Here is a 126508-nt window from a genome sequence, read left to right as displayed (position 1 = left end):
GATTAGATACAGTGCGATTAACACTCCCCAGGGTACCTAACTAGTATGTTTTTATCCCTTTATTTTCTGTGTGTTACCCGACTCAGTCACTAGAAACATACAAGTGTTCTAGTAAATCTCCAAAATGGCTATGTTTCAGGAGATATCACCATGTTTTTTATGCAGCATGACTTTTCACATAATTCAAAAATATAAAAAAGATCATTTCCGTGTGCAAAGTTAAGTTTACTGATTTATTTCCTTTTACTTTTATGTCTTAATGTTTCTCATTATGTGTATTTTATTATTATATCTGTATTCTTATTATGGCTTACATCATGAAAATGTTTTTATGTGATTTATTTAAATTTAGATGTTTAAGGAGGAATCATCTGTTTGTTTTAAGATTATATTTATTTAATTTTGGATTAAAACTGTAAATTAAACTCTATATATTTTCAGTATAAAATTTAAACTGACAACTTTCCTCAGTCAGATGCAGTGAGGAAAGTGTTGTACTTTTATAAAAGTGTAAGAGCTGCTCAGTGAACTCATTGTTTTAGAGATGCATTTTTGTCATTGGTAATTAAAACTAAGCAGCCACTATTTACTGTTAATGAACCTTTCATAAACCTGTATTGATAATAAGATTTGCATGTTGATATATTGCTTATTTTTCTTATTAATTCAATTTGTAATGTGTACATTTCATACTTTAGTTTTAGAGACATTTCTGTTTTTTATTGTTGTTTTTGGTTTTCAAAATTATTAAAAAATATATATATTTATTTTATTTTAACTTCTGTGTCACTTTTTATAAAATCTTTCTTCTTTGAAGTGCATTGTGTGACAATAAATGTTTACCATTGTGTATATTTATGAGAAATTCTGGCCCTGTTTTAGTCTCTAATAACTGTGTTAACAATAATGCAACAGTAATTTGGCAACATTCCAGTGATTCATTAACTGCTGGAGATGGATTTCGGTCTAAATGCCTTTTATAACAGTTATTAATATATTACATTAGTGTGCACTGAACATGGGCATCTCTCTCTCTCTCTCTCTCTCTCTCTCTCGCTGTATCTCTCTCTCTCTCTGTATCTCTCTGTATCTCTCTCGTTAAAGCCCACAATGCTCCTCTGGCTAAGAACCAACTGGATGTTCAGTGTTACGTTCGTAAAGTTAGTGTGATTGATAATCAGCGTGTCCTGACACAGCTTTCTCTTAAACTGCAGCTCCGGCGATCCTGACCTCTGTTCCCCTTAAGATCCTGACCTCTGTTCCCGACCTCTGTTCCCGACCTCTGTTCCCCTTAAGAACCTGACCTCTGTTCCCCTTAAGATCCTGACCTCTGTTCCCCTTAAGAGCCTGACCTCTGTTCCCCTTAAGAGCCTGACCTCTGTTCCCCTTAAGAGCCTGACCTCTGTTCCCCTTAAGATCCTGACCTCTGTTCCACCTAAAAACTACAATTTCCTTTTTGGAGTAATTCAAATAAAATCTGATTAATTTGTTCATAAAGTGAGTCTTTGACTTCAGCTAAACCACACAGGGAGTTCTCACTGTACAGATAAACACACACTGCCTCACACAGAATACTTTAAATTAAGCCACATATTTATTACAGGCTTAAAATAAGAGAGTTTTAGCACCAAAAATATCAAACACGGTCTGAGCAGGTTCACCCAGGCTTGGATATTTTAACTGCGATTATCAAACCAACAGATTTCATAAGTAAATTCTGCTTGACCTAGTGTTGTTGAGAAATACAGCCTTGCCCTTACACTTTACTATATCTTACTCGGGACAAAGGTTCTTTGAAGAGAAGTGGTATTTAAAGTATTGTGTTGAAAATGTTAAACTCTGAAAATATGGCACTAGATTTTGTTGGGGTCCAACACTAAAATCTGTGTTATTCTGATATGTGGCCCTCAGTGTCTGAACCAAACCTTGTTCTACTGAGAAATACAAGTATATGGTCTTTTTAAGGAAACCTGAGGATTTAACACACATATAGTGTTATATAGGCCTTTGCACTCTAACACAACATATTATACTGGGCAAACAGGTTAAACTAATGTTCTTCTGATATTTCAGAAATAAATATACTTTACTAAAATGAGTGTTGTTGAGGAATTTAACTTTGTGCTCACACTTTAATAATATAATATTCATTATTCTTAAAGATAAATGGCATATTAATGTAAATTTACTCTGAACCATAAGAAATACATTTTGATCTCTGTGAAAAGAGAAAATCAAACACTCTGGTTTTAATGTCTGTACTAGACACAGTGATACTGTACTTTTTGAGCTGACAATTTATAAATACTGTATTATACATTTTTTATTATTTAAAGTGTCATTTTCAGATAATCTGAAAAACATTGTGAGAAGCTAAATTTTCTTAGAAATTAAATGTGTAGTTTTTCCACGGTATGGAAGTTGTGTTCCTATTTCGCCATTTAGCGGCGACAGAATGCAACTAGAACAGCATTTAAAGTGAAAGAGAAAATTCGAATGAATTGATTTGGATCCTTTGTGTCCCGGATGTGTATCTGAATTGTGTAACTCGTATTTTGGTGTCTGAATTTCGTCTACCGAATTTGAGCAACTTCGAAATATATTGTTAGAATTTTTTTAAGCTTGAATTTTTTTATTTGAATTTATTAGACTTGAATAATTACAGTGAAAACGTGTTCTTGAAAATTCACGAGTTCTATTCAAGAGCAATTATATTCAGATGCATAATTGCGAAGCAGAATATTCAGAGGTGGAATTCTGAAGACTTAAATTCAAAAGCAACATAATTCAGATGCATAATTTCAGTGCAAAAAGAAAATAAATAAAAATTCAGTGCTACAAATTCAAAGGTGGTAATATTTCAAAGTCTGATGAGACAGATTTGCTCCATAAATATTCTGGCTCTTTGGAGAAGAGTAAAATAACACAACACGAATCTATCTGAAATATTTCCACATGATATAACATTCCTGCATCTTGTAGTGTCTATGATTTTCAGTTAAACTCTTACTGTTCTTAAGGAGAGAGGAGAAGCTGTTTACTGTGGCTACAGTCACTTTTTACAGCGGGATGAGTCTGAGTGGCGTTTGGGTTCCAAAACTAATCACTCAATATAACTAAAGCCTGTGTGGCTGAATGCAGTTAAATCATCACAGAAATGTTGTAACATTTACCGTGCAACATTAAAGCTCTTCTCCACTGGAGTGTTTCCTCTCTCTGAAGTCAGTCTCCTGTTAGTTGATGACTTTCTTACCAAACAACTCAGTGTTTCTTTCTTCACACACACACACACACACACACACACACACACACACACACACACACATACATCTCTAGAAACAAAGGTGGAGTTCTGTTCATGAACGTCACATTCTTCTGATAAATATGGAAAAAGAAGATAAGACTTCTCTGATTTGTCACTGACCGTGTTTGATTATTTCCTCTTCTCTTTCTAATAAGGTCATAAGTAGCGTGATTGGCGGTTGGGGGGAACACTCCCCAACCTTCTCTCTCCCTGTCTCTGAGTTTCTTCAGTCTCTGGGGGAGAGCAGGTGAAGTGTGTTCTGCTGCTGAGTTCAGTGGACTGTGTGGAGTTCAGAGGGAGATGGACAGCTGTGTGACTCTCATACTTCTGTTCTCTACATTCACACTCACCACAGCTGGTAAGTAAACATCATGACAATAATGAGAGCTTAATTGATTTTACAAGTGTATGTGTGTACATTAATGTTTGTTTAAAGAATTAAGTTCCTAGTTCATAAACACTAGTTCACATAAATCACATTAATGTAGCACACAGGCCATTTTCAGTGTTACCGATGTGGCTTAATTGTCGCTGTTTTTTTTTTTTTAACATACAGTACTCTGCAAGATTATGAGACTTAAAAAGCTATTTATCTGAGCAGTAAATGTTTATTTACTAAAAACAAACAAACAACAAATAACGCCAACATTAGAATAAAACCAAATAACATTATTCCAGTGTGATATTCTGTGTGTGAATGTGTGAACTTTTTCCAAATCTCTCCTTTTGGCAGTCCGTATTATTTGAGTTTATCATCCAATACCTATTTTTACTAGTTAACAAATAATTATTTTCAGTGATGTGTGCTGTTGTTTTAACAAATTCATGCAATCAAAGAGAATCTGAACAAAACATTGTTCTTCAAACTCACTCACTCAAATTCTTTTTCTAATTTGTTTTATATTAATTATGTTTTTGTATTTAATGTGATTATATATAACTTTATACAAGCACCAACTCTCTCTCTGTCTCTCTCTCTCTCTCTCTCTCTCTCTCTCTCTCATAGACAATGTGAGGTTGGTAAATGGAGGCAGTCGCTGTGTTGGGAGAGTGGAGATTCTTCACAATGGAGAGTGGGGAACAGTGTGTGATAATGGTTGGGGTGGGTATGATGGAAAAGTGGTGTGTAGAGAGCTGAACTGTGGGGAGGCTGTGCATACAGTGGGTCGAGCTTTCTTTGGAGAGGGATCAGGTCAAATCTGGATGAATAATGTGGGCTGTAGAGGATCAGAGTCGACACTGAAAAACTGTAGATCAGATGGATGGGGTAAACACAACTGTGGTCATTATGAAGATGCTGGCGTTATCTGCTTAGGAAATCCTCTCCTTACATCCATTGGTAATGACCCCACAGCACAGTGTTAATGTAGTAAATGTAGTTAAATATTTTGTTTTCATTTAAAAACTCAACTTGAATTAAGTAATACTTCACATATGATGTATGATTTATAAGGGCATATGATGTGATGCATACAGTACTATTGCTCTGATTCTGTCTATATTTGTCTTTATATTTCTGCATTCCTCACCTCCTCTCCTTGCAGAAAGTGTGCGGTTGGTGAATGGAAGCAGTCGCTGTGCTGGGAGAGTGGAGGTTCTTCACAGAGGACAGTGGGGGACAGTGTGTGATGATTATTGGGATATGAGTGATGCTGCAGTGGTGTGTAGAGAGCTGAACTGTGGGGAGGCTGTAGATGCACTGACTGATGCCCATTTTGGAGAAGGATCAGGTCCAATCTGGATGAATTATCTGCACTGTTCTGGATCAGAGTCTTTACTGAAACAGTGTTCATCACCAGCGTGGAGGGACCATAAATGTGATCACTCTAAAGATGCCGGAGTCATTTGTTCAGGTAGGAGTTTCTAAAAATGCATCTGGAAGACCTTTATCTAATTCTTTGATTCTTAACCGTAACTATTTGGACTTTGTTAAAGTTGCTCATGAATGAACTTGAACTGCTGGTGGTGCAGCAGGTAGCATCGCAGTCACACAGCTCCAGGGACCTGGAGGTTGTGGGTTCAAGTCCCGCTCCGGGTGACTGTCTGTGAGGACTTTGGTGTGTTCTGTCCGCGTAGGTTTCCTCCGGGTGCTCCGGTTTACTCCCACAGTCCAAAAACACACGTTGGTAGGTGAACTGGTGACTCAAAAAAAAAAAGTGTCTGTAGGTGTGACAGTGTGTGTGTGTGTTGCCCTGTGAAGGACTGGCGCCCCCTCCAGGGTGTATTCCTGCTTTGCGCCCAATAATTCCAGGTAGGCTCTTGACCCACAGCGACCCTGAACTGGATAAGGGTTACAGATGAATGAATGAAAATAAAGCTGTGCAAAAAGCAAGGAGAAGTTTTTTGTATCAAGGAATGTATTAATATTGGTGTTAGTGCATTTTTGCAAATAATTAAGTTCTCATGCTTGTGTCTTGTTTGCTGAGTTCTATAGATATATCTAAAAATAAATGTCTTTATTGTGATACTGAGTTTTGTGTGTTGTGCAGTACTCCTCCTGTCTCACAATAATGAGAACTGTCAGTCAGACTGTGGACACATTGTAGAAGAATGAAAATCATAATTCTGAACTGTGTGCACTGGGAATTGTCTGCGACAAACCTCCACGTTTTATAACTTCCTGATTTTATAACTACTTTTCTCTCTTTAAATGAAAAATATATAGTACATATATTCATGTAGTTTTTGTTAATAAGGTATATATTATTAGGTTTAAATAATAAAATATGATATGAACTTTTTGGTTGTTTTATAGTATCCACTTCTCTTTCAGGAGTGCGACTGGTTAATGGTTCTCGCTGTTCTGGGAGAGTGGAGGTGTTTCATGGAGAGACCTGGTCCACAGTGTGTGATGCTGGATTTGATCAGCAGGATGCAGAGGTTGTGTGTAGAGAGCTGGGCTGTGGGCGTCCTGTGGAGGTGCTGGGAGCAGCTGCTTTTGGCAGAGGGGAGGACCAGGTGTGGTCAGAGGAGCTTCAGTGCAGAGGAAATGAATCTCAGATTTACTTCTGTCCAAGATCATCTTCACTCAAACACAACTGTTCACATGACAATGATGTGGGCCTGGTGTGTGCTGGTAAGTGGTGTATTTTTTTCCCTGTGAATCTTTATTATTTGAACTGAGGAGCTGTACTGAATGAAATGTTGACAGTAATCTCTCTCCCTCTTTCTCTGCCCCTGTAATTTTAGACAATATTTAAGGTACCAAAAGTTGGGTGTGTTTCATGGTCAAATTAATAATGTTTTCTCTCTCTCTGTTGTTCAGGCAGTGTAAGGGTTAGTGGATGGTGAAAGTCGCTGTGCTGGGAGAGTGGAGGTTCTTCACAGAGGACAGTGGGGAACAGTGTGTGGTGATTACTGGGGTATGAGTGATGCTGCAGTGGTGTGTAGAGAGCTGAACTGTGGGGAGGCTGTAGATGCTCCAATAAAGGCTAAATTTGGAGCAGGCTCAGGACCAATCTGGATGGATAATGTGGACTGTAGAGGCTCAGAGTCTACACTGAGGAACTGTAGATCAACAGGGTGGGATAAACATAACTGTGCTCATAGTTCTGATGCTGGAGTCATCTGCTCAGGTAAGCATTTGTCAATCATAACTTCAGTTATCGTTATCAAGACCCCACATTAAATTTGTAATTTAATATTTTATGTTTAATTTTACATTAGTGCATCACAAACTGTTATGTGAACATTGTAAAAAGCTAGTCATAAATCAAACATGAAGGCTTATGTAAATCATCCATCCATTATCTGTAACCGCTTATCCAATTTAGTCGCGGGGGGTCCAGAGCCTACCTGGAATCATCGGGCACAAGGCGGGAATACACCCTGGAGGGGACGCCAGTCCTTCACAGGGCAACACAGACACACACACATTCACTCACGGACACTTTCGAGTCGCCAATCCACCTGCAACGTGTGTTTTTTGGACTGTGGGAGGAAACCGGAGCACCCGGAGGAAACCCACGCGGACATGGGGAGAACACATCAACTCCTCACAGACAGTCACCCGGAGCGGGAATCGAACCCACAACCTCCAGGCCCCTGGAGCTGTGTGACTGCGACACTACCTGCTGCGCCACCGTGCCGCCCCTTATGTAAATCAGTGGTTCTCAAACTTTTTAGACCAAGTACCACCCATTAACAAAGCAAAATCCTCCAAGTACCACTTATGAGTCTTATCACAGAAACACGTGCGCCCCATGGTTCTTCTGGATCCATAAGGCAAAGTATTGCTTGAATCTTGTATGTTTTTGTTGCCTTTTTATTCGAAATTTTCATGCTTTACACAAAATGTTCTAAAATAATTACTAAAAATATAGAGATGATACAAATAATTGGTCCTAAACTGAATGTTTTGAACACAATTGTACATTTATGAGAACACGTAAAGTTTATGGTAAATTACCCTTTTGAAAGGAATAAAACAGGCTACAGGTCAAAAGAGTCCGTTTTGCTTGAGCAGGTGCTCACAGTGGCTCTTTGCGCTTGCTTCAGTAGGTCTTAGTGTTTTCTTCTGTTTTGTCTTCACTTGTACAGAATTATCACTTTGTTTCTCTCTATTTTGCCTCTGGACTTGGCTCAGGAAAATTTCTCACGCTTGATCTCTGCTTGAATTTCTCATTTCTGCTTTGTTCTTTTGTATAAATTCCAAATGGCTCAGATATGTCCCTAGCCTTTGCTTAAGTCCAGCCGCTGAAACTGGGCTTTTTTTTCCACATGAAGTTTGCAAAATACTGGGGGATTGCCGTCCCTCCCTGGCATGGGTGGATCTACCGCATTTGGCTTAATTAATGTCTCAAAATTCTGAAAGGCTCACTGAAAATACAGTATAACAGACAATCAACATCCTGAAGATGAAGAAATTTTACTGTGGATTTTTTTTGTCATGGCCCTGTGAACATAGCCTGTGATATGACAGAATATGTGGAAACATGAACTTTGGGTGTACAGTCATGTGAAAAATGAGCTTCATTTGAACAGCACTGAGCGATGGAGCTGAAATAACTTAACAAATAAAACTGAAGAAACTTCTTATAAACATAAGTTGTAAAATGTAATGAAGAAATATTTACATTTCTTGTGAGGAAAAAGTTAGGACACCCCCACATTTATTACTATTTAAAATGTCTATATTTAGAATCAGGTGCCCCACATCAGCTGCAAATTATTAGACCATTGTTAAAGAAGACATTGGAGGAGGCAGTTTTATTTAAACCTCAGACATTAGTTTGATTTACCCTTGATTGTTGAAGTGAGTGGTATCACCATGGCCAGATCTAAAGAGCTCTCTGAGGTCTTCAGAAAGAAAGTTAGACATGTATGAGTCTGGGAAGGGTAACAACATAAAATTTTTCGAGGTACTGTAAATTGTTTGGATGTATTTTGAGCCATAACGTGATGGAGCTTCGTGGGACTCGTTATGTATCCATCATTTTCGTGATCATTAATTGTATCGTGAAACTACATGCCAGGGGTTCGTGCACTGATTCAGGGTTTAAACACTAATCACACTGTGGCCCTGATGTGGAAGGGAAGAGTGTTTATTCCTGAAATCTATACCATCGCATAACTTAAGCAACACATTGCATTCCACAGTTACACTGTGTCTGCTCCATTACACACAGCGAATAATTCCGAGATTTTTTCTCAGAATTCTGACTTTAATCTCGGAATCTTGTTTTTTTTTTTTTTTTTTACCGCTGTGGCCCTAAAACTCCATCGTAATTTCTTGTTAGCTAAAGTGAAAGATTTATTTTTCTGTCCATTTAATACATTTCTATGACAAAACACAGTGAAATAATTTGTGATATTAAGGAAGGGGTAAATGAATAATAAGCTTAATTAGAGTTAATGAGCCAAGTTGTCATCCTTGCTAGTCATTAGTGAGTTATATCAGAAGTGAACTACTAGCAAGAATTAATTTTTATACAGTGCACAGTGTCTTAATGAAATTAAATTACACACAGGTCACAGAAAGTCCAGACTCACTGATGGTTTCCACCCATGCTCTGGGAGAGTGGGGGTGCTTCATGGGAAAATATGGGGCACAGTGTGTGATGCTGACTTTGACCAGCAGGATGCAGAAGTTGTGTGTAGAGAGCTGGGCTGTGGGCGTCCTGTGGAGGTGCTGGGAGCAGCTGCTTTTGGCCGAGGGGAGGACCAGGTGTGGTCAGAGGAATTTCTTTGTAAAGGAAATGAATCTCAGATTTACTGCTGTCCAAAATCATCTTCAGCCAAACGCTGCTCTCATGACAGTGATGTGGGACTGGTGTGTGCTGGTAAAGTATTAAAGTTCTCTTTCAAGTACAATGTCAATCTCACCACTGCTTGTCACGCTGTATGTACAGGGATCTGTATCTGTGCTAACTGCTGTAATATCATTTTTATTCAGGTCACACAGGAGCTCGTCTGGAGAACGGCTCTGACTCATGTTCTGGTCGAGTGGAGATCCAGTACCTCAGTGAGTGGGGCACAGTGTGTGATGGAAGCTGGGATATGAGAGCTGCCAGTGTCCTTTGTGGTCAGCTGAAGTGTGGGACTGCTGTGGCTGTGTTGGGGTCAGACTGGTTTGGGGAGGGGAGTGGTCAGATCTAGGCTGATGTGTTTGATTGTCAGGGGAATGAAACACACCTGTCACAGTGTCCCATTTCATCATGGAGTCGAACTGCAGTCTCTCACAAACAGGACGCTGGAGTCATCTGCAGCAGTGAGTTCTCTGAATCATGTACAGAATGAATGTATAGTATTTTTAATCAAAATACGCTATGCTCTTAAAATCGAATCATCTTTTTGTAAAATGTCAAAATGTTTTTTTTTTTGTCCCATTTCAGATTCTTCTCTGGCGTTGTATGAGGGGCGAGTGCGGTTTTCAGGAGAGAGGAACTGTGAGGGGGAGGTGGAGGTTTATTTTGAGCAGGACTAGAGAAGAGTTGTGTGTGACTCAGTGAGTGTGTCTGAGGCCTCCGTGGTCTGCAGACAGCTGGGCTGTGGCTCTGTGCTCAACTTCTCCAGCTCCTCTCTATCCACTTCTGAACATACACACATGTGTGTAACAGGTTACAACTGCTCCGGGACTGAAGCTCATCTGGGGAACTGCAGCAGTGCAAAAGCAGTAAACTGCAGCTCAGGAGAACAGCTCTCCATCACATGTTCTGGTGAGAACTGAAACCATTTCACAGAAGATTAACACAATGTGGAAAAATATATGTGTAAAGAATTATGACTGTCTTAATTGCTTCTGGTCGTGTGTGTGTGTGTGTGTGTGTGTGTGTGTGTGTAGGTAAGTTTAACTCCATCAGACTGGTTGGTTCTGGAGGAGACTGTGCAGGAAGGCTGGAGGTTTTTCACAGTGGGTCATGGGGGACAGTGTGTGGTGACTTGTGGGATATTGAGGATGCACAGGTGGTGTGCAGACAGCTGCAGTGTGGAGTGGCCCTCAGTGCCCCGGTACCAGCCCGGTTTAGACCTGGAACTGGACCCATATGGCTGAATGAGGTGCAGTGTGAGGGGAATGAGACGTCCCTGTGGAACTGCAGTTATCTGCTGTGTGGAGAGAATGAATGTGGACACAAGGAGGACGTAGGAGTTGTGTGTTCAGGTAACAGGATAAAGAATCTGAAGTTGACACAGGAAGCATATTTTGATTAATTTGTTTAGAAAATTATTAAATGAAATTAAATAAATGATTGAATGAAAAAATCTTTAAACATTTCATTATGAAGTGATATTTTAGACTCAACAGAAGTTCTTCTCCCACCAGAGTTTAAAGAGATCAGACTCACTGAGGGCTATGAGGGGAGTCTGGAAGTGTACTACAATGGAACCTGGGGGAATGTGTGTGTAAAAGAGATGGATGAAGAAACAGTGAGTTTGATCTGTCAGGAGCTGAACTGTGGAAGAACTGGCAGTGAGTCCTGGGGCAGTGCAAGAGTGGGATCAGCTCCTAACTGGCTGGACAATCTGAAATGTAGGAAACATGACTCCACTCTGTGGCACTGTCCGTCTTCCCCCTGGGGACAGAACAAATGTGATAACAGCAATGAGGTGGCTCACATCACCTGTTCAGGTAGGCAGCTTGTAGTGGGTTTATCTATAAAAAATAGCCTACATTTAATAGACACCTATTCATTTTCTTCCGCACGCGGTGCATGCTGGATATATACCGGTATATATATTTCATTTCCATTTGTTTTTTATGTAAAGACCCCAAAATGGCTCCTATTAAGAGACACGCATATGACGCAGAGTTTAAACTCAAGGCGATAAGTCACGCAGAAGAACACGGGAATAGAGCAGCAGCAAGCTTTGCACTATTTCGAGTGTTACTATATTGTGATTATTATTATTATTGAATCGAGGAAAAGTTACCCCCCCCACTATGTGGGGTATATTAACATTGCACTACATGTTTTACCTTAAACTACGCTGGGTTGTAATCTATTAATAAAGTTGAACTGACCTATCTGACTGTTTTGTTGACATTCCCTTTAGCACAGCTCCATCTAATTGATGCATAACGTAACCCTCAGCCTCTACTGTAGCGTCTATTGTATGCGCCTTATAATCCGGTGCGCCTTATAGTGCGGAAAATACGGTACATGGTAATGCAGTGTCTAGTGACAAATCACTGACATTAGTAAGGTACGTACTACAGAGCTTATTTACTTTAAATGGGGAATTCTTATTGGACCCCACCTTTGACACTAGGGTATTTACCATTTAAGGTATTTACCATTTAAGTAGTTACACTTCGTTATACATGAAATATATGATCAGTGAATTTGAAATAAAAGATTATATTATGCACCAAATTAGAAAGTTATAAGTTCATATGTGCTACTGTAAATGTATATAGATTACTATTACACAACAATCACTTTATGTAACATATTATAGAATATAACCCTTGGGTAGAATAGAGAAGTAACTCTACTTAAGAAACATCAAGAATTTCCTCAGGGAAATGTGTATGCCTCACAAGGGCAAAATGTGTTCTACTGAACCCAGTACAGTGATGAACAGTTGATGCACATCATTGATTACACATCATTAATCACAGAGAATCATTAATTACAATTGCCCAAACTGCCATTTATTGTGTGCAAAAATAAAAATAAACAAATTACTGAAGTAATCAGTTACTAATAAACTACTGAAAATTTAAAGGGAACAGTTTAGTGTAAATTCATGAATCTATAAAAATTATAATCAGTAATAATTCTGTGTTTAAATACTTTGTGAATCTTCCTTAAAACAGTTGTTGTTTTTAAAAAGTAATTTTATAAAATAACAATGTTCTAAACTATATTAAATATTTAATGTAATAACAACATAAATATTTGATTATAATGTCCATTAATGATACACAATTTGTGTAACAAGTCAGTGATTTATTAATTAATTAATTAGATTAATTAATTAATTACTTTTTTATATTTGAAGAAAAGAAAAATATTGACGTGTTACGAAGTCATCTGAAATGCTCTTCATCTTCTCATCAGCAACACTGATTCAACCGTCTTGGGCCTTCTTTGTCGCACCTTCCTCTTTATAATGCGCCAAATGTTCTCTACAGGTGAAAGATCTGGACAGCAGGCTGGCCATTTCAGTACCCGGATCCTTCTCCTACGTAGCCATGATGTTGTGATTGCTGCAGAATGTGGTCTGGCATTATCTTGTTGAAAAATTCAGGGTCTTCCCTGAAAGAGATGACGTCTAGATGGGAGCATATGTTGTTCTAGAACCTGAACATAGTTCTCTGCATTAATGGTGCCTTTCCAGACATGCAAGCTGCCCATGCCACAAGCACTCATGCAACCCCATACCATCAGTGATGCAGGCTTCTGAACGGAGCGTTGATAACAACTTTAGGGTTATCCTTGTCCTCTCTGGTCCGGATGACATGACGTCCCAATGTTCCATAAAGAACTTCAAATTCTTTCTGTTATTTCCTTGACAGTGGCGTTCCTGTTTGAGGTCCAGTGACGTTTAAGGGCCCGGAGATCATGAGCATCCAGTAGAGTTTTATGGCCTTGACCCTTACGCACAGCAATTGTTCCAGATTCTCTGAATCTTTTGATGATGTTATGCACGGTTGATGACGATAACTTAAAAGTCTTTGCTATTTTACACTGGGTAACACTTTTTGTTTTAACAATCTTTCTGTGCAACAATGGTGGAATTGGTGATCCTCTTACCATCTTGCCTTCAGAGAGACACTGACACTCTGAGAAGCTCTTTTTATATCCAATCATGTTGTCAATTGACCTAATTAGTGTTAATTGGTCTTCCAGCTGTTCGTTATATGCTCAATTTCCTTTTTCCAGCCACTTATTGCTACTTGTCCCAACTTTTTTGGGATTTGTTGACACTGTGAAATTTTGAATCAACATATTTTTCCTTTAAAATGTTACATTTACTCAGATTAAACTTTTGATCTGTCATCTATGTTCTATTACGAATAAAATATTGACATTTGCCATCTCCACTTCATTGCATTCAGTTTTTATTCACAATATTGTTTAGTGTCCCAACTTTTTTGGAATCCGGTTTGTATTAAAATTTTATAAAGCAGTGTGTTTTACATATGGCGAAAATCCATTACACGTTGTAAGTTGAGAGAGTGGATTTATTTGTATCTTCATGTGTGTGTGTGTGTGTGTGTGTGATATAGACCACCTGCCTATCAGACTGAGGGGAGGAGAGGGAAGCTGCTCTGGGAGACTGGAGGTGTATCATAACTCTCAGTGGGGGACAGTCTGTGATGATCTGTGGGACATCAGGGACGCTCAGGTGGTCTGCAGGCAGCTGGGCTGTGGTCCGGCGCTGAGGGCTGATGGGGGTGCTGTCTTTGGTGCTGGTAAAGGGACTATCTGGCTGAACAGAGTGAAGTGTAGAGGGAATGAGATTCACCTGTGGGACTGTCCTCATTCCCTGAAGAACCACACTGACTGCTCCCACAGACAGGACGCTGGAGTCACCTGTGCAGGTCAGAGGAGACAACTGGAGTTTGGAGTTTCTGAATTTAATTAATTAATTTATTCCTGGTTCAATACACTTTAGTCACAAATATCTAATAATATGCAGTGCTTACATTGTAGACAACAGAATGAGAATTGTCAAGTAAAGCTTTATTTTATTGAGTTTATAATTTGATGTTCTGTTTCTGTATTTATAGACAGATCAATGCCTGCCACCACTGCATTCACCACAACAATCAACAAATCCATCACCACAGGTAGTTTTTGTATCTTAGGTCATTTTAATGGTTTCTGAATAAGTTTGTCATTGCTTTACACAGTATGTATTCTGTATCTTTATTTCCAGTTGGTCAGTCAGGGACAACTAAAGGCCATTTGAAAATCTCTTCACCTGATGTTCCGTTAATTTATCCGGTGTCTCTCCTGGTGCTGGGAGCCATTCTCTTCCTGGCCTTAGTGCTTCTGTTTGTGCTGTTTTATCAGAACAGAGTGCTCAGGAGAGGTAGGAGATTCAGAAATAATCTACAGTCCACTTTCTGTACATTCTTCAAACATTTTTATTCCTCTGGGTTGTCATCAGTCTTCTACTGAACTAGCTCCATGTTTCTCTCTCTCTCTGTCTGTCTCACAGTGCTCTCTAAGAGGAGGCGTAAGACTCTGACTGAGGCAGTGTATGAGGAGATCGACCACAGACACATCACTAAAAGGATCGACTCCACTCAAGGAGGTCAGTTTTATCTTGATATTCATTAATTTTATTACATTTGAGAACAAACCCCACAATGTTTGAACTCCCCCAGTGATTAATGTAATGTTTTCTTCACTAAAGCTTCCTTAGTGTTATTAATAATAAACAATATTAGTAATAAAGTAGTTAAATGACATTAACTTACAGTTAGAGTAAATTTACACAGCTCAGATCTGCTGATAAGCATCTAATAAGAGCTCAAGTTAAACTGTATAATTCCTGTAAAGCTTCCGTTTCAAACAGAAACCACACAACTGCAGGTGTTTTTGAGTGTGTGTTTGTGTGTGTGTGTGTGTGTGAGAGAGAGAGAGAGAGAGAGAGAGAGAGAGAGAGAGAGAGAGAGAGAGAGAGGGAGGGAGAGAGAGAGAGAGAGAGAGAGAGAGAGAGAGAGAGAGAGAGAGAGAGGAGTTAGATTGTGTGTGTGTGTGTGAGCCTGCCAGTGATTGAGTGAGAATGTGAGGTGATAGAATGAGAGAGAGAGAGAGAGAGAGAGAGAGAGAGAGAGAGAGAGAGAGAGAGAGAAGAGAGGGGTTGTAAGACTCTGTGTGTGTGTGTGTGTGTGTGTGTGTGCGTGTGTGGTTGTTTATGTGAGCTTGGCAGTGATTGAGTGAGCATGTAATGCAAAAGAATTAATAAGAGAACAAGTGAGGGACAAAGAGAGAGTGACAGTGTGTTCTAAATCTTGATTTAGTGAGTCAGTGGTCAAGTGAGTGAATGAATGAGTGAACAACCAACCGACAATACAGATTTTCAAGTGAAAGACAGAGAGTGATTGATTGAGAGAGTGCATAAACAAATGAGTAAATGAATAAATGAATAACCAGTTGACCAGTTAACAGAGTGAATGACTGAATGATTAAGGTACCGGATGTGTGACCACTGTTTGAATGACCAAGTGAGTGACCAGATGTCACGCCCTCGTCTCGTCATGTCTGTTTTCCCTGGCCATGTGCTCTTTTAGCACATGGCTATGTTTGTTTATCTTCTAGTCCCGCCTTTGATCCGCCTCCTCGTCTGTGTCATTTGTTACCCTGCCCACTTCCCATTCCTGTACTTCCTGTTTGTTGGTCATTCGTTCTTTGTATCGTGTCAAGTCAGTCGTGTTCTCAAGTCTGTCTGTCTCTGCAAGTTCGTCCGTTAACGTGTTCCACTTCGTCGTTTCATTTCCTCTGTCGTTTCGTTCTTTAGTCTGTCTGTCCCGTTTGCCCTGTTTAGCTCCCCGTGTCCCGTTTAGCCTGCTTGGCTCCCCGTTTCTTGTCCTTCTGTTAACATCTCTTTGTTTTGTTATTTTTTGTAAATTAAAGTTTATCTGTGCTTTAGCGTGTGCGTCCGCCTCAGTCAGTCCGCCCCCCGTGATCCTGACACCAGAATGTGTGATTAAGTGATTGAGGCTAAGTGAAATGAGTAATTAAATAAATGAGTTAAACAATTACCAGTTGACCATGATTGTGACTAGGCAAATGAGCATATGATCTATAGCTTAGAAAAGTGACTAAATGAGTGACCAAGTATCTGAATGACATTTGAGTGGCCAGTTGACTGACTAAGTCAGTGATTCTCAAACTGCGGCCAAATTACTACTAAATTAAGGAATTTATTCATAACTGAAAATATGAAGTTTTCATGTGAAAATTACATGATGTTTCACAGTTCAAAATTATGCCCCAGTTAAATTCGTATGTGTTTAAAAATTACAATGTGCTATGCATACACCATAGTTGATGAAACATGATCCCCCAGGGTTTTTTTTTTTTTTTTTTTAATACTCTGGAGCCCAGAAGGATTAAATATAGATGTCACGCCCTTGTCCTGTCGTCTGTTTTCCCTGCCATGTGCTCACTTAGCACATGGCTCTGTTTGTTATTTTTCCCTGTCTCCGCCCATGTTCCGTCTTTGTTCCTCCTCCTCATCAGTGTCCTCGTCAGTGTCGTTTGTAATCCGTCCCCCACATTTTATGTCTCAGGTGTCTCTTGTCTATGTAGTATATTTAAGTTCCCTTGTCTCACGTCCTCTTGTCGGTCATTCGTTTCTCAGTTGTCATGTTACTCAGTCTAGTCTGTCTGTCTCCGCACTTTTCCGTTGTTGTTTCACTCCCTAGTCTGTTTGTCTCGTCTGTCCCTCGCTTTGGTTTGCTCTCTTCTCGTTTTGTGTCCTGTCATCATGTTGCCTAGTCTCTGTCTCTGCTTATCCTCATTTAGGTTTGTTCTGTTTTATACTCTGTAGCTCTCTGTCCAGTGTTAGTCTGTTTATCTCTCTAGTCTGTTTGCCCTGTTTAGCTCTTCGTATTCTAGTTTAGTCTGTTTAGCTCCCTTTGTCTAAGTCTCAGTCAGCTCCCTGTATCTTTCTGTTAAAGTCTCTGTCTGTATCTGTTTTGTTATTTATCTTTTATTAAAAATAAAGTGCATTGTGTTTTAGCGAGTGTGTCCGCCTCTGTTAGTCCGCTCCGCGATCCTGCCACTAGAGGCAAAAATAGAGAAACAAAGCGAGAATTCTGTAAATATGAAGACAAAATAGAAAACGCTCAGCTGAAGGAAAACAACATGGCCGATTTTCACATCATTAAAGTCCTAAAACACTGTTTAATACAGCGCCACACCTCCTTCACCTTCTGACACCTTCTTTTCAACTGCAGCCAATTAAAACCCATAACTAATATAAAATTGATTCCTTCTCATTTTTATTTCTTTCAAAATGCTCATGTCCCATACATTTTATGTTCTCATGAATGTAGAATTGTGTTTAAAACATTCAGTTTTATTTGTTTTCCCTCTATAATTGGTATATATTATTGGTATATAAAGTGGTAAATTTTTTGCAATAATTGTGTACATCATAAATACAAAACAACAAAATTAATATGTTAATTAATTCATACACAGCTGATATATTCATACATTGAAGAAAGCCTTTATTACCTATATTATTCATACATTGGTTCACGCATTAGTTAACATTTGCATTTCTCTAACAGGACGCGTCCACTCTGAAGGACAATATTCAGCATATGAAGATGTGGATGAGGAAATATTCTCAGGTAAGAGAACTTCAAACTCCATTTCACTAACATATTTCAATCACAATTTATCATGTTTAGTAAGCCATGGTTAAAAACAGGAATACGGTATTCTCAAATCCATTAGAGGACATGTATTTGTTTTTTTAAATTTCTGTCCTGGTGGTTTTTTTTGTTTTGTTTTTTAATTAAAATCAACTGAATGAACAGTACTTAACTATTTTAGAATATGAAAATTGAAAATTGTCAAAATTCTTAACATTTTTGAAAACAATTACACCACATAAACGGTTCACTTCAAAAAATGTCTCTTTATGGCTCTGCAGAGTTCAGTGTGAATTTGAAGGACTTTGTAAAAACCAACTAAACTGAAAATCATCACTGGTAGAGATTAGACTGTGGCTGGTGTTGTGGGTATAATTTTAATACTGAGTTTTTAGAAAACTGTTTAAATAAACAAACAAGTAAACAAACCCAGTCCTCAGAGGCTTGATTCTGGAAGGTGATTCTGAATGTGCTTCATTGCTGCTCTGTCGTCTCTAAACAGGAAGTATCCACTCTGAAACACAGCATTCAGGATATGAGGATGTGGATGAAGAACTTCTCTCAGGTGAGAGAACCAGAGCGTATGAGCTTCAGGCATCTCAGATTATAGATTATAATTAACAAAAAAGAGAGAAAATATGAACAAACTTGATTATTTTGGCTCTTAGTTTCTTAAGGTTACTAACATTGTGCCCTGAATGAGTATTTTATTAAAAATAAAATTATTGCTCTTTTTTGCAGCAAAGTCTTTGACTGGAGTAAAGACAGAATATTATGATGATGTCACCACCACCAGCGGTCTGATAGGTAGGTTCCTTTATTAATGAATCCTCTGATTTTATCTTTACATTAAACAACAGTGTAAAACTAGGAATGCACTCTTTGTAAAGTCAATTTAATTTTATTTTGGTGTAACAGCTAAAGAGGACACAGCAGACAATTATGATGATGTCATCACTCCTGAACAAATTAATAGTGCAGCAGGTGTGCTTGTGATTCTGTTTTTAGTTTAAAATGCAGTAGAAATAAATTAGAGAAGAATATGAGGCACTATATGTAACTTCATTTTGACAGATCATTTGGACCAATCAGAGCGTGCCACGTCACCAAGCCCCACCCCTTTTGGTATGGAAGCCCCCCTCGTCCATTCAGAAGCGTCTATTTGAGCGGAAGTCCCGCCATAATAGGTACTGCCGTCACAACATACAACCCCTCAGTCACGACCCACCTCTACCCCCACAAATGGTCACGACCAACCCTAGCCTCCTCTCTCACACACACACACACACACACACACATAAAATGTACCACCGTCAGGACCTACAACCCCACCCCCAAACCTCCCACCCACCAAACTGTCACTACCAACTCTACACACACACACATAAGCGCACACAAGTACATTTATGATTTTCTGACTCCAAGTTCTAAATGATTAATAGTGTTTTAGTGATAAAAAATTGTTTTAAAAACATTAATTTTCTTCCCCATTCAAAAAACGGTCTAGGACCCTCGCCCCCAAACATCTGTTTTCATATGACAAAATGACATTTGAAGATGTCTTAACCCTGCGCCCACGTTTACGACCTAACCACCTCCTTGCTACACGTACGTCAGATTTTACGATCAGTGATTCAGTATTTCTAGAAACGTGTCTTAGCGTTGAAAATGAACACATTACAAAGCAGCTGAGAGCGACGTTGGTCTACATATTCAATCATTCCATGAAGATATATCATTAGAATTTAATATTTTCTCCATTTTTAAGAAGCATTTTTTCTGGTTCTGGCTGGAACATTTCCTATAACCTCTTTAATAATTTCATCTTTGGTTGTTTGTAAATCCTCAGTCACCTCCGTCAAAGGTTTATTTTCAGTCGCCTCCATCAACGGCTTATTTTCAACAGATAGGGAACGGGTTAATTGAGACGTTTCCTCTTCTCCCTGTTTAAACATCTTTGCAAGGCTGATGCATAAAGTTTAGCCTTTTCGTAAGGAATCAAATCAAATCTTTTCATTATATGACGCATCACAATCATCTATATCATTTTCCACCATTTTTCTAACAGTTTCTTTTCCACTCGTCATGTTTTTAAGTTTATCTAATCGGTGTTGAGGCACCAAATACATCTTATCAGCGGTCTCCATGTTATCTCTGACTGGATGCTATTAAACTGCTGATGAAGGGGACTGCAACACTTAATAATGGCAGAAGAAAACCTCCGGATTGGTTAACAGATTTTCTTTTAGCCTCCATGGATGTTCTTTTATTAGCAAAAAGTTTAATTAATTTATTCTGTCTTTTCAATTGATGATATTGTTGAGTTGTTAAAGGAATGTTTCCTCTCAATAGATTTAGGGCTAATTCGCAGATGGCTAATATGAGATCTGCGGAAGCTTTACGTAATATAACCTTCCTTTCTCCAGAGGTAGCATGATATAGAGATCTCAACATCTGAAAATTTCTCTTTAGACACGCAGACATTTTTCAGTACTTTACAAATTTTTTCTTTGGAATATACACTGCAGGATTCTCCCATGCAAACAAACCTGACCTGAGACGAAGTTCTTCTGGCGTTTATGATTTTAAATCTACAAATAAATACCCATAAGGTCTAGCAGTTGCTTCTTGGTAACATTCTAAAAATTACTTCTTGTTACCCGGATACATTTGACGTGCCAGTATGCTTATCTGTAGCTTATCTTTAGGATTTTTAAAAAGCACTATATAGTTGGTGTTGAAGTTGATGGTTCTGCTACTTTTTCCTTGAAAAAACAGATTTTGAACCAAATAGATGACGCTCAGGTTTCTGTGGTGTGTATATTTTGTAAAAGCCTTCTCTACCTCCTTGTTCTTGCTAGCTTTTTCCACCAGATCATCAATTACCAATAAATTTGATTGTGTGGTGGAAATAGTTCATCATCACACAAAGAGTCAGGTATTCCTTGAACAAAACGTATGTTTATTTTGTTCATCAGTTCATCATAGAGAGGCTGCCAGCATGTATAACACCATACAATTTGATCTGGGATTTTTGACATGGAATCCATACAATTTTCCAACAACATTTTGATAAAAAAAAGATTTTCCACTATTGCTATACAAGAAAAAGGAAGCTGAAGTCTAGAATCAAATCGCTTTGGATTAATCATTTTTAGTTAGTTAGTTATATAATAACCGTAAGGTAATGTTGTGAAATCGGGTAAGAGAACACGTTTATCAAACTCTGAATCTTTTCATCTGTGATTTGTTTTTTTAAGTGAAAGCCTCTTTTATCTCTCACAATTTGATTATGGGTAGTCATAATTTCAAGTTCACAATTTCACCATTACTGTAGTTTAAAGTAATACCCTTAACTTTCATTGTAGTTATACCTTTGAGAGTGCAATAACCATAGGTTTATGGACCCCCGCTGACAAATTCTACTATTTGATCACCTGTGTCCAATTCGCTCGTAAGACCTCCTACGTAATCACTTAGAGGGGGCATCCAGTCATCTTCTTTACGTTTGAAAATGACGCTGTCAGTATCCTTGTATAAACATCTCTGCTGTAGTCAATCTATCAGATTGTACAATTCATGTCTAGCATAAACTGTAGTGAAAATACCAATAAATACATTAGCATTACCCAACTTGAGATACCTGTCGTTTGCGTAACGCCACTGCACCAATGCCACCTTCTGATTCAGAAAAGAGAAATGACTTACATTATACATCTCTGAGAATGTGATTTGTAAAAACTCACTAGGGTCTGTGATCAGTGAAGTGTTTGACCTGTCAGATCTCTGACACATTTTTCCCCATAAAGTATTCAGTGCCAGTTTAGCCACAGAACTGCAGGATTAACTTCAATGCGTGATTGATCTAGTTTGATCCCTTCATTCTCCTCATACTTTTGAATGTACTCTTTTTTATCAGACTCATCAACCACCCAGGAGGGATAAAGTGAGCTCTCCTGTTTTTTCTGCAGAAACCTTTATATACCAAATATTTCGAATGATTAGGGAAGTGCCATATTTCAATCACCTTCAACACTCTGTAACCCATCTCAAGGGCTTTCATCATCTCAACGCTACACCAACTACCTGTCAGAGAACTTTTGCTGTAATGAGCCCAAAATCATTTTCCAACGGTTCAAAATTACAAAAGATGATAGTGGGGTGACCCACAGGGTACATCTTTGTTTTATTTACGTAAGGATAGAGCAATGTGAAATCGTAGTAATCAATCATTTTACCGGGCTGAGCTACATAATGGAAATGCAAAGTGTTTGTTCGACTACCGAACAGAGCATCTCGCAGTTTTATACGCTCACAAAAGTCAAAGCGATTCAATTTAATATCCTGGTTTGATCTTTTCATCTCATTCCAGGTATGCTCCCACATCAGTTACGTTCAGTTTGAAAGTGTTTTGCAAAGTCTGAATTCTATTCATAGAATTAAACATCCCCAAAGGATTGTGAACTCTTACTTAGTGGAAGTGGTAAATTTGAAAGAAAACATTTATCACATCCATGATAAAAACATGCTGAAAAATGCTGAAGCCTTTCATTCACTACTATTTTCATAATGACCATCCACAAAGTAGTTTCCGAACTTGACCTCACCTTCATTGAGGGCATGTCGGATGGGGTGCTTGTCTGTAAAAGAGATGTACTCGAGCCATTGTATGGAAGGTGCTGAGAATGATTTCTGACTGTCGAGGTAAACAAAATGGCGCCGACGACAGTGGCAGCATCTCGAGGTAGCTCCGTCTCCGCTTGTTTTTTCTAAGTCTTTGTTTACTTTTTTATCTTGAAACTTTTTGGTTACACACCTTGAGGAGTGTTTTGTTTTATTATATCCTATGGATATGGACCGATCACAACGACCCAGCGACAGCAAACTTGTGTACACAAGGAATCATCTGATTGCACTACGGAAGAACGCTGGCAGAGTTAACATAAACATCCCGGAGGAGCTATGGCGCTTTAGAGGGTGCCGTGCGGGGATTAAAGTGAAGACGAGGCGGCGGGAGAAGAAGTGGAGATACAAGCCCGCAGTTCCTTCGATGGTGATGGGAAACGTGAACTCTCTGGCTAACAAGTCTGACGAACTGGCTGCCTTGGTAAGAAACCAAAAGTTATACAGAGAGTGTAGCCTGCTATGCTTTACGGAGACATGGCTAACTAGCCAAATCCCCACTGCTAACGTTGAGCTGCCCGGCTTCAGTGTGGCTCGCTTGGACAGAGACTGTAAACTTTCTGACAAGAAGAAGGGAGGTGGACTGGTGATGTACATTAACAACAGATGGTGCAATCCCGGACATGTTACAGTGAAGGAGACTGTATGCTGTAAGGATGTGGAGTTACTGGCGGTCAGTCTCAGACCGTACTACATGCCGAGAGAATTTTCGCACGCCATTGTGGTGTGTGTTTATGTTCCGCCGCGTGCTCTTCCGGACAGAGCGTGTGACGTCATCCACTCAATAATCGCTAGGCTGCAAACTCAACATACTGATGCATTTTTTGCGATCTCGGGCGACTTCAATCACATAACACTGGACTCCACTCTCACGAATTTCTACCAGTTTGTTAACTGCCCTACTCGAAAAAACAGAACAATAGACCTCATGTACGCAAATTTGAGGGATGCATACAGTGCCACGCCACTCCCCCCGCTGGGGAAGTCAGACCACAACCTCATTCATCTACAGCCAATGTACAAGCCCAAAGTACAGAGGCTACCAGCCACCACACGCACCTTCAGGAAATGGACACCTGAAGCAGGTGAGGTTCTGAGAGACTGCTTCGGATCCACAGACTGGAGTGTGCTGCAGAGTGGGGAGGACTTAGAGGAGGTCACACACTGCACTACGGACTACCTGAACTTCTGTATGGACATTGTTGTTCCCACGAGAACTGTATGCTGCTTTCCCAACAACAAGCCTTGGATTACCAGCAATGTCAAGGCCCTTCTCAACAGGAAGAAAATGGCGTTTAGAGAGGGAGACATGGCAGAGCTGAGGCGCGTACAAGGGGAACTCAAAGTTAAGCTGAAAGAGGCTAAGGAGGACTACAGAAAGAAGGTGGAACAGAAGCTGCAGGAGAACAACATGAGGGAGGTTTGGGATGGTATGAAGACCATCACTGGCCTCAAAAGGAGCAGCAGTTCTGTGGAGGGGGATCTGGACATGGCGAATCAGCTGAACCAGTTCTACTGCAGGTTTGACCGCCCTGATCCGGATCCAGCTCCGATGGCAGTGGTATGCCAGCCACCCCTTACTGACTCGGACACTGCTCTTGTGTGCTTGCCCGACCAACCAACACCTCCTTCACACTCTAGGCGACCCCCATCACATGCTATCACACCTCTCCCCCACACGGTGTCAACGGCTGCAGTCAACAGCCATCAGTCTCCAGCCATCCAACTACCCCCCGAGACAATAACCTCCCCTGCCCCCATCCCCCTTCCCCCCATCGTCACGGCTGATCAGGTCAGAGGACAGCTGAGGAGACTACAACCTGGTAAGGCTGCCGGGCCGGACAGACTGTGTCCAAGGCTGCTCAAGGCCTGTGCTGCTGAACTGGGTGAGCCACTGAAGCACATCTTCAACCTGAGTCTCCGTCTTGGACGAGTTCCAACACTGTGGAAGACATCATGTCTCACCCCTGTCCCTAAGAAGCCACACCCGAGTGAATTTAACGACTACAGGCCTGTGGCTCTAACATCACATGTGATGAAGACAATGGAGAGACTGGTCTTATGCATACTGAGACCCCAGGTACGCCATGCACTGGACCCACTACAGTTTGCATACCAGGAGAAAGTGGGCGTGGAGGATGCCATCACTTATCTCCTACACAGGACACATTCACACCTGGACAAGGGGAACAGTGCTGTGAGAATCATGTTCTTTGACTTCTCAAGCGCTTTCAACACCATCCAACCTCTCAGACTGGGAGACAAGCTCCAACAGATGGGTGTGGACGCTCACCTGGTAACCTGGATTACAGATTATCTGTTAGAGCGGCCACAGTACGTGAGACTGAAGAACTGTCTCTCCGACACCATGATCTGCAGCACAGGAGCTCCACAAGGTACTGTGCTCTCACCAGTCCTGTTCACCCTGTACACATCTGACTTCTGCTACAACACTGAGTCGTGCCACATGCAGAAGTTCTCTGATGATACTGCAATTGTGGGGTGTATCAGGAACGAGCAGGAGGAGGAGTACAGGAGCCTGGTGGAGGTCTTTGTGCAATGGTGCAAACTGAACCACCTCCAACTGAACACTTCAAAGACCAAGGAGATGGTGGTGGACTTCCGCAGGTCAAAGCCTGTCCTGCTACCAGTCACCATTGATGGGGTCGACGTGGAGGTGGTGGACACCTATAAGTATCTGGGTTTACACCTAGACAATAAACTGGACTGGTCAGCCAACACTGAAGCACTCTACAAGAAAGGGCAGAGCAGGCTGTACTTCCTGAGGAGGTTGGGGTCCTTCAATGTCTGCAGTAAGCTTCTCAGGATGTTTTACCAGACTGTTGTTGCCAGTGTCCTCTTTTATGCTGTGGTATGCTGGGGAGGAAGCATAAAGAAGAGGGATGCTGGGCGACTAGACAGGCTGGTTAAGAAAGCTGGCTCTGTGGTGGGGGCTGAACTGGAGTGCATCACTTCCATATCAAACAAGAGGACCCTGAACAAACTGATTAGCATCTTGGACAATGAGTGCCATCCACTCCACAGTATCATAACCAAGCAGAAGAGCTTGATCAGCTGGAGACTTCGCTCACTGCCAGGCTCAACTGACAGACTGAGGAAGTCATTTGTCCCCAGGGCTATTGAGCTGTTCAATGCTTCACTAAAGGGGAGAGGAGAGTTGGACTTCTCTGCATAGTCTGTCTGTCCATCCAACACCACCACCACCTCCACCTCCTCCACATTGCACATGTGTACCTAACTGGACAACAGACAGGTCAACCACTGGACAAGTCAACCAACTCATCTACCTCATGTGTACCTTAATCTGACAGCTACAATAGTAGGTGTATACTTAATACAGGTACATTGCACTAAATTGCCTTGCACTATTTTATTTAATATATTTATTTCTAATTCTGAAACTGCACTGTTATTGCACTGTACTTATATTGCACATTCCATACCCATTGCATTATCCACACCTTTTCAACTTTTAAATCATATGCGGCTCACAGTATCACAGACCCTTGCCAGGCTATGTTTGATTACTCTGACGATTGATTGATTGATTGATTATTCTTAAGCACACTGTCAGCTTCTTGGGTATTTGATTTTTTTTTTTTTTTTTTATTTTTTTATTTTTTTTTTTTAAACTCTATTAGTCCATTGCTGTTTAGTGATTCGTGTATGTGATGTCTAAGTCTGTAAGCTACTGAGACCTTTAATTTCCCCTGGGGATCAATAAAGTATCTATCTATCTATCTATCTATCTAATTATCTAAGGCGGGATAGCTAAAATGTTTTCAGACAGAAAGTTGATTCTGAATATTTGCATACAGACACTAGCAAGAGTAATGCATTTGAACGGGTCAACCAATGTGCTGCTCAGTATCTTTTCCCTGAAAGCTATACAACTTTCTTAGAATTTGCACATCATTTTTACAATATTCAGACATCTCCTCCTTGAAGTGAAAGAGCTTTCCTGCACATGTATTGTACCATTCAAAAAATTCATCTCTTTCTTTGGCCATCACAGTGTCTACCACATAGAACTCAGGTTTTGGATAAGGCCCTGCATAGTTCTGATTTTTCTCAGTATTCCAGAAATGTGGAAAATACCCTTTTTTGTCTGTTGTGAACCCCATAGCCTTTGGAATAGCACTCACTCTCATAGGGGGAAAAGAGAGACTATCGATGTATGTCTGTTTATGCTCAACATATTGAAAACACAAGATTTTACCACCTTGGGCTATGATGTTAGGTGTGATTCCTTCTTTTACCAAGTGGTTCAACAAAAGTTATGAATCATACCCTCTAGTGTTGTGCGCTATGGATGTATAACCATTGTACTTTTCCTTGCGAATCATCCTAAAGAATGCTGCTACGCATTTGCCCCTTTTGCTGTCCACTCTTTACCTCTGAAATCAATGCAGCGTATATAATTAGCTACGTGGTAGCCTGTCTGTTGATTTGCCTCAAAATCATAAAAGACATACTTTTCATCAGGAATTTCAAATATTAAAGGTTGCATAAAACATTCATGCATGATTTCTGAATCAACTTTGGCTCCTCAGTTTTTACAACGACTGGCTTGCCACTGGTGTTTTTTGGATCCGTTACCCTGATCTTGCACTGTTACATTTAGGACAGTAGAATATAGTTTTGCATAAAGTTTGATCATCCCTTGAATCGATCACTGCTTTATGTTTATCATAACAATACTGTGATCTACAAACCCTTAGACAATCTTCACATTGCTCAGTCTTTTTAGGTTGTTTAGGACAGTCTTTGCCACGACATATGTTGCAATGAAAATCACATTTGTGATGTTTCAGATTGTTAAACCCAGCGGAACAGTAAGGGCAGACATAGGATGTACCTAAAACCCCTTTAAGATTTTTGACCCCGTAATAATGGTTATCATGCAAGAACAAGTAGACGGTTTTGTCATGAGGCATGTTGGTGTTCTGAAACAAACTATACCCCTTCTTTTCATCACTTCGGTGATTAATTTCCAGTTCAAATGTTGCTCAACACGTGCAATATGTGCAAAGCTAACCATTTCATCTGTGGATAAACCTACATCATGTTGCAATTGCCTCGCTATTTGTTCTACTTGAAAAAAGTTTTTATCAGGATTCAATATTTGAGAAATGCATAAGGCAAAACAGAGGTTATCTTTGTTGTGAAAAACATACAGATGTTTCAACTTTTTCTGAACAAATTCTGTGTTGAAGATACCCGATAGCTTTTTTCCCCTCCACCCTGAGGAGCATGCACAATCCATATAACTAATTGTAAAGTTTCATCGGAAAGTATTTAAAATTTACTCTGAATGGCATTTTCAAACAACATCAGAAAGGAATTCAAGTTGATACCCCCATCATTTATCTAAATACGCGATGAAACATTGAGCAAATCACCCTGAATTTCAACAAATACAGCATCACTCATAGAACAAATAGCGAGGCAATTGCAACATGATGTAGGTTTATCCACAGATGAAATGGTTAGCTTTGACTATGGAGCGAAACAACGACAGAGGAAACAAAACCACAACATGAAACGATGGAGACAGACAGACCGTATCACAGCGCGACAAAGGAAGCAAAACAATACAAATGACCGACAATACGGGAGTGACACAAGGGAACTTAAATACCTGACACAGACAAGACACACCTGGAACAGATAACGAGGGGGACGGATCACCAACGAGACTGACGAGGACGAGGGCGGAGACACGAACAATAACAAACAGAGCCATGTGCTAAGAGAGCACATGGTGGGGAAAACATACACGACAGGACAAGGGCGTGACATAGACTTCTTAGCTTCATTGTTTAAAACCTCATTGTTAGGGCGTTTCTGTGCCATTTGTCTAATATAATATTTAATATACAATAACACAAAATGAATAAATATACATTACAATAAAATAAGTATTACATTCTTGAGTCAGCAATCGATGGCTCTTCACAGATAACAGCATTTGTAGAAAGTAGCATCATAATAGTGCCAGAATGTTTTTACTGAAATCTAAAGATGAAAAAAAATGTTTCAATTAGGACTAGGAAATACACATAAAATTATAAATTACACAATATATTTTACTTACAGGAAAGAGCTTCATCATAAGTGTATGTGTTCAAGTGGGAGGTGTCTCCAGTTCATAACTGATTAGGACGCATGACTAAAGAGATACGAATATTTTCATGTATAACATTATGAAATACATATTATATATATGTATATATAAATATACTTACCCTAAGGACTTAGTCTTGAATCAGAAATTTGAATCATTGTTCTTAATCTAAAATAATAATAATAAATGAATAAATAAATACATATTTTTTAAATGAAATATAAAATAATATTCCTAAATTAATCTTATTTTTCCGTGTTAAATAACAGAATGTCAGTTCTTACCTGCAGATTTTTGTTCGAGTCCAAGCTGCATTGAATATGTCAACCAACGTCGCTCTCAGTTGCTTTGTAATGTGTTCATTTTCAACGCTAAGACCCGCTTCTAGAAATACTCAATTCTAGAAATAGAGTCACTGATCGTAAAATCTGACGTACGTGTAGCAAGGAGGGGTAGATTGTAAACGTGGGCGCAGCGTTAAGACCTCTTCAAAATGTCATTTTATCATATGAAAACAGATGTTTGGGGGCGAGGGTCTTAGACTGTTTTTTGAATGGGGAATAGAATGAATGTTTTTAAAACAATTTTTTATCACTAAAACACTATTAATCATTTAGAACTCAATCAAGGGCGGGGAATTCCGGTTAAAATACACATTTATGATTAGTCGAAGCAAGGGAGGGACTTCCGGTCAAATAGACACTTCTGATTGGACGAGGGTTGGGACTTCCATACCAATGACGTGGCACGCTCCGATTGGTCCAAATGACCTGTCAAAATGAAGTTACATATAGTGCATCATATTCTCTCTCTAACATAGTTTATTGATGATAATGCTAAGTGCTAATACTGGCAACGTTATTTCATAAACATAATATGTCCTGTGATTCCTGTGTAAATTCTTATGTCAGAAAACCCCAGGGGTTTACAATGTGAATTTCTACTCTTTAAATGTGTGTTTTGGTGCAGAGAATTATGATGTCATCATCAGTGCTGATTTGAACTCAGCTGGAGGAGCAGGTATGACTGGTAATGGAGCAATAATGTAATTTCCAACATGAACACAGGAGACTGATTTAATTACATTTATTTTTTACATTTGGATAGGCGATGTAACAGAGAACTATGATGATGCTGTTCCCACTGAACCAAACACCAACATCGAGACAAGTAATGTTTCCTTCATGTCCATAAATAATGTTAAACTGCTAGTTTAACACAATAAAAATGTCACCTATGTTTCTTATTGTTATCATTGATCTGTGTTGTTGTTGTTGAAGTGGACACAGAAGAGAGTTACGATGATGTAATCACTGCTGGACATGATGTAGATGTAAAAGGTTAGTGTCTGGTCTTATTTACTTATTTTTCTGAGTAAGAAATGTGCACTTAAATAATTCTTCAGAAGACTCGGGTTAACCTCTAAGGGTGCTTTTACGTGATACGTGGCAAAACCACTTTGCGTTGGCGATGCTATTGATTTTCTATGGAGAGAACGGCGCTGCTTTACTCTGCCATTGTGCTGTATTTATACTTTACTGGCGTAATTAACGACTCCACGCCAAGAGAAATGCTGTATTTTTCTTTTTTAGTTGCCATTTTTGGACCCTCTAGTGATAGTTCAAACACGGTTGGGTGATTGGAATGACCTCTTCAGAGCAGAGGAAGAATCACTGAGAGGAATCAAGACCCAAACAGGAACCCATTCTCTTCTGGTCCTTAACCAGGCTTTCAGTAATGTGCAGTGCTCTTGCTGTGAGGAGCAGACAGAGTAAGACATTCTCCTTTAGTGAAGGTAGAACATCAGCATTCATATTTTCCCCCTCTCAATTGTAAGAGTCCTTGAGTATGTGAAACAAGCTTTATAAGTGGTAATAATAATAATTATTTTAAAATTGTTTTATTATTCGTTATATTATTATTATTCGTACACCAGGGATCCAGGATTAAATATATATATATATATATATATATATATATATGTGTGTGTGTGTGTGTCACGCTCTCGTCCTGTCGTGTCCCGCCTTTCTTCCTCCCCCTCGTTATCTGTTCCAGGTGTGTCTTGTCTGTGTTATGTATTTAAGTCCCCTTGTCTCACTTCCTCTGGTCAGTCATTTGTGTTGCTTCCATTGTTGCTTTGTTATGTCGCTCAGTCTGGTCTGTCTCCATCGTGTCATGTTGTCGTTTTACTTTCTAGTTATGTTGTTTCTCATTTCATTTCCCATGTCATGTTGTTTAGCCCTCTAGTCTGTCTGTCCTATTTGCTTTAGCTCTTCGTCTTTAGGATTAGTCTGTCTGTCTCTGTTGTTCCTCGTTTCCACTGTCATTGTTGCTTCGCTCCCTTCTGTCTGTCCGTATCTCTAGATTGTCTGTATTCCTCTTTAGTCTGTTTAGCTCTCTGTGTCCAAGTTTAGTTCGCTTAGCTCTTTTGGTCCATGTCTCTGTTAGCTCTCTGTTTGTTCTTTTTATCGAAGTCTCTCTGTTTTGTTATTCTTTTTGTAAATAAAGTTGTGTTTTAGCGAGTGCGTCCGCCTCCGTTAGTCCGCCCTCCGTGATTCCTATACATATATATATACAAAAACCAATTTAAAGAAACTTTATATTTTTAATCTAAAATACTAAAATGCAGGTTATCAATGAGACATCTTAAATGTATATTTTTACATTTTGAATAATAAACTCCATCCAGACAATGTTTATGAGCAGATGAATGAGCTCTGTAGTGATCTGAGTTGGTCTGATCTTCTCAGTCGGTGATTGGACAAATGGAGTTCAAATGGATTGGCTTTCAGGACCAGCGGATGGAGCTCATTGTCTTGTTTTTTTTTTTTTAACGCTGTTGGTTTGGCTTTGGAACGATGTAAAATACGGCATCCTGGAGGTTCAAAACAGTGCTTTGAACCTTGGTATTTTAATGCCGTAAAAGACTGGTATTTATACTTTTATGGCGTAATAAACTGTGCCACGCCGTCTTTTAAAGTAAATGCGACTTTTAGATGCTGTTTTTTGACCCTCTTGGTGTTCCATAAAGCAGAGCGCAAATCAGCGACGCGTAGAACGCTTGTCACGTGAAAGCCCCCTAAAACTGAAAATCTATAGAGCCACACAGCCTCTAGAACTTAACCAGAACTGTAATTTATTAATTCTCTCATCTGTCTGGGTTCTAAACATGATGAGTCTGGTTTCAGAGACCATGAACATGATTAAGAAACAATAAAATTAATTTATCAGTGAAACAGTTAATACAAGGTATGTTTATAAACTCTGCTCTTGAATATGAGTAGAAACTCTTTTAGGTGAAACTAATTCAGGATTCACTTTATCACTGTAGCATTTTATTAAACAGCTTTATACACATTCAAGAAATAAACAGTGGTTTTTACAGCAGAAATGTTCAGAGACTTTAATGTCAATGTGAAATCGGCTCATTTCCTTCTGGTTCATGGTGCAATTCTGAGTTAAATGCTGCTGAATGTTTTCACTCAGTAATAGGTGAAGTTGTTGGAAACCCATGCAGAGAGATAATTTATTATGTATATTAAATATAAAATTAATAATAATGTCTGTTATGACCAGGAATATAAACCAACAAGGTTAAAAAAATCCATTTTGATTTCAGATTCATTTTAATAAACATCTTGCACTGAGCTGTGCGTTAAAAAGATGAGTTAACTGTGATAAACGTATTGATTTTACAGACTATGAAGGTGTGGAGGAGGAGCCTCAGACAGAGAAGAATCATGTGACTGAGAGACCACACCCAGTGGAAGGAAAATACTTATATTAAAAAACAGGATTCCCCTCTCAAAAAATGAGAGAGAGAGAGAGAGAGAGAGAGAGAGAGAGAGAGAGAGGATCAGCTGTAAACGTGAGCATTCCTTGTCTTCGTTGTACAATATACAAGCAAATTATCCTGCTGCATTTAACCAATTTGTAGATGTAAACACACACACACACACACACACACACACACACACACACACACACACACACACGAGTGCACTAGGATCAGTTAGTAAACACACACACACACACAGGCAGCCATTCAATCACCCACGGGGCAGTTTGAGGTTAGATGCCATGCTCAAGTACACCAGCTGTAAATGTTGAGGGAGACAGCACTGTTCTTTCACTCCCCTCTGTCACAATGATGATCTTCTGGTCCCAAATTCACTTTTCTAACCATTAATGTCACACAAACTGATTAATGCCTTAATCTGACTTATACCTCAGGTCAATTGCTGTGTTGCACTCCAAATTCAATTTGTTCATTCATTCATTCATTCATTCATTCATTCATTATCTGTAACCCTTATCCAGTTCAGGGTCGCAGGGGTCCAGAGCCTACCTGGAATCATTGGGCGCAAGGCGGGAATTCACATTTGTTGAAATATATAATAAATCAGCATTGTTTTCAAAGGAGGGCAATACTGAATTTCTCTGCTTATAAACATTCAGATTTTACACCATTATCTAGGTGTTTCAAGTAGTGATGCATGATATATCAGCAGCCTATATATTATTTGCCGATAAGTGGATTTTTTTGTTATGGTTATCTGCCTGATATTGGAATTTTAGCTGATATTACAACCGATAACTTGGTGCATTTTTGCGCAGATATGCACTAATGCTTGTAAATACACAACTATCTCTGCCATATGAACGTTTTTCTCAGTTTCTGCAGAGAACAGTTTCTGGGATTAAATTTCTGAAAAATAATTTAAATATCAGTGACGCTCAGTACACACAGCAGTAAATACACACACACACACACACACACACACACACACCCAGCAGGTTAAATGACAGAAAGATACTCTCAACCATCACAGTGCAGGACCCTTCTTATATAAAACACATGAATATAGATAGTCATTCAGCATCTGAATTTATTGATGATAAACGATTACAAACTCTTGCTCAAACACACACACACTCTCTCCCTCGCTTGCTCGCTCTGACCTGCTTCATGACAGAGGAAAGAACAGGTGTATGGGAGCGACAGTGATGTGTCTATATCCCTAGTAGGGCTTGTGCCATATCGCATCACTATCATCATCATCATAATCATCATCATCATCGCCGCTTATCTATTTCAGGGTTGTGGGATATCATAAAATTTGCGATAACCTTGTCATAAAAAAAAAATAATTATATCGCAATAACAGGGATATTCTGATATGTTTGAATAATGATGTCACCCATAATATGGCATACATTCTTTACATGAGTAATTTAGGCATAATGGCAAGATGGAAAGTGGCTGTGAGGTGGAGGAAAAGGGGAATGACTTTAATAGTGTGGAGGTGGCTTGATAACAGAATATCTGATGTACAATAAAACAGGGTATTATGCAAGGAATGAAAGAAGCCAATAACAACAAAAGGGGGAGGCACAGCTAAAGTTTCACCATCTCAAGTAGAAGCACCTGGTGAAGGACGAGGGAAATCAAAAATGCTGGTAGAATAGTCTGAACTGACTCAGCATAGCAACTATTCTGTATTTGTTTTATTATTTACTGTGAAGCTTTAAGGTTACTTTTTGTATAATTGTTTGTGTGTGCTGTTTATATGCACACACTACATTTTCTGCACTGTAGTTGTGTGGTAGATTTATATGCTACATTTTTTTTAAATAAACACATGGCAATACATCAGTTTCTTAATTATTATACATTGTCTCAATTACTTACAAGATTACTGTTTTTATAAACATATTAACATGAACTGATTATCTCAGAGATAACACTATAACTCATTCTTCATTAGCATTCCTGAGAGCTAGCTAGCGATAGCTTGCTCCCATAGCACAAATGCTAATATATTTAGCTCAAACATTGGACATTTTACAGCTCCTGGAGCTTATCAAATAAACTAGAAAAATTTTGTATTTTGATCATAAAGACACTAGAACACAACATATTAAGATTAGAACATAAGATGGCAAACATACGGGCATATATCGGCCAAAATTCACCAAGAGAAAATCATGTGTGCACTGTTGGATAGGCAACTAACAACTGAATAATATTAGAGGAGGCCAGTAGAGGGCGCTACACTATAGTGAATACCTCAGGTATCCTTTAAAGCTTTACTTGAACACAAGCATATTTCGTTTAATATAATTTATTTTTATAACATTAATTTTGTTGCAAGAGTGTGTTCTTGAAATTAATAAAATAATTTTTCAGTGTTTTGTCATATAGATTTTCTGAAATTCCACGATACTCTTTAAGGACCATATCACCCACCCCTAATCCCCAGTAGTAAGTTCCTTTCATATTTCTGGGGTATAACTGCAATGAGCTCTTGTATGGTTATAAGTAATTTTGGTGAAGTCCTTATTATAATGTTCCCAAAACCTACATATAATATATCCCACTTTTTAATGAGTGGGTCTTTTATGAATTGATTCTAAACATAAACCCCACCATTGATTTGTAATAAATCTGTAATAATGATTATAATTTATTAAACCATTCTTTCCTAAACATTGTCTTGTTCCTGTTGGCTGATGTATATAACATGTATGAGGAGGAACCTCCTTGTTTGTGGACGGTTGCTTAATTATTTCAGTTGTAGTTTACTGCTTTTGAAATCAAAGGTGGTCAAATACAGTACTTAACTGTATTTTCAAGTGTATCTCTGTTCTAAGATTAGTTGTAAATTCATTCATTCATTGTCTGTAACCGCTTATCCAGTTCAGGGTCACGGTGGGTCCGGAGCCTACCCGGAATCATTGGGCACATGGGTCTGGAGGGGGCGCCGGTCCTTCACAAGGTGACACACACACAAACTCACACCTATGGAAACTTTCGAGTCGCTACTCCACCTACCAATGTGTGTTTTTGACCGTGGGAGGAAAAGAGAGCACCTGGAGGAAACCCATGCAGACACAGGGAGAACACAACCGACAACCTCCTTCCTTGGTAAACATGTCAGTCTATAATATAACATCCAGATTGCACTCAGTCACTATATGTTGTGCTTGGTAAAATAAATGACTTTCTTAAATGTCAGCCTCTCCTACACTATAAGTACGCAGCATATTTGCCAGTGTTAAATCAACACTATTAATGCACAGTTTTAATTATAAAGTACAACTCTACACACTTTTAACATTTTAACCTTAATGTTTATTTTAAAAATGGTGCTGCTCCAAAATAAAGTTTTGATCTGACACTTTTCTGGTTACACAAATATTTAATAAAATTGGAATTTTCAGATAAAATATAGGGCTTTAAACCATTGGCACTACATTTTGTACTAATCTAATAAACTAAATCAATGGCTTTCTGCTCCACGTTCTAATTACATTTAGTTATGCTGCGCAAATTGGTTCTACACTGACACATCACTGTCAAAATAAGGACAAATTTGACCTTGGTCTAAAATATAGGTTTAAAGTAGGCCATATCTACACAAAAAACTAATGTTTCTCAGCAATACCAGGCTGCATCTTATTTAGCACACATTAGTGTTTGAAAAAAAAGTGTAATTTTATGGTAAAATATTTCTGATGTTTCTGAAACACTGGCACATGATTCAGTAGTAGACAAATAGAGAATATCTGTGGATTTCAGCCACAATACATTGTATAAATATATAATAATGTATAAATATCTATTAAAAATAATTGAAGTTATACTATAACATAATTTAGGGAGTTGGGCCACGCCCACACTCCTCCCCCCAGGCCTATTTATGCCCATCAACCTCACGTAATCTCCGTGACAATCAAGTCGCTAGTCTTGCACTTCCTGCTTGCGTCACTGATTTTCCAACTGCTACCATGGATCTCGAACTTCACGCTTCTGACCACGAGCTCTTCTCTCCTTCCCCTACTCGATCGCCCAAACCCCACCCCTGTCATCAGCACTAAGAGACTGCGTTCGGCAGTCGTCGTGCCTGCCTCACCTGTCACTTCAGCTGCTCCTCCGCACGCTCTCGTCATTCCCGCTCCACACTCATGGGTTCTGCGCGCGGACGCCGCTCCTCTTCGATTTCTCCTCCCCAGCAACCTCATCGCCGCGACCATCGCGCTCGGCAGCCCTCCTTCACCGTCGGACGAGTACGGCCCGATCCGGCTTCTCCCGCTTCTCCATCCATCTCCGACTGGACCGTGGCGGGCCTCCAGAGAGTGCTCCGAGAGCGCTGTATCCCCTTCACTCGTTCAGCCAACAAGAGGACCCCCTTTTTTTCCCTGTTTTCGGCTTCTACCCCGGAGGATGGGGTCTTTCCCGCTCAACCTACGCCATCGCGCCATGACGTCACTGCACCTGCGACAGTGCCCCCTGCTGGTGCCACAGATCTGGCTCCTGTCTGCACTACTGGGCCCGCCCCTGCCCCGACTTCCATTTTTTCTCGTTTGTCTCCCCGTTTTACGTGCTTCTGATCTTCCTGCTCTCTCTCTCCCTGCTACTACTTCTTCCACCTACCCTGTTTTCCCCTTATCATCCCAACCCTCTTCCCTTATCATCCCAACCCTCTTCCTTTATCATCCCAACCTCTCGCTCTGGCGCCCCGAGCTCCTGATGCCACATTCTCTCTCTTCACCACTGCTCCAGCTCCTCCCAATGCTCGTGTCTTAAATCCACCCCTGGTGCAGCCCACCCTTTGTCAGCGGATTCTCCAAGGTGCAGACGTTGACCTGTCCTCTCTATTGCTTCCCTCAGCTTCCTGTACAGCACCCCGCTCCATTGACGTGGGGGATGTGACCCTTTCATTGAAGACTTCAGAGCACAGAGCTTCCAAGCTCCTCACAACTTCTGAATTCGCACTCACATTTTCCCTCTATCGCGAAGTGGTGTGCTTCTCCTTCCCTGCCCGCAGGCAGGAATTGGACGCTTACCTCTCCAACATCCTCGACCTCGCAGTCCGCTTCAGAGGCTCTGGTTTTTACGACTACCATCGGCTGTTCTCCGCACAGGCCGCCGCCCGCTTGCAAAAGTGGAATATTCCATCCTACTGGGGTGCACTCGACTTGGAGCTCTACTGCCGCATTTTCTCTGGCCGAACTGCACTTTCCTGCGGGTTGTGCGGCAACCCTTCTCATCCCACTTCTGCGTGCTCCCAGGTCACACCGGCACCCACTCCGGACCCTAATTTTTCTTTCATCCCTGACCAGGCCCCATGTTCTAGCTCCCGTGATGCCCGCGGTAGACACTTGTTCTTTCTTAATGGTTCCATGATCTGCAATAATTTCAATTCCGCTGGCTGCTTTGTATCTTCCTGCAGGTTCCTTCATGTATGCAACTACTGCGCTCAAGCGCACGCTCGGCCAAACTGCATCAAGCGGCCGCCTAAGTTCGGTAACAGCTGACTGATCCATTTTCTCTCCACCCCTGTCAACGTTCCTGAGTTCGCAAGCTGCCTCTCACGCCACCCTGACCCCGCATTTGTATGTTATCTCCTTGATGGTCTATTGTTTGTTTTCTCCCCAGGTTTGGTGGTTCTGCCCATCTCCTCGTTCCATGCCTCCAACCTTCCCTCTGCTGAATCAGAGCCTGATGTGGTTATGCTTTCCATCGCCTGGGCATTCCCTTGTCTTCCGAGAAAACTATTGGCCCCGCTACCTCACTTGAGTTCTTGGGCATCTTTCTGGATTCAGTTTCTTTTCGTGCTTCACTCCCACACGACAAGCTGGCCCGCATTACTGAATTCCTCCCTGAATTTCTTACTTTTCAACGTGTCACCAAACGACAACTCCTCTCCCTTTTGGGGCATCTTAATTTCGCCATGAGTGTTGTCCCACAAGGTCTTTCCTTCATCTCTCATTTGCTGCACCTAGCCTCTTCGGCCTCTTCTCTCTCTTAGTTAATCCCCCTGGACCAAGCCTGCGCTTCAGAGCTACAATTCTGGTTGCTCCTCCTCCACAGTTGGAATGGCATCTCTTTCTTTTATAATGAGGCACTAGCTAACCCAGAGGACGTTTATTAGTTCGTCGACGCAGCCCCGTCCGTGGGGTGTGGAGGTTTTTACAAGGGACACTGGTTCGCATCTTCCTGGCCTGATCAATTCACCCGTCTAGCGCTAGACTGCGGTGACTCCATTGCGCTCCGCGAACTCTTTCCCGCTGTCATTGCTGCAGTTCTTTGGGGACATGAATGGACTGGCCGAGTCATCCTTCTCCATCCAGATAATGAATCAGTTGTTCATATTATTAATAAAGGACGCTCCAGTTCACTCAGTCTCATGCCATTCGTCTGCAGCCTCACTTGGCACTCAGTCGTCTATCAATTTCTATTAAAAGCAGTTTACATTCCTGGTCACATTAACCCTATTGCTGACTCTCTGTCTCGATTTCAGTTTCACAATTCTTCTCATAAGCCCCTATGAACCTCTTACACGCTACCTCCAGCTTAGATTATCTCAAGGTACCTCCCAATCCGATCCATTGTTTACAACTGAATCAGGTTCGGTCGCCACTGGTTTCAGTCCCACTAACGACGAAATCCTTTCACGTAGTAATCACATCATTTATACATCCGCACCAACATCCGTGATCTTTTGGAAGCTCACCAACGTATTGCTTCCCTGTAACTTTTGGGGGCCTGGTTCTACACACGCTCAAAACCGCTCAGAACTCCATCCCAAATTCCTCTAAGTTCGCCCCCCTCAGGGAGGGACTCCGCTGCTCTGGTGGAGGTAGGCAGCTTGTTCCACCATCTGGGAACTATGGAAGAGAACAGTCTGGATTGCTTAGTGTGGATGTTGGGTAAATCAAGGCGACGTTCAGTAGAAGAGCAAAGTGGCCGAGGCGGGACATAGGCCTTTAGGAGCAAATGCAGGTAGGAGGGTGCCTGCTCTGTCATCACCTTGTAAGAGATTGTGCAGGTTTTACATTTGATGTGAGCAGCAACCGGAAGCCAGTGGAGCTCAATGAGTAGTGGGGTGACATGTGCCCTTTTTGGATTGTTGAAGACCAGACGTGCTGCTGTATTCTGGATGATTTGTAATGGTTTTATAGCACAGGCTGGAAGGCCCGTTAGCACTGCATTGCAGTAGTCAAGACACGAGATGACCACAGCGTGCACTAGGAGTTGAGTGACATGTTGCGTTAGAAATAGTCTAATTTGTCTGATGTTGTAAAGCGCAAAGCGACAGGAGCGGGCAACAGAGGCCACTTGATGTGTAAATGATAGCTGGTCGTCGAACATTACTCCCAGGCTCCTAGCAACCTTCGTCGGAAAAAGTCAGAGGGAGTCATTTGTTAAGGTGAGGTTATGTTGAACCGACTGTTTTACAGGAACCACCAGTAGTTCACTCTTAGAAAGATTAAGCTGAAAATCGTGTGCCTTCGTCCATGAGGATATATCTGAGAAGCAATGAGATATCTGTACTGAGATCGAAGAGTCATCCTGCGGGAATGACAGATAGAGCTTAGTATCATCGGCAAAGCAATGGTAGGAGAAACCATGAGAACGAATAACTGGGCTCAAAGAGATGGTATAGATGGAGCCTTGGGGCACTCCGGTGGACAGTGGACATGATGAAGACAGCTGTCCTACCCATGACTCTTTAAAAAAACGTTCAGCAAGGTAGGATCTGAACTATGATAGCGGTGCGCCTGAGATACCCATGTTTGAAAGTGTAGATAGGAGTAGGTCATGATTGACTGTTTCAAAGGCTGCTGACAAGTCCAGCAGAATGAGCACTGAGGACTGTCCAGCAGCTCTGGCAGTTTTTAAGGCTTCAGTCACAGACAACAGAGCCATCTCTGTGGAATGTCCCTTTTTTAAAACCAGATTGGTTATGATCTAGGTGATTATTCTGGAGAAGAAAGCCAGAAATCTGATTATACACTGCCCTTTCTAGTTTAGAGTTTAGAAAGGAAAGGTAATAGCGAGACCGGTCAATAGTTATTAACCAGGGCAGGATTGAGAGCAGATTTTTTAAGTAAAGGTGTCACCTGGGCCTGTTTGAAGGTAAGTGGAAATTCACCGGTGGATAGTTGTGGGTGCAATGGTTTGTAGAAGGTCTGTAGGAATCGGATCTAGAGGGCATATAGTAGAACGGCTACGTGTTAGGAGGGCCAGTGCTTCCTTCTCAGAGAGAAGAGTGAATGAAGTGAATGTACTTTCCTTGACTGATAAAGACAGAGGAGCAGAGACTATAGGTGGATTTGTGAACTGACCGCTGATGGCCGCCACTTTCCCAGAAAAAAAAGAGGCAAAAGTTTCAGCTGTGAGACATGTAAGCAGAGGAGGAGGTGAAGGATTCAGCAGCGATCTGAATTCTGTGAATAATCTTTGGGAATCTGTCAGCGAACTAGGTTTCTCATTGTAAAATTTAGTTTTGGCAGAAGACATTCTGATAAGGAAGCCAAAGGTAACTGATAGTTAGATGGGTCGGACAGAATACCCTTTTTATGCCATTTCCTTTCAGCAGCCCGGAGTTTGGAATGTAGCTTCCGGAGGGACTAATTTTTTAGCCAAGGTCGTGGCTTGTTAGTATGAATGATATGAAATGTCGAAGGACAGAAACTGTCCAAACATTTGCTCAGCGTGGAGCAGAGTGTATCTGTGGCAGTGTTCAGGCTGAGAGAGGAGAATGAGCCTAATAAAGGCATAGTACTTGCAACCAGTGATGAGTACTAATGTATAGAAAGGTCTTTGAGATTGCGACGGAAAGTGACCATGGCTCGTACAGCAGTAGGTTTCCTATAAATGCAGATGCTAAGTTGAATAAAAAAATTATCTGAAAAATGAAGCGGAGTGACCTTTAGTGAATCTGCATCACAATTACGTGTGGAAATTATGTCCAGGTTTTTATCAGTTTTATGAGTCGGAGGACTGGGGACTACCTCTAAATCAAAAGAGTGCATAAGAGATTTAAACTCAGTAGAGCCAGGGCTATCGAGATGAATGTTCATATCACCTAGAATGAGCATGGGACAGTCATTCTTCAAAATGGAGGACAATAACATGTCAAGTTCATTTATAAATTCACCTTGTTGTCCAGGAGGATGATAAATAACAATAATACCAAATTTGACTGGAATACTAACCAGTACGGCATGGTATTCAAATGAGGTATATGTAGTTGACGGTAGTAGTGTATTGTATCGCCTCGTCCGGATGGATTCAAGGTGGGGAAGCTAAATTTTGGCCTACATCATAAAATGTGTCTGTTTATTTATACGTAAATTCTACCCTCCGTTTCTTTTCAAGAAAATTATCTGTGACCCTGTCGTACCAACAAGGCGTCTTTTCCAGGGATTGACTAGTGTCCTCTCAATGGCCTGCAGAGCTAGGCTGCTTAAACGTCCTTGGTCCATGTGAAGTGTGTCCGCCTGTGAGTGCTTTGTGATGGTGGAGGGGCTCAGCAGCACCCGCTGGACAGAAACTGCGATAGAAGTCAGAAAGAGTGATAGAAGTCAGTCTCCAAACACAAGCAGCTACAAAAAAACCCACCAGAAATAGGAGCTCTATTTGTCACTAGTCGTTTAAACAGAAAATACCGCTAAGAGGATTAATAAAGTCTCCGGTTCAACTCAGAACAGAATGAAAATGTAATGCTCCCACGGATCTTAACACCAAAGGATTGCTCATTTCACTGTCAATCAAAAAGGGATTCAGCCTCAGACAGATCATCCAATCATCATGCAGAAGTTGAGTGTCCGGGCCAGCCGAGGCCAGCCCACTGCCCCATAGACCCCCAGAGACGCTGAGCGTCCGATGGGCGGGACAAAGCCCAGCATTTATCCAATGACTCGTCTCGTTTCACTGCTTTGCTATTGAACACACTGTTTAAAGCACTGTTAATCTGCGGGAATGATTGAGAGGAAAGTCGCGTCTTTACCAGTGATAAGAAGCTGATTGATACACTTAACAATTTATTGGAAATAAATGTATTTGAACCATTAATGTCATTTCTACTGCAGTGTTACATTGCTACTAAAGTGGATCAAAGTATCTAGGAACCTTTAATTAGTAATTCATCACTGATTTCCGTGGGGTATAAATATGGCGTTACACAGAGGCCTATTTCTCTTACTCACTCTTAAACATGGGAAAGACAAGAGAACACACTGTTCAAGTAAAGCAGATGTGTGTCAACCTTCATAAATCAGGCAATGGCTACAAGAAAATAGCCACTCACCTGCAGATGCCCTACAGTCAGAACAATTATCAAAAAGTTAAAAACATCTGGAGCTGTAACAAACAAGCCTGGAAGAGGACGCAAGTGTATCTTGCCACTACGCAAAGTGAGAAGGGTGGTAAGAGAAGTAAAAGTTCTCCAAAGCTCACTGTAAGAGAATTGAATCAAATGGTAGCATGTTGGGGTTACCAGGTCTCCCAAACAACCATCAGGCGCTATCTACATGCCAACAAGCTGTTTGGGAGGTATGCACAGAGAAAGCCTCATAAGCCTAAACGGGTGGTGTGAACCATCTCAGTCCCCAGACCTCAACCCAATAGAAAACCTCTGGGGTGAGCTGAAGAGGAGAGTGCGTAGGAGAAGACCCAGGACTCTGGATGATTTTAGAGAGGTTGTGCAAAGATGAATGGTTGAAGATCCCTCTTTCTGTATTCTCCCATCTTGTGAAGAGTTATCAGGAGAAGATTAAGTGCTGTCTTGTTGGCAAAAGGAGGTTGTACAAAGTACTAACACCAGGGGTGCCAAAAAATTGTGGCACACATGATTTCATTCAAAAGATTTATTTCTTAATGTGTGATATTTTTATTTTTTTTTAAAGGCACTTGAATCAAAGCTTAGATTTTTCTCTTTTTTTGCATTGTTGTCCTATATTATTATTATTTTTTTAAATAATTTATTAGAAGTCAAAAAATACTATTATATTTACTATTATATTACTATTATATTATACTATTATACTATTATATATTACTGTATTCCCGCCTTGCGCCCAATGATTCCAGGTAGGCTCTGGACCCACCGTGACCCTGAATTGGATAAGGGTTAAAGATAATGAATGAATAATGAATATATTATACTATTATATACTATTATATATATGTCAAATTCATCTTGTTCAGAACACGTGATATTATAGAAATGTTGCTTTTGATCTAAGTAATGGTTTTAAAACCACTGGCCTGCCAAGTTATCCAAGGCTGAGTGCCACCAAATCTTCACAGAAATGTTTCAGCAATTTGTGTAAAGCCTTCCCAGAAATGTTCAAGCTATTATTACTGCAGGAAGTGTGTGTACAAGCTCCACACTGCCAAATAAAAACCTTAACATTTAAAGAAATATAGGATAAGCGTGTGTCCACAAAATTATGGCCGCATTTTGTATCGTGTGCATCATTTCACTTTATTAATCCTCTGCTGCCACCTGCCATCTGTAGTGCACTGATCATACACTTTCTGTAAGAGCTGAATAGGGATAATGTTTCAGGAGTTGAAACAGTTGAACAGTTAAAGGGTTGTGATTAAAAAAAGTTAAATGAGTAGAGAGAAAATGTATAATTTTAATTATTTTCAAGTTTTCTAGATTCTTTCAATATGAATTTTCATGATTTTTTTCACAAGCATTATTAACATTACATTATATTTCAAACAATATTAAATTGTGCTTTCCTTCATGCTCAAACAAGAAAATCAATATATATTAATTCATAAGTTTTTATTTTCTAACTCATTCTAATTCATGAATACTACTTATCGTTTCTCTAACTCGGATCACTAAACATCTATGAGTTGTTTATCTGTGTGTGTGTGTGAGATTATCAGTGAGTAAATCAGTTATGTGCAGGTGCAGCATTAAAGCTTTTCTCTCTATACACACACACACATGCATGCATGCACTCCCCTAGAAATGAAGCTCTGTTCATCAGCATAACACACTTTTGATAAATATGGTGAAAGAAGAAAATGCCTCCTCTGATTTGTCACTGACCGTGTTTGATGATTTCCTCTTCTCTTTCTAATAAGGTCATAGCGAGTGTGATTGGCGGCTGTGAGGAGCACTCTCTCTCTCTCTCTCTCTCTCCCCTCTCTCTCTGAGTTTCTTCAGTCTCTGGGAGAGAGGAGGTGAAGTTTGTTTTGTTGCTGAGTTGAGTGGACTGTGTGCAGGTCAGAGGGAGATGGACAGTTGTGTGACTCTCATTCTGCTGCTCTCCACATTCACACCCACCACAGCTGGTGAGTACACATCATTAAACATTAAAAAGAGCATCATTAAAGATGTTACTAGACATTTTGTAGGATTCAACAAATTAATATTATTTATTATAGTATTATGTTATATCTGAGTTTGTCCCTGCAATGGACTTTCTTATTTGTATCTCAGTTTATGTCATATTTCAAAATCAATTTCCTCATTACTTTGTGTTTAAATGTAATAGTGCCCAGAAAAAAAAAGAACACTCAGGGTGTATTCCCGCCTTGTGCCCCATGATTCCGGGTAGGCTCCAGTCCCACCACGATCCTGAACTGGTTAATTTTTTTTCTAGCCTTATGTAAAAGAAAATTCTCTATCTCCCTCTTTCATACAGACATGGTGAAGTTGGTGAATGGAAGCAGTCGCTGTGCTGGGAGAGTGGAGGTTTTGGTCAGAGGAGAGTGGGGAACAGTGTGTGATAATGACTGGGATATGAGAGATGCTGCAGTGGTGTGTAGAGAGCTGAACTGTGGGGAGGCTGTAGATGCACTGAGCGATGCTCACTTTGGAGCAGGATCAGGACCAGTCTGGCTGGGTCATATGGACTGTAGAGGATCAGATTCTTCAGTGAGGACATGCACAAGTGAATTATATGGACAGAACTGTGATCATAATGAAGACGCTGGAGTCATTTGTTCAGGTAATATTTCTTAAAATTAATTCAGAAATAATTTATTAATACAATTCGTCAGAATTTAGAATTCTCTAAAAAGAAATACAGAAGCCCTGATGGGTGCTCCAAAAAAAGTGAAGTTTTCTAAGGCAGCATTCCACACTCCTTTCTTTTAGTCCTACTTGGTATGGAATCAAAAAAGGGTCAAAATTATTTGAGCTTGTAAAACAATACTCACAGATGTAATGGAATTTGTAACTTTGTTTGAGCAACTACATACACGTAAAATTCAAATCCACAAATGTATTGGTATGCTCAAATTCAAAACAACAACAACAATAATAATACTTAAAATTCACAAATATAGAAAAAATATATTTGTAATGTATAGAAATCATTTTTAAATGTGTAGAAAAAATTTGCATTTGCAAATCAAATGTTGTTAATGTGTGAATCAATACCTCTCAAATGGCTTAAAATGTGCCTCCTCTGCTGCATGTGTGACCCTCATTTTTGCAGATTTTTGACCCTATTTTGACAGCCAATTGATGGACTAATAAGGAAGCTTTAGCTGGACCTATCAGATTGCGAGGTTTGTTTAACCAATCAGAACACTCAGCTATTGCACGCTGTTGGTAAACACCTCCAATTCTCCGTCATGGTGCTGCCAGCCAGAGATACAATGGGGAGTCAGGTAAGTAACAATGCTAGGTTCTTTTAAGAACGTCCTCCGCTGATAACGTATTCCTGGTTCCCCTCTAAATGTGGAGAAACGCAGGCCGGTTCACTGGAAAGAACCAAGGTTCCAAGAATCAGGAACAGATCCGGTTCAAGAACCAGAGTTTTTTTTTTTTAGAAAAGTGCTGTGGTTGACAGCAACAAATCAATGTTCTGATTGGTTAAAAAAAACTCACAATCTGATTGGTCCAGCTAAAGCTTTCCTATTGGTCCATCAATTGGCCGTCAAAACAGGGTCTTAAATCCGCAGCAGAGAAGGTGAATGCGTGGATTTTTTCCCACCACATCTAAAAACTTCCCGTCACATTTAGAGCTTCAGAAATGTTTGCTCTGGTTCATTGTAAGCCATTTGAGAGGTACTGATTCACACATTCACAACATTTGATTTACAGTGAGTAGTGAAAATTTGAACTATGCAGTACAGGTCTGAGCAAGTGCATGATTATTTTGCACAACAGCCACACAAAAGCTTTAAAAAACATCATTAAAATTAGGGCTAACAGCAATATGTGGATGGAAGGAGCAACAGCAGCATGTTCAGGAATCTGTCTTCACTTTATTTCCAGAAAGATGGAGTCATCTCTCATTGCTGATATATTAATAATCACATATAATATTTTGAGTGTTAAGTCTTACAATAAGAAAATGCAATATTGTTAATATTTTCTACATATTGACTTAAAATGTGGAGTTGATAACTGATAATTTTAACCCATGATCTCATCATTTTGTCTAAGTTACCCATAATAAATTAATAAAAAAATAAATTAAGCTAAACTTGTTTCATACTGCAGAAAGTCATCCTGGAGAATAACCATTTTAAACAACTGTATACAAATTGAAGATCTATATTCAATCTCAGATGAAAAGAAATAGGCTCTTCTTATTTTTTCTGCTCTTAACACTTACTGGAAACCAATGTCAGTTTTTCTTAGTTGCTAGAAAATGTTTAATGTCAGGAGTTTAAAAATGTTCAACTCAGTTCACACAACTCTCACACAACAACAAAACAGTTCATTGGATAATTGCAACAAATCTAAATATAATAACTACTGACACGTTTCATGATTATAAATATTGTGACATCACCAGAGGCGGAGTAACAAGACCTATATTGAACCCTTAAAAGTGCACAGGGAAAAGGAAGCAAGGGAACAACGGTAATTTTGGTTTGGTATGTGGCAGAACTGATGCGGTGGTGTAGCAGGTAGTGTCGCAGTCACACAACTCCAGGAACCTGGAGGTTGTGGGTTCAATTCCCGCTCCGGGTGACTGTCTGTGAGTAGTTGGTGTGTTCTCCCCGTGTCCGCGTGGGTTTACTCCGGGTGCTCCGGTTTCCTCCCACAGTCCAAAAACACACGTTGGTAGGTGGATTGGCGACTCGAAAGTGTCTGTAGGTGTGAATGTGTGTGTGTCTGTGTTGCCCTGTGAAGGACTGGCGTCCCCTCCAGGGTGTATTCCCGCCTTGCGCCCGATGATTCCAGGTAGGCTCTGGACCCCCCCGCGACCCTAAATTGGATAAGCGGTTACAGATAATGGATGGATGGTAGGATGTGGCAGAACTGATGCGGTGGTGTAGCAGGTAGTGTCGCAGTCACACAACTCCAGGAACTTGGAGGTTGTGGGTTCAATTCCCGCTCCGGGTGACTGTCTGTGAGGAGTTGGTGTGTTCTCCCCGTGTCCGCGTGGGTTTACTCTGGGTGCTCCGGTTTCCTCCCACAGTCCAAAAACACACGTTGGTAGGTGGATTGGCGACTCAAAGGTGTCTGTAGGTATGAATGTGTGATGGAATGTGTGAGTGTGTGTTGCCCTGTGAAGGACTGGTGCCCCCTCCAGGGTGTATTCCTGCCTTGCACCCAATGACTTCAGGTAGGCTCTGGACCCACAGCGACCCTGAACTGGATAAGCGCTTACAGATAATGAATGAATGAATGAATGTGGCAGAACTGGAATAGCCTCCTGTTCACCTGATTGGTGAATAACGCCCTGCACATAGACACTGCCACACACCAAGCTCAACATTTAACCCCCCATGAGTGCCACAGCCCCTCCCCTAGGGTCAGATAGCATCTTGCATGGCCCAACAGCTCTTTATCTGAACAGTTCCATTTTTGGCAGTGCATTGATTGCAGCAGTGCACAAACAGCTCTGCATTTGTCCACTGACCCAGCCAGCATGGGTGGTTTGTTTATTGGGGCAATGGGGCGACGTACCGCCAAATAAGGGACCATTACTCTATCACAGCATTAACCTATGGCTTTGCATTAAACACTCTCTGCCAGATAGTGTGTACCACCTCTGAGTATCACAGTCAGTTATGTTTTATCTCCTTTGTGTTTCATTTTTGTGCTTTATTACATCCACATTCAGAATTAACTCTCAGCACATTACAAATATTTATATATTCTGTGGTGTAAAGACATTTTACAAAACATTGTGTAATTTTTAGTTTGAACTTTCTCCACTTTCTGTAAAGATTTTCTATAAAGTTTTTATTGAAATTATTTTTAACATAGAACATAGTTTAATGTGGTTTGAATGTCGAGGCCTGTTTATTTTTTTCTGCCTCTCTGCCTGAACACTCAGGCCTGGGGTTTGGCCTCATTTGGTACAAAGTTGTCCTTCAGCACTCACTAGGTGCAAAAGTAACAGTGAAAAAGGAAATAATATTTTTTTATTATTTAACTTTATTTAGCGGCACGGTGGTGCAGCAGGTAGTGTCGCAGTCACACAGCTCCAGGGACCTGGAGATTGTGGGTTCGATTCCCGCTCCGGGTGACTGTCTGTGAGGAGTGTGGTGTGTTCTCCCCGTGTCCGTGTGGGTTTCCTCCGGGTGCTCCGGTTTCCTCCCACAGTCCAAAAACACACGTTGCAGGTGGATTGGCGACTCAAAGGTGTGAATGTGTGTGTGTGTGTGTCTGTGTTGCCCTGTGAAGGATTGGCGCCCCCTCCAGGGTGTATTCCCGCCTTAGGCCCAATGATTCCAGGTAGGCTCTGGACCCACCGCGTCCCTGAACTGGATAAGCGGTTACAGATAAATGAATAACTGAATGAATAATTTTATTTATTTATTTAGTGTAGTGGGTTAGGGTAAAATACATTTTTGTTTGAGGTATAATTTGGCATGCATTGAACAGAAATATATTTTTGGTATAAAGACATATTTCACTCAAACATGGTCATCAAGTTTAAGTACTTTACGTTGTTTTGAAAATGTCTGGATGTACAGAACTGTTCAAGCTACTGAAATTACATATGCTTTTGTTTTCCCATAAAATATAAATGTAAAATAATAAAAAAAAAAACGAATGTGTTATGCTCTGAAAAGTTTATTAATTTTGAAATGGTAAAAATATCAAGATATCTCAAAGAAGTTCAGTATATTCATAATTACATTATTATTGTAAATTAGGTTTTTAGAGGCCTTTTTATGACACAATCTGGTGAATATCAGATACACAAGCTATAGTCCACCAGATAATTATAAAATCTGCTGCTCACCCAATTATAGATGGTGCTCTCTTAATTGTATATGGTGCTAGTTCTTTTTCTTTATGCTAATTTTTCATGAAATTAAAAGCTTAAAAATGAAATACATAATTTTCTTAAATCTTTGCATAGGACAGAATCAGTGATTGTTGTAATTGATTTCAGTTCTGTAAATAAACAATTTTGCATACTGTGTATGCACTTGTGTCATTATTAAAAATTGCATTTTGTAATCTCTATTGTTACTTACTGATATTTCAGGAGTGCGGCTGGTTAATGGTTCTCGCTGCTCTGGGAGAGTGGAGGTGCTTCATGGAGAGACCTGGTCCACAGTGTGTGATGCTGGATTTGATCAGCAGGATGCAGAGGTTGTGTGTAGAGAGCTGGGCTGTGGGCGTCCTGTGGAGGTGCTGGGAGCAGCTGCTTTTGGCAGAGGGGAGGACCAGGTGTGGTCAGAGGAGCTTCAGTGTAGAGGAAATGAGTCTCAGATTCATTTCTGTCCAAAATCATCTTCAGTCAAACACAACTGCTCACATGACAGTGATGTGGGAGTGGTGTGCGCTGGTAAGAGGGGTATCTTTTATCAATTAAACTTACATTCTTGTTGATGTGATGTATATTATGTTAAATATTGCCACTGTCCATTTAAACATATATCTTTTTGTGGATTTTTTGTTTACTGGATCATTTGAACACAGCAGCTGTCCATCACAATCTGTAAAAATGTTATAATGACTGGACCAATATGCTCCTAGATTTCCTGGGATAAAAGGTTTTACAATTATTTCCATTCTCATGTAAAGTTAGTATTTTAGGAAATATATGTTTTTCACTGGACAGTGATGATTTTAAACCCTTCATCTATTATCTGTCGCTTATTCGGGTACAACAGTTCAAGCAAAGATGCCTAGGCTGAACCACTGAAGCCAGGCTTGTGGGGAGGGACTCCTCTGTGAACTTCCGGTAGCCAGGAACATGAAATTTGAAATGTACACATTCTCTTTTATTTTCTGTATTTCTGTAATATGTATCTCTCTGTTGTTCAGGCAGTGTGAGGTTGGTGGATGGTGGCAGTCGCTGTGCTGGGAGAGTGGAGGTTCTTCACAGAGGACAGTGGGGAACAGTGTGTAGTGATGACTGGGATATGAGAGATGCTGCAGTGGTGTGTAGAGAGCTGAAGTGTGGGGAGGCTGTAGATGCACTGAGTGATGCTCACTTTGGAGCAGGTTCAGGTTTAATCTGGATGAATATTGTGGACTGTAATGGATCAGAGTCTACACTGAGGAACTGTAAATCACAAGGATGGGGTAAACATAACTGTGGTCATGATAAAGATGCTGGAATTACATGCTCAGGTAAATTCATTTTTGTGTTTGAGACACGGTTTTCTAAGTTTTTTTTTTTTTTCATTTTTTCATTTTATTAAAGAATAAAAAAAAGCATTACAGTTTCAAAAAAATCTATATAAATTTTGTCAGTGCATTTCTTAGACAATTTTTTTTCTCCAAAGACAGATATAACTTCTCATGGTCTAATTGCTAATTATATATATTTCTGCTAAAAATAATTCAAAATTTGTAACAGAATATAACAAATCAATATATGTCAACAATATTATTTCAGGAGTGCGGCTGGTTGGTGGGTCTCTCTGCTCTGGGAGAGTGGAGGTGCTTCATGGAGAGACCTGGTCCACAGTGTGTGATGCTGGATTTGATCAGCAGGATGCAGAGGTTGTGTGTAGAGAGCTGGGCTGTGGGCGTCCTGTGGAGGTGCTGGGAGCAGCTGCTTTTGGCAGAGGGGAGGACCAGGTGTGGTCAGAGGAGCTTCAGTGTAGAGGAAATGAATCTCAGATTTCCTTCTGTCCAAAATCATCTTCGCTCAAATACAGCTGCTCCCATGACAATGATGTGGGCCTGGTCTGTGCTCGTAAGAACTGATTTCACATATGAAACACAATTTCTGACTTCAAAACAAGTCATGGTGATTTTATCTCATCAATTAAATAGTTATTTTTCTCACTTCTTTTCATTTTTTTTCCACTTCATTTGTTTTTGGGGTGCAGACAGTGTGAGGTTGGTGAATGGAAGCAGTCGCTGTGCTGGGAGAGTGGAGGTTCTTCACAGAGGACAGTGGGGAACAGTGTGCAGTAATAACTGGGATATGAGAGATGCTGCAGTGGTGTGTAGAGAGCTGAACTGTGGGGAGTCTGTAGATGCACTAAGTAATACTCAGTTTGGAGAAGGATCAGGACCAATCTGGATGAATTATGTTGACTGTAATGGATCAGAGTCTACACTGAAGAGCTGTAGATCAAAAGGGTGGAGAAAACATGACTGTCATCATAGTTTTGATGCTGGTGTAATCTGTTCAGGTAAATTTCTAATTTATTGATCACCTTAACATCATATTATTCACCGTCTGTTTATCATTATCTTAATCTCTCACAAAAGTTTCATAAAAAATATATTAACAATATAGATGTCTTTACTTTTATAATGCTATTACAGGAGTTCATCTGGTTGGTGGTTCTCACTGCTCTGGGAGACTGGAGGTGCTTCATGGAAGGAACTGGTCCACAGTGTGTGATGCTGGATTTGATCAGCAGGATGCAGAGGTTGTGTGTAGAGAGCTGGGCTGTGGGCGTCCTGTGGAGGTGCTCGGAGCAGCTGCTTTTGGCAGAGGGGAGGACCAGGTGTGGTCAGAGGAGCTTCAGTGCAGAGGAAATGAATCTCAGATTTACTTCTGTCCAAGATCATCTTCAGTCAAACACAGCTGTTCACATGATGGAGATGTGGGTCTGATGTGTTCTGGTAAGAGCTGTATCTTGGAATTTAATGTTTTATAGGTAGTCATAGTTATAATGAACTGCAGGATTAAAATACTTAGTGTTACAAATTATTCTTTTCAGTTTTCAGGCCACAGTCTCAACAACAAGACAACAAGGTTATGGTTCACTCCTCATGTTTAACAGGTTAATGGAGTATATTTATTTATTCTGGCACTTACCATGCTGCTAGAGAAGGTCAGAACTAAGTCTTCCTGCTAAACTTTGTACAGTGTCTGCCAGTTTTCTAGAAATTTGCATATGGCAGATGAAACCAACAGCAACATTTGTTCCCTAACAAAAAACGTAAGGGTTGTACAGATGTACTTGCTCCATTTGCTTGTTTATTTCCAGCCCAGTTTTTTTTTTTTTTTTTTTTTTTTTTTTTTTTTTTTTTTTTATCATTCATTTTTATTCCCCATTCAGAAGGAGAATATATGGGGATGTACTGTAAATAATCATAAGCAGGTGGTCTCATTTTCACAGATCCTTGTAGACCACACTATGTAACATTTGTTGTGTTGTCTGGTTAAATATTTTCATGAGCATGTCAGTATGTGGAAAGTAAACAGAAATATGGTGTTTCTTATCTGTAGCATCCTACAAACATCTGCCATTATTTGGGACATGAAGAGGAAGCCCTGGTTTGTGAAGATGTGTTTCAGGAGGTTGAAATTCCTTAACAGTAAACCAGCTTTCTTACAGTAGCTCAAGAAATGACTCTAGCATGTAGCATAGTCTACAAATAACTGTATATGCCTTTGTGATTTCTTGGACTTGGTTCTGAGGTCTTGGTTCTCTCACTGTTCTACAGAGAGTGTGAGATTGGTGGATGGTGGCACTCGCTGCACTGGGAGAGTGGAGGTTCTTCACAGAGGACAGTGGGGAACAGTGTGCAGTAATAACTGGGATATGAGAGATGCTGCAGTGGTGTGTAGAGAGCTGAAGTGTGGGGAGGCTGTAGATGCACTGAGTGATGCTCATTTTGGAGCAGGGTCAGGAACAATCTGGATGGATGGTGTTGACTGTAGAGGATCTGAGTCTACACTGAAGAACTGTAAATCAAAAGGGTGGAGAAAACACAACTGTGACCATAGTTCTGATGCTGGTGTCATCTGCTCAGGTAAAATAACCTAAAAATTAGAAAATGTATTGATTCCTACCTGTCAAATGTGAATTTATTCACACAGCTTCATATTTAATCAGGTTAATTTTCATTATTAATTTTTGATTATATGTGAGTATCCCAAAATATTACAGTCCATATGGTATTATTAAGTATTATCTTTAGGAAGCTGGTACACAAATTGTGAAAAGTTTTCTCTGTTTTCTTTGTTTTTTAGATAGACTAATTGTTAAAAGGGACAAATAAATGTATATATCTTTTCATCTGTAAAGACTGGGAGAAAATATTTTATCATCTGTTTCCAAAACCATCTCCATACAATTTAACACATACTGCAGGACACTAAAGTTCTATGCCCGTTTTTAATTGAATACTATGTAAGAATTGGGCAGCACGGTAGCGCATAACTCCGGGTGACTGTCTGTGATGAGTTTGGTGTGTTCTCCCTGTGTCCGTGTGGGTTTCCTCAGAGTGCTCCAGCTTCCTCTTACGGTCCAAAAACACACATTGTTTGGTGGACTGGCTTCTCAAGTGTCCGTAGGTGTGAATGTGTGAGTGTGGCGCACTGCGAAGGTCTGACGGCCCTCCAGCATGTGTCCCCACCATGTACCCGGTGATTCTAGGTATCCCACCTCGACCCTGAATTGGATAAGCGGTTACAGACAATGAATGAATGAATATGTAAGAATGGGCATTTTTTGTGTCCTGAGCTCCCCCTACCTGTTGTTAAGTGTAATTCACATTTACGGTATTGTCGTGAAGTCTCTCACAGACACACACATACCCCTCCCTCTCACTCAGTTTATTTGGTGGAAAAACGTGTAGTGGATATGATGAATGTGTATTAATTTCTAATAAGAAATTTTGACTTTCTGAAGATGTGATTTTAAATACCCAAGCTTTCGCTAGTTTTGAGAGACATCTCCAACAAAGATCGGAATGTAAGATTAGCATCCAGAGCAGGCTCGTAAAACCTCACTCCAGGAAGTTTACGACCCAATGTCCCAGGGTCAAGAGGAGAATCTCAGCAAAGTGCAGAGAGACAAACAGACTCAAATTTGATTAAAACTGTTCTCTCAAACCTTTTGAAAGATTGTTAAACAAAACAATCACAAACTTTAATATGTGCACAACTGTTTGGGATTAATCCTGTTTTGACAATCAAAATAGGTGGAAATAATTTACATGTATATATATATATATATATATATATATATATATATATATATATATATAATTTAATTTTGGCGCCCAACGTGGGGCTTAATTATTTTATATATATATATATTTTAATTTTGGCACCCAACAGTAAGGCTCTGATTAATAGTCGTGATCGGAAGTTATGATTCCTGTACAAGAAAAAATCGCACACTAGTAAGTTAAGCGCAGCCTTGCGCTTCAGCGATAAGAACAGCCTGTTTTAAGAGATACAGGCCTCACAACTGGTTCCTCCCACCTCTAATTCATAACTAGGACCTGTTCCTAAATTAAGCCTTGAATGTGAGCGATGATTGTCATTTCACTGTTGTTTTGATTTAATGATTAGTGTGAACACGCTTTTCATTCGTGAAATTATTAGGCTGCTTCCGTGCGCCCAATTGTGAAGTAATACTGTGGGTTTGTCAGCTGTGCTGCATCACTGTTTAATCGCCTGCATGAAAAGCGTATGACACACCCGGGAGAGGTTAAATGAATCACTATGAGCGAATCTCCGTATATGTGTACGTTCTGAATCGCCCAAAAGTCTGTGAATTCCAGCTTTTGATCGGCAAATTTTGTACCTCTGATATACGGCTTGTTAAAATACGTTCATAAATGCAGGAATTGTTTGTGTCAACCCATAAGTAGTGAGACCGCGAATCCCGCGGTCATAATTGCACGCAGAATCTCGTGCCTTGAATTTGTAAAACAACGTGAATAGTGAACTCGCTCTAAAGCGGCCCAAACAAAGGTCCCTGTTTTGTTTAAGACTGTCAATGGTGTGTTTTCCCTTCAGTTTCCGAACTGGAATGGTTTACATTATGCCAAACCAGTGAACCTACCCCAGGGGGAGGAGTTAAGTAAATAAGGTGTCGCCACTGACCCAGCCCTGGAAACACCAGGAGCCCTGTGGCTGACTTGTGCTATTGCAACTGAAGTCAATTTATGGTGCCCCCTTTCGTATGATTTGCGCTACTGCATGTAAAATTTCTCTGGTGCACCCTTGTGTATAACTTGTGCTATTGCAACTGAAGTCAATTTATAGTGCCCCCTTTCGCAAAAGTTTCTCTGGTGCACTCTTGTGTATGACTTGTGTAAGTGCAAGTTAATTTAAAGCAGTTGTCTTTCATATAGTACAGTTAATTCACATGTAAATTGTAAGTTATATTTGTTGTACTGCTTCTATCCTTTACTCATACTTCCATAAGTGGAAGTAACCAATTACTGATTATAAAATCTATATTGGTTGAGGTGAAATAAAATAAAACTGCAATAATTAAACATTAGTTAGTATTAAATCTGACACACAACCCAGTCACCAAGCATCAGTGGTAAGTCCCCTGACTGAGGTGTATTTGTAATTAGCAAGCTCAACAGGAACCACAGTGTCAGAATATACAACCATGATCCACAGCGCTGAGCCCTCTCACATGGCAAATCTGATGTCACAATTAATGGCCCTCCATTTAATGGAGAAACCTAAAGGTGAGGCCTTAATAAAGGTAGTCAGCCAAATGGCTACACTAGCAATAGAAAAAAATCCAACACACTGTCCAGGACATAGACTTAGAAGCAGTGAAAACACAAATGATGAGCCCAGAAATGGAGAAATGCTCGCAAAGAGCCTGATCATTTAATGGCACTGCATGCAAAAACAGCAGAACTTGCTGCAGTCAAAGATGAACTCCAATTGTCTCAGCACCTGCAGTCAGAGACAGAAAGCAAGCTAAACAGTGTTAAAGCAGAGCTAGAGAAGGCACGCTCACAGCTATTTAGCAACCAACAGAGAACCACTCACATTTATAGGGAGCTGCAGAATCCGAAGTTCAAAGGTATTCCTGAGTCACCTTTCCCAGCACCAACAGGCCCTACACCAGCTCCAACACTGGAGGCTAACAGAGTCCTCCCAAACACAGGTGAACATTGTTTACAACACAGTTTAGCTATGTGCCCCCAGCACAGTACCAGACTCCCTCCTACATGGACCTGGACAGAATCGTGCACCACATAATGCGCTTCGAGCCAAAGCCGGATGGCTCAAATGAAATCTATTCGTACCTAAAAGACATAGATTTCTTTTTGCAAAGGTTCCCCGGAGCCACGGTAGATGACAGAATCTACCTGATCAGAATGACATCCAGCAGGGAAGTCAGCAGTTTCATTGAATGGCAACCTAACTATGTCAGGAGACAATATGATGTGTTCTGTGACGCTTTGGAGAAGGAGTTCTCCAATCAGCTGTCACAGGCAGGACTGGTGACAGCACTACAAGTTAAACAACAAAGGCAGGAGTCACCCCATCAGTACTATCACCGCCTTAGACAAGCTTATTTCGAGCCCCGAAATGAACCAGGAATGGAAGAAGAGTTGAATTTCAAAACACTGTTTGTCCTAAATCTCCATCCCAACACTAGTTATTATCTAGGGGTTGCAGCATGTCCACGCACCCTGTCTAGCAAACAGCTGCGTGACTTAGCACTCAAAGGCTTTTTAAAAGACCAACAAACCTTAAATCAACGGCCAGGAATGCCACAAAATTTTAATTGTTACACTCAGCCTTCCCCCATGGAGCTAGACGAAGCCTCTAGGGCTGAATCATGGTATCCAAAACCTGCTCCATCTCACAGGCTTACAGAAAATCAGGAGATTAATAAACCCTTACAATCCAATAGGAGTTCTCCTCACTCCAGTCCTCACTGGTCAGGTGAAACTCAACATCACTCAAACCCCTGTGTTAATTTGTTAATGTCAGGGCACCCTCAGAATAAATTCCCAGTCAGTAGGCATGAGAATCCAGCACCCAAGGAAAATATGTTGGACCACCGATGGCCCCAAAACTCTCACACACGCGACAAAACCCTAGACAAAAGCCCCTGTCCTAATTCGACTAACGAGAACAGGGATGAGAACTGGCACCAGTGCGAAAGCTCAGATGATGCGAATGGGTCTGAAGTATCTGGAATTAGCACAGAAATTCCAGTAACCACTGAACAGGTGTTTTCGCACCTGTGTAACAAGGAGCGTCAGACAGCTGACCTCTTCTCAGACACCTCAGGTGAAACTGAGCATGACCCCTGCAATTCAGACTCGCACGTCTGACCTCTTAATTTCACGGTTGTTCAAGGTGATCCACCTGCACCACAGTTCCTGGGCCATTTAACAGAAAAGGGGGGTGCTCGTAGATTAAACTTGACCACAGTCCTGGAAAAGAAGCTTGTACAAGAAGCTATCTTGGACACTGCATCAGACATCACACTGATGTCATCCACACTCTTTGATGAAGTGTGGGCTGCAGCAGACCACACGCCACAGAGATTATAGTTACAAAACTGTTCCCTCCAAATTGTGCCTTATTCATACACTGGTATCAAAATAAATTCTGTGGCAAGAGTGCTCATAACAATAGGACCCATAAGTCTGGTTCACCCTGTATATCTGTCTCCTATTGAAAACATTCCCTTCCTTATTGGCAAGGACCTGCTCAACAGGCTTGAGCCACTGATTGACTTCAAGTGTTTGAAGATCTGGGCCCAGGTTCACAAACCCCTGCCCATCTCACACACACATCACCTTGAAGCTCAGTCCTGTCACCTAAACACCAGGTCCACAGAGACTACTAACACCTTTCACACTCCAACAATGACAAAGGATGCCATGAGCCAGAGAATCTCAGCTCATGATGAACAAATGACTGTCCACACAATAACAGTCCCTTTTGCTAACACCCATTTGGATCCCAAATGGCCTCCAGAAAGAGATAAATTAAAAGACCTGACGAACCAGGGTAACCACAAAAACATCCCATGTGATTTTGATTCCATTCCATTCTCAAGTGCAGGACAAAAAGGGATTAAAGTGAAACATCACATAGTCCAGCAAAATACATACAACACACAACAAGATAAGGGCAGCTTGCAAAACTCCTCAGAGCCGCATTTGCAGTCAGCCAGCAGAGACTGGAAAAGAGCAAAAAGGGGATGCAAAAATGGTTATGACCAAAATATGTTCCGTGAAAGGCTGAAAAGGGGGGACAAGTTGCAAAAGTACAACTCAATTAAACTGGCCCAAAAGTTCATGAAAGGTGAGAAACAGGCTCATAAGCTCCTGCCACAGCCAATCCAGTCATCTCCGGATACGTAAGGTCACATGGTTTCATGTCTCTCATGGCTCATGGGTTGGTACTGAAATTGTGCATACTACTTCCACAACCGAATATATATTACAAAAAACAAACAAACAAACTTTCATCTGTACCTATGTTGCATCCGCTTGATAAAGTAATATGTGGTATATAAATCTAGAAATAAAAATTCTAATTTCTACTTCAAGCATTGTATTCCATTCTAACTTGTGTATCACTGTCCGTCGCGACACACAGCTTATTCATTAAGTCACGACGAACTATTCAAAAGCGGGGTGACGCAGTCAGCACACAGTACTGTTTTAAATTTTTTTCTTTCCTCTGGAAAACTTATTTTTCTTTATTTCTTCAGCAATCTAAGGTGATAACGCTCACATTCAATGCCTAACAGGCCTATGCCCACTAGTCATGTTAAATCAGAGTTCTTAGTAGTTAGCTTAACTATAGAGGAACACCCTGCTTATCCAGTAATTACCACTAAGGCAAAGATACGTTTTTAAGTATTTGCATGAATAACTACCCTTGAACATTTCCTTTGATAACAATAAGATTTCCTAGTTAACAGACACTTTTAATGTAAGGTGAACCCTCATACCAGCATATTGGATCAAGCCCAATAAAGGTGTATTCCCATATTAAATGATCCCAGAAAGGTATCAACCCTGAGTGTATGAATAAATGATTCCACTGACCTTGCTATTCACATTCATCTCTGCATTATCAGCTCAATGCTTCTAGAAAGAAAGCATGATCTGAAAGGGGGGATATGTAGTGGATATGATGGATGCGTATTCATTTCTAATAAGATATTTTGACTTTCTGAAGATGTGATTTTAAATACCCAAGCTTTCGCTAGTTTTGAGAGACATCTCCAACAAAGATCGGAATGTAAGATTAGCATCCAGAGCAGGCTCGTAAAACCTCACTCCAGGACGTTTACGACCCAAGGTCCCAGGGTCAAGAGGAGAATCTCAGCAAAGTGCAGAGAGACAAACAGACTCAAATTTGATTAAAACTGTTCTCTCACACCTTTTGAAAGATTGTTAAACAAAACAATCACAAACTTTAATTGGTTTAAAGTTTAATTGGTTTAAAACAATTTGAAGTTACATATGTGCACAACTGTTTGGGATTAATCCTGTTTTGACAATCAAAATAGGTGGATCTAATTTACATGTATTTAAGGTCATTTTTGTTTTATATGAATTTATGTAGAACCAAGGTAGGTAATTATATAGAACATGGTTGTCTTTTTCTTAATGATATTACTTTGTGTTAACACATAATCTTTTATATTGCAAAGTATTCACTCAGGGATGGTCAAGTCTTTGTCTTGTCAAGTGTCATAAATTCTATATGATGCCACTCCCAAGCAAGAAAGGCTCCAATTCTCCCTCATTGAGGACGAATCAAGTATTCGGGGCGGGTTTTCTAAACTCTGGATAAAAACCTGTGGCACCAAATGACACAAGCTTTTTCCAGCTTTTGAGCTTTTTCACGTTTTTGAGATTTTAAGCTGTTTGGGCTTCTGCCCCTTTTTCTCCAATGTTCGACTCTTCACTTCAAGGCTCCAGATACTTGGGGCGTTATATCTTTTAGCCTTTTTCAAGGCTAAAAGAGTAAAATGACCTAAGTTTTGGAAATGACTCTGCAGGCATCAGACTCATGACTTTCTTAAACAGTCTTGGACTTTTAAAGCGTGGTCCAGATAGAAACTACCGATTAAGAAGAGCTATAGTTTAACCCTAGCAAAATTTCAACGCCACACCCAGAGCATGAAGGCAAACTTAAACCTCTGACCCTCCAAACGACGACAACGCCACGAAGAGGACTGCTGCACGCACCCTCAGAATGATCTTCTGAGATGTAGAAACCTGCACAGGAGAGACCTGCATGGACGTGTCTCTCTCTCTCTCACGCAAGGCGGCAGATCAGCGATGACAAAGAATCCCCACAGAGACCTTCAGAACACCACCAGCTCCGACGGCTGCTTCTGAAAGCCTCAGGAGAAAATGAACGCTCGCGGTTGCAACCTACAAGGCCCGCGTCTGCAATTCTCCAGGAAGTCATGCCGGAAGGCACCGTCAGTGACATGCTCCCCGTTCATCTCCGGATACGTAAGGTCACATGGTTTCATGTCTCTCATGGCTCATGGGTTGATACTGAAAGTGTGCATACTACTTCCACTACAAGTGCTATGGTTGACAGCAACAAATCAATTTTCTGATTGGTTAAACCAACCTCGCAATCTGATTGGTCCAGCTAAAGCTTTCCTATTGGTCCATCAATTGGCTGTCAAAATAGTGTCTTAAATGCGCTACTGCAAAAAGAGATTCGCACACACAGCAGAGAAGGCGAATGTGTGGATTTTTTCCATCTCATTCAAAAACTCCCACAGTCACATTTGGAACCTTAAAAAGGTTTGCTATTGCACATTTTAAGCCGTTTGAGAAGGTACTGATTCACACATTCACAACATTTGATTTATAAATGTAAATCTTTTTTACACATTTGTGAATTTAAATTATTATTATTGTTGTTTTTTTAAATTTGTGCATTCCAATACATTTGTGGATTTTAGTTTTACGTGTATGTAGTTGCTGAAATGCAGTTACAAAGTCTGTATTGTATTACAAACTCATTTTTTTTTCAAACTCAAGCTCAACATTTTTTTACCCTTTTTTTGACTCCATACACTAATGTTTGCATGTAAAATGGTGACTCACGACTAACGAGGCTTTATGTAATTGCTCTGATGAGCAGAGGCATTGGCCAATGTCAAGAATCTCAAAATGACATTAATCTGTCACATTAATCAGCCAACCGATTAATCAGACGACCACTGTTACACACAGGTCAATAGAGAGCTCCAGGATGTATCTCTCCCTTTTTAGAAATTCGGCATTGAAGAGTCAGGAGACTGGAGTTCAGGGTCAACTGGAGTTTATTTACACATACACAGGATCCTGTATGAGTACAAATGGGTGATTGCAGTCTATCCCAGGATGACCTGGAGTTTGGAGGTTCAGAGGTTTCCTTACGTGCATGCAGAAAAGCATGGGCACAGCTTTGTCATCAGTTTGTCACCTGTTCAGTCTATAGGCAGTTCATTCTGAACCCATTCCAGTCTGTTCCCAGTCCAGTTTTACACCAAATATTTTAGGAGGGCCTTATATGCATTGGAGATGTGGGGGAAGGGAATAGGAGGAAGAAGAGAAGTTTGAGGAGGGCTAAGGGGGATGATGAAGAATATGGGAATTGGGGGAGGAGTAAGAGGAAGAAGAAGAATGAGAGGAGGTGTAGGGATAAGGGTGATGATCAAGGAAAGAAGGAGGTAAGATAGAGGAAGAGGTATGAGAGGAGGGGTGTGATGAAAACCACAGTTTCTCTCAGTACCTGGTGGAAGTATATATTCTTTTCTTTATAAAATAAGCAATTTTTAAAATAATAATTAACCAGTTATATACAACAGGTGTGTTACAAATGTAAATACTATAGAGCAATGTTTAAAATCACTGTGCAGCCAATTAAACAACTGTTGCTGAGAAATTTACCCAGTTAGCATCCACGAATTTACACACACACACACACACACACACACACACACACACACACACACACACACAACCAAGTTTATGATCCATCATATGACCCTCTAAAAATTACTAAAATAAAATATATCTGTATCTTTCTGCACTGCTCTGTAATATAATCATTCATATTAGTCTGAAAAGTTACTGATATATACATATAGATAGATATGTCCACCAAGGAAGGTGGCATTTTCTTGATTTTATTGGCCAGCTGCATCTTATTTTGATAGTAATTATGTTGACAACATATTTATTTCCTGATATTTAAACTTCAGGGGTTCGGCTGGTTGGTGGATCTCACTGCTCTGGGAGACTGGAGGTGCTTCATGGAGAGACCTGGTCCACAGTGTGTGATGCAGGGTTTGATCAGCAGGATGCAGAGGTTGTGTGTAGAGAGCTGGGCTGTGGGCATCCTGTGGAGGTGCTGGGAGCAGCTGCTTTTGGCAGAGGGGAGGACCAGGTGTGGCCAGAGGAGCTTCAGTGTAGAGGAAATGAATCTCAGATTTCCTTCTGTCCAAGATCATCTTCATTCAACCACAACTGCTCCCATGACAATGATGTGGGCCTGATCTGTGCACGTAAGAACTGATTTCACATTTTAAAACATGTAATGCTTTTTTTTATCTCTTAAAAACCAGCTATGGTGATTTTATTTCATCTTGTCAGCCATCAAAGAGTTATTTTTCTTACTCCTAAGAAAAGTTATTTTCTCACTTCATTACTTTTTATTGTACAGGCAGTGTGAGGTTGGTGGATGGTGACAGTCGCTGTGCTGGGAGAGTGGAGATTCTTCACAGAGGACAGTGGGGAACACTCTGTGTTAAGGGCATAAATGACAAAGCTGCTTCAGTGGTGTGTAGAGAGTTGGACTGCGGGGAGACACTGATCATAGATGTGGATAAACTAGGATCTGGGCCAATCTGGATGAGTTTTGTGGAATGTGAGGGAACAGCAACCTTTAAAAAATGCGGATCATTAGGGTGGGGTAAACACAGCTGTTATCATGAACGTGATGTTCATTTGATCTGTTCAGGTATGTGTTTTAATTTTTTAAAAATATTATGAAATGTTCAGTAACACTTTACAGTTTTGGTACATATTCAGTGCATACTATTGAGTAGTTCCTGCTTGTACTAAGATTTATATACAACGAGCAACAAGAGAGTAACACTTTGGGACTAAGGGTCGACCAACTGATTTCCCAGAACGTACTTAATGTAACTACTGTTGTGTGTTTGTGTGTGTGTGTGTGCACGTGTGTGGTGGCTGGTCAATAGAAAGTGCCCATCCTGTCTGTGTGTATGACAGAAGCACAGACAATCAAAAACTGTTGCTGAGAGAAAATGCAAAAATAGCAGCATAAATTTAGCCAATCAGCATCCTCAAAACTGAGGCATCTGGGGCACTCCATTTTTATCCTCAAAGAGAGTCAGCCATCAGTAGAGTAAAGAACTGATGGTAAATGGTGGTCACTAAGGGCACCAAAATCCTGCAGTTTCCAAATTCGGTATGATCTCTCTCTCTTCTTCAAAATCTGTCTGAGAGAAAAATTTGTTGAAGAAACTACAGGTCAAAGAGCTCAGTCCAGACACACACACACACAAACACATGTTGAGGGAAAATGAAATGGTAGACTCTAAGCCCTCAATTGTTACTCTTATTAAAATAAATATACAGTATCTCAGGGTCATGTTTAGACACAGAGCAAGAAATTCAGGTTCCCTTATTAAAAAAATAGATTTTTTTGAACTTGTTGTTTTAAGACATCTTTTTTATCAGTTAGCCCAGACTGATAAAGTTTTGAATAGTCTATTTTCCCAAGTCTCTGACAGAGTATCCGTTTCAGATGTATGTAGGGCTTTGTGCATCAGGTTTTGGGCCTTACCTCAGACGTTCTGTATCTTGGGTGAACCACTAATTGATGAAGTTTGTGAGCTGCTCAGTTATAGAAGTGTGTATTAGCAATACCTGAACCCACTGAAAGCTGCGTTTCCCTAGTGTGAATTTAGGCTTTTATTTAACTCCATATCCTTCTAACTCATGTTTAGATAAGAATGATAGAAATGTGTGGCACATTATGCTTAATCTAGGTGTCCAGAAAAATAAATGTCCACATGATGATAAGCAATGACACAAAGGGGCTCAACGTGAATATTAGAAAGTTTTCTTACACACTCTGGTTTATTTCGCTACCGAAGAAATTTTGTTCAGATGGGGCCATACTATTGTAGACCACCATTAGTCCTCCTAAATTACTTAAAGCAAGCAGAAATTTTAGTAAAATGTACAGTAATTTTAACTTGGCACACCTTTAAATCTTGTCCCTTAAACAATATTTTATCATTGACAAAGAAGCAATTCTGGCTCCCCTCGCAACTGGGCTGTGTTCCCCATGTGAAGGAATGATGTTCATATCTTAAAATCTTCTGAACATTTCCAGTGGGAATCATGCTAAAAGAAACCATAGACAATTCTCTAAATTCATACTGAGAATACAGTTCATTTTTATCTTTCACAAGACGGAGTGTCTGATATTTTCAGTGTGTTAAGCTGGCCTTACTATGAGGATTCTGCCAGTTGCGTTCTGATTGGCTCTGTACACTCACGTATACACCCTTCTGTGTATCATCTTGTATTGGCTGTGGTACTGGTTCGACATGTACACTCCTTGCCGACGTAGCAGACTTGTGTTTCTTTTGTGTGTCAGTGAAATCCTGCATTAGTAGGCGGTTCTTGGCCACGTTAAATAGTGAATGATGCAAGACTATTCATTCAATAATTATAGTCATAATAATAAAGATCTGTCAGATTTTTTAAATGGTGTCAAAGTTTTGCTTAAATCCTCTTTCAAGTATGCATTCATTTCCTCAGTAAGTTTAATTTTATTACAGATTACAAGGGATATTTACACTTCCACCCTGTAATGTTTAAATGGAAATCTGTTTTGTATACTCTCATCATTTCCTAGTGATCATAGCATCTTTTTAGGGCATGTAGAAGATGGCTGTCTAACACCTCATATTAATGTCTGTTATTCCTCATTTTACCAATGATTTGGTGAGGCATTACATGTTCACACTTATATGAGAAATATGACAAAAAGCAATAAGATATAATACTTTTTTCAAATAATCAACTTTTAAAGCATAGACTTCTTTGTCTGATTTATTTCTTGCATTAGTCTGGTTTTTTTTCACACACTTGGGTAAATGTATGTCAGAATATATTTCTGTGGTGCACCCTTTTATCAACAAACATCTAACAGTGTGGCCATGAATACAATAGGGTGGTATAATATATACACTTTAAAGCTGAAGGTCTAGTTGTCATACAATCTTAAACTTCCTCTTTATGCTGTTACGATACATTGTATTGGTGTGGACTGAACTTAAGTGTTATTAACTTCCATTTCATTTATAGGACCTTATAACCAGGTAATATTTAATTAACTTACTATTTTTGAACAGCGTGGCTTCTGTAAAGTTTCAGTTGCTACTTTACAGGTCACATAAAGCCCAGACTTGCTGATGGTCCACATGAGTGCTCTGGGAGGGTGGAGGTACTTCATGGGAAAACCTGGGCCACAGTGTCTGACCTTCATCAGCAGGATGCAGAGGTTGTGTGTAGAGAGCTGGGCTGTGGGCGTCCTGTGGAGGTGCTGGGAGCAGCTGCTTTTGGCAGAGGGGAGGTCCAGGTGTGGTCAGAGGAGCTTCAGTGTAGAGGAAACGAACCTCAGATTTCCTTCTGTCCAAAATCGTCTTCACTCAATCAAAACCTCTCCCATGACAGTGACATTGGACTCATATGTTCTGGTTAAGTATATAATCTGAGACTTTCAATATTAAATATTTTTTAACGGTCATTATATAAAGGTGATCCCTGTGTTTGTGTTCTGTTACAGACTGTTTTGATAAACTGTTAGTTTTGTCTTCAGGTCACACAGGAGCTCGTCTGGAGAACGGCTCTGACTCATGTTCTGGTCGAGTGGAGATCCAGTACCTCAGTGAGTGGGGCACAGTGTGTGATGGAAGCTGGGATATGAGAGCTGCCAGTGCCCTCTGTGGTCAGCTGAAGTGTGGGACTGCTGTGGCTGTGTTGGGGTCAGACTGGTTTGGGGAGGGGAGTGGTCAGATCTGGGCTGATGTGTTTGATTGTCAGGGGAATGAAACACACCTGTCACAGTGTCCCATTTCATCATGGAGTCGAACTGCATTCTCTCACAAACAGGACGCTGGAGTCATCTGCAGCAGTAAGTTTTTTGAATCAGGTACAGAATGTACAGTGTTTTTCATCTAAACACGCGATGCTCTTAAAACTGAAGTGTCTCGTTAAATGTGTAAAAATCTATATATGATTTTGATATTTGTTCCCTTCAGATTCTTCTCTGGCGTTGTATGAGGGGCGAGTGCAGTTGTCTGGAGGAAGAGAGTGTGAGGGGGAGGTGGAGGTGTACTTCATGCAGGACTGGAGAAGAGTTGTGTTTGAGTCCTGGAGTGTGTCTGAGACCTCCGTGGTCTGCAGACAGCTGGGCTGTGGCTCCTTGCTTAAATTCTCCAGATACTCTCCATCCAGTCCTCAACACACAGACATGTGTGTGAGAGGATTTAAATGTTCTGGGAGTGAAACTCATCTGGGGAACTGCAGCAGTGCAAAGACAGTAAACTGCAGCTCCAGAGAACAGCTCTCCATCACATGTTTGGGTAAGTGTAGGTATAAATAAGTGAACAAATGTGCATGTTCCTTTCCAGTTCTGATACCATTTGGGAAATTTGTAAATGTGAAATCTATTTTAGGAGCATATATCTCCTTTACACAAAATATCAGTCTTTGGCATCACAGTCACTCCTTCTCTGCAGCCTTTATATTTTTAATCCCCACTGTTTCACATACTGACCTCTCTGATGAACAGGACCATGTGAAGCAGAAGTGTGTTTCACATAATAACATAAGTGTCACTATCTAACAACTAAAGTTCATGTATCAGAGATTCATGTGTGATTTTTATCTTCAAGTCATTCAAGTCAACCCTAGTCAAGCACTAGGGTTGGTGTCCACAACTTGTTTGTCTCTGCTGTATACTGTGGTTTCATTATTAAAGACTTGGTCACAATATCATTAAAAAAAGTGTGCAGCTGCAAAATCTTAACACAAATCTGAATACTATACAGACATAAGATCTATGATCTTGCAAGGATAGGTATGGAGAAAAAAGGGTCAAAAAGATTTTGAGTTTGCAAAACAATACTCACAAATGTAACGGACTTTGTAACTGCGTTTGAGCAACTACATACACGTAAAACTAAAATCCACAAATGTATTGGAATGCACAAATATAAAAAACAACAACAACAACAATAATGTAGTTGCTCAAACGCATTTATGAGTATTAATTTAATTTAATTTAATTTAATTAATTTAAGTTACATTTGTGAGTATTGTTTTTCAAACTCAAAATCTTTTTGACCCTTTTTTGACTCCATAGATAGGTGGTACTACATTTAGTTCTACAATTACAGTCTTTCTGGTAATCTACATGTTTGTTAGCCCATTTCACCCAGCACTGCTGTGTCTGCTCCACTCGTACTACCGCAACACATGCTAACATTTCACCACCTTAAAGGGTCATTACATTGTTGAGAATTACCCACCAACCAAGTAATATGCCACCTGTGGTGATCCTGATCATTGAAGAACAGTGTGAAAGCAGTTAGAAAATACGCAGATTACTGTCTGTATTTTTAGAATTATAAAGTACAATTGTATGGTCAGTTTAGCTATTAAAGTGAAGAAAGAGTGTAGAACATTAGTCTTTTTTTTAAATAATGTTATCTGCCATTAGTTCAGTTCAGTTTCAAGACTTTCTAACGTGTGTGTGTGTGTGTGTGTGTGTGTGTGTTTGCAGGTAACTCAGTCCACAGCTCCATCAGACTGGTTGGTTCTGGAGGAGACTGTGCAGGAAGGCTGGAGGTTTTTCACAGTGGATCATGGGGGACAGTGTGTGGTGAATTGTGGGATATTGAGGATGCACAGGTGGTGTGCAGACAGCTGCAGTGTGGAGTGGCCCTCAGTGCCCCGGTACCAGCCCAGTTTGGACCTGGAACTGGACCCATATGGCTGAATGAGGTGCAGTGTGAGGGGAATGAGACGTCCCTGTGGAACTGCAGATATCAGCTGTGTGAAGAGGATGAATGTGGACACAAGGAGGACGTAGGGGTCGTTTGCTCAGGTAAAGTTTCCTGAACTCTGCAAATGTAGAATATTTCAGTCCTTATTTATTATTATAAAGTTATTTGACATTAACTTTAAATGTACAAATCACTGAACATTGAAAAGCTGTAAAGCCTGATGTTGCCATTCTTACGTTTAGTGGAAAAACAAAATTGGTATAATTGGAATGCTATAGACATGTAATAGTTATTAAATAACATTCACTAACAATCAGACTCATTTAAAAAAATCAAAATGTTATTAACCATAACAGACTATAAGGAGATCAGACTCACTGAGGGCTGTGAGGGGAATCTGGAAGTGTACTACAATGGAACCTGGGGGAATGTGTGTGTAAATGAGATGGATGGAAAAACAGTGAGTTTGATCTGTCAGGAGTTGAACTGTGGAAGAACTGGCAGTGATCCTAACTGGCTGGATAATCTGAAATGTAGGAAACATGACTCCACTCTGTGGCACTGTCCATCTTCCCCCTGGGGACAGAACAAATGTGATAACAGCAACGAGGTGGCTCACATCACCTGCTCAGGTCTGTCCTTTTTACAGTTTGTGGTGCTTATGTTCATTGACAACAACAGAAATATTTCATAGTGAACAGTGTATAATTTTGCTGAAAATAGTAAAACAAACATTCACATTAATCCAAACTGATGTCTGAGAAATAGTCAATGTATTTTCTTATTACAGATGCTCAAAATACAGAAAGTATTCAACGTGCATCTCCAGACCAAACTCAGCACTCCGGTAAGATCTGTTCGTACTGTAGTGTATGTTGTATGTTTTGATCATACACCGTGATATATATGTAAATATATATTTGAAAAATATATCTATATATTGTGTTTATAGCGTTGACCTTATTCAAACTCTTATAATTACTGATATTTGACTAATGATAGCAATTAAAGTTTATAATTGGCTTAAGCAATTAAAACGTTAATAATTAGTTTGAGAATAAATAATAGTCAAGCTAAGTGAGATCTTCAGGATTTTCAGAAATTTTAATGAACAGACTGTACACACTGTAATTTCAAATAATGAAAGTTTTTATTAACAAAGAAGGGGGATACTTAATTAACATAGCATAATCTTGCAATCTCACGGCATCAACGCAGGGGAAGCTGATTCGACTTTAAAGATAAGCTAGGCACAACGGCTTGTGACTAAAGTGTTGCTAACTGAGGTTTAATTAATACAAAAAATTATCAAGAGACTTGATTCAATTTTCAGCTCTGGAGATGCGTAGGTTTAGCTTACTTTTCGTCAATTCTCTCCACTCGTTGGGTACAAAGGCTCTCTGAGGTCCTGGAAGTGATGGCGTCTCGCTTGGTTTTGCAGTTCTCCCGCGGAAGTTTCCAGGCTGGGTCAGCGTGGAGTTCTTTCTTTGTTGGTCGAGTCGCCTCGGGCGTGCTCGGAGCATAATGGCGCCGGCGTCAGGATCCTCTGGCTCAGTGTCCTGAGTAGGAGAGTCCACTATGTGGACGTAGAGATGAAAGCTTTGCTGATTCCTGCAGATCCAGAACTGAAAATCGATTCAATAGGCTTATGCTCTATTTTACGACTTTCTTCTATCTCGGCGGTGTTTCTTACTCTGGCCACGAATAAGTTTCACCTGCTTTGATCACTCGTGAGATTAAACTTCGATGGGCGATAAAACAAAAACACAATTAAAAGAAAAGAAGATATTCAAATCACTCGACGTATTCGTAAATTTCTCTCACACTAGCTAACTCAAGACGTCTCCTGGGAGCTTAGTGAGGTTTCTTCAAAAGTCTTCGTTCGTCGGCGTGAAGAGGAGAAAGCGTCTCGCTTGGAGAGGTTGGAGCTTGAAGAAATAAAACAAAGAGCGAACCGTGAGAGCTTCAGAAGTTAAGAGTGCAGGTTAAGAGAAGTTGAGAGCTGGAAAAACAAACGTAAGAGAGTGGAACGAAAAAGAAAAAGTGTAAGAAATGAGTCGACCTCCTCTTTTCAAAGGCAATGCGGCCACGCCCTATTGGGAGGTGTCCTTCCTTTGATTGGATGCGAGTCCGAGGCTCACGTGACTCGCCTCCCGAAAGAGAAAAGAGGGGGAAGGTTTGGATCAGAGATTCAAACAGAAAAGGTAGAAATTTCGCGTATCGAAATTTCTTATACATGTTAGTAACATGTCACAATGAGTGTCCTGGATTATTAATATCAAACATTTACATAAGATTTTGTCTTGGGTACGTCGTGTTTACTTCCCATTTACAATATTATGTTAGAAGATATTAATTCGTTTTTCTAATCAGAGACAGAAACTTTCTTTCATGATTGAAACAGTAATACACATCATTTCATTAGAGGGTGGACGTTCATCTGAGGACAACAGAGAGTGACACTCATACATATTACACTTCCTCCCTGCCAGCGCACTGCATTACCCAACTCGACTCCGCCTTCTGCCACCAAGGTGTTCCCCTCTCAGCAGAGAAAACCCTTGGTCCCACTACTTCACTCGAGTTCCTTGGCATCGTCCTGGACTCTGTCCTATTCCAAGCATCCCTCCCACAGGAAAAACAAGACCGCATCATCCAGTTACTCTCTGACTTTCTTACCCAATCTAGTTGCTTACCCAAGCATCAGCTCCTCTCTCTGTCGTTAACCTAGACCCAGCTTGTAAATCCGAGCTGAACTTCTGGCTCCTCCTCCTCCTCCACCACTGGAATGGCATCTCATTCTTCTACAAAGAATTCTTCTTTCCAATCCCGAAGACCTCTCCATATTTACAGATGCCGCACCTTCTACAGGTTTCGGCGGCTACTACGATGGTCACTGGTTCACATCCCAGTGGCCTTCAGAACTCTTCTCCTTCTCAATCGACGCAGGCGACTCAATCGCATTGCTTGAGTTGTACCCCATCGTGGCCGCTGCCATTCTTTGGGGACACGAATGGGCCCATCGCGCCATTATCATTCATTCAGACAATGCATCAGTCCTAAACATCATTAACAAGGGGCATTCAAAGTCACTGCCACTCATGTTCCTTCTTCGCCGTCTCGTTTGGCATTCAGTTAAGCACCAATTCATTTTCATTCATTTTAAAGGCTACTCACATCCCTGGCCATTCCAATCCAATAGCTGATTCACTCTCTCATTTTCAATTTCAGAGATTTGGAGCATTGGCACCTCAATCGGACCTTCATCCCACGCAGACGCCTCCATTTTCAGAAATCATCTTCCCACTTCATCCCGGCTCTGCCATCTTTCAATCATCTCGCAAGACCTCATCCCCCAGGCTGTAGTACCCAACACCCTCTCTACATACTGGACCAGCTGGCTAACCTTCAGACGTTTCCATCAACTCCATAACATTCCATTTCCATGCTTTGACTTCCAAACCACCTCCATCTCCGTCGCATCCTTTCTCTCAATGGTTTCAATCCCGCTTACTTCTCCGCTCACTCCTTTAAGATCGGTGCGGCTTCCTTAGCCTCCCACCAAGGAATTCCCGACCACACTGTCCAAGTCCTTGGCCGCTGGTCCTCACAAGCCTACAACAGATACATCCGTACACACGCCCACGATCTGCTCGCGGCCCATGAACGATTGGCAACTGTCTAATTTTGGGGGCACGGCTTTTATGCACACGTCTCCAAGCCCAAACCCACACTGTGTACTCAACTTTGCTGTCCTGTGCACTGCTGGAAAACTTTCTTGCAGCTTCTCTTCTACATTTGCCTTTTCATCTCTCTTTTCTTTTCTCAAAATACTTGAGCTCCAGTGTGTGTTAGAAGGCTGACTTGTCCGGAGGGACTAAGAGAGGAGAGTCCATCCCCAGTTCTCAACTCAAATGGGAAGTTTAAGAGAACTTTTAGATTAGGACCTCCCTAAAGTGAAAAGGAGAAAGGACAAAAGGGAATCTTCACATCACTGAATCATTCTTTTACAATTATAACCAAAATGACATTAACACATTTGGGTACAAATCATGATGAATCATATAGAATTGACCAAAATAAATAAATAGTCAGAGAGGTATTCAGACAAACATACAGCCAAAGCAACCCAGGAGTTTATTAAAGCAAAGAAGTGGAATATCCTTGCATGGCCCAATCAGTCACCAGATCTCAACCAAATTGAGCACTTGTTAAAGACTAAACTTCAGACAGAAAGGCCCGCAAACAAACAGCAATTGAAAACCGCTGCAGTAAAGGCCTGGCAGAGCAATAAAACAGAGGAAACTCAGCATCTGGTGATGTCCATGAGTTCAAGACTTCAGGCAGTCACTGCATACAAAGGGTTTTCAACCAAGTACTGTAATAGAAATGAACATTTTATTTACAATTATTTAATTTGTCCAATTATGTTTGAGCCCCTGAAATGAAGGGATTGTGTTTAAAAAATGTTTTACTTCATCGCATTTTTATGCAATCATTTTGTGCAACCCACTGAATTAAAGCTGAAAGTCTGAACTTCAACTGTTTTGTTCAAAAATCATTGTGGTAATATACAGAACCAAAATTTGAAAAATACATATAAACATGGTGACATAAACCACATCATTCATTTCAAGATCATCTACAACAAACTGATTATATTTGAGACAGATTCTGTAGGATGCATTATAAAAGATTATACGTTAACAAACAATAATGTCATTTAGACTAAACATAATGTTAATCTAATGGCACCAGATTAATGGCTAGTCCATTTGGAATTATTTTTGCTCAGATATACACCATTTGGAAGAACTGAGGAGATTGGATCCATTTATAAATCAGTGGGAATTAAGGAAAGTTAGATTATCTCGTTTTAAGAATCTTTGGGGTAAGCCATTTCACAAAGAATAAAGTGTTGATTATTCCAAGAGTGTCTGGTTGGGGTCAAATACCCAGAGCAGATCCTGTGACATAAACAAGCTTGGGGTGGCATTTTTAAGGCTCTTTTATGGTCCTTAGGCCCCTTATCTGTGGAATCTTTCCAGAGCTGTGAAACCGATTATCTCAGAGTCCTATCTGAGTGGTAATCTGTTCAGCAGAATTTCTGAAGATTAAATTCTCTTATGAGAGAAGTTCCATAATCATCCTGTGTTACAACAATAAAGGGAAGCACAAATGGATACAGTACATAAATTAATCCAAAAGCCAGTCTAAATTATTTAAATATATTTTCTCAAGCAGTCAGTGTACTTTATCTGTAAAACTGACTCTGACCACATTTGAATGCTCTTGGTTACTTAATATTAAAATGTTCCAGGACTTATTTAATTAATCATCTTTATTGTATCTGCTCATGTGTTCTGTGTAGAGCACCTGCCTCTCAGACTATGTGGGAGACATGGAAGCTGCTCTGGGAAACTGGAGGTGTATCATAACTCTCAGTGGGGGACAGTCTGTGATGATCTGTGGGACATCAGGGACGCTCAGGTGGTCTGCAGGCAGCTGGGCTGTGGTCCGGCACTGAGGGCTGATGGGAGTGCTGTCTTTGGTGCTGGTAATGGGACTATCTGGCTGAACAGAGTGAAGTGTAGAGGGAATGAGATTCACCTGAGGGACTGTCCTCATTCCCTGAAGAACCACACTGACTGCTCCCACAGACAGGACGCTGGAGTCACCTGTGAAGGTCAGAAGAGGCGACTAGACACTGGAGTTTCTGAATCCCTGAATCTCAGTGTTTACACAGGACTGAGTTTAAATTGTAAGGTAGAATGACAGGTAACATTTAAACTATATGATTATGTTCTCTGTATTTACAGACAAATCTGTGCCTTCTACCACTGCAGTCACAACAACAGTCACCACCAGAACAGGTACTGTTTTTAACTATTAGGATTTTAGATTGAAATATGAGATTCAGTGTTTTATGCAGTTTCTGTTTTTTTATTGTTGTTTTTAGCAAGTCAGACAGAGAACAGGACAGTCTCTACTTTATCAGATGTTCCGTCCATCTATCCAGTGTCTCTCCTGGTGCTGGGAGTCATTCTCTTCCTGTCCTTAGTGCTTCTGTTTGTGCTGTTTTATCAGAACAGAGTGCTCAGGAGAGGTAGTAATCATCTCCAGTCCCTTTACATTCTCTAAACAAAATTAGTCCTGTAACCCATCATCTGTCTTCTCTTCTGATGAACTGCTCCATGTTCCTCTCTGTCTCACAGTGCTCTCTAAAAAGAGACTTAAGACTCAGACTGAGGCAGTGTATGAGGAGATTGCCAACAGACACATCACTAAAAGAAATGACTTAACCCAAAATGGTGAGTGACATACAGAGTTTTTCTAACTGTACAGATGTAACACTAATATCATTCCCAACATTCTAAGTGCATGGGGGCACCAGCCTCAGCCCTTGTCTGAGAGTTTTGTTTTGTGTTTTTATTTATTTATTTTTTTGTTTGTTTGTGTGTAGTAGTGATGTATGGACAAAATTTTTTAAGGATTTTATAAGTTTAATATTTATATAAGTATATTTACAGATTTATATCTGTTTCATTTATATTAATTTTTTTTAAACTTTACTTTATATTTTTATTTTTCTCTTCACGTATCCAAGAAGATTAATTTAATTTTTAACTATAGTATCTTCCTAACTGGGTGGCACGGTAGTGCAACTGGTAGTGTCGCAGTTGCACAGCTCCAGGGACCTGGAAGTTGTGGGTTTGATTCCCGCTCCGGGTGACTGTCTGTGAGGAGTTGGTGTGTTCTCTCCGGTTTCCTCCCACAGTCCAAAAACACACTGTGGTGGTTTGGCGACACAAAAGTGTCCGTAGGTTTGTGTGTGTGTGTGTGTGTGTGCGTTGCCCTGTGAAGGACTGGTGCCCCCTCCAGGGTTGCGCCCAATGATTCCAGGTAGGCTCTGGACCCACCTGAATTGGATAAGCAGTTACAGATAATGAATGAATGAATTAATCTTCCTAACCAATAATTATTTAAAGAATGTTTGTGGGTGTTTTTTTCTCATCACCCCTCTATTGACTAAAGTGATATTAATTGTGGGTGATTTTGATTGGGAACATGTTTCATAAATGTACTTCTCTCCTCTAAAAGAAAACCTCCTCTATGAAGCACAGCATTCAGGATACGAGGATGTGGATGAGAAGCTTCTCTCAGGTAAAAAATCCCTTCCACTGAGACATTTTGCAGTCGGTGTTAAGAAAATAGTAGTGAAATATATATTACACTAAGTTTTGATACGTCAATATACATTTATGAGAGTTACCATCAATTCTGTGTGAATTTGGTTGATTTGTCAGTTTGTTTTGTGTAGAGAAATGACTCAGGACTGTCTCATTCTTAATAAAGGGTTTTCATTTTTCCAGAAAAGTCAGCGACTGATAAAAAGACAGAATATTATGATGATGCTGTCACCAGTGGTCTGACAGGTGTGTTACAGTATTAAATAATAATATGTATTTTGTTACTTTTACATTAAACCACAAGGTAAAATCATAATTTCACTGTTTGTAAAGTCAGTTTGTGTTTATTTCATTTTGTAGAAACAGAAGAAGAGGGCACAGGAGAGAACTATGATGATGTCATCACTGCTGGCCTTATCTCTTATAGTACACCAAGTGATGGTGAAGTGCAGTTAAATTGTAGAGACAGAATTTTAAAGGGTTTTTAGTCCGATTGTAGACGACATAGACTGTAGTTTAAAGACTATAACAAACTAAACAAAGAAAACTATTGATTTAAATGATTCAATTAATGTTGAATAGTTAAACAGAGAGTGATCATAACGATTATTATAGATCTTATGTGCTGTCTTCTATAACTTTAAATGTAGCCACCACTGTTCATTAACTATGTGTGTGCTTTGGTGCAGAGGGTCTAACAGAGATGATATATGATGACATCATCAGTGCTGATCTGAACTCTGGAGGAGCAGGTAGGACTTGTAATAGAGCAACAATGTAATCTCCAACATGAACACAGTCCCTGATGAAACTGAGACTGATTTAATGACATTTATTTCTACATTTGGACAGAAGACATGATGGAGAACTATGATGACGCTGTTCCCACTGAACCAAGCTCCAACATCGAGACAAGTACTGTTTCCTTCATGTTCATAAATAATGTTAAAGTGAAGATTCAGTACAGTTAAAATTTCAGCTTTGTTTCTAATTATTATTACTCACTAACAGCAGCAGCGGTCACTGAAGCTGGAAGGAAGTGGCAGTGCTTGTAGACAGGATCTCACTAGAGCTAAGGGATGTGATTGGTCAAGCGCAATGTGGAAGAGAAGGCCTTGGGTCGGGTGACTTATGGAAAGCTTTTAGTAATGCCACATCACTAGAGAGAAGGAAAATGATGACTGAATTTATTCACAAGTAGAAAGAGGTGGCACTTTGCACAGCAACATCACAGAAAGAACAAGGCAGAGTGGCTTTTCTGAGAATCTACAGAAGCGGAAGGTAACTTGGCAAGAGTTGTGGGCGATGGAGGCAAGTTGTATTAAGTTTTTTGTTGTGACGTCCTTCCAACACCGCAAAATCTTGGACAGTATGGAGTTTAAGACCCTAGTTGTGGCACGCTGAAGCATATTCAGTTTGTAAGGTTAGTTTGTCACAGGGGAGGTATACATGGAGATGTAATCAGGTGCTAAGGGTTTTAGCAGATTTGTTGGACAGCACACGCTTAGAGGTAAATGCATTGACAAGTGGGTGCCGTAGTAAAGTTATTGGTTTGTGCTTGAGGGGGGAATGTATTCGAGAGCATGTGCAGGGTATAAATATTGTTAGATGGGGTGAAACACGAGATTGGAATTGGAGATCTGGAACTGCAGGTCCCAGAGTGCATTGCATTAACTACGCTGAGGTCAGACATGGTGCTGTACTCTGAATGAAAATGGATAGGTACACTCTTAGTCACCAGGGAGGCCAGTGTGGATTTACGGTTGTCGAGGCGTGTGGATAAGATAGGACTGTAAAACTAGCTTGGAGGGGGGTGGGTCTGGGACACCAGACTTCACTGTTGAGCCTTCTGGAGGTTTCTTGGGCTTAATTCAGCAAAAAAAAAAAAAAAAAAAAAAAAAAAAAAAAACAAGACAAGAGGAGGTGCCTACCTGATGACCCCTGTGAAGAGCTAGAGATGCAGTGGGTAGTTTGAGTACTCATGCCATGGGATCAATGAGGAACTGTAGTTGTTATAGGTAGCTGTTTGCTGAATGGATCATAAATGGCCACAGCAGCCTTAGTTTTTAGGTGTAGGGTTTAAACAACAGAAATTTTGAGGCTGCAGGTAAGAAGAGGGTGGGGTGGGTCCTAATGGATTGAGTGAGGCACTAATGGATTGACATAGGATATTTTACATCTTGTCCAGTGTAAGATTATAAATACCGATCTCCATGTTGGTGCAGTGCACCAGGGAGTTACGATGATACTATATTTCAGTTTGGAATGGAGTAATGTTTCAAATTGCAAAGCAATAAAATGAAATCATTCCATTATACTCATTATTTTCTTTAGAATATGGGAAAATACAACCGTTTCTCTTGTTTTTTTAGGTGGTCTTCAAGACTTCACTATATGACAAACAAAAGAACATTTTGAAGAAGTTAAAGAAGAAAAAAGAAAACTAGGCAAGCCTAGTTTTTCCGGACCACCATTAGCCATATAGCCATTGTGACAGAGGTGTTTCTGGCATTTCAAAAACAGGAAAGCCCAAAATACCTAGTAGGAGCAACATTTTATTTAAAAATAAATACTAGATGATCTGCCACCAAAGAACAAAGAAGACCAAGAACATTTTGTTAACAAGCAAAGGCTCGTTTAGCTTTTTACTTTATGACAAAAAATATCTGAAAGTCATAATACATATTTTGGTATTCTACAGGCTAAATAGTCACTAAGGTCAAAACATTAATACATATTTAACCCTCTTTAGCTCTGTACAGTTCAGTAAAATTCAGCAGTGTAGATGTAAATTAAATGTAGATGTAAATTACATGTAGATGTAAATTAAATGTAGATGTCGGAGAGGCTGCAAAACCTAAACTAAACTGACAAACAAATGAAACTACTCATGTTCAAATGCCAGAGTAGTGACATATTAAAAAATACAAACAACAACAATGTAACAAGGTACTGGTGATGTATTGGTGATGTGATGCTTCTGAAGTCAAACAGTCAGAAGCCTCACCTCAGTAGAGATTTTTAATTTGTTTGATGGGCATATTGTGTAAAAGAAGTTGGGCCTCGTTACAGCAACAACACAAATACTTACTGCATGTGCTTTTCTCCGTCATTAATCATACACAAACATCTTACACCCATTAACATTATTAGTGTTTATATAGTGTTTTTAGATAAATATTGAAGATATTTTCATTTTGTTCTGATTTACTTATTTTTATATTTTTTCTGTTTTAAAACCGAATGTTAATTTGCTCAAATGTTGCTGAGACTAACTGCAATGGTTCTTTTAAAGTCGTTGATTATCTAAATAAATAAATAAATAAATAAATAAATATTCCTTTCCTCAGGAGATTACATTCAGACTTCTTCAGATTATTTTATTGATCACAGTTCACAGTGGTGTATGGAGCAGAAACATTCATTCATTCTGCCTTTACAGATCAGATACAGTGCGATTAACACTCCCCAGGGTACCTAACTAGTATGTTTTTATCTCTTTATTTTCTGTGTGTTACCCGACTCAGTCACTAGAAACATACAAGTGTTCTAGTAAATCTCCAAAATGGCTATGTTTCAGGAGATATCACCATGTTTTTTATGCAGCATGACTTTTCACATAATTCAAAAATATAAAAAAGATCATTTCCGTGTGCAAAGATAAAGTTTACTGATTTATTTCCTTTTACTTTTATGTCTTAATGTTTCTCAATATGAGTAATTTATTATTGTATCTGTATTCTTATTATGGCTTACATCATGAAAATGTTTTTATGTGATTTATTTAAATTTAGATGTTTAAGGAGGAATCATCTGTTTGTTTCAAAAATTATATTTATTTAATTTTGGACTAAAACTGTACATTAAACTCTATATATTTTCAGTATAAAATTTAAACTGACAACTTTCTTCAGTCAGATGCAGTGAGGAAAGTGTTGTACTTTTATAAAAGTGTAAGAGCTGCTCAGTGAACCCATTATTTTAGAGATGCATTTTTGTCATTGGTAATTAAAACTAAGCAGCCATTATTTACTGTTAATGAACCTTTTGTAAACCTGTATTGATAATAAGATTCACATGTTGATATATTGCTTATTTTTCTTATTAATTCAATTTGTAATGTGTAGACCTTCATACTTTAGTTTTAGAGACATTTCTGTTTTTTATTGTTGTTTTTGGTTTTCAAAATTATTAAAAAAAATATATATTTATTTTATTTTAACTTCTGTGTCACTTTTTATAAAACCGTTCTTCTTTGAAGTGCATTTAGTGTGACAATAAATGTTTACCATTGTGTACATTTATGAGAAATTCTGGCCCTGTTTTAGTCTCTAATAACTGTGTTAACAATAATGCAACAGTAATTTGGCAACATTCCAGTGATTCATTAACTGCTGGAGATGGATTTCGTTCTAAATGCCTTTTGTAACAGTTATTGATATATTACATTAGTGTGCACTGAACATGGGCATCTCTCTCTCTCTCTCTCTCTCTCTCTCTCTCTCTCTCTCTCTGTATCTCTCTGTATCTCTCTCGTTAAAGCCCACAATGCTCCTCTGGCTAAGAACCAACTGGATGTTCAGTGTTACGTTCGTAAAGTTAGTGTGATTGATAATCAGCGTGTCCTGACACAGCTCTGTTCCCCTTAAGAGCCTGACCTCTGTTCCCCTTAAGAGCCTGACCTCTGTTCCACCTAAAAACTACAATTTCCTTTTTGGAGTAATTCAAATAAAATCTGATTAATTTGTTCATAAAGTGAGTCTTTGACTTCAGCTAAACCACACAGGGAGTTCTCACTGTACAGATAAACACACACTGCCTCACACAGAAGACTTTAAATTAAGCCACATATTTATTACAGGCTTAAAATAAGAGAGTTTTTTGCACCAAAAATATCAAACACGGTCTGAGCAGGTTCACCCAGGCTTGGATATTTTAACTGCGATTATCAAACCAACAGATTTCATAAGTAAATTCTGCTTGACCTAGTGTTGTTGAGAAATACAGCCTTGTCCTTACACTTTACTATATCTTACTCGGGACAAAGGTTCTTTGAAGAGAAGTGGTATTTAAAGTATTGTGTTGAAAATGTTAAACTCTGAAAATATGGCACTAGATTTTGTTGGGGTCCAACACTAAAATCTGTGTTATTCTGATATGTGGCCCTCAGTGTCTGAACCAAACCTTGTTCTACTGAGAAATACAAGTATATGTTCTTTTTAAGGAAACCTGAGGATTTAACACACATATAGTGTTATATAGGCCTTTGCACTCTAACACAACATATTATACTGGGCAAACAGGTTAAACTAATGTTCTTCTGATATTTCAGAAATAAATATACTTTACTAAAATGAGTGTTGTTGAGGAATTTAACTTTGTGCTCACACTTTAATAATATAATATTCATTATTCTTAAAGATAAATGGCATATTAATGTAAATTTACTCTGAACCATAAGAAATACATTTTGATCTCTGTGAAAAGAGAAAATCAAACACTCTGGTTTTAATGTCTGTACTAGACACAGTGATACTGTACTTTTTGAGCTGACAATTTATAAATACTGTATTATACATTTTTTATTATTTAAAGTGTCATTTTCAGATAATCTGACAAACATTGTGAGAAACTAAAACTAGTGCTTGATGAGAGGTTTGGTTTGCACTGGCATTTTATTGATAAAATCTGATGATATTTAAAAATTAAGAAAGAAAAATAACGTTCAATTAGAAGTCATTAGAAATCCTCTACTGCCCTCTTGTGTAGAAAAATAATTACTGCAGACTTTGATTCACCGCTTCTGTAAAACCTCATTCTGCTATTTTAATCTAATCCCAGTGTATATTTATTGTTTAATCTCCACAAGAAGTACATCACCTATTAAAATAAAGCGTTTCAGAACAGCTGCACATGAGCAGTCACCAGACCCAATGATAACCGTCCGCCAAAGTAGATCCGTCTCAGTGAAAAGAGCCAGGATATCTATGGAGCAAATCTGTCTCATCAGACTTTAAAATATTACCATCTTTGAATTTGTAGCACTGAATTTTGTTTTGCACTGAAATTATGCGTCTGAATTTTGTTGCTTTTGAATTTAAGTCTTCAGAATTCCACCTCTGAATATTTTGCTTCGCAATTATGCATCTGAATATAATTGCTCTTGAATAGAACTCGTGAATTTTCAAGAACACGTTTTCACTGTAATTATTCAAGTCTAATAAATTCAGATAAAAAAATCAAGATTTTTTTTTCTTAAAAAAATTCAAACAATATATTTCTAAGTTGCTCAAATTCAGTAGACGAAATTCATATTCAAATTCAAATTCATATTCATGATGTCACTTTCTATATTCACAGGGCCATGACAAATATTCCACAGTAAAATTTCTTCATCTTCAGGGTGTTAATAGTCTGTTATATTGTGTCTTTAGTGAGACTTTCAGATTTTTGAGACATTTTTGAGACACTGAAAATAAAGAGATAATATCAGCGGGACGAAGTTAAATGTGTAGTTTTTCCACGGTATGGAAGTTGTGTTCATATTTCGCCATCTAGCGTGCAGCATTTAAAGTGAAAGAGAAAATCCGAATGAATTGATTTGGATCCTTTGTGTCCCGGATGTGTATCTGAATTGTGTAACTCGTATTTTGGTGTCTGAATTTCGTCTACCGAATTTGAGCAACTTCGAAATATATTGTTAGAATTTTTTTAAGCTTGAATTTTTTTATCTGAATTTATTAGACTTGAATAATTACAGTGAAAACGTGTTCTTGAAAATTCACGAGTTCTATTCAAGAGCAATTATATTCAGATGCATAATTGCGAAGCAGAATATTCAGAGGTGGAATTCTGAAGACTTAAATTCAAAAGCAACATAATTCAGATGCATAATTTCAGTGCAAAAAGAAAATAAATAAAAATTCAGTGCTACAAATTCAAAGGTGGTAATATTTCAAAGTCTGATGAGACAGATTTGCTCCATAAATATTCTGGCTCTTTGGAGAAGAGTAAAATAACACAACACGAATCTATCTGAAATATTTCCACATGATATAACATTCCTGCATCTTGTAGTGTCTATGATTTTCAGTTAAACTCTTACTGTTCTTAAGGAGAGAGGAGAAGCTGTTTACTGTGGCTACAGTCACTTTTTACAGCGGGATGAGTCTGAGTGGCGTTTGGGTTCCAAAACTAATCACTCAATATAACTAAAGCCTGTGTGGCTGAATGCAGTTAAATCATCACAGAAATGTTGTAACATTTACCATTAAACCTTCACAGAAGAGCAAAATATATTAATGTCCGAAGCAACGAGCTTATATCAACAAAATTATATCCAAACTGTGGGTCTGACAACAATTATTTTGACATTAGAAAGCCACGTCTATCATCTAGTGGAGAAAACTACTTACTACAGGGACACTGCTGCTGTAAAGACCTTATATATCAATGTGAAAATACAAATATTACAGTGAGAGAAAAGGTTGTATTTATCCTTTATTAAATTATAATTAATTTTATATAGATTTATAATAATTGTTATATTATTTTTTATAATCATACTCTTTGCAGCGTGCTGTGTTAACAGTTATAAATGTAACACTAGTCTGTTTTGACTAGATTAAAAACATATTTCTAACTAAGTTTAGTTATTTTGACCATTTATATTGGTGTATACTGTATTCTATCTGAGATCATTTGTAAGTGTGAGCTGTTTATCACTGTGTGTTTATCAGTGTAATAATAAGCTCTGTGCAGGTGCAACATTAAAGCTCTTCTCCACTGGAGTGTTTCCTCTCTCTGAAGTCAGTCTCCTGTTAGTTGATGACTTTCTTACCAAACAACTCAGTGTTTCTTTCTTCACACACACACACACACACACACACACACACACACACACACACACACACACACACACACACACACACACACTTCTCTAGAAACAAAGGTGGAGTTCTGTTCATGAATGTCACACTCTTTTGATAAATATGGGAGAAGAAGAAAAGTCTTCTCTGATTTGTCACTGACAGTGTTTGATGATTTCCTCTTTTCTTTCTAATAAGGTAAAAAGTAGCGTTATTGGCGGCTGGGGGGAACACTCCCCAACCTTCTCTCTCATTCTCTCTGAGTTTCTTCAGTCTCTGGGGGAGAGCAGGTGAAGTGTGTTCTGCTGCTGAGTTCAGTGGACTGTGTGGAGTTCAGAGGGAGATGGAGAGCTGTGTGACTCTCATACTTCTGTTCTCTACATTCACACTCACCACAGCTGGTAAGTAAAGATCATGACAATAATGAGAGCTTAAATGATTTTACAAGTGTATGTGTGTACATTAATGTTTGTTTAAAGAATTAAGTTCCTAGTTCATAAACACTAGTTCACATAAATCACATTAATGTAGCGCATAGGCCATTTTCAGTGTTATTGATGTGGCTCAATTGTCGCTCTATATATATATATATCTGAGCAGTAAGTGTTTATTTACTAAAACAAACAAATAACACCAACATTAGAATAAAACCAAATAACATTATTCCAGTGTGATATTCTGTGTGTGAATGTGTTGATTTAACTTTTTCCAAATCTCTCCTTTTGGCAGTCCGTATTATTTGAGGTTATCATCCAATACCTAGTTTTAGTGGTTAATAATGATTTTCAATGATGTGTGCTGTTGTTTTAACAAATTCATGCAATCAAAGAGAATCTGAACAAAACATTGTTCTTCAAACGCACTCTAATTTTTTTTCTTATTACTGTGATTATATATACAACTTTATACAAGCACCACCTCTCTCTCTCTCTCTCTCTCTCTCTCTCTCTCTCTCTCTCTCTCTCTCTCTCTCTCTCTCTCATAGACAATGTGAGGTTGGTGGATGGAGGCAGTCGCTGTGTTGGGAGAGTGGAGGTTCTTCACAAAAGACAGTGGGGAACAGTGTGTGATAATGCCTGGGACATGACAGATGCTGCAGTGGTGTGTAGAGAGCTGAAATGTGGGGAGGTTGTGCATTCATTAAATCGAGCTTTCTTTGGAGCGGGATCAGGTCAAATCTGGATGAGTAATGTGGGCTGTAAAGGATCAGAGTCGACACTGAAAAACTGTATATCAGATGGATGGGGTAAACACAACTGTGGTCATTATGGAGATGCTGGCATTATCTGCTTAGGAAATCCTCTCCTTACATCCATTGGTAATGACCCCACAGCACAGTGTTAATGTAGTAAATGTAGTTAAATATTGTTTTCATTTAAAAACTCAACTTGAATTAAGTAATACTTCACATATGATGTATGATTTATAAGGGCATATGATGTGATGCATACCGTACTATTGCTCTGATTCTGTCTATATTTGTCTTTATATTTCTGCATTCCTCACCTCCTCTCCTTGCAGAAAGTGTGCGGTTGGTGAATGGAAGCAGTCGCTGTGCTGGGAGAGTGGAGGTTCTTCACGGAGGACAGTGGGGGACAGTGTGTGATGATTATTGGGATATGAGTGATGCTGCAGTGGTGTGCAGAGAGCTGAACTGTGGGGAGGCTGTAGATGCACTGACTGATGCCCATTTTGGAGAAGGATCAGGTCCAATCTGGATGAATTATCTGCACTGTTCTGGATCAGAGTCTTTATTGAAACAGTGTTCATCACCAGCGTGGAGGGACCATAAATGTGATCACTCTAAAGATGCCGGAGTCATTTGTTCAGGTAGGAGTTTCTAAAAATGCCACTGAAACATCTCTATCTAATCCTTTGATTCTTGACCAAAAGCATGTCCACATCCAACACATCAACTACGAAAGTAGTAACTGATGTTGCCTTTGGTTTTCAGCCTCTGGAAAGTCATGTATGTTGTGTGAGACATCAGTTTTACCCTTGCTCCCAGTTCTCAAGTGATGCACTACACTTTAAAAATAACTAGTTTAAATCTAATTATAGTAAATTACTCCTGGATTTAATAATGATAAGTCTGACTAATGACTAGAGGCATTCCAGATATTTAAATCATACAGTCCAATGACTGTAGTGCAGCTTTATAATTAAATACAGCTTTTAAAGAGTTCTATTTAGACCCAAGATATGTCCAACTAAGACCAAACTGTGAATATAATCATGATCAAAGTGCATGGAGTCTGATGTGTCCATTGCAAACAAAGAGCACTGATAATCTCAGTAATGTAGCAGATGTCCTGAACATGGGACAGTGTTCACAAAATAGAAATAAAGAAAAAAAGGGGAGAATGTTGTGTTTCCCCTCGAAACAATACAAAACTTTACGACAAGAGGCTACAGGCACAGAAACAGCTGGAGCACTTACTGCAAGTCTTTGGAAATCATCTCATTTTCATATTCAGTGTCATGAAAGTCAATTTTTATCTTTTAAAAAAGTGTTATTTATTTTAAAAATGTTTTTAAAAGAAGTATAGTAAAAAATATAGTTTTCCTCTAAACTTAGTTTGGTTTAATTGGATAGCGACAATATATTAATCACTTAGAAGAAGCGCAGCAGGTAGTGTCGCAGTCACACAGCTCCAAGGGCCTGGAGGTTGTGAGTTCACTCCGGTTCCCGCTCCGGGTGACTGTCTGTGAGGAGTTGGTGTGTTCTCCCCGTGTCCACGTGGGTTTCCTCCGGGTGCTTCGGTTTCCTCCCACAGTCCAAAAACACACGTTGCAGATGGATTGGCGACTCAAGTGTCCGTAGGGGTGTGTGTGTGTGTGTGTGTGTGTGTGTGTGTGTGTGTGTGTTTGTGTGTGTCTGTGTTGCCCTGTGAAGGACTGGTGCCGCCTCCAGGGTGTATTCCTGCCTTGAGCCCAATGATTCCAGGTAGGCTCTGGACCCATCGCGACCCTGAATTGGATAAGCGCTTACAGATAATGAATGAATGTATGAATGGTTAGTAATGGGTGTGTCTTGTTTGCTGAGTTCTATAGATATATCTAAAAATAAATGTCTTTATTGTGATACTGAGTTTTGTGTGTTGTGCAGTACTCCTCCTGTCTCACAATAATGAGAACTGTCAGTCAGACTGTGGACACATTGTAGAAGAATGAAAATCATAATTCTGAACTGTGTGCACTGGGAATTGTCTGCGACAAACCTCCACGTTTTATAACTTCCTGATTTTATAACTACTTTTCTCTCTTTAAATGAAAAATATATAATACATATATTCATGTAGTTTATGTTAATAAGGTGTATATTTTTATGTTTTAAACATATTTTTTGTTGTTTTATAGTATCTCCACTCTTCCTTCAGGAGTGCGACTGGTTAATGGTTCTCACTGCTCTGGGAGAGTGGAGGTGCTTCATGGAGAGACCTGGTCCACAGTGTGTGATGCTGGATTTGATCAGCAGGATGCAGAGGTTGTGTGTAGAGAGCTGGGCTGTGGGCGTCCTGTGGAGGTGCGGGGAGCAGCTGCTTTTGGCCGAGGGGAGGACCAGGTGTGGTCAGAGGAGCTTCAGTGCAGAGGAAACGAATCTCAGATTTACTTCTGTCCAAGATCATCTTCACTCAAACACAACTGCTCCCATGACAATGATGTGGGCCTGGTGTGTTCTGGTAAGTGGTGTTTTCCCCTGTGAATCTTTATTATTTGAACTGAGGATCTGTACTGAATGAAATGTTGACAGTAATCTCTCTCCCTCTTTCTCTGCCTGTAACTGTAGACAATATTTAAGGTACCAAAAGTTGGGTGTGTTTCATGGCCAAATTAACAATGTTTTCTCTCTCTCTGTTGTTCAGGCCCTGTTGTGATGTTAGTGGATGGAAGCAGTCGCTGTGCTGGGAGAGTGGAGGTCCTTCACAGAGGACAGTGGGGAACAGTGTGTGGTGATTACTGGGGTATGAGTGATGCTGCAGTGGTGTGTAGAGAGCTGAACTGTGGGGAGGCTGTAGATGCTCCAATAAATGCTCATTTTGGAGCAGGCTCAGGACCAATCTGGATGGATAATGTGGACTGTAGAGGCTCAGAGTCTACACTGAGGAACTGTAGATCAACAGGGTGGGATAAACATAACTGTGCTCATATTCGAGATGCTGGAGTCATCTGCTCAGGTAAACATCTGTCAATCATAACTTCAGTTATCGTTATCAAGACCCCACATTAAATTTGTAATTTAATATTTTATGTTTAATCACCTCTTTTACATTAGTGCATCACAAACTGTTATGTGAACATTGTAAAAAGCTAGTCATAAATCAAACATGAAGGCTTATGTAAATCAGTGGTTCTCAAACTTTTTAGACCAAGTACCACCCATTAACAAAGAAAAATCCTCCAAGTACCACTTATGAGTCTTATCACAGAAACACGTGTGCCCCATTTTTCTTCTTCTGTTCTGAATCCATAAGGCAAAGTATTGCTTGAATCTTGTATGTTTTTGTTGCCTTTTTACTCGAAATTTTCATGCTTTACACAGAATTGTTCTAAAATAATTACTAAAAATATAGAGATGATACAAATAACTAGTCCTAAACTGAATGTTTTGAACACAATTATACATTTATGAGAACACGTAAAGTTTATGGTAAATTAGCGTTTTTGAAAGGAATAAAAATAAGGGGAGGTCAATTTAATATTAGTTATGTGCTTTAATAAGCTACGGGTGAAAAGAGTCCGTTTCACTTGAGCAGGTGCTCACAGTGGCTCTCTGCACTTGTATCAGAAGGTCACAGCGATTATACTATCAGTGTTTGATGCGAAGCACGTCCATGTTGTTTTTCTTCAGCTTAGCGTTTTCTTCTGTTTTGTCTTCATTTGTACAGAATTATCGCTTTGTTTCTCTGGACTTTGTCCTTCTGTGCTCCGGAGAATTTCTCGCACTTGATCTCTGCTTGAAATTCTCATTTCTGCTTTGTTATTTTGTACACATTCCAAATGGCTCAGACCTGTCCCTAGGTTTTGCTTAAGTCCAGTCGCTGTATCTGGGCTTTTTTTTTTTTTTTACATGGAGTTTGCAAAATACTGGGGGATTGCCGTCCCTCCCTGGCATGGGTGGATCTACCGCATTTAGCTTAATTAATGTCTCAAAATTCTGAAAGGCCCACTGAAGGCAAAATATAACAGACAATCAACATCCTGAAGATGAAGAAATTTTACTGTGGATTTTTTTGTCATGGCCCTGTGAACATAGCCTGTGATTTGACAGAATATGTGGAAACATGAACTTTGGTATACAGTCATATGAAAAAGTTCGGACACCCCATGAGCTTCATTTGAACAGCACTGAGAGATGGAGCTTAAATAACTAAACATATAAAACTGAAGAAATTACTTATAAACATATGTTGTAAAATGTAATGAAGAAATATTTACATTTCTTGTGAGGAAAAAGTTAGCACACCCCCACATTTACTATTTAAAATATATATATATAGATATAGATATATAGATTTAATAGATTGTAGATTTAAAATCTATATAGATATAATCTAAAGTCTATATTTAGAATCAGGTGCACCACATCAGCTGCAAATGATTAAACAATCGTTAAAGAAGACATTGGAGGAGGCAGTTTATTTAAACCTCAGACATTAGTTTGTATTACCCTTGATTGTTGAAGTGAGTGGTATCACCATGGCCAGATCTAAAGAGCTCTCTGAGGTCTTCAGAAAGAAGGTTATAGATGTATGAGTCTGGGAAGGGTAACAACATAAATTTTTTCAAGGTACTGTAATTTTTTTTTTTTTTTTTGGGGGGGTGAAAAACTCTTTTTTACACATTTTTTCATATTTAAGACTCTCTTTTATCTTAAAATGTTGCCAGGCAACCTGACTACTTGCTACAAAATGGCATAATAATAAGAATATAATAATATTGGAAATAACCAGACATTATTAATATACACACCAACATTCAGCGTTTAAACACAACTTTATGAATTAACCTCTGCATTTTGGGATATTATATTTGTATTACACCTTCTGTAATATCAATTTCAGATCCTTGATAATCTGACAATTAAAAAATTAAAATGCCATAGGACATATTCCAAAAGTTCATGTTTCCACATATTCTGTCATGTCACATGTTATAATCACAGAGCCATTACAAAACAGTTCCACAGTGGCATTTCTTCATCTTTAGGATTTTGATAGTCTGTTATACTGTGTCTTCAGTGAGCCCTTCAGATTTTTGAGACACTTTAAAAGTAAAAATATAATGTCCAGTGAATTATGCCAAATGCCCAATTTCCCCACAAAATTACATCCAAAGCTTAGTCACAAATGACAAAATAATTATACACTAAAATTTCTTCATAATCAGGATTTTAATAGTGTCCCAGTAAACATTTAGCCCGTTGAAATAATGTACTTGACTGTCGTCTAATCAACGTTTTCTTAAGGTTGAAAATGAAAGTTGAAAATACGTCCAAACACAGACGTTGAAAAGACGACTAAAAAAGTCACATTAAAGACATCCTTTTAAAGCCGTTATTTCAACGTTGAAATCACGTACCTAAATGTCATTCAATAAACACTGAATTAAAGTTGAAAAGACATCCAAACATAAACTTTGAAAAGGCGAGTAACAGAGTCACATTACAAATGTACTTTCAAAGTACAGTAGGTTCCATTAAGAATTTAATGGTTCAGACTGGATTTTAATGGTGTCTACATCTAATAGTTTTCATCATGTAACCCATTAGCACTTAATGGTTCCTAATAGTTTAACCATTATTTCTTTAATAGTTTCCATTATGTAACACTTCTATTAGTATTTAATTGTACCTGTCAGTTCACAATCCTGGCTAGAAAAAACATTACACTCATAGGTAAAAGCAAAATATTTATAAACATATTGGCAAATTTTTGTAATTAGCCCAAAATATGTGACTCAAATATGGCACACAATTTCATGTATAAATGTATTTAATATATATATATATATATATATTTAATGAAAATATGAAAAAAAAATAATATTCTGTATTCGATTAAACGTAAATGAAACAAAAATTTACAGACTAAGAAAATGAAGTACAGGTTTGAACAAAGTACAAAGTACAGAGTGTACAGCATGTCACTGGGGCTGTACCTCTTTTAGGTACAATACAGTACCTTTCAGTGTTCTTTTATGTAGTCAAGTTTTTGTACTAGTTAATATACTTGGAACCATAAGGGGCTAAAATGTATCATTAACATTAGCTTTATATATACCACCCCAGTGACAAACCATTTTGTACCCTGTGGTGACTAAAGTGTACAAGAATTATTCACACAAATATTCATAATGACGTTCTATGCTGTTTATTTCATTGTAAATATGCACAATATAGCTTCAGTCAAAAAACATAAATGTCAATAGAAGTCTATGAAATTGCAAATGTAAATGGAATTATTGAACTGTAAATTTGAGATAAAACTTGCATGTACGAAAGGGAAATTTAAATTCAAACTTAGAATTTTGCCATTTTGCATATTACATTTTCATTTTTATTTTAGTACTGATAAGCTTCCATAATCAACAGTGTACAAAACAATTACTTAAGTAAAAAGGCAAAATCAAAAATATATCAATTTTTAAATTAATAAAAATCCACCTGAAGAGGAAATACGCAAAACTGACATTTTAATATATACATTAAATTTTACCTTTTTTCTGTTTAACCCATGTTATATGACAGTGGAAGGACAATTGTTGCTTGTGTTTTCAGTACACATCTTCTGTAAGAATTAAACTTGAATATAGTGTACCGGCAGTCATATACCACAGGTTATACTGTGCATGTCCACGCACAGGCCAATGTGTTGTTTGAGTTTGGCAAAGGTAAACTTTCTATGCAGGAATTGTGTGCATTGGTTCAGTGGAGGCATGAAAGCTTTAGTACAGGAGGTTGATCACTCGAGTCACACTCTGCAACTCTGTTTAAAATTTATCTCTGGAGTTTCAGGTGTTCTGGAGTCTCATGGTGTTTTCAGGTGTGCAAGGTATTAAATTTTGAAGTTGTGATACATACAGGAGTTTGTGAAGAAGGCCTCATCTACTGCACTATGACAGCAAACCTCAACTCAGCTTTCACCACACTCTGGCTTCCTCTGGAAACACCAGTTTCCCAGTCCTGATCTTTCAGCTGAATTATCAGATATAATATTTTAGGTTCAGCCTACAGAAAAACAGAAATAGACTTGGCATGACACACTAAGACATAATACTGACTTTCCATTGACTGTGACTATTTCAGTTAGTGTGGCAACAGTTTACTTTATCATACTTAATGAGGGGGGTCAGAGTTGTAAGTCAACAAATACAAGTTTATCCTTGAAGTCAATGCCTATACATCATGAAGAAAAATGCTTTAATAATGATCCCATACCTATTAACTATCAATTTACATTGGTGCCCCCCTCTGGAGTTTGGTGTATTCTTACTGTGTCTGTATGGGTTTCCTCTGTGTGCTCCGGGTTTCCTCTGTGTGCTCCTGGTTTCCTCCCATGATCCAAACACACATTGGCAGGTGGATTGCCTACTTAAAAGTGTCCATTGTGTGCGTGAGTGAAATTGTGGGTGTGTGGTGCCCTGTGAAGGACTAGTGCCCTGTCTAGGGTGTGTTCCCACCTTGCGCAGAGTGACTCCAGGTAGTATGTAAATGTTTTGTACCCACCACAACCTTGAACTGGACAAGCAGACAATGAATGAATACACGAATGAATGAAAGAACAGAAGCCACATTAATGAAATGATTGTTAAATTATTATTTAGGTCAAATAACAACCTGTAAGCTTCTTTGAAGTCCTCTCTCATCTCAACGTCAGCGTGGCAATGTGTATTTTAGGGAGTACAGCTGTAAATCCATTGCTGAACTGGTGAATTTTGTTCACTGTTAGAGTACAGATTCCATCAACCTCATCAGACAACTGTAAAAACAAAGCAGAACACAATAGATGAAAGCTTCATTATAATAATCCAATAAATTATATCAACAAAGACAATAGTGTAGCGCAAATAAGATAGAATAAGGAAACAATATTAGACAAAAGAATATTAATAATGGTCTTACAGTAAAAAACTAATATAAATCTAGCATTATATTATATTATAGTATTATATTATACATATAATAATAATATTATAAATATATTATATATAATATTTTCAGCCTTTTTTAAATGTATTTCGGATGTCCATTGACGTTATCAATTGGTCCCGAAAAAACTGACTTGTTTTCAACGCATTTCAGACGTTCATTGACGTTATCAATTGGCCCCGAAATAACTGACTTGTTTTCAACGCATTTCGGACGTCCATTGACGTTATCAAATGCTCCCGAAATAACTGACTTGTTTTCAATGCATTTTGGATGGTCCTTAAATAACTGACTTGTTTTCAATTCATCTTGGACGTCCACTGACGTTTAAAATATGTCCTTGACGAACAGACTATTTTAGACCTTTTTTGAATGTCCAGGGACGTTTCTTGTTTACTGGGGTTAAATTGTATCATCAGTGAGCCTTTCAGATGTTTGAGACGTTTTGACAATTTAGAGATAATGTCCAATGAATTTAGCCAAATTTCTCCACACATTCTCTCTTGTCCAATGCTATGTTTATAGTGAAATTATATAAAAATTCCATAGTAAAATTTCTTCATCATCAGAATATTAATAGTCTGTTATATTGTGTCTTCTGTGAGCCTTTCAGATTTTTTAGACACTTTGAAAATAAAGAGAAGGAGATAATGTTCAATGAATTAAGCCAAAAGCGCAGTTTCTCCACACATTCGTGTCCAATGCTCTGAAAATAGAGATGATATCCACGGAATGAGGCTAAACATGTAGTTTTTCCACAGTATGGCAGTTGTGTTTTTATTTTGCCATCTAGCGACGACAAAACACAACTACTGCACCATTTAAGGTGGAAGAGAAAATCCGAATAAGTAGCCAACTTCAGCGTCCTTGGCCAATTTGAAATTTACGAACACGAATCTCGACTGCAGTGAAAGCAGCACTAGATAACGTCAGAGTGACAAGAGACTGATTTGTTTGGAAAACTGGCGCGGAGTCGCGAGCAAATGAGACACAGGAAAAAGCTGATTAACTATCTATTAAGAAATGGAATTATAATGGAAGAACAGTGCTAGTATGCTGATTTTGAGATGATAAAATCAGGTTGAAGAACGTTATTTCGCTAAATACATGTAATGTTAGCTAGGAGTTAGTTCTGTGTAAAACAGGCTATAAAAGCTAGTAATGATTCAACGTTTGTCAAGGAATACATTGAACAGTTACTTTGAATCTTACAGAAATTAAGAGGAAAGGTAGCATACATACTTTGTTTTCACCATAGAGAAAGGCAAGAGAAATACACAATGAACAACTGAGCAAGGTAAATGGTGAAGATGAGGTGGAAGGAGAGAGAAGTTTGTCTGTATGAGTTTATAAATGGCAGCCCATGCCCTTTTGTAGTGTGTAAATACTATCTCTCATCAAACACTGATAACTGTGATTAAATTCTGTATATACACGTCTGCCATATTTTGCCACCCCTCACAAATTTCTGCCCCCCTCTCGCCAACCCATACATATATTTCTGGAATAAAAGCGGGGCAATGCTGTCTTCCCCATTCCCTTACAGACGTAATGAACTTTAGTGTATGCGTAGCCCATGAAGGTTTTTTTTTTTTATTATTCCATTTTAAAGCATAATTATCAATACTGTGAAAAATTATGTAATGTACACGTGAAAACTTCAGATTTGCAGTTATTAATAAATACATTTTATTAAGTGGTACATTTTTCCAGGTCATTTGGTGTAGCACCTCTTACTGTTTCACGTACCAGTTGAAACACTGTTCTAAATGAACCAGGTTGATTCATTTCAGAACAGAAACTGATTATTATATATTATACTATTTCTGTCTAACAGCTTAAGTTAAGCATTTCTTGTTAGCTAAAGTGAAAGTTTATTTTTCTGTCCATTTAATTCATTTCTATGACAAAACACTGAAATAAATTGTGATGTTAAGGAAGGGGTAAATGAATAATCAGCTTAATTAGAGTTAGTCATTGCTAGTCATTAGTGAGTTATATCGGAAGTGAACTACTGGCAAGAATTCATTTTTATAAAGTGGACAGTGTCTTAATGAAATAAAATTACACACAGGTCACAGAAAGTCCAGACTCACTGATGGTTTCCACCCATGCTCTGGGAGAGTGGAGGTGCGTTGTGGGAAAATATGGGGCACAGTGTGTGATGCTGACTTTGACCAGCAGGATGCAGAAGTTGTGTGTAGAGAGCTGGGCTGTGGGCGTCCTGTGGAGGTGCTGGGGGCAGTTGCTTTTGGCAGAGGGGAGGACCAGGTGTGGTCAGAGGAGCTTCAGTGTAGAGGAAATGAATCTCAGATTTACTTCTGCCCAAAATCATCTTCAGCCAAACGCTGCTCTCATGACAGTGATGTGGGACTGGTGTGTGCTGGTAAAGTATTAAAGTTCTCTTTCAAGTACAATGTCAATCTCACCACTGCTTGTCACGCTGTATGTACAGGGATCTGTATCTGTGCTAACTGCTGTAATATCATTTTTATTCAGGTCAGACAGGAGCTCGTCTGGAGAACAGCTCTGACTCATGTTCTGGTCGAGTGGAGATCCAGTACCTCAGTGAGTGGGGCACAGTGTGTGATGGAAGCTGGGATATGAGAGCTGCCAGTGTCCTCTGTGGTCAGCTGAAGTGTGGGACTGCTGTGGCTGTGTTGGGGTCAGACTGGTTTGGGGAGGGGAGTGGTCAGATCTGGGCTGATGTGTTTGATTGTCAGGGGAATGAAACACACCTGTCACAGTGTCCCATTTCATCATGGAGTCGAACTGCATTCTCTCACAAACAGGACGCTGGAGTCATCTGCAGCAGTGAGTTCTCTGAATCCTTTACAGAATGTATAGTGTTTTTCATCTAAATACACAATGCTCTTAAGATTGAGGCATCCCTTCATAAAATCTCAAAATGTTTTTTGTCCCATTTCAGATTCTTCTCTGGCGTTGTATGAGGGGCGAGTGCGGTTGTCTGGAGGAAGAGAGTGTGAGGGGGAGGTGGAGGTGTACTTCATGCAGGACTGGAGAAGAGTTGTGTTTGAGTCCTGGAGTGTGTCTGAGGCCTCCGTGGTCTGCAGACAGCTGGGCTGTGGCTCAGTGCTCAACTTCTCCAGCTCTTCTCTTTCCACTTCTGAACATATACACATTTGTGTAACAGGTTACAACTGCTCCGGGACTGAAGCTTGTCTGGGGAATTGCAGCATCGCAAAAGTAGTAAACTGCAGCTCAGGAAAACAGCTCTCCATCACATGTTCTGGTGAGAACTGAAAACATTTCACAGAAGATTAACACAATGTGGGAAAATATATGTGTAAAGAATTATGACTGTCTTAATTGTGTGTGTGTGTGTGTGTCTGTGTGTGTGTGCGCGAAGATAAGTTTAACTCCATCAGACTGGTTGGTTCTGGAGGAGACTGTGCAGGAAGGCTGGAGGTTTTTCACAGTGGATCATGGGGGACAGTGTGTGGTGACTTGTGGGATATAGAGGGTGCGCAGGTGGTGTGCAGACAGCTGCAGTGTGGAGTGGCCCTCAGTGCCCCGGTACCAGCCCGGTTTGGACCTGGAACTGGACCCATATGGCTGAATGAGGTGCAGTGTGAGGGGAATGAGACGTCCCTGTGGAACTGCAGATATCAGCTGTGTGAAGAGGATGAATGTGGACACAAAGAGGATGTAGGGGTCGTGTGCTCAGGTAACAGGATAAAGAAGCTGAAGTTGACACAGAAAGCATATTTTAATGAATTTCTTCAGACATTTTAAATGCTACATGTATAAATAAATGACTGAATGAAAAAAAAGTTAAACATTTATTTATGGAGTGATATATTAGACTCAATAGAAGTTCTACTCCCACCAGAGTTTAAAGAGATCAGACTCACTGAGGGCTGTGAGGGGAGTCTGGAAGTGTACTACAATGGAACCTGGGGGAATGTGTGTGTAAATGGGATGGATGAAGAGACAGCGAGTTTGATCTGTCAGGAGCTGAACTGTGGAAGAACTGGCAGTGAGTTCTGGAGCAGAGCAAGAGTGGGATCAGCTCCTAACTGGCTGGACAATCTGAAATGTAGAAAACATGACTCCACTCTGTGGCACTGTCCATCTTCCCCCTGGGGACAGAACGACTGTGATAACAGCAATGAGGTGGCTCACGTCACCTGCTCAGGTAGGCAGCTAGTAGTGGGTTTATCTATAATGAATAACCAGAAGTTTATAGACATCCCTTATGTACTGTGTTCAGATATTTCAGCCACACCCATTACGAATGTGTATTCAGTCAAGTACATGGTAATGCAGTGTCTAGTGACAAATCACTGACATTAGCAAAGTACGTACTACAGAGCCATTTAAGTAGTTACTATTAGTTTTTCGTGAAATTTGTAATCAGTGAATTTGAAATAAAATATTATTTTACGTACCAAATTAGAAAGTTATAAGTTCATATGTGATACTGTAAATATATATAGATTACTACTACACAAAAATCACTTTATGTAACATATTATACAATATAACCCTTGGGTAAAATAAAGAAGTAACTCTACTTAAGAAATATCTAGAATTTCCTCAGGGAAATGTGAATCTTTGCCTGTTCTTTAAGTTCAGACCCACTTTTTTGAAAGACAAAGCCCCTAAAACACTGGGGACACAAAATATTGAGACACAAACAAGTAACCAAGTTTGAAAAATATTTATTAACTGCATTAAAGTTTAGATTATGTACTTAGTTGACAGTGTAGATCAATATTTAAATGATATGTCTTTTATTTTAAAAAGAAAATAGTCTCTGTTAGTGTCTAAAATTACCTTGAAAAATCACTGTGATTTGTAAAGGCACAAACTGTACTCAATTAAGTATAGCTATCAGTTCAAATTATTTGTAATAACAAATAATAAATGTATTGAATTCCTAATTAACAGAGCTGTGTTTGTTAAAACAATAACACATTTCTATATGTGCTCTATATTGTTCTATATGTTCTATATGTGTTCTATATTGGCACAACAGGTAATATCAGTATCACACAACTTCAGGTTTCTGGGTTAAAACCCTGTCTCAGGTCACTTGGTCAGTTTGGTGTGCTCTCCCCATGTCACAGAGGCTCCGGAACACTTGTTAATAGGTGGATTGCATGTGCAAAAGTGTGACTGGGTGAGTGTGGAATGCCCTGAACTTAAATGAATTGGTTACAAAAAATCAATGGATGAATTCAAATTTTCTATATTCCTTGGTCAACAGATGTCTTTTAGTACCACATTGTGTTCTACTGAGCCCAGTACAGCGATGAACAAGAATTGAAGCACTTTTAAAAACACATTTAGTAAAACTGGACAGAGATAAAACTCATACAGAGAATCATTAATTACAGTTGCCCAAACTGCCATTTACTGTGTATGTCAGGCTCGTAGGGTGCGGACTGACGGAGGGGGACGCACACGCTAAATCATGGTAAACTTTAATGAAACAAAATTACAAAACAAACACAAACAGGCTTAAAGGCAAACATGAAGCGGGGAACAGATGAGACAGACCAGGCAACACAACGACTAGCAGAGAAAGGCTAGACTGGGGAACGAAACGGTGATAGGAAATGAAACAACTGGATATGAAACAACCAAGGTGAAATATCCGACAAGGGGACGTGAGAGAAGGGGGCCTAAATACAAAACACAGACAAGGTGCACCTGAGACAGATAACGAGGGGGCAGGGTAACAAATGAGACACAGACGAGGAGGCGGAACAAAGGCGGGACTAGGGCAACAACAAAGAGCCTTGTGCTGAGAACAAGCACATGGCCAGGAAAACAGACATGACAGGATGAGGGCGTGACAGATGCCCCTCCCTGAACGCGCAACTCCCGGGGCGCGTACTCCTAAACCCCCCAGGAACTGACACAGGAGAGGTCATGGAAAACAAGACAAACTAGGACAAGGCAAGGAACCATAGGAAACAGGACTCAGGACAAGACAGGAACAGAAATAGGAACTGGGGACATGACAGGACCGGATATATGAGACAGGAGACTGACAAAGTGGGCCAACAGGAGACTGAACAAGAGATCGGACAGGTGACTGAAAAAAGGGAAAAGGAGACAGGACTTGGGACTGGAAAGGACTCGACAGGACGGGAGTGGACACATGAAACTTGACAGGAGACTGGGGTTGTATATTAGACAGGAACTGTGACAAGACAGGGGACTGAACAGTTTTGGGGACAAAAGACTGGACATGGGTAGGTGACAGGACAGTGGACTCGAATGGAGACAGAACATGTGGCAGAACTGGGTACTGGGACTGTACAGGAGCAGAGATTGGTGACGAAACAGGGGACATAACTGAGGATAGGACAGAACCAGAGACAGAAGATTGGAAAGGGGTATGTGACTGGACAGAGGCTGGGTGCTGGGACTGGACAGAAGACAAGACAGGTGACTGAAAAAGGGGACTGGAGACAAGACTGGAGAAGAGACAGGTGACATGACACTAGACTGCACCGGGGACTGAACTGGATTAACAGGGGACTGGACACGACTTGGCAGGGAAACAGGGACCAGGACGTTTACAAGGACTGACACGAACACAGTGATAGGGACGGGAACTGAGACAAAGACAGACACAGGTACAAGGACAAGGACAGAGACAGGAACCAGGACAGGGACAGACATAGGAACAAAAACAACTGGTGGGTGCCCAGGACTGGCAAATGTCTGTGGGGAAGTCTGAGGAACCAGCCTGGGCACAGTTCTGAGGGTCGGTCCTTGGGGCCGACCTATGGACACGACCAGAAGCGGCCGGGGCCACAGTCACAGGGACAGAAGTGGCTGGGGCCACAGTCATGGGTACAGAAGCGGCGGGGGACGCCGCTTCTGCAGGGACAGGAGCGGCTGGAGGCGGCGCTTTCACAGGGACAGGAGCGGCTGGAGGCGCTGCTTTCACGGGGACAGGAGCGGCTGGAGGCGCTGCTTTCACGGAGACAGAGTGGGGCCACAGTCACGGGTACAGAAGTGACGGGGGACGCCGCCTTCGCAGGGACAGGAGCGGCTGGAGGCGACGCTTTCACGGGGACAGGAGCGGCTGGAGGCGCCGCTTTCACGGAGACAGGAGCGGCTGGAGGCGCCGCTTTCACGGAGACAGGAGCGGCTGGAGGCGCCGCTTTCACGGAGACAGGAGCGGGTGGAGGCGCCGCTTTCACGGAGACAGGAGCGGCTGGAGGCGCCGCTTTCACGGAGACAGGAGCAGGTGGAGGCGCCGCCTTCACGGAGACAGGAGCGGCGGGCGCCGTGTTCACGGAGACAGGAGCAGCTGTGGAAGCAGCCTTGCGAGCATGTGCGCCGTATTCCGCACAGTTCTGGGGGTCCCAGACCAGCTTTAGTGTAAATTCATAAATCTATAAAAATTATAATCAGTAATAGTTCTGAGTTTAAATACTTTATTGTGAATCTTCCTTAAAACAGTTGTTCTGTTTTTAAAAATAATTTTATAAAATAAATTATTATGAACAATATTAAAAATAAAATGTAATAACAGCATAAAGATTTGAATATCATGTCCATTAATGATAAACAATTTGTGTAGCGGGTCACTGATTAATGAATTACTTTTTATATTTAAAGAAAAGGAAAATATTGATGTGTTACGAAGTCATCTGAAATGTTCCTCATCTTCTCATCAGCGACAGTGCACGAGTAAGTAAATGTACAACAGAGTTAGTAAATATTCATTCATACATTATCTGTAACCGCTTATCCAGTTCAAAAAAACATAGAGCAAGTGGGAGATACTGCTCATTGCACTAATATTAAAGTCTTATAAAGCAGTGTGTTTTACATACTGGGGAAAATCTGTATTACATGTTGTAAATTCAGTGAATGGATTTATTTGTATCTCCTCATGTGTTTTGTTTGTGATGTAGAGCACCTGCCTCTCAGACTGAGGGGAGGAGAGGGAAGCTGCTCTGGGAGACTAGAGGTGTATCATAGCTCTCAGTGGGGGACAGTCTGTGATGATCTGTGGGACATCAGGGACGCTCAGGTGGTCTGCAGACAGCTGGGCTGTGGTCCGGCACTGAGGGCTGATGGGAGTGCTGTCTTTGGTGCTGGTAATGGGGCTATCTGGCTGAACAGAGTGAAGTGTAGAGGGAATGAGATTCACCTGTGGGACTGTCCTCATTCCCTGAAGAACCACACTGACTGCTCCCACAGACAGGACGCTGGAGTCACCTGTGAAGGTCAGAGGAGGCGGCTGGAGTTTGGAGTTTTTTAATTGAATTAAAATATTTATTTATCCCTGTTTCAATAAATCTGCATTTAAAATGATTCAATACACTTTAGTTACCAATATCTAATAATATGCAGTGCTTAAATGGTAAAAATGTGTATTTGATATTCTGTTTCTGTATTTATAGACAAATCAGTGCCTGCCACCACTCAATTCACAACAATCAACAAATCCATCACCACAGGTACTGTTTTTGTATCGTAGGTCATTTTTAATGGTTTCTGTTTAAGTTTATTGCTTTAGACAGTATATTTTGTGTATCTTTATTTCCAGTTGCTCAGTCATGGACTAAAGGCCATTTACAAATCTCTTCACCTGATGTTCCGTCCATCTATCCAGTGTCTCTCCTGGTGCTGGGAGTCATTCTCTTCCTGGCCTTAGTGCTTCTGTTTGTGCTGTTTTATCAGAACAGAGTGCTCAGGAGAGGTAGGAGCTTTGGAAATAATCTACAGTCCACTTTCTGTACTTTCTTCAAACATCTTTATTACTCTGTCTTGTCATCAGTCTTCTACTGAACTAGCTCCATGTTTCTCTGTCTTTCTCAAAGTGCTCTCTAAGAGGAGGCATAAGACTCTGACTGAGGCAGTGTATGAGGAGATCGACCGCAGACACATCACTAAAAGAATCGACTCCACTCAAAGAGGTCAGTTTTATCTTGATATGCATTCATTTTATTACATTTGAGAACAAACCCCACAATGTTTGAACTCCCCCAGCGACTAAAGCAATGTTTTCTTCACTAAAGCTTCCTTAGTGTATTAATAATAAATATTATTAGTAATAAAGTAGTTAAATGACAATAATGTACAGTTAGAGTAGATGTACACAGCTCAAATCTGCTGATAAGCATCTAACAAGAGCTTTAGTTAAACTGTATAATTCCTGTAAAGCTTCCGTTTCAAACAGAAACCACACAGCTGCAGGTGTTTTTGAGTGTGTGTGTGTGTGTGTGTGTGTGTGTGAGAGAGTGAGTGAGAGAGAGAGAGAGAGAGAGAGAGAGAGAGAGAGAAGGGAGTGTTAGACTGTGTGTGTGTGTGTGAGAGAGAGAAATATATATATATATATATATATATATATATATATATATATATATATATATATATATATATATATATATATATATATATATAACATTATTATTTATTTATTACATAAATTGTTTTAACTGGTTCTTTTTATTATGACAGTTCTATAAGATTTTTAATTATTATATTAATAATAACAGAAAAAAAAAATTGTGATACTCATGTTCCATGTTATCGTATTAATGCTTTGGCAATACTATGTATGAATATGGTCATGCCAATAAAGCTTATTGAAATTGAAATTGAAATTGAGAGAGAGAGAGAGAGAGAGAGAGAGAGAGGAGAGAGAGAGAGAGAGAGAGAGAGAGAGAGAGAGAGAGAAGGGAGTGAGAGAGAGAGAAGGGAGTGTTAGACTGTGTGTGTATGTGCCTGAGGCAGACAGTGACTAAATGAGTGATTGTCCAGATGAGCAAGTGAAGCAGTAAGAGAGTGTTTAATAAGTGACCAGATAACTGACCGAGAGAATAAGTGACTTAATATGTGGCTGAATGAATGAGTGACTGCTTGATGAAGGAGTGGCCCAGTCAGTGACCCACTCAACAAGTGACAAAGTGAATAGTAAGTGACTGAATATTTACCATTTAAGTAGTGAATGAGTGAATAAATGAGTGACCAGGCAAGTGAATGTGTGATTAAGTGATTGACTGAGGGATTGACCCAGTGGCTAAGTGACCAAATGAGAAACTAAGTGAATAAGTGAGCGACTGACTCTCTTGAATAAGTAACCAAACGAGTTAAACAATTACCAGTTGATCATGATTGTAACTGGGCAAATAAGCATGTGAAGTGACTAAATGAGTGACCAAGTATCTGAATGGCATTTGAGTGGCCTGTTGACTGACTAAGTCAGGGGTTCTCAAACTGTGGTACATGAAGCAGCCAAAATGACCACAAACGCCAAATTATCTCAAAAAAAGTACCTCAAAAAAAGGAATTTATTCATAAATGAAAATCTGAAGTTTTCATGTGAAAATGACATGATGTTTCACTGTTTTCAAAATTCTGCTCAAATTAAATTATTTTGTGTTTAAAAAGTACACAGTGCTACGTATAAACTGTAGTTGATTACGTCTGTAGGCGAACGGGGGCAGCATTCTCTCGCTTTTTTTCCAGGGAGGAAACGTGATCCCCCAGTTTATTTATTTTTTTAATACTCCAGAGCCCAGAAAGACTAAATCTAGAGGCAAAAATAGAGAGAAACAAAGCGAGAATTCTGTAAATGTGAAGACAAAATAGAAGAATGCTCAGCTGCAGGAAAACAAAGTGGCCCTAAAACACTGTTTAAAACAGCGCCACACCTCCTTCACCTTCTGATACGAGCGCCGCGCTGTTTTCACCTGCAGCCTTTTAAAGATTCCTTCTCATTTTTATTTCTTTCAAAATGCTCCCATACATTTTATACGTTCTCATAAATGTATAATTGTATTTAAAACGTTCAGTTTAGGCCTATATATATTTTTTTTATTTTGTGTTAAAACATGCATATTTCAAGTAAATAAAAGCAACAAAAACATGGAAGAATTCAAGCAAGTCTTACGCTCCTTACTCTGTCTAAAAAGTTTGAGAACTTTGACTAGTAAATCAAGTGAATCAGAGCCTGACAAAGTGAATGACTGAGGACATGAGGACAGAGTCATAAAATGTGGAAATGTGTGGATGGAAATGTGAATAAGAAGCTGATGAGTAAGAAGTTACTTTTAGCTTCAGATTAGTGTTCACATGAACTCCAGTCTGGATTTGCAGTTCAAAATGTCAGTATTAAATGTATTAGTGCTATTCAATACTCCTGCCAAGCACTCTTTGTTACACAACCACGATTAGGAGGCAGAGTGATGGGAGTTACAACTTAATATCTAATAAAATTCGTTTTAGTTTCAAACATTTCAGTGTTATTATTTTGGATGGATAAAAATTGTAACACTTTGGAAATGAAGATAATAGGATGGACCTATAAGCCGAATTCATGTGAATGTTGAATATTTAAGAATTCTGTGAGCAGAAGGCATCTTGTGAAAACAACAAAATTAATATGTTAATTGCTGATATATTCATACATTGAAGAAAGCCTTTATTACCTTCATATTCATACATTGGTTCATGCATTAGTTAACATTTGCATTTCTCTAACAGGACGCATCCACTCTGAAGGACAGTATTCAGCATATGAAGATGTGGATGAGGAAATATTCTCAGGTAAGAGAACTTCAAACTCCATTTCACTAACATATTTCTATGGTTAACATAAGCCATGGTTAAAAAACAGGAATACGGTATTCTCAAATCCATTAGAGGACATGTATTAGTTTATATATATATAGGGGCGGCACGGTGGCGCAGCAGGTGGGTGACTGTCAGTGAGGAGTTGGTGTGTTCTCCCTGTATCCGCATGGGTTTCCTCCGGGTGCTCCGGTTTCCTCCCACATTCCAAAAACCCACGTTGGTAGGTGGATTGGTGACTCAAAAGCGTCTGTAGGTGTGAGTGAATGTGTGTGTGTGTCTGTTTTGCCCTGTGAAGGACTGGCGCCCCCTCCAGGGTGTATTCCCGCCTTGCGCCCAATGATTTCAGGTAGGCTCTGGACCCACCGCAACCCTGAACTGGATAAGTGGTTACAGATAATGAATGAATGAATGAATGAATGAATGGATATTTCATTCATATATACATATACATTCATTCATTCATTCATTATCTGTAACCACTTATCTAGTTCAGGGTTGTGGTTGGTCCAGAGCCTACTTCACTTTCACTTCAAAAAATGTCTGTTTATGGCTCTGCACAGTTGTGTGAATTTGAAGGACTTTGTAAAAACCAACTAAACTGAAAATCATCACTGGTAGGGATTAGACTGTGAGGCAGGTTTTGTGGCTATAGTTTTAACACTTGTATGCTGAGGTTTTAGAAAAATTGTTTAATAAACAAAAAGTAAAAAAAAAATTCTCAGAGGCTTGATTCTGGAAGGTGATTCTAAACGTGTTTCATAGCTGCTCTGCATTCTCTAAACAGGAAGTATCCACTCTGAAACACAGCATTCAGGATATGAGGATGTGGATGAAGAACTTCTCTCAGGTAAGAGAACCAGAGTGTGTGAGTTTCAAGCATTTCAGATTATTGATTATAATTAACAAAAAAAGAAAAAATATGAACAAACTTGAATTTTTGGCTCTTAATTTCTTAAGGTTACTATCATTGTTCTTTAAAGCCTCCCTGAATGAGTATTTTATTAAAAATAAAATTACTGTTCTTTTTGCAGCAAAGTCTGTGACTGGAGTAAAGACAGAATATTATGATGATGTCACCACCCCCAGTGGTCTGATAGGTAGGTTCCTTTATTAATGAATCCTGTGAATGTATCTTTGTGTTAAACAACAGCGTAAAACTAGAAATGCACTCTTAGTAAAGTCAATTTTATTTTATTTTCATGTAACAGCTAAAGAGGACACAGAAGACAACTATGATGATGTCATCACTCCTGGACAAATTAATAGTGCAGCAGGTGTGTTTGTGATTCTGTTTTTAGTTTAAAATGCAGTAGAAATAAAGTAGAGATTAAAAGGTCATAACACATGCAATAACATTTTACATTTCTATGGAATACATGTGGGAAAAGTTGGGACAAGTAGCAATAAGTGGCTGGAAAAAGGAAATTGGGCATATAACGAACAGCTGGAAGACCAATTAACACTAATTAGGTCAATTAACAACATGTTTGGGTATAAAAAGAGCTTCTCAGAGTGTCAGTGTCTCTCTGAAGCCAAGATGGTAAGATGATCACCAATTCCACCATTGTTGTGCAGAAAGATAGTGCAGCAATATCAAAATGCAGAATACAGTGCAAAGAGGAAGCAATTTCTAACAAGCTCCACAAGCTCAGATGTTTGCACTGGGCCAGGGGTCTTTTAAAATGGAGTGTGGCAAAATGGAAGACTGTTCTGTGGTCAGATGAGTCACGATTTGAAGTTCTTTATGGAACACTGGGATGCCATATCATCCAGACCAGAGAGGACAAGGGTAAACCAAGTTGTTATCAACGCTCCATTCAGAAGCCTGCATCACTGATGGTATGGGGTTGCATGAGTGCTTGTGGCATGGGCAGCTTAGATGTTGGCACCTCCACATCATTGCATTCAGTTTTTATTCACAATTTGTTTAGTTTCGCAACTTTTTTGGAATCCGGTTTGTAAATTTAAATGATGATTTAAATGATGAAACCCAACATAGTTCATTGATGATGGTGCTAAGTGCTAATACAGGCAACATTATTTCATAAACATACTGTGTCTTGTGATTCCTGTGTAAATACTTATGTTAGAAAACCCCAGAGGTTTACAATGTGACTTTCTACTCTTTAAATATGTGTTTTGGTGCAGAGGACGTATCAGAGAATTATGATGTCATTATCAGTGCTGATCTGAACCCAGCTGGAGGAGCAGGTAAGACTTGTAATGGAGCAACACTGTAATCTCCAACATGAACACAGTCCCTGATGGGACGGAGACTGATTTATTGACATTTATTTTTTACATTTGGATAGGAGATGTAACAGAGACCTATGATGCTGTTCCCACTGAACCAAGCACCAGCATCGAGACAAGTAATGTTTCCTTGATGTCCATAAATAATGTTAACCTGGAAATTTAACACAGTAAAAATGTCAGCTTTGTTTCTTATTGTTATGATTGATCTCTGTGTTGTTGTTGTAGTGGACACAGAAGAGAGTTATGATGATGTAATCACTGCTGGAGATGATGTAGATGTAAAAGGTTAGTGCCTGGTCTTATTTACTAACTTTTCTGAGTAAGAAATGCGCACTTAAACAATTCCTCAGTAGACTCGTGTTAACCCCCAAGGGCGCTTTTACATGATACATGGCAAAACCACTTTGCGATGTATCAGAAATGCTGTATTTTTCTGCGTTTCATAAAGTAAACACATCTTTTAGATGCCGTTTTTGACCCTCTTGGAGTTCCATAGACTACAGTCTGTAATTGTAGAACTACAACGTGCTCCTTTGTGGAGCTGATGAAATGGACAATGAGTATAGAAACAGTGTAGATGTTCCTAATCTAGTGATAGTTCAAACATGGTGGGACGACTGGAATGACCTCTTCAGAGCAGAGGAAGAATCACTGAGAGGAATCAAGACCCAAACAGGAACCCATTCTCTTCTGGTCCTTAACCAGGCTTTCAGTAATGTACAGTGCTCTTGCTGTGAGGAGCAGACAGAGTAAGATATTCTCCTTTAGTGAAGGTAGAACATCAGCATTCATATTTTCCCTCTCAGTTGTAAGAGTCCTTGGGTATGTGAAACAAGCTATATAAGTGGTAATAAATTAATTATTATTTTAAAATTGTTTTATTATTATTATTATTATTATTATTATTATTATTCATACACCAGGGATTGAGAATTAAAGATTTATTCATTCATTCATTATCTGTAACCACTTATCCAGTTCAGGGTTGCGGTGGGTCCAGAGCCTAACTGGAATCATTGGGCGTAAGGCGGGAATACACCCTGGAGGGGGCGCCAGTCCTTCACAGGGCAACACACACACATTCACTCACAATTAAAGATTTATATATAATAATAATTATAATAAAAAACTGCACAAAGCAAAGGTGTTTGACTTTACTACTTAAAGCTCAAGAAATACAAAAAAACTTTATATTTTTAGTCTAATATACTAAAATGCAAGTTATTGATAGGAGACATCTTAAATGTATATTTGTACATTTTGGAATAATAAACTCCATCCTGACAATGTTTATGAGCAGATGAATGTGCTCTGTAGTGATTTGAGTCTGATCTTCTCAGTCAGTGATTGGACAAATGGAGTTCAAATGGATTGGCTTTCAGGACCTTCAGATGAAGCTCATTGTCTTATTTTTTAATGCAGTCTGTTTGGCTTTGGAACGGCGTAAAATACGGCATTTACGGTATTTTAATGGCGTAAAAGACTGCGGTATTTATACTTCTACGGCATAATTACCATGCGACACGCCATTTTATAAAGTAAATGCGTCTTGTACATGCCATTTTTTGACCCTCTTGGTGTTCCATAAAGCAGAGCGCAAATCGGCGAGGTGCAGAACGCTTGTCATGTGAAAGCCCCCCAACACTGAAAATCTATAGAGCCGCGCAGCCTCTAGAACTTAATCAGAACTGTAACTTATTAATTCTCTCTGCATCTGTCTGTGTTCTAAACATGATGAGTCTGGTTTCAGAGACCATGAACATGATTAAGAAACAATAAAATTAATTTATCAGTGAAACAGTTAATACAAAGTATGTTTATAAACTCTGCACTTGCATATGAGTAGAAACTCTTTTAGGTGAAACTAATTCAGGATTCACTTTATCACTGTAGCTTTTTATTAAACAGCTTTATACACATTCAAGAAATAAACAGTGGTTTACAGCAGAAATGTTCACTGAGACTTTAATGTTAATGTGAAATCGGTTCCTTTTCTTCTGGTTCATGGTGCAATTCTGAGTTAAATGCTGCTCAATGTTTTCACTCAGTAATAGGTGGAGTTGTTGGAATGGGAGGAGAAATTTCAAGTTTGTTATTACTAATGTATATTAATGAACCATTGTCACTATTTTTTATGTAGAAGATTTCAAGTGATAATTTATTCATTCATTTATTCATCCATTATATGTAACCGCTTATCCAGTTCAGGGTCACGGTGGGTTCGGAGCCTACCCAGCAGGTACACACCCTGGAGGGGGCGCCAGTCCTTCACAGTATGATACACACACACACGTTCACTCACACCTCTCACCTGTGGACACTTTTGAGCGTCCAATCCACCTACCAGTTTGTGTTTTTGGACCATGGGAGGAAACCAGAGCACCTGGAGGAAACCCATGCAGAGAGATAATGTATTATGTATATTAAATATAAAATTAATAATAGTGTCTGTTATGACCAGGAATATAAACCAACAAGGTTAAAAAATCCATTTTGATTTCAGATTCATTTTAATAAACATCTTGCACTGAGCTGTGTGCTAAAAAGATAAGTTAACTGTAATAAATGTATTGATTTTACAGACTATGAAGATGTGGAGGAGGAGCCTCAGACAGAGATGAATCATGTGACTGAGAGACCACACCCAGTGTCTTTCCTCAGGAGACTGCAGTTAAACCTTTTCATACGCAACAAATGATTTTAATTTATAATCATTTTGAGGTAATTCTGTGCTTCCCTCTTCTCTGTGTTGACCAGCTGTGAACAACTGATAACTATTAATCTGTCTCTCTGTGTGTCTCTCTCAGGAATTGTGTTACTGTTAGACAGTATTACAGTTCATAATTTTTACTGTCTTTTTACCATTTACATTTTTTAAAAAATAAATTCACTGTGAATCTTCAATAAGTTAAATTGTAACATCCTAAACCCCCCCCCCCCCCCCCCATCATTTAAGATTCATTTGAGAACATTGAGGAGCATGACATTTCGTTATTTGAGTTTTTTGTCAGGTATTATAAGACAGCCTGCAAGATTTTAAGTAAATCCACTAAAGTGTTTTGGAGTTCATTCATTCATTATCTGTAACCGCTTATCCAGTTCAGGGTCACGGTGGATCCAGAGCCTACCTGGAATCATTGGGCGCAAGGCGGGAATACACCCTGGAGGGGGCGCCAGTCCTTCACAGGGCAACACAGACAAACACACATTCGCTCACATTTACGGACACTTTGAGTCGCCAATCCACCTACCAATGTGTGTTTTTGGACTGTGGGAGGAAACCGGAGCACCTGGAGGAATCCCACGCAGACACAGGGAGAACACACCAATTCCTCACAGACAGTCACCTGGAGGGAATCGAACCCACAACCTCCAGGTCCCTGGAGCTGTGTGACTGCGACACTACCTGCTGCGTCAACGTGCCTGTCACGCCTTCGTCCTGTCAAGTCTGTTGTCCCCGGTCATGTGCTCCTTTTAGCACATGGCTATGAAAGAAACGTGCTGGAGTCACCCCCTTGATGGTCGATTACCCCCTCAGGTCTGGGGAAATTTTTTTGGGGGGGTTAAGGGTAGGGGCTGTTAGACTCCAACCTCAGGACGACGGAGGTGGGGCTAACAGGGGCGCACCGCTGAGGGATCTAAAGGGTGCGCCTGTGACACCCCCTAAACCCTCTACAGCTCCAGCGCGAGCCCGACGAGCAGCACGAGCCCCTGCCTCGGTGGAAGCCTCTGCTCCGGTCACTGTGAGCGCGGCGCCCGCTTCTCCTGTCTCCGTGGACGACGTCGCAGATTCCTCTGCCTTCGTGGACGTCGTCGCAGGTTCCCCTGTCTCCGTGGACGACGTCGCAGATTCCTCTGCCTCCGTGGACGTCGTCGCTGTTTCTCCTGCCTCCGTGGACGACGTCGCAGATTCCTCTGCCTGTCTCCGTGGACGTCGTTGCAGGGCCTCCTGTCCCCGTGACTGTGGCCTCGGCTGTTTCTGCCCCTGTGACTGTGGCCTCGGCCGTTTCTGCCCCTGTGACTGTGGCTCCGGCCGCTCCTGGTCGTGTCCGTGGGACGGCCCCAAGGACCTCGGGGTCGATCCCTAGAACTGTGCCCAGGCTGGCTTCTCAGACTGCCCCACAAACATTTGCCTATCCTGGGCACCCCCCTGTTATTTTGGTTCCCTTGTCTGTCCCTGTCCTGGTTCCTGTCTCTGTCCTTGTCTGCCTTTGTCTCTGTCCCTGTCCTGGTCACTGTGTTTGTGTCGGTCCCTGTAAATGTTCTTGTACCTGTTCCCCTGCCAAGTCCAGTCCAGTCCCCTGTCAGCCCTGTCCAGTCTCCGTTTCAACCCTCTGTCCTGTCTCATGTTCAGTCCCCGTGTTCGTCCAGTGTTCAATCACCTGTCTTGCCCCCAGTCCAGTCCCTGTTTCAACCCTCTGTCCCATCTCCTGTTCAGGTCCCATTTCAACCCTCTGTCTCGTCTCAGGTCCAGTCCTCTGTTAATCATGTCCAGTCTTCTTTCCCCAAACATGTTCAGTCCCTGTATTCGTCCAGTGTTCAATCACCTGTCTTGTCTCCTGTCCAGTCCCTGTTTCAACCCTCTGTTTCGTCTCATGTCCAGTCCACTGTCCCCAAACATGTGTGGTCTGACCCAGAGCCATCCTCTAACACCCCAGAAATGGTAGAGAGTTATGTAGGAGAGGTGACAAGTGAAGCTCTGTCTTCTAGTGTACCGTGCAATCTCCTCGGGATCCAGGCAAGCGCTGAGGACCAAACGGTACAGGGGGGTGACTCTCAAACACCTTCCAATGCTGTCTTGGTTGTTCAGTTAGACAGTAAGGAAGGTCTAACGCCAGACGACCCTTCAGTCTTTGAAGGCGATACACCCGTCCAACAATTCATGGGGCATTTAACTGAGAAAGGAGTTGCACGCAAATTCTATTTGTCCACCATTGTGAAGAGAAGGCTAGTACATGAGGCCCTGCTGGACACTGCATCAGATGTCACCCTCATGTCTTCCACCTTGTTCCACCAGGTTTGAGCCATTGCACGGCATGAAAATCGCGAACTACAGCTCCAAAATTGTTCTCTTAAAATTCAGCTGTATTCACATGCAGGCCTCATGATCCAATCTATGGCACTAATACACTTAGCCATTGGACCAATGACTTAAGTGCATCCAGTTCATGTGTCTCCTCTTGAAACAATTCCCTTCCTCATCGGCAAAGATCTCCTTAATCGCTTCAAACCACTGATTGACTTCAAAAGGTCCAGAATCTGGGCACAAGTGTGTGAACCTTTGCCCATCTGCACCCCACACCACCGGGAAGCTCAGTGTTGCCGCCTTGAAATCCGACCTGAATCAATAGGAGATCCACCAAGTCAGATCCCTCACTTTGAGGAAGAGAAAACTGAGCCCATGGTGGCCAAACCAGAGACCGCAGTCTCTTCCTGGCCCCCTAATGTCATGTTAGAACAGCGGAGCACATTTCTGTGCACTTTCACTAAGCCTTCCACAACAGACACTCCCATCTGAATCGTGGGAGTGGTCTCACAATGCAGGACCATCATGTTGACAATGTTGTTCTGGCTCTGTGGACTGACAAGTCCACCATAAGCCAAACCTTCTTTGAGACCCTGTGCCTCACTCAACCAAATATTCCTTTGGTGAGCAGTCCTTGTCGCTTTCCTCTCAACCCGACATCAAAAGTAATGTCACCCACTGATGGAATTTGTGCTCTAACCATCCAGTGGAACAAAAGGGTACTCACCTATTATTTCTTGGTCGTCCCTAACTTGCCACATGACACCTACATTGGAAGTGACTTCTTGGTGTGCCTTGATGTCCATGTAGACACCCTCAATAGTGTGCTGTTGTCCTTGACTGATGTTTCAACAGAAACCTGCTCCTCAGATCCCAGCAACCTAGGCTCAGGACAAACTATTCCCAAGGTATGTCAGGTTACTAACCAAGGTTCCCTTGTGGTACCTGTGAACACCGCAAATGTACCCATCCGCTTGGTCATGCGACCTGGCCAACACTTAAGCCATGCTCATGCGCTTTTCCACCCATCACCTCAGTTCTTTGAACTAGGTCTCACCCTAGCCACACCTTTGGTGGAAACATGAGCAAGGTCCACCTATCTGTTCGTACAAAATGAAACCACTCAACCCTTGACAATTCCTCATTCATCTCCTCTGGGTTGGTTGATCAGTACGAAATTCCATGACTTCGAGTTGCAAATCCCTATTATAGGACCAATGCCTGAATCCCTGCTTCTTGATCATCCCGAATCAAAGATGTTCTATACTCAACCGACACGAGCTGTTGCTCTCTTCTCGGCTCTGGTAATGGGTAAAGACGCCATTTGCAGAATAGATCTTGCTGATGATGATCAAATGACGGTCATGGTTCTTTCTTTAGGTTCATCCCTGGAATCCTCCCGGGAACCATCTCTTCTCCCCGAAACGGGAGAAGACACTTTAAATCCACGCAATTCAAAAGAACTGTCTGACTCTTAATTTAGGATTCAAGTCAAACAAGTTCTAAAGGAGGCCGATGCCCTCCAAAGCGAAGAAAAACACAAGAAACTCTGTGAAGTGCTTCTTAAATACCAAAAATCTTTTGCCAAAGATTCAACGGACTGTGGTCTCACTGACATTCATTCAGTGCGCATTCCCACTCGTCCAGGAGCACCACCCACGTTTGTCTGCCAATAAAAAATTCTGTTGGCATCCTATGAACCGGTACAAGAAATCATTGATGACTTGCTAGAAAAGGGCATAATTCAACCCTGCAACAGCACGTACTCTGCACCATTATGGCCCATCATAAAACCCAATGGTAAATGGCGCCTGACCATCGACTATTGGAAACTAAATCAACAGGTCCCATTGTCTCGGTGGCCGATGACACAATTAGAGCAAGAACTTCCCTCGGTCCGAAACGCTAAATACTTTTCCACCATCGACGTAGCCTCTGGATTCTGGACCATCCCGGTGCAAGCAGAAGACAAACACAAGCTAGCTTTCACCTTCGTGAACCGACAGTACACATTCACTCGGTGCCCCTTTGGGTATGCCAACTCTCCAGCGGAGTTCAACATTTTCTTGAACAAAGCATGCCCTGATGCCCGCAAGCGAGGCACCCTCACATATGTGGATGACATACTCATGCGTAACCACTCCCTACAGGCACACATTGACGAGATTGATAATGTTCTTGACCAGCTCACAACAGCAGGTGCGAAAATATCACTCTCCAAATGTCAGTGGTGCAGAACAAAGGTGAATTACATCAGTCTGCTTGTAAGCACTGATGGTGTTGAACCACAAGTGAGTCGAGTGCACCACTCATCAGTATATGGAGGACCTTCAGAAACACCTCAAAGCCACTTTCGCCTTCGCCCAGCAGAAAGTGGAAAAAAGTGCAGAAGGTCGCAAAGCGTACTATGATCACAAGGCATCCCATGATGAACTCCAAATAGGGGATACGGTATGTTACTACATCTTTGTCCAACCTGTTGGAAGGTCGCGGAAAACAGGGGGGAATCTGGCCCGCAAATTCCTACCCCGATGGTCTGGTCTCTATAAGATCACAGACAAACTGTCCCCCGTTGTGTACCGGATCAAGATAAACAATGTTCGGGGGAGTACTGAGCTCAAGTGGGTCCACCGCAACCAAATCAGACCACACACAACCCCCATGGGACTTGTAGGGGATACTAACACTTGTGTTAGGTCATAAACAATAGAACCAAAGGCAAGAAGGGTGTTGGTAAACAAACAACTACAGCCTTCTACTCACACCTTAGTTCTTCTATCCCTTTTCCCCTTTTCCTCTCACTCTTCAGCAGGCAACAAGCTTCTAACCAGACTGAGGACACTCAGGGTGCAAGATCCTAGTCCCTCATCATCAATTATTGAAGAGTGTTTATCCTAGATGTAAAAATTGTATCAAAAGGGGGGTATAGTGGAAAAGTTTATAATTTGTAAAAACGACTCGCTGTAAATACCCTAAATCTAACCATGAGCATTTCTCCTGGTAGGATGGACCCGCTGCTCATTCTCCTGATCGTCGGCTCCCTAGGAACCACCGTGCTCCCTGAAGTGATTGAACCGGGTCCTGAAACCGGAATAATACTGGAAGACCAGCCAGGACTGCTAATCACTAATTGTTGCATTCATACCCAGAGAGTATTCGTACGGTTGAATCCCGCCGAAGCATGTAGTAAAAACCTACCGATAACCACCTTGCAAACTGGCTGGAATGGAGTTAGATGGACTGAGGAAGCTATCAGCCATGCCGAAGCTGATGTAACTCATATGCTCCACCAGCTACAAAAGTTTACCATAACGCAATCAGTGGTTTTAACCAACGGTCTAAAGGTTTCATAGGGGGATTGCTAATGTCAACGCCGTCAATGTAGCCACTGTCAAACGTCAAGTAGGAGAATTGCAGGCTGAAATTCCAAACATTAAAACCCAATTAAACAAGCAGCAGCAACACCTGCAAACAATTGGGCAAACCCTACGTGGCACCGTCGTAGTATTCAATGCTCACAGTGTTGCTATGAACAACACGCTCCAGACGGTTAACTCTATGCTTTCAGTAGTGCAACTTGACCTTGCCCACATCTAGCTTGTGAATATGCTATTGTCTGATATGCTACAAGAAATCAGCTCCTCTGTGGATAGCCTAGCCATGGGGAGAATTCCTCCCTATCTGGTGCCTCTATCATTAGTACAGGAGATTTTGTCTACAGCAATTCGAGAAGTAGGAACTGATCTCCAGGCCCACCTAGCCTATACCTTAGGTAGCGCCATCCCAATTTATGTCAATCCTCAAGACAGATAATTAGCATTCATCATTAACCTTCCCATAATGGTGCCTGAAAACATCTACCGTTTGAAAGATGTTGTCAACGTTGGCTTCTGGCAAGATTCTGCCTATGTTCGTGTAAAGACAACATCTCTTGTATCATACCAAGACGATAACCCTGATCTATACCTGGTGCCCAACTTGCTTATGTGCACACTCACTAAAGACATCCACTACTTGTGCCCTAGCAAACCTTTTATTTGTGACAGCGCAAATGGGATTTGTGGCCTTAAGCCTATGATGAGTAATACTCAATGTCCGGTGGTCGTCACACCCCAACGTTTAGTAACCAGTACCCAAGCTGAGATTGTTGGAAACCGTTGGTTGGTTAACACCCACTTTAGAGAGGCCCTACTAAACTATGATCAACATGACACCTCAGAAAGCGTACCCCTTCCTAGCCAGACTTTCTGGGTAGACGTCCCCGTAAACGCAATCCTACATGTAGGAGACCTGGCCCTGTATCACTTGAACCCTGACCAATATGAGAGCGACATAGAAATCTCAGAGTTTTCTCCAAGCACACCATCGAGCTAGACTAAAACACTAACTCGCCTAGAATATGAGGGAACCCAAGTCATTGACCTAACCTCTATTGATAACACTCTTAGAGAACTACCGTCTCAACCCTTCTGGTCAGTACAGCCTGTCACCTATGCATGGTCCACTCCAGACACCTTACTAGTTACACTGGTAGGATTAGGATACCTTTTGACCTTTGATATAGCTTGGTTCTATTTTAAATGCACTCGAGCCCTCCAGAGCAGGTTAGAAACTTGGTCTAATAAAATTGTTAAGTTCGTTAGACATAAGAGAGCTCAAAGAGGTGAACCCCCAAGTTTTAGATATGAAGCCAAAGGCCATGTCGAAGAATCAGCTCTCGAGGTTGCGTTTGAACAAGACCTACCCCTAAATAATTAGAATCCCTTCAGCATGCAAACATCAACCCTCCATATGCACCCATACACTGATAGGAAGACATCAGCTCTGGAAATGTGTTTGAATATGCTTGCTGATCTCACCTTCCTCCACAGAAAAAGTTCTTTTCAGCTCCATGCTCCCTGCCAGACCATAAAACTGAAAAAGGGGGGAATGTAGTGGAGTATGGACCAGATCAAAAAATGAAAAGTTTAAGAGTCTCTACTCTGATAAGGATTTTTGGAACAGAACCCCACATTCCACAGAATGTGTGTATGTTGAAAGACTCTGCACACCCCACACACACACAAACTCACGCACACACATATGTCTTCAACCAAAGACTAAGCAGAACACACTCCAGTGAACCCCAGGATGAATGAGTCACCACCTTCAACCCAGATGACTACTCCCCATCTTCTTCAGGAATGTAAAGAAAAGGAGAACCCAGTTTATGACTCTTTTAGGCCAAGGAGATCAAACAAAGTTTTGGAGACCAGGATTAAAGAACCCCAGTTTTATAGCTATTGGTGCCTAGATAGCACCTAGATAGCGCAACGATTATCTTCTGCAAAATCAACAGATGGTCCCCAGAACTGGCCTTGTAGTGAACTGTCACAACCCTGGTTCAAACCAGACAAACAGCATGGACCAACAGTGCCCCCAAGTGGACATTTGCGAAATCACGTTTCGCCCTGCCGCCCTCTAAATACATAACAGACGCGTTGGGGCGCCGCTGTTTATAAACATGTTTTATGCAATATGTATTAATGTTACCCTCTGTTATTCTCAGGTGAATGTCTACTAACTAATGAAGTGATGTGAATTACTGTTTCAATCATGAAGGAAATTTTCTGTCTCTGTTTAGGAAAACAAATTAGTTTCTAACATCTAGAATAGTTGGTAATGTACTCAAGATATATACATACATATAAATTTGATAAAATAATCCAGTACATTCATTAGGCTATACCCAAGTATGTATAAGTATTTTATTTTATCCAGAATTCTATTTTATCCAGTATATCCCTTGCCTTCTCCCTACGCCAACAAGACGACTCTTCAAAAGAACTCTCTAAGAAAAGGACCTCACGCAACTCCCAAGGGATGCCTTGTGTCAGTTAGCAGTGCGATACCGAAACTACAGAGTTACATCGAGTAATTGTCAGTAATCTTTTCTTTTTTTATTTGTGTTCGTGTTTGTAGCCCAATCCAAGTTTTAATTTTACGACTGATCAAAGCAGGTGAAACTTATTCGTGGCCAGAATGAAATACACCGCTAGGACAGGGGAAAATCGTAAAATAAGTATAAGCTAGATAATTCGAGATTAGTTCTGGAGATCGAAGGAAAAACAGCAGACTTTCATCTTGAAGCCCCTTCTATTGGGAAGGATAAAATCCAGCCAAGCCAGCAGCTCTCTGTGAAGGGAATCCCCGGCTGACTTCACACTGTCCGGAGGACATCGGAAAGTGGCTGACTCATCCGGGAGGGAATCTCCGCCCTGATCAGCCTAACTTCAGCCGTGACAAGTCAAGCCCCAGAGAAACAACAGAGCGAAGATCTGAGGGACATCAGCGGCTGTGATCATGAAACCCGAAATCGGGAGAAAATTAAGCTAAATTCCTAATTTTCAGAGGTGAAATTGAATTAAATCTCTTGATAAAATCATATCTTGATCAGATTAGATCATAACAAGCCTCACTCCCAAGCCATATCGCCTAGCCTATCTCTAAATTCGAACCCGTTTCACCTGCATTGATTGAGATTTTGATGATTGTGCTATGTTAATCAAATATTATCTTTCCTCTTAATAAAGTATTTCCATTATTTGAAATAATAGTGTGTGGAGTTTGTTAATTAAGAGTCTGAAAATCCTGAAGAACTCACGTGGTGGTGACAGTATTTCCTCTCTAATTAATTGTTAATGTTTTTGTCATTTAAGTCAATAATAATAATAATAATAATAATTATTAGTTAAATCCCTATTAAGCATAACTAGTTCGAATACGGTCACTCTGCTAAAGTCTCTCTCCTACTCAGGAGTTGCACAGGGTGAGAGGCGCCGGGCGGGTGTGGGAATACTCACAAGTCCCCGGCTGGCGCCTGTATAGCTGGAGTTTAGCCCAGTAAACGAGAGGGTCGCCTCAATGCGGCTCCGGCTTGCAGAGAGGAAAACTTTGACAGTTGTGTGTGCGTATGCACCAAACAGCAGCTCAGAGTATTCCGCCTTCTTGGAGGCAGTGAGGGGAGTTCTAGAGGGGATTCCATGCACTGACTGTATTGTTTTGCTGTGGGACTTCAAGGCTCACGTTGGCAATGACTGGGAAACGTGGAGAGGAGTGATTGGGAGGAACGGACTGCCTGATCTAAACCCAAGTGGTGTGATGTTGTTGGACTTCTGTGCTAGCCATGGTTTGTCCATAACGAATACCATGTTTGAACATATGATTGCTCATAAGTGTACTTGGTACCAGAGCACTCTGGGCCAAAGGTCAATGATCGACTTTGTGGTTGTGTCTTCTGACCTGAGGCCGTATGTTTTGGACACTAGGGTAAAGAGAGGGGCAGAACTGTCAACCGATCACCATCTGGTGGTGAGTTGGATCCAATGGCGGGGAAAGCTGCCGGACAGACCTGGTAAACCCAAACGTATAGTGAGGGTGTGCTGGGACAAGCTGGCAGATGACTCTGTCCGGATGGATTTCAACTCTCACCTCCGAGAGAACTTCTCACATGTTCCGGAAGAGGTAGGGGGAATGGAGTCTGAATGGACACTGTTCCGGACCTCCATCGTGGAAGCGGCTGCATGTAGCTGTGGTCAAAAGCTTGTCGGTGCCTGTTATGGCGGCAACCCAAGAACCCGTTGGTGGACACCGGGGTTGAGGGAAGCTGTCAAGTGGAAGAAGGAGGCTTTTCGAGATTGGCTAGCTTGGGGAACTTCCAATTCTGCGGATAGGTGCTGGCAGGTGAAAAAGGCTGCAGCTGTGGCAGTTGCTGAAGCAAAATCCAGAGCATGGGAGGAGTTTGGAAAGGCCATGGAGAATGACTTCTGCGCGGCCTCAAAGAGGTTCTGGAAAACACTCCGACAGCTCAGGAGGGGGAGGGGGGACACTGTCCAAGCTGTGCTCAGCAAGGATGGTGAAACTCTGAACTCGACTGAGCGTATTGTTGGGCGTTGGAAGGAGCACTTTGAGGAACTCCTTAACCCGAGAGACATGCCTCCTGTGCAGGAGGTAGGGCCATAAGTGTCTGGGGGGTCAGATTCCATTTCCTTGACTGAAGTCAATGAGGTGGTGAAAAAGCTTTGCAGTGGCAAAGCTCCAGGAGTGGATGAGATTCGCCCAGAGTTACTGAAGGCACTCGATACTGTGGGGCTGTCTTGGATGACATGCCTATACAATATTGCATGGACCTCAGGAACGGTGCCTTTGGATTGGCAAACCGGGGTGGTGGTTCCTATTTTCAAAAAAGGGGACCGGAGAAAGTGTGCCAATTATCGTGGCATTACACTTCTCAGCCTCCCAGGGACTGGGAGTCTATGCCAAGGTGCTGGAAAGGAGAATCCGTCTGTTAGTCGAACCTAGGATTTTGGAGGAACAATGCAGATTTCGTCCTGGCCGTGGAACTATGGACCAACTCTTTACTTTTGCACAGATGATTGAGGGAGCGTGGGAATTTGCTACTCCACTCTACACATGCTTTGTGGAATTGGAGAAGGCATATGACTGTGTTCCCCGCAAGATTCTGTGGGAGGTGCTCCGGGAGTATGGGGTGCCAGGATCGCTCCTGAGTTCTCTCAGAGTTTGAGTTGTGTTTGCATCCTTGGTAGTAAGTCAAGCTTGTTCAGTGTGGGCATTGGACTCCGTCAGGGCTGTGCCTTATCTCCACTCCTGTTCCTGATATTCATGGACAGGGTGGTGCGGCGTAGCCGGGGGCAGGAGGGCTTCCGTCGAGGAGCTCAGGAGGTGGCATCTCTGCTTTTTGCGGACAATGTTGTTCTTTTGGCTTCTTCGCACGGAGGCCTCCAGCGTTCACTTGAGCAGTTTGCAGCTGAGTGTGAAGCGGTCAGTATGCGGATCAGCACCTCCAAGTCTGAGGCCATGGTTATCTCCCGGAAACAGATGGCATGCTCCCTTCAGGTAAGGGGTGAGAACCTGCCCCAAGTGAAGGAGTTCAAGTATCTCGGGTTCTTGTTCACGAGTGATGGGAAGAGGGATGGTGAGATTGACCATAGGATAGGTGCAGCGTCTGCAGTAATGTGGTCACTGTACCGCACCGTTGTGGTGAAGAGAGAGCTGAGCTATAAAGCAAAGCTCTCAATTTACCAGTCAGTCTACGTCCCCACTCTCACCTATGGTCATGAGCTCTGGGTAATGACCGAAAGAACAAGATAGCGGATACAAGTGGCCGAAATGTGCTTTCTCCGACAGGTCGCTGGGTGTACTCTCCGTGATCGGGTGAGGAGCTCAGTGACTAGGGAGGAGCTCGGAGTAGAGTCGCTGCTCCTTCGCATTGAGAGAAGTCACTTGAGGTGGTTTGGGCATTTGATCAGGATGCCTCCTGGATGCCTCCCACTGGAGGTATACCAGGCACGTCCAACTGGAAGGAGGCCCCGGGGTAGACCCAGGACACGCTGGAGGGATTATATCTCCCGGTTGTCCTGGGAACGCCTTGGGATCCCCCAGGAGGAATTGGTGGATGTTGCAAGGGACAGAGACGTCTGGGCTTCTTTGCTCGCCACCGTGACCCTGAAATGGAGAAGCGGAAAAGAAAATGTATGTATGTATTTATGTATGATACATTCTCTTAGTTTAAACTTTTGATCTGTGATTTGTGTTCTATTCTGAATAAAATATTAGATGTTGGCACCTCCACATCATTGCATTCAGTTTTTATTCACAATTTGTTTAGTGTCCCAACTTTTTTGGAATCCGGTTTGTAAGTTATTTAAGTGACTGACACCTGACAGTATTGTACTGTGGTAAACGTGTATGAGCTGCTCAGTGAGCACATTGTATTAGAGATGCATTTTTATCATTGCCATTTAAAATTAAGCAGCCACTTATTACTGTTAATGAACCTTCGCAACCTGTGGTGATGATTCATATGTTAATATAATGCTTTTTTTAATTATGAATTCAATATGTAATGTATAGAACTTCATACTTTTTTTCTTCTGTTAAAATCACTCATTCTGGTGTGGATGGTGTTGGTGATGTGGGAGCAGAAGCAGCAGCACAGACGTTAGAGCAGAACAGCATGTCTCTGTGAGTTTAACACATGAAGAGTTGGGACAGTACAACTGTCTTTATTCGTGTGCTGATTATGTCTGTGTAGAACAGAAAAACACAGCTTTTCCTCTGAACTGCACACAGTCCACACCGACTTCACCAGAGAGTGAGAACGAGAGAAAAAAAAGGGAAATACGCTTGTCCACCTATTGTATTTTTTAAAAGCTGTTCAAGTAATTAATTTTTGATTATAATAAGTTAAAGCAGTAAAAAAAAATTAGTATATTATATTTACTTATAAAACAAATATTCATTTTCAGGATCAGTGTAATGAGGAGTAATGTAAAGACTCTGACTTTACACTGCTGTATATAAAATATATGAATACACACATTTATCTAGAGCTGTATCTTTATTAAAACCCTCATCTCCCATTCTGACCTATTTTTGTGGCCACATTCATTCGGAAACAAATGTGTTGGACATTGAGAGGATTCAGTACCTTGGAGAGCATCTGTTTTTTCTGAGTCTGTACAGATTACATCAGTAGAGGAGCCCCCCACAGCAGTAAGAGACCTCCATCCACTTTGAACCACACTAAACACTCACACAAACACACACAAATTAGAGTAACGAAATGTGAAAACTCAGAGTAAATGAGTCTGATTTGGGTAAATGTAGAAACACTTGTCCTGCCCTTGTGGCCCCAGTCTTAGACCTAGACTCCACTCCATCTGTGATTCTTCATCAAGATTGTTTTGTAAGAGAACACACAGAAAAGTGAACTATAGGCTTGTTGAGCCAAAGCTAACACATCCACACCTAATGTGACATTATTAACCACAAGATAAACCAGAGATTGTCCATTTATCACTGATTAAAGGATTAAAATCAGATCACACTGATCACACCCGCTTAATGCACAGATTTGATCATATTTCTTTTCCCTTCATGTGTTTTATATTCTATTAATATTTTCAAAGCACATTGCAGTCTTTCTGTTCACTCTGTCCATGCTTTCGACATCTATCTCCACTTATTGACCAAAGTAATGGAGAATTGGGACACGCTTCACATCTCGCCGGGTTCAGACTCAGAACAGGGCTCAACATTATAGAGTTTTACTGGGCGCTCCGGCAGAAATCCCTGAGAGAACCTGAGTAACAGATTTCTGGGATCAGAAAGATGTTCAGATAGAGACCTGACCATCCAAACGTGTCCTGCCCTTGTGGCCCCACTTTTAGAAGCCTTCAGTGTTTTGAAGCCGGATACACATGCAGGTTAGATTTCCCTGTGTTCTTGTAATTGATACCTCCTGTCTGTATAGATATTTCAATCTAAGTTTTCTTTTCTTTTTTTTTTACATATTTGTTTATTTGCTTTAACTTAATTTAACTAAATTACAAATAATATCCCAATAAATGTAAAAAATTTGCATTACTTTCATTATGTTACTTTTAAATTTATCTCTCACACTCAGGGCAGTGTAAAAGTAAAGAGTGTGTTTACATTGTTCCCCACCTCAGCATCAGTTAATCTTCTGAATACATTCACACTCGTTGTTACTTTCCAAACAGTATCATTCTCCCAGGCTGAGACCCCATTCAGCTTTAGTAATTATTTATATTGTTATTGATTTGCTGTATTAATCAACACACGTGATAAGTCTTTTCTAGGTATGGATGTCTCTCACACTGGTTTTTCTTTGATGTCTCTGATGCAGGAACTGTATAAGGCAATTTCTGAAGATGCCAGACTTTTTCCTGCACTGAAAGAGCAGCTCCCTGAGCTGGAGAAAGTTCTCAAACTCAAGTGAGATCTCATTCTTCTAGGCTTTATTCATATAGATTCCTATGAGCATTTCATATAGATTTCTAATAGAGCATAGTACCTCACAGCTACTTCACTACCTCAGTGCTCTCAGTTATTGAGTCTGAATCCCTTTTGTCTTTATTTTCAGCTCTGAAGATGGGAAACCACCTCAGGTGAGAAATAGTTCATCTAAAATAATGGAGCAGTTTCACTGCATTTGCTGCTGTTCCTGCAGCCATTTGTTTTTTCTCCAACTCTCTCTTGCTCCCTCTGCTTTTAGCACAAAGTGCTGCTCCATCAGTTCAGCATGGGAGATGAGAAACTGCAGAAGCTCCAGCCAATCAAGAGCACAGATGAGAGTGAGGATTCCTTTACATTAATCACACGGTCAATAGTTTTGAATAGATCCACCATGTGGTTAAAAGTTTGAGGACACCTGTCCATCCATCGTTCTCCTGAATTTAGTTTGTTTAGGTTTGGAGACTAAACATTGGAGCATTGATGTAAGGCTTTGATTGCATTCAGCATAGAAATAAATAGAATGTAGCTCAGGAGTTATGAGTTAGAACATAAGGCCTTTCTTTTCTTGAACCGTGCATTAAAATGTATCTCTGTTTTGTTTCTGAAGTTCTGTTGAAGGTTTACTCCAGTGACCACAGCTACATCACCATTCGAGTGTCTGTGTGTGCCTCTGTCAGAGAGGTCCTGTCTGCTGTGGCTGATAAACTCAACTCACGACACGAACTCATGCTGGTCCACCTCAACTCAGCGGGAGGTAGTTGAAGGATAAAGAAAGGGCAAAAGCACACTCCCTATAATGGCTCTTAACTGAGCATCAGATACTGTGTGATGTACTTTACAGCATTTAATCACACAACACAAGTTTGATATTATCTGGTGCTCACCAGCTGTTTTCATTAATAAAATGCTGAGTTTAGTAAATTGCAGTTGCTTGTTCTGGGTGAACTGTAGGATATATTCAACCTGTGAATGGGTTATTCTTAATAATATCTTATTTAAATGGGGTAAGCACACTGATTAATATTATATTTTCTTATAAGTTATTTTCTGCTCTGGATGGGATTACTCTGACCCTCAAGCGCTTTATTCTCAGCAGTGTATCACTGTCTTTGCCGTATAAAAATCAGCACTGTGCTGTAGTGGCTGGAGCTCTGTTTCCTCTGGCAGAGTGTCATAGTACCTCAGTATATCATTATTAATTGTGACCTATTAGAGCCCTGTAGAGTTTCTCTGTCTTCCCTTTTTTCCATGTTATTGATAGATTGTAGACTAGAATTCAAGGATCCAGTCACTTTGTCCATTATGTGTCATGTATTACTTGTGATAATCAGAAAGCTTTCACACCAAACATCTGCACTGTTTTTTTTTTCAGATAAAATTGTGCTGCAGCCGACAGAGGTGTCCTTCTTCTCATCTCTCAGTGTTAATGGCCGACTCTTTGCCTGTACACAGGACTCCTTGGTGAATAATGATCAGAAACACAAAAACACACACCAGTACAGACTTTGGTCATCAGTTGAGGTCTTGAAGGGCCACAGTTCGGTTATTTCTCCACTCAAAGTCTCTTACTGAAGCTGGTGATCTGCAGCAAGATTAAATCTGATCTCTTTGAACAGGGAGAGATCACAACTGTTGCCAGCACCAGGAATGTCTAATGTCTAGTGACAATGATTATGATTTCAGTCAAACAAATATGAAGTAGATTTAAGAGCAAAGCAGTTCACTGACACAGCATAAAAACCTAAATTAATCAACGACTGAAAACTTATAAACCACAGATGATCTAATCATAGCTCACTGAAGCATTTCCATATTTGATACCGATTCCTTTAAAACTTTCAGTTCATGTAGTATCCCCTCACTATCTGTTCATCTACAGCTGAAAATACCAATGGGCTGTGACTCGCGTTTCTAGAAAACTGCACCTTCATGCTGTTGTCTCCTGTTCTTATTAAGGCCCTTGTTCTGATTTTATTAACACACATAACACACAGATCATGTGTTCACTTTATAATCAGTTGCTAGGGCCTTCAGCAAAAGACGACTTCCGCTTTTTAGACAGAGATCAGCCCTGGGTTGTTTTTGTTTCATGAAGTCAAACCTCACACATATTCGAACAAAAACACACATATTCATGCAAACACAAGCCTTGTGAACCCTTTGACAATAGAGTGTACCCTCAGTGATATGCTCTTGTACTGTATAATCATAGTAGTGCTGGCATATGTTAGCATGGGTGTTTACACGTCCTCAGTGACTGTAGTTGACTGTGTTTGTAGGTTCTGATTAATTGTTGTTGTCCGTGTATTTTAGACTCCTCTGCCAGAGCAGGAGGGGCCATCGGCTGGATCCATGTCCAGCTTTGAGAAGATGAGCTCCAAAGACCTGGCCTACCAGATGACCCTGTATGATTGGGAACTCTTCAACTGTGTGCATGAGGTACTCACACAAACATATGTGTAGAGGCTCTTATCCATTGTAGGACATTTGTACTGTGGGAGACTGCAGGTCTTTCATTAGAACTTCTAATGTTCCCTGTGCTCTTCTTCAGCACGAGTTGATCTACCACACGTTTGGTCGGCAGCACTTTAAGGAGACGACGGCTAATCTGGATCTTTTCCTCCACCGCTTTAACGAGATCCAGCTGTGGGTGGTGACAGAGGTTTGCCTCTGCTCAGACCTTAGGAAACGTGTCCAGCTGCTGAAGAAATTCATCAA

The 126508-nt window shown here is 40.3% G+C and overlaps 2 protein-coding genes and 2 pseudogenes across 2 annotated transcripts; all 4 read left to right on the top strand.

Annotated features, from left to right (window-relative positions):
• Positions 1–4946: 4946 nt before the first annotated feature.
• LOC136695049 (uncharacterized) lies at positions 4947–32777 on the top strand (annotated as a pseudogene).
• A 12199-nt stretch (positions 32778–44976) lies between these two features.
• Positions 44977–87761, top strand: LOC136695048 (scavenger receptor cysteine-rich type 1 protein M130-like). Its single transcript, XM_066668863.1, has 28 exons — positions 44977–45034; positions 45388–45636; positions 50155–50457; positions 50940–51119; positions 51517–51819; positions 51956–52264; positions 52401–52703; positions 53532–53840; positions 63053–63355; positions 63514–63810; positions 66281–66589; positions 66712–67026; positions 67154–67483; positions 68680–69003; positions 69259–69534; positions 69693–69749; positions 74274–74588; positions 74722–74775; positions 74862–75008; positions 75118–75213; positions 76004–76066; positions 76276–76338; positions 76453–76518; positions 76782–76844; positions 76945–77007; positions 85482–85667; positions 87341–87643; positions 87751–87761. The coding sequence occupies exons 1-28, from the start codon at positions 44977–44979 to the stop codon at positions 87759–87761; spliced, it is 5655 nt and encodes a 1884-aa protein (XP_066524960.1).
• Positions 87762–87927: 166 nt separating this feature from the next.
• LOC136694735 (antigen WC1.1-like) lies at positions 87928–109652 on the top strand. Its single transcript, XM_066668511.1, has 19 exons — positions 87928–88138; positions 95186–95497; positions 95611–95925; positions 96041–96364; positions 96482–96799; positions 96965–97270; positions 100720–100791; positions 101019–101333; positions 101511–101567; positions 101657–101809; positions 101931–102026; positions 104599–104661; positions 105473–105535; positions 105720–105785; positions 105897–105962; positions 106837–106899; positions 107001–107060; positions 107170–107229; positions 109527–109652. The coding sequence occupies exons 1-19, from the start codon at positions 87928–87930 to the stop codon at positions 109640–109642; spliced, it is 3036 nt and encodes a 1011-aa protein (XP_066524608.1). The 3' UTR covers positions 109643–109652.
• Positions 109653–123635: 13983 nt separating this feature from the next.
• LOC136695047 (rap guanine nucleotide exchange factor 4-like) overlaps positions 123636–126508 on the top strand; it is a 5014-nt pseudogene continuing 2141 nt past the window's right edge.

Source organism: Hoplias malabaricus, chromosome 4 (genome assembly GCF_029633855.1).
Source record: "Hoplias malabaricus isolate fHopMal1 chromosome 4, fHopMal1.hap1, whole genome shotgun sequence".
Taxonomy (NCBI): Eukaryota; Metazoa; Chordata; class Actinopteri; order Characiformes; family Erythrinidae; genus Hoplias; species Hoplias malabaricus.
Note: the sequence above shows the minus strand (reverse complement) of the source record. Positions and strands in the feature narration are given on the sequence as shown.

Bases quoted from the DNA above. Each gene is read 5' to 3' on its own strand.
- LOC136694735 (XM_066668511.1), top strand. From the start codon at position 87,928: ATGAGTGATGCTGCAGTGGTGTGTAGAGAGCTGAACTGTGGGGAGGCT. The intron at 88,139-95,185 runs GTAAACATCTGT...AATTACACACAG, and splicing joins TGCTGGAGTCATCTGCTCAG to GTCACAGAAAGTCCAGACTC. The intron at 102,027-104,598 runs GTCAGTTTTATC...TTTCTCTAACAG, and splicing joins AATCGACTCCACTCAAAGAG to GACGCATCCACTCTGAAGGA.
- LOC136695048 (XM_066668863.1), top strand. From the start codon at position 44,977: ATGGACAGTTGTGTGACTCTCATTCTGCTGCTCTCCACATTCACACCC. The intron at 63,356-63,513 runs GTAAGAACTGAT...TTTATTGTACAG, and splicing joins TGTGGGCCTGATCTGTGCAC to GCAGTGTGAGGTTGGTGGAT. The intron at 66,590-66,711 runs GTTAAGTATATA...TTTTGTCTTCAG, and splicing joins CATTGGACTCATATGTTCTG to GTCACACAGGAGCTCGTCTG.